Source organism: Oryzias latipes, chromosome 3 (genome assembly GCF_002234675.1).
Source record: "Oryzias latipes chromosome 3, ASM223467v1".
Taxonomy (NCBI): Eukaryota; Metazoa; Chordata; class Actinopteri; order Beloniformes; family Adrianichthyidae; genus Oryzias; species Oryzias latipes.
Genome location: NC_019861.2, coordinates 12,419,810 through 12,536,974, shown reverse-complemented (window position 1 = coordinate 12,536,974; position 117,165 = coordinate 12,419,810). Strand labels below are relative to the sequence as shown.

Below are 117,165 nucleotides of genomic sequence, written 5' to 3'. Positions count from 1 at the left end.
GTGAACCCCCCCACCGCGCGGAGAGAGCACCGCCGGGCCCAGGAAGCCGGCACCCCGGGGACACGGCCGCCGCTGCAAAGGGGCCCGTACCCCCCACCAGGGAAGAGGCAGGGGACAGATGGTCCTAGGTCCCACCTTCCTTGCAAAATGTGTGTGCGTATATGTGTGTTTAAGAGGGTGTGTGTGTGCATGTGTGTGTGTTTATGTTGGGATGTATATATTGAGGGGGGAGGGGTGTGTGTACTAAGGGGGGTGCAGTTAAAATTGGCGGGTAGGGCACTAAGGGGACATCTCCTGATTACTCACAGTGATGTCCCCTCACCCTCCCCACCAAGGGGCCCTAAATGTCTAAGGTGCGGTTAAAATTGGCGGGTAGGGTGCTAGGAGGACATCTGCTGCTTGCTGGCAGTGATGTCCAAGCACCCCCCCTACCAAGGGCCCTACATGTCTAAGGTGCAAATAAAACCGAAAGAGGGGGGAACCACTCCATACGGCAACCACAGGAGGGGGGGCCACTGCCTAGTAAACCCCCCCCCCCAAGGCTCATCGCAGGCTAATCCCCCCACCCCCTCACCCTATTATGAGGTTATATGAGGAAGGGGGTAAGTTGGGGACAGCTGGTAGACTGTCCCCCGGTGGTCAAACAGCTGTCCCCCGCCCCCCCCCCCCCAGCAAGGGGGCCAGGCCCACCCAGCCCAGGGGCCCCACCCCCGGAGGCGCCGACACCCCAGGCCCAGCACCACCCACCCCACACAGAGGGAGAGGAGCCAGAAAGCGCCGGCCCCCCCCGGAGCAAGCCCAGGCCCCCACCCCCAAACGCCGGCCCTAGAAGAGCTCTGGTCAGGCCTCGACGGGACCGAGGCAGCCAACCGGCCGGGGAAACCGCCGATGGCCTCAGCGGAGACCCCGACCTGTCAACCCCCCCTGCCCCGTACCAATAGTGCCCCCCCCCCTCCCCCAGAATGCCCCCCCACAGGACAGGGCCGACAAGACCCCCCACCCCACCCCACCCCAGACCCCGCAGCCGAAGCGGATGACACCCAGAGCGCCCGGGGGCCCCAAGAGGGTTGTCCCGTCCCGCCCCAGAGCCAGGGAAGGGCTGATCCCAGCCCCAGGCGTAGATGGGAAGCCCATCCAGTGCCGCTGGGCCCCCCCCCCCGAGCAGCGCCCCCCGCCAACCCCCCCCAGCACAGGCAAAGGGACCACCCCCCCAAGCCAAGCCAGAACACCCCCCCCCCCCCCCACGCACCCCCACACCCAAGCCCAGAGGACCACGCAGCGCCCCAGCCCGCCCCACCCCGGCGCCGGACCCGACCCCCCGACCAACGGAGCCCCCACCACCCCCCGCCAGGCACCGGAGGCCCCGGCCCCCACCCCAGCCCACGGCAGAAGGGCAAGGAGCAGCGACGACCAGGCCCCCCCATCCCCTAAGTCACGGAGTCAGCTATGGGAGACCAGAGAGACCGAATTCTTTCAAAGTTACTTGAACCTTGGGCTGACATTTTTTCCAAGCTGATCTGATCAAGCAGCAGATTTCTGTGTTGACTTATATTTATATTTTTCTTGCTTTTCCAATTTGTTAAAATAGTTTTTTTAGCAATGCAAAGAGTTATGAAAATGATAGAGCCTAATCCTCCTTCTACATCGATGGCACTCATGTCACCAAGCACACAAAGTGACGGTGAAGCTGTGATTGAAACCTTAAGCCAGACTGATAAATCCGCACACACCTGCTGCCAGAGAGCCTGGACAGGAGTGCAGAACCACAGTGCATGCATGTAATTGTCGGGTAGATTACTGTCACAGTGCTGACAAATGTCTGAGTTGCTGAGACCCATCTTGAACATCCTCTGTCCAGTGTAGTAAATTCTGTGAAGGGTTTTAAAATGGATTAGCTGCAGATTTGGACTTTTTGTCAGTTTAAAGGTGTTTAGACAAAGTTCTGACCAAAAGCTTTCATCTGTGCTGATGCTCAAATCCGCATCCCATTTTGTTGTCGGAAGTGAAATGTTATTATCTAAATTACATAAAAGTTTGTATATTTTGGAGAGAGTTTTATTCATTGAGAAATTGATCAGAGTGGTAACTACATCTGGTAGCTTTAAATCGTTGTCTCTATATTTAAATTTTTTAGTAATACTTGATTTAAGTTGCTGATATTCCAAGAAGTTATTTATTCCATGTTTGTCTTGAAGTTCCTGGGGAGTTATGAATCTTCTATCAATAATTACGTGCTCTAGTTGTTTTATGCCCCCTGCTTGCCAAGCTGGGAAGTGGATAATTTTTTTGTTTATGAGGATGTCTGGGTTGTTCCAGATGGGTGTCATTTTGCACGGTTGAATTGATGATTTTGATATTTTGAGAAATTCCCACCAGGCTGTTAAAGTGGCGTTTATATTAATAGTTTTGAAACAATCCTGTTTTTTAACTGTTTGGCTAATAAATGGAAGATCTGACAGGTTGATCTTTCCACATAACGCCTGTTCCAAGTCTAACCATGAGTTGGTTTCTGGATTATTTTTTAACCATTTTAAGATGTATTGTAATCTATTTGCAAGAAAGTATTTGTGGAAATTAGGTAATTCTAATCCTCCACAGCTTTTTGCAGATTTTAAAGTTTTTAGACTAATTCTTGCAGGTTTATTGTTCCATAAAAAGCTTGATATGGATGAGTCTAATGTTTTGAACCATTTTAGTGGCGGTTGTGTGGGAATCATTGAAAAGAGATAATTAACTTTGGGTAAGATTTTCATTTTTACCGTGGCTACCTTGCCCATAAGGGACAGAGGCAGGTTGGTCCAGCGTGTTAGATCGTCCTGTATGTTTTTCAGTAAAGGGGTGTAGTTTAGCTGCACCAGTTCTGATAGTTTGGGGGAAAAATTGATACCTAGATATTTGATATTTCCTGATTTAACTGGTATTGTGAGTCTTTGCTCCGCATTATTGTTCAGTGGTAATAAAACAGACTTATTCCAATTAATGGAATAGTCTGATATAGAGGAGAATTCATTAATGATTGTTGCCGTTTCATTTACAGAATGTAAATTACTTAAAAACAGTAATATGTCATCTGCATAGAGACTAATTTTATGATGGCTGTGTTTAGTTTTGATTCCTTTAATGCTTTCATTCTGTCTTATTGCTGCAGCTAAAGGCTCAATGAATATAGCAAAAAGAGAAGGAGAGAGTGGGCAGCCCTGTCTGGTTCCTCTTCCGAGAAAAAACCTGTTTGAAGTCTGTTTATTAGTTCTAACTGATGCATTGGGGTTGTGATATAATATTTTGATCCATTTGATGAATGCTTCTCCAAAACCAAACTTATGGAGGGCGGCAATAAGGAACTTCCAGTTTACTCTGTCAAAAGCTTTTTCAGCATCCAGTGATAGTATGGACATTTCCTGGTTGTTAATGGTGGCAAAATCTATTATATTAACAAGTCTTCGGAGATTGTCATCCGAGTGTCTGCCTTTGATAAATCCAGTTTGGTCGAAGTCAATTATGTGAGGAGTGATTTTTTCTATTCTCTGTGCTAGTGCTTTGCAGATAATTTTTACGTCTGCATTGATTAGAGAAATAGGGCGGTAGCTTGAAGGACTAGTGGGATCTTTGTCTGGTTTTAGAAGAAGAATTATGTTGGCTGAGTTCATGTTAGGTGGCATTGATTGGCTTTCATTGATAGATGTGACCGTTTCATAAAACGTTGGTGCCAGCTGTTCCCAGAATTCTTTATAAAACTCAGCAGGAAAGCCGTCAGGCCCTGGTGCTTTACCATTAGGCATAAGTAACAGAGCTTCATGAAGTTCAGACAACGAGAACGGAGAGTCTAAGTTTGTTATTTGATCCTCATTTAACCTGGGTAGGTTTACATTATTAAGAAATGAGTCAATACTTTGCTCTGACGGATTGATCTGTGGTGTGTACAAGTTTTTATAAAAGTTTTCAAATGCGTTATTAATTTTGACCGGGTCATGAGTGATATTTCCTGTTTGGTCCGTAATAGAGGTGATTGATGATTTTTCTCTATTAATTTTAAGCTGATTAGCCAGAAATTTGCCAGATTTATTAGAGTTTTCAAATCTTTCAAGTCGTAGCCTTTGTATTTGAAATTGTGTTTGTTTATTAATGATGTCATTTAACTGCAGCTTTAAATTTTTCAGATCTCCCAGAATGTGTTCCTGTGCAGAAGCAGCATAAGCAGTCTCCAGGGTTTGGATTTTATTTTCTAATTCTAATAAATCTGCTTTCTCTTTGCGTTTTTTGTGCGTTGAATAAGAAATGATTTTCCCTCTCATGACTGCCTTTGCCGTTTCCCACAGAATGCACGGTGAGATGTCTGGTGTATTGTTGAATTCTAGGAAGGTTGCCCATTCTTTTTTAAAGAATTCAAGAAATTCCTGGTCTTTTAACAGAGACGTATTAAACCTCCAGGTCGTACATGAGGGTGTGGATTTTTCCCTGGAAATATTTACAGAGACTGGTGCATGATCACTGATAATAATCGGATGAATGTTGGAACTTTTAATTTCTTTTAAAAGAGAGTTACTGATTAATAAATAGTCTAAACGGGAGTGTGAATAGTGAACTGGAGAAAAAAAGGTGAACCCTTTAGTGTTTGGATGACATGAGCGCCACGCGTCGCAGAGACCCAGATCATTCATGTACTGCTTTAGAATACTTGCAGACCTCCATGTGCGCTGGGCTGCTGCTGTGCTGAGTCTGTCAAGTTCAGGGTCCAGAACCAGATTGACGTCTCCTCCTATAATGATTGTGGAGTCAGAGTGAACTGAGAGTGAGGTGAAGAATCTGTGAAAGAAGGAAGAGTCGTCAACATTTGGACCATAGATGCTGGCTATGCAATAGTCCTTATTCTGAATGGATATATTAATAATTACAAATCTACCTTCTGGGTCAGTAACTGTATCCTTATGAGTAAATGTAACATTTTTATTAATCAAAACAGCAACTCCTCTTTGCTTGGAGTTATAACTAGAAGAATATATGACTGGAAATTTTGAGCTGCACAGGAGGTCCTGAGATTGTGTAGATAAATGGGTCTCCTGCAGTAAGGCTATATCTGCTTTAAGATCATCCAGGTGAGATAACACTTTCAATCTCTTTGGCCCAGAGCCAAGCCCACGCACATTCCAGCTAACAATGTTAAGACTGTTCATAACTGCTCTGACCAAGAGAATGTAAGGCTAAATAGAGTGTGTGCCGGTCCATGTGCGCGTGCCCGCTGATCGATGAAGAAACACTGTGCGTTTGTGTGCGTGCGCGTTTCCTGACTGTGTGAGCTGCATGTTGCATGTGTCCTATGTGGGCTTATGTGAGGTGTTTGCGGGATGTCCGCGAGTGTGTGCTGGTTCGCGTGTGTTTGCCCGTGTGCGCGCTTGTCTGCTTTTTCTTAGAATCCCTGTGATAAAAAAAGACTAGCAGAGCACCTTCTTAAAATGATTAAAGCAATGGGAATAGAAAACCAAACCAGGTAATTAAAACAATCAGACGCTCTGTTTTGAAAAATCTCTGAAAACAACAAAAACCTTGGATGCTTCCTGCAGAAATATATCATTAATATACCAGCTGCTCATTAGGATCAACTCAAAACACCTCAAGTGTCTGTAGGTCTAATGATTACAACTTACTAGCTACAACAATGTATTTTATTATTTTAAAAAAATAATTTGAGTGATGCAAAAAAAAAAAAAAAAGGTAAGTGAAATTGAATGTTCGCAATGTTTTTTCCAGCTCAAGAGTCAGATGATTTTACTAACAAACACTTGAAAAGATAACATTTAGTAACAATAAACTGCATACAAGTTACTTGATTAATGTATTTGGTGAAAAAGATGCTCACCCTTCACTCAGTTTCTAGGTTTTACTACCATTATGACTTAAAACAAATGAACTTAAAAGAATTTTGATGATGACTAAAACATCTTTGGTACAAGAATAGAGAAGTCAGATTGCACGTTGTTTTAATTTGCATTTTCAGCTACAGCGTAAACGTATTTACTCAGATTTAAATATAGACTTTCAGACATGCAGGTACATTTCCATTTGAAAACTCTAAATAGGTGCTTATCCAGTGGAAATATTATCGAATAGAAAACATGACTGCATTATACTCTTGTTAGCCTCCTTTTAGAAAACTGTTTATTTCTGCTGTTCTAACGTCACTAAATTTTATTTAAAAGAGCTTTTCATTCACAGTCCCGTTCACACATATACACACTGATGGCGGCTCCACTGCCTTACAAAGGTGCTGACCTGTAACCACCAGGAGAAATGCGGGGTTAAACATCTCGCCCAAGAACACTTCGACATGTGGGCAGGCAAAGTGGGAACCAAACCTCCAATCAACTGATCGCAGATTGACCGCTCTACTTCTGCACCAAAAAGTTATTACATTATTGAAGAGAGTAAAAAACTCCTACTCTGATCATCTTTTGATCTATTTTCAAAGGGTTGCCAGTGGTCTTATGATTATGATTATTCCGTTTTAAGCCAAAATTTTAAAAAATCTGTCATTTTCAGGGACAGAGTTTCTGCAGAGCAGCAGTAGTTCATTAGAAATTCACCTCTAAGTTGTGGCTGAGATTGTTGCCGTGCACTAAGCCCGCCCCTACTTCCCAGCAGTCATATGTTTTTACTCTTTCCTGCTACCTTACAGCCTCTCGCACCCAGCCTGACATTACCCGTACAACAAAAATGGTGAGCAATATTGGTGTGATCCAGCCGAACAGTTCTGAGTCAGATACCAGCTCAAATGAGGAGAAGAAAGCCTTTCATGGATCTAATTGTCTGCAAGTGGATGCATCAGAATGGAGAGGAGCATCGAGCTTGTTGACCCACCAATTGTAGCTTCTATGTCACACCTGCAATCTTTTTCCAACTGCATTTTTTTCGTCTGCTCCTGATTCACAATAATTTGTAAAAGGAAATTACTCAGAAACGCAATTTGAATCTTAATTTTTTATGTATGCCCTCCATCACCGTAAAAAAAAAACCCACCAACAACAGTTTTCATGGGAGTGGGTCTGAATATGCTGGGTTATTATAAATCAGTTAGGCATTCTGAATAAAACTGACTAACATTTAGTGAATGTGATCAAATTAAGAATCTCTATTTTGCACTTTACGTTTTAGGTGGAAAAAGTTCCTTCATGAATGATTGAATAATATAGTAAAGGAAATCATAAAGTTGGGTGATGATGGATGTCATTGAGCTCTAAACTGCAGCCTGCGTGGGGGGTGGGGGGGGGGGGGGGCTGCTGTCACAAACGCTCCCTGTGACATGTAAATGATGGCCTCAGATGATGTATGGATGCGCTTCCTGTGACCTATAGTGATAATGCGTCTGCCGGGGCCCCCGTCCTGGATATTGACCGCGCTTTGTTTGGAGATGCGTCTTCATTTATCGCCATCCTGGACCCTCATATTCCCAAACTCCCACCGAGCTGCGTCTCCGCTTTTGTGTCGGCCGCTGACCTTTTTACCGAGCAGTCCGACTTGATTAGTGCGTCACGCGGCACAAAGACTGTCCGCCCGGTACACAGCCGCCCCCCTTCCCGTCCCCGATCCCTTTATCAATGTCCTGTAATTAAAATGTCACCGTTTAATTTTCAAGCCATCGCTTTCCTCTCGGCGGAGGCTCCCCTCCAATAAAAAGTGCAATCGAAAGGCGCTTTTCACTGGAAACAAAAAAAAAAAAAAGCATCCAAAGAGGGCGTTTAAGTGAGGCGAGCAGCGGGGGATCGATGGGCCCTTCAGTCCGGGAGGAGGATTGATTGGGCTCTAAAAGTGGATTTATGGGGGTCACTGTTTTATAAGGTGCTGATACAACTGTTAATTATAAAACATTTGGCCTCAATTGCTGCAGTTATTAAAGCTGTCCTGATTGAACCGGGCTTGATTTATCTTTGCATGCCGTGAGTGATCTGCAGAATATGAAACAATGTTTTCTATTGCCGCACATTTAACCAAAGACCAGCAAAGAATTGACACAAATTTCTATTTTCTTTATTTATTTTTTTAATTGAGATGTTTTAAACCTTTTGATGAAATCCATAAAAACTAAATTAAATATTGTTTTTAGTCAAATATATAATAATTATGATACGTTGGGTGAATTTGGTAAGTTTTTGCTCACAATAAAGTTAGTTTAGGACAGGGGTCTGTCTCTTTTGTCCCTCCACGTGGCTCTGAATAAAAAATAGATTTTGATTCATTTCCTTTTAGTTAATTAAGTTCATGTTCACATTTTTAACATGTCAGATAACAGGAAAATGGTCGTAAAGGGTTTAATCTACAGCCCATCCATCCACGCATCCATCTGTTATAGAAAAAGTCATGTTTGACGTGGCTGTTTTGGACTTTTACTTTGAGTAAATCTACTGCAGCAGAAGGATCTTTTTTGACAAGGTGGATTTTATTTCTAAAGGAACTTGGCAAAAGTCAAAAATGTAATTTATAGAAAACAAGAATCCAGTTTCAATTATGTTTAAAAGCTCCATGTGATAATGGATGACTTGGTAGCCACAAAAACAAGTGTAAAGTGTGCTAGTCTAAACAGGATGTCGTGGACCGAATGCCTCTGTTAGAGTTTAAGGTTCCAGGTTAAGATGCAAAAATATTGAAATGAGTGTTCAAGAAAGGAAGAAAAAAAACACCACTGTTTCACATTTCACAAATTTTGCATTCTTTTAATACAGCAAGTAGTCATTTAAAAAAAGACATGGATGAGTTATTCTTACCATGACGTTTTGATAATTAGCTAAACTTTTTCCCACCTCAAGTGTTTTTGAGATTTCAAAGCACCAAATTTAAAAAGGAGCAGGAAAAGCCCTTCTACTGCCCCTAGTGGTATGATGTTGAACTACAGGACAGAAAACACCGACCAAGTTCTCCACTATGGCTTTTTAAGGAAACTTTGGATCATATTTATGCGTTTATCAAATGTGATATGGATGGCAACAAGCATCTCATAAACATCAAAAATGATCTTTTTTAATCAAAAATGATAAAGGGTTACTATTTAAAATGATGTCACCCATAGTGAGCAGTAATTTATGACAGAAAACTGAAAATAAAACGATTTTTTTTTCTGCATCAATATGCCCAGATTATTATTATTTTCGTCTAACTAGTTTTACTTAGCAAAAAGGTGATGAGAACAGAAGGAGCGCCGCCCTGGAAATGAAAGGTTTATTTAAAGAAACAAAAACAAAGTGGGCATCTCAAAGTCGTGGTAAATAATCCACCAGGTTCACCTGGAGAGTTGCGACTCCTAATGACTTAAACCTGAAGCGCATGAATATTTCAGGTTAAAGGTTTGTTGGAACAATCGGTCGCATATCAATGAGGCCGGGTCATTTGTATCCAACAGTAATAATAAAGAGCTCGCCTAAAATTACCACTGAAATGTCTAATTAAAAACCCCTCGCTGCTGATCTGCAGTTGCGTCGGCTCACGTTTCCCCTCCTTAAAAAAAAAAGAAAAAAGGAAAAAGCAGCGACAAAAGGCTGCATTCAGCTCGGCGGCCTAAATAATTAAAGGGGGGGGGGGAATAATTACAGTATAAAATTGTAATTATTGGCGGGGGCTGCAGGGGAAGCCTCTTGATGGTGAAAGGAGAGAGGATGCGCTCCGGATCAGGCATCAATATTGCAAGGAGGAGAGACAGCAGACACGCGCGTGACGATTCTGTCACTTTTCTGGGACTGTTTATCCTCCCAGCAGTAAGAGTGTCCTTTCAGACAGACAATGTCCCAAATGTCCCACCAGAAGACGCGGAAGGCGCGCGCGCATCTCTATAATCTGTTATTATTGGAGAAGCACGCAGGTGATGGTGGGAAACCCCCGACCATGAATAGAAAAGTTGTAACCTCTGCTATTCTAGTCACGCATTACCTCCCCAAATTAAAGGTCTTAAAAAAAGAGAGAAAAATCCACTTTTAATTCGTTTACATGTAATCTATATGTTTTTTATGCAACAATAAATATACAGATGTTTTTAAGGAACTTTAAAAAATAAAAATTGAAAACCAAAATCAAATTGTGACTTTTCATATTGTCTGCATCAAAACTTGTTTTTATCTTTCAATCATGCATTTGTCCTTTGAGGTCTAAAAGGATCAAATATGTCAAAATCAAGCAAATTCAATGAAAGTCACGTGACTGTCTTTGCAAATCTTTTATTGTTTTATGTTTATGGAATAAGCACTTGAGTAATTATCAAATGATCACATTCTTTGTTTCTGCTGAGCACCTGTGTGGTGTCTTGACTAAAAGTCTGACTGCTCACTTGAAGCTAAACGTCTGACCTTATGCATTCTGCAGTTTGGTGTTTATTTACAAACCCAAGACATGTCCAGGAATGATCTAAAACAATTATTTTGAGGTTAAGTATTTATTTATTATTTATTTATTTGTCACTCTACCAACTCAAAATCAACACATAGTAAGTAAACAACTCCATATCTGAAGTATTGTTGTTTATGATGCCATAAGCAGTTTATGCCTTTTACCTACATCCAAAACAAGGGTAGAAAGAAATGAAAGACATGCAGGAGAAATTTGGCATGGCAGCTTTTTCAGGGAGAAAATTTGAAAGCCTGGTGAAAATGAGAGTGCGACAGAGGCAACAACGTCCCGAAGCGGCCATGTGAAAGAGACGACTCAAAGTCAAGGATGTAACAGAAGCAACCATGTGACATAAGCAGAGACGTGACAGAAGAACAACATGTGATGGAGGCAACAGTGTGACAGAGACAGCTCAAAGTCAAGGATGTGACAGAAGTGGGGATGTAACAGAGGCAACAGGAACGACAGAGGCGTGGATGTAACTAAGCCCAAAATAATTTGGAGGGGTAGCCTCATTAAAGGAGATCATTTAGAAAAGAAGCTAGTGTAATGATCAACAACAACAGAACTCATGGGAATTCCATTCATCCAGCTATTTTCTTAACCCGCTATATTCCTTTCAAGGTCACAGGGTCACCGGAGCCTGTCCCGGAAACTGTTGGGCAAAGGCGGGGTGCACCCTTGCCAGTATGTTGCAGGGCACACAAGTACTCACACATGCACACCTAAGGACACTTTAGAGTAAGCAATTAACCTGTGAAGCATGTTTTTGGAAAGTGGGAGGAAGTCTGGGTTCTCAGAGAAAACTCACACTTGTGCGTGAAAAACCTCCTCACAAAAAGGTCTCAGCAAGGATTAAAACGAGGGCCTTCTTACTATGAGGTGAGAGCGCTAACCACTGCTCCACCGTGCAGCCCAATGTGGGAATTCTTATGTCCACAACACTGATGATACCACTTGGAAGAGTGGTGAAGCGTTTCAAGAAAGAAGATTTTAAGTCTGGACCGTATGACTCCACTGCAGCAGAATATTTCTGCAAGAAAACCTCCATTTGTCTGAAATGAAGCAATAGATATAGACTCAATTGAACAGATTTCTAATCAGCATATGTGACCAGAAATAATCCTGAGAAGTTTAACAATCAACAACAGTGTAATTCATCATGGACCTCATTACTATGGTATCATTTTGTCATAAAATGACTTTCCATTTACTGTTAAACTTTACTAGGTGTTTTGGGCAATTTTCTTCATCAATAAATAAGTGTTTTTTCTATCACGTGTGAAACGTTGTTGGTCTGGAGAGGTCATTTTGCACCGCCATGTTTGCTTTCCAATAAACGGACTTTCCAGGAAGGCCACGTGACGTGACGACAGCAGATCACACCTTCTCACAATATAAGGTCATTATAGTTTTGGCATAAGGGGTCCATGTTTTTTTCTGAAAACATTATATAAATAACGTGAAATTTTCTGTTATTTCTGTTTAGTTCATTTATTGCAGCCAACTTTATTTGCAAAAAAATCAGATATTTGTTTTGAACTTAATTTTTTAGTAAAATGGTCCTAAAATGAGCCTTGATCTTTAGATTTTTTTGTTATTTAATTTAGTTGTTCAGTGCTTTTCTCGTGACTCCGCGCCTGCAGATTGATCTGCATGGCCGCTGTGGAAGACTAACAGATGGTCTTGTAACTTGATAAATGAGCCGGGGCCTTGTTGTCGTACCTGCTGCCCTGCGCGTGCAGGGAAAAAGACACAAAATCCCCCACCAGGAATCCACAGAGCCTTCACCATATATTTTAAAGAAATGTCTCAGACTGCTTGTTTCAATGCATTTTTCTTGATTGCAAACATTAGTTTATGCATGTTTGGGCGAACGCTTCTCCAACAGTCATAAATGGGAATTATTCTGGTTTCTGATCAGGATTGGGATCAACATCAGTTCTGGAAAGCGGTGTGTTTCTTAGCGCGCAGGCATTTCTAAATGTGTGTGAGAAGGGGACACACAGAGAGAGCTATTACACACCAGAATGACAGAAAGGGGAAGAGGAGGAGAAGAAGGAGGAGGAGGAGGAGGGAGAGAGGTGCCATGTGCTTCCTGTCTACAAGCCATTCAGCTCCCCGAGCTCCGACAGGATGGAGGTCCTGTATCCTGCTGCTTCCTGCTCCAACACCCACTAAACTCCACTTTTTTTGGATCAAATATCTTATATTTTGACCCATTTATTTCGTTTTTTTACTCCACACACCTGGCTCGAGTGTGTCTCCTCAGCAGAAGATAGAGGTATGTTTATTTGAACTATAATTCCTCCTCAATTTGCATATAAGGTTTGTTTTTCATTTTTGCGTAAATTGTACGCAAATTTGATTTACTTCTATGATGCAAAAACGCATCTCCAAAAACGCAAAGCTTCAGAGCAAAGAATAATGTTACGTGGTTTTCAGGTAAATCAGCGGCCTCCAGTGAGGCGACTCGAAGAGTAAGTATGCGCAGGTGAACGTGAGATAGGCCAGCCTCAACGTAATTTCGAGCAACTGGCTGAAGCTAATCTGCGCAGCAGCTTTAATTATATATAGGGCTAGTCTTTTATTACAATGTAAGGACGCACGCTTGGATCTGTGTAATTACCAGGAAAGCAGCTTAGACTTGTTCTTTTCCTTCCCGCTAAGCGCATTGGCGCAGCTCAGGCGGCATTTTCCTGCTGTCCTTGTCCGCATGTAAGGATCTTACGCGAGTCTTAAGTAGTTGGCTCCAAAGTGCTGAGCCGATTTAAAGATAAGAGGAGCAGCGGACATCCACCTCCATGCAGGGAGCCGAGGAAAACCCAGCAGGAGAGGAGAGAACTGCTGGTTTCATTTTTCTATGATATGCTGGTCTAAAGCTGCAGATGTGAGATTATTTTTGAATGTATCTCTGTATTATTAACAACATAAATAATATGGTTCATCCCTAATGATTATCTAATAATAATTATGTAGGCAATATGTGTTCCTTTTTATAGCCTCAAACCAGATAAATATATATATATATATATATATATATATATATATATATATATATATATATATATATATATATATATATATATATATATATATATATATATATTATTTGTTACATTTTTAACATTTATTTAACAAGTTATTTAGTCAATAACATTTTTGTAGTTCTTGGAAGAAAGTAGGCCCCGCGCGTAAACTGATGCACTCTTTTATCCAGGCTTCCAGGGATGGAGTCGATGCCCGGACATCTTCGAGACGCTGGACGAGACGCCAGCTCCTCCCCGAGTTTAAAGCAGGACGCACAGGGTTTTTCCAGCCCCAGCTCCCTTAAACCAAACCAAGTGAGTGAGACCTCCCTGTACGGCGTGCCCATCGTTTCCCTGGTCATCGACGGTAAGGAGAGGCTGTGTCTGGCCCAGATTTCTAACACGCTGCTGAAAAACTACAGCTACAACGAGATCCACAACCGCCGCGTTGCCCTGGGCATCACCTGCGTGCAGTGCACCCCCGTCCAGCTGGAGCTCCTGCGGCGCGCGGGGGCCATGCCCATCTCATCCCGGCGCTGCGGCATGATCACCAAGCGAGAGGCCGAGAGACTCTGCAAGTCCTTCCTGGGAGCGCACAGCCCCCCGAAACTACCGGAAAATTTTGCATTTGATGTCTCTCACGAGTGCGCGTGGGGCTGCAGAGGAAGTTTCATTCCGGCCAGATACAACAGCTCCAGAGCGAAGTGCATCAAGTGCACCTTTTGCAGCATGTATTTCTCTCCAAATAAATTCATCTTTCATTCTCATCGCACTCCAGAGTCCAAGTATCTGCAACCGGACGCGGCCAACTTCAACTCATGGAGGCGTCACCTGAAACTGACGGAGAAAGTCCCATCCGAGGATATTAATCACGCGTGGGAGGATGTAAAGGCCATGTTCAATGGGGGCAGCAGAAAGAGGACTTTACCCATGAACGGGGGGTCGGGGATGTCCTCCCCTCTGAAGTCCCAGGCCTCTTCCAGCCTGGCGCAAAGCAGCTCTCCCGAGATCCCCCACAAAACTTTACGGGGCGACCAGGAGCAGGGGAGCAGCAACTTAAGTTTGGGGAGCGGCGCGCGGAGCTATCCAGTTATCCCAGTCCCGAGCAAAAGCTTTGGCATGCTCCAGAAAATCCCCCCTCCCCTGTTCCCCCACCATCCATATGGATTCCCCAGCTATGGGTTCTGTCAGAAAAAGAGCGACGGGGTGCCGGATGCGGCCAAAACCAGCGTCCCCAGCGTCTTCTGGCCGGGCGCGAAGGACACCCTTTACCCAGCTTTTCCCATGTTCTGGCCCGCTGCAGGCGGCCTCCCCATGCCGCCCTACCCGGGCTCTCCTCCCAAACCTCACCTGGAGCTGCCAGGCGTCCGGCAGGGCGAGCTGGACCCGTCAGACCAAAGTAGCGCAAACACACCCAAAGACCTGAACCAGCACCCTCTCCATCATCAGCGGGACGGGGAGGAGCGCAGTCCCGGTTCCTCTTCCGCCAGGAATGAAGAGGGCAGGTCCGGGGACGAGGCCTCCCAGCGGAAAATCAGCTACATCTCTGCGTTCAGGCCCGTCGTCAAGGACGTGGAGACAATCGCCAAACTCTACGGCAGCCGGGACGGCTACGGCGCGCGTCCCGGCTACTTGTCCTCGGACTGCATCAGCGAGAGCTCCAGCTACAGATCGATATCTCCGGACAGGGACAGCGTGGTGGACGACGACGACGAGGCGGACGTGGACGTGGAGTCCAACCGCAGTCCGGACGATGAAGATCCGATCCAGATCTCGCCCGGCGTGGAGCCCCGTGACTCCCCCGCGGCAGACCGGATCTCCTACAGCGCGGAGGAGAGTTATGAGCCGCCAGATGCTCCGAGCCCGGGGGCAGCCGCAGCATCACCGGAGGACCCTGTTCCCACCAGGTCACCAGACGGGAACAGACAGGCGCGCAACGGCTCCCCACCTCATGAAGTAAGCTAAATAAATGCACTTTAATGACCCCCGCGGGGGGAGGAGGCCTTTGTGGCTGTTATTAGTAAATATGACAAAGGTTCATGAGATTATCAAAAATGTAGGAAAATGTATTTTATGTTTTTAAATTCCCTAAACAGGACTGGTTTTCATTTTTTTCATTTAAAACTGCACCTGCGCTAATTGAAATAAACATATTCTGGCTGCTTATTTCGTCCAAAACCTTTTCTTTTTTCAACATTTTATGCCGAATTTTCTACAATAAACTTCAGGGACCCTTATTTTGTTCGTTTCTAAGGTAAAATGGGCTCAATTATGTGAAGAACTCCCTGCAAATGGCATTTAATTGGCCTCTCTCATTGAAGCCGCGCGTCTGCTTCCCTTTGCAGGTGAATAAAAAGGACAGTCACGTGATTTCTTCTTATGGGTCCAAACAATCAAACAGCCCCCGCAGACCCAGCGGTAATTACTGACCCGATTTATGGAGCAGTTTATAAAACAAGTGCGTCTCTGAAGTGCAACATTTTATTTGGGTTTGTTTGCCTCCTCTCTGTGTTTAGCTGTTCATCTTCACATATCTGAATTCCAAAATCAGCGCAACGCAGCCTCCATTCAGGAGCCAAAGGACAGACAAGGTCACTTTTTTATTTTATATTTTGTTCAGTTTAATTTTCGACGTATTTTTACATATTGGAACACCTTAAAACTTGTAGTTTTATATGATTTTTGTGCAGGAGGAGCTTTGCGCATCGATATCAGCGTGCGTGAAAGAGATTTGGAGAGCATGGCGAAAGGTAACCTTTCATTTTCCGTCTAAAAGAAGAGAAAATGTGTATTTGGATTCATCTAAAAATGATCTAATATTTGGTATTTCATCATTTTGACAAACATCTACAATTAAAACCTCAAATCCAGAGTTTTATCCCAAATTATCCCCAAATTATTTTAAATGCCTTTAAGGGGTTGCTCATTTTAAATGCGTAAAAATCCACGCACATGTCTGAAATGGAGCTTGAACGGCCTCCTAAACATGACGTGCCAAAACTCTCCAATTTACATTTTATAGGCCTACAGTCTTCCCATAGTTGTTAACCACTTAATCACGAGATGTGGGAGTTTTGACTTATTATTGTAAAGGGAAATCGTTTAGAGGCTATTAATATTTTAACGAACAGAGCCATAACCCCGAGGCACGGCAGCTAATTATTTTACAACGCTTGGAAAAACCCTGGGACTCCATTATTGTCGTCTCCACCTCCAGGCGATGCATGGCAATTACTGTGGCAGCCAGGGAAAGGAAAGCAGTGAAATGGCTGTTTTCATGCATGTAAAAGCACCTGAAGTGGCTTTTCTCAGCACACACATATTTTCTTTTCTTTTTTGAGAAATGAAAATTATTAAAATGCTGGCAAAGTGTGTTTTTCTTTCGAATAAACAGACTCCTTTGTGTCTGCAGAGGAGCTGCAGAAGCAGCTGGTGGAGCAGGTGGAGCTCAGGAAGAAGTTGGAGAGGGAATTTCAGCATTTAAAAGGTATGGGAAAAAGTGAGTGAAGGTTTATTTTGTCTCTTTAATTAATAAAAGAAAGGGCTTTAAGACTGCGTCTGACTCGGGCCTTTGTGCTGTTCAGATAATTTTCAGGATCAAATGAAGCGTGAGCTGTCCTACAGAGAGGAGATGGTCCAGCAGCTGCAGATTGTTCGAGGTTGGTATCGCTCTGTCTCTGTATGCAGATCAATGCTGTTTGGTTTGTTAGAGAGGGAAAGAATAGGAAGAAACAACAATCAGCCTAAAAAAACAAGAGAAAGGAAAAGTGACCCTGGCATGTCGATGTTGGTCACTTCAGTCTTTTCACAGCAAAAATCCACATTTGCAGTTTTATTAGATCAGCAAATATCAAAAGATATAAGTGAAACTACATTGTTTTTGTTAGCAAAGGTTCTTTGCTCCTAAATCATGCTCTGGAAAATTGAATGGACAGACCATTATGTAGTGTTGGATCAGTTACATGTAGACATCAACTAATGCGACCCGCTAAAGGATTGGTTTACTGTTACAGTTGTTTAAATACAGGGTTCAAGTACACAGAGGGGTCACTCTAAATACCATGGGGGCAGCCAACACGCATTACACTTTTCATCTGTTGGGTTTTGCTTTTTTATGTCTTTTGATATATTTCCTGTCATGGTTTTCAGGCGAGACAGACCCAGACGCTGGAACTCAGAATGATCAGACAGGTAAGTGACTTGGTAAGTGAGTTTTAATCACAGGAGGGGTTGATGAGAGTAATCCATTGACAGGAGGGAATCCAGACGTGGCTCGTGGCGAGGCTGGAGGGATCACTGCGGCTGGAGTGCTCTGAGCTCGGTTCAGGACGGCAGGTGAGTGACGGCAGACTTCCACACAGGTGACCTTCGTTGGGTAAATCCTGAGACAGAGAGGCAGAACATGAAAGCAAGGCAGGACAAAGACATGGGACTTGAGCAGGCTGACCAGGCGTAGTCACCGTTAGGAGTTAACGAACTGGCGTCGATGAATGGGCTGGATCTCCTTAAGTGTAGGCAGGTTGATGAGATGAAGTGGTCACAGCTGGTGGAAGTCAGGAGCAGAGCTGAGGGGGCGGGGCTGACCGAGGCACCGTGACAGTACCCCCCCCCTAACGACCGCCTCTGGGCGGTCGAGGCCGACGGTCCGGGTGGGCGCGGTAGAAATCGGAAATGAGGGAATGGTCCAAAATGAGGGAACGGGAGATCCAAGACCGTTCCTCAGGACCATAACCCTCCCAATCCACCAAGAACTGATAGCCGCGCCCCCGGCGCCGGACGTCCAAAACGCGGCTGACGGTATACGCCGGAGCGTCGTCGATGAGCCGGGCGGGTGGAGGGGAAGCGGAAGGCGGGCACAAATCACTGTCCACAACAGGCTTGATCTGGGAAACGTGAAAGGATGGATGAACCTTGAGAGCTGCCGGAAGATGAAGACGGACACATGAGGGATTGATGATGCGATCAATGGTGAATGGTCCAATGTAACGGGGAGCCAGCTTGCGTGACGTGGCCTGGATCGGGATGTTTTTAGACGACAACCATACTCTCTGGCCTGGTTGGTAAGCGGGACCAGCCACCCTGTGGCGGTTGGCAGTACGGCAGTTATTGTCCTTGGAGCGACGGAGAGCCTCTTGGGTTTGGCGCCATATGCGCTGGCAACGTTGGAGGTGGTCTTGAACAGATGGCACGGTGAGGTCTAATTCATGGGATGGAAACAGAGGAGGCAGATAACCAAGTGACGCTTCAAAGGGGGACACACCTGTGGCAGAGGAAGGATGCGTGTTGTGGGCGTACTCGATCCAGACCAAGTATTTAGACCAGTCAGACGTGTTCTGGGCGGCTAGGCAGCGGAGGGCAGCTTCCAGCTCCTGATTGGCCCGTTCTGCTTGACCGTTCGATTGGGGATGGTACCCAGATGTTAGGCTGACGGTGGCACCTAGGGCAGAACAAAAAGCCTTCCAGACATGTGAGATAAATTGGGGTCCGCGGTCGGACACAATGTCAGCTGGGATGCCGTGATGTCTGAAGACGTGATTTACCAGAACCTCTGCTGTTTCAGAAGCTGTGGGCAACTGAGGGAGAGGTATGAAATGGACAAACTTGGAGAATCGGTCAATTACGGTGAGGATGATAGAGTTACCCTGAGACATGGGAAGGCCCGTGACGAAATCGATGGAGATATGAGACCAGGGACGGTTAGGCGTGGGAAGAGGCTGCAATAACCCCGCAGGTGGAGAGTTAGAGGTTTTGGAGCGTGCGCAGGTGGTACAGGCGGCGATGTACCCTCTGACGTCCTTGTTCATGGAGGGCCAGAAAAAGCGTCTCCGTATAAGATTGAGAGTACGGGTGACTCCTCCATGACAGGCGATGCGAGAGGTATGAGCCCAGGTGATTACTGCAGATCTGACAGATGTGGGGACATAAAGAGTGCCGTTAGGAGGAGTGGCGTGATCAGGTTCCTCACCTTGCGCCTGAATAACTCTGGTTTCGATGTCCCAGGTCAGATTGCCAATGATGCAGGTATCAGGGAGAATGCTGGTGGTCGTCTTGGACTGTTCAGGGTCACAGAATTGGCGTGAGAGGGCGTCCGGTTTGATATTTCTGCTGCCGGGTCTGTAAGTGATGGAGAAATTAAACCGGTCAAAAAACAAACACCAGCGGGCTTGGCGGGAGTTGAGTCGTTTGGCAGAGCGCAGGTATTCCAGATTTTTATGGTCAGTCCAGACTATGAAAGGTTGAGCCGCTCCCTCCAGCCAATGACGCCACTCCTCGAGAGCCAGCTTTATTGCCAGGAGCTCCCGATTGCCCACATCATAGTTGCATTCTGCGGGTGATAATTTCTTTGAAAAAAAAGCACAAGGTTTAAGCTTTCCTGATGACTCCTCTCGTTGGGACAAAACGGCCCCTACACCGGAGTCGGAGGCGTCAACCTCCACCACAAATTGCCTGGAAACGTCCGGTTGAATGAGGATTGGGGCTGAGACAAACAGTTTCTTCAGGGTGCTGAAAGCAGCTTGAGCCGTGGTATCCCAGAGAAACGGTTTTGAAGTTGATGTGAGACGAGTGAGGGGCGCAGCAATTGAACTGTAATTCCTAATAAATCGACGGTAGAAATTGGCGAAGCCAAGGAATTGCTGGAGCTTTTTGCGTGAAGAGGGAGGTTCCCATTGGGAAACGGCAGTTATCTTGGCAGGGTCTGGACGAATACTGCCAGCTTCAAAAATGTACCCGAGGAAAGGAATGCTGGTAGAGTGGAACTGGCATTTTTCGGCCTTTACGAATAGCTGATTTTCGGCTAACCTCTGAAGGACTAGACGCACATGGTTCTGATGGTTCTTGGGATCTTTGGAGTAAATCAAGATGTCATCCAGGTACACGAATACAAACTGATTCAAAAAATCTCTGAGTACGTCGTTGACCAAGCGTTGAAAGGTGGCGGGTGCGTTGGTTAGACCAAACGGCATAACCTGATATTCGAAGTGTCCTAACGGAGTGTTAAACGCGGTTTTCCATTCATCTCCTTCTCTCATTCGCACGAGGTGGTAGGCATTACGAAGGTCGAGTTTTGAGAATATGCGTGCTTCCTGAATGGAATCAAAAACCGAGCTGATGAGAGGGAGAGAATATTTATCTTTAATTGTTATCTGGTTCAGTTCACGGAAATCTATACAGGGTCTGAGTGATTTGTCTTTCTTCTCGACGAAGAAAAACCCGGCCCCGGCTGGGGAAGAGGAAGGACGAATGTGACCCCGAGCTAGGGCTTCCTGAATGTAAAGCTCCATAGCTTTCTTTTCGGGGCCCGAAAGGTTAAACAATCTTCCCTTGGGAAGGGTGGCGCCCTCGAGAAGATTGATGGCACAATCATAAGGTCTGTGAGGTGGTAAGGAGGAAGCCTTCGATTTACTGAACACGAGTTTTAAATCATGGTAACAATCCGGAATATTAGAAAGATCAATATTTTCGGGTTCACAGCTCAAGGGCGTGGAAACGGAGGATAACGCAGATTGGAGACAGTGACCCATGCAAAAGTCACTCCACCCCATGATATTACCACGGCTCCAATCAAGATGGGGATTATGGAGTCTAAGCCACGAGAACCCCAAAACGACAGGAGTCTGGGGTGTGCGAGTGACAAAAAACTGAATGAACTCGCGGTGGTTCCCGGAGGTAACAAGCAAAACAGGTTTGGTACGGTGTGAAATAACGGACAAATGCTGTCCCCCTAAACCAGCAGCATGGACAGGAGATGGGAGTTGTTCGGTGGGTAAAGTTAAACGATCAACGATACTCTGATCGATTAGACTCTGTTCAGCGCCAGAGTCGACCAGCGCCTGAAAGTCCAAAATTCTGGATTGATGACATAACTTGACCGGGACAAACAAAAAATCCTTAAGCGAAGCGGAACGGTCCCCCCGCAGCCGGTCTCTTAGCGGAGGGGTTCTGGAGTCTAAACGACGGGAGCATCGGTTAATCTGATGGTCTGTTTCACCACAATAGAAACACGCACCTTCGTTGCGACGTCTTAGCCGCTCCTCGGCTGTGATTTTTGAATGCCCGATACGCATAGGTTCTTCTGGGATAGTGCGAGGAGTCTCTGACCGGAGAACGGGTTTACAGTCCATGGAAGTGACGAGGGGTGTTAGCGTAGTAGCCTTCTTGGCAGCCTGGCTCCGACTCACATTACGTTCCTGTAGCCTGATATCGGAACGTAAGGCGGCAGCAGCTAATTCCTCAAAAGTGTTAGCTTCCGGCTGGGTACAAAGATGATCTTTGATGGCTTCATTGAGGGACTGGTAAAAAACCCCTCGGAGCGCTGGGTCAGACCACCCAGCCTCCACAGCCAGGATGCGGAAGTCAATGATATGCTCGCTAACGGAGCGGTTACGTTGTCGGAGTGTAAGAAGTTTGCGTGCTGCTTCGTCTTGCTTACGGGGCTGATCAAACACCAATTTGAATTCATCTATGAATCGTTCAAAAGGTAGGTGGGATATAGGATTGGCGGATAGGAAAGCCTGAGCCCATTGTAGCGCTTTACTGCGAAGTGAATTGATGATTAGCGTGATCTTACTGTGATCGGGAAGGTAGTATCGTGGTGCTTGCTGAAAAAGTAACTGGCATTGAAGGAGAAACCCTCCGCAGGCTTCCGTGTCGCCGTGGAAAGGTTCCGGTTGGAGACGGAAGTTCTCAGGTGTCATGACGGCAGCGGAAGAAAGGTTGTTGCCGGATGTTGCGGCCGGAACTGTAGGAGCAGGAATGGAAGCTTGACTGGTGATTTCTGATAATGTTTGCGACATACCATACAGACGCCGAAAAAGGTCTTGTTGAGCCGAAGCGATTTGGGATAGAGCGTCAGCTTGGCGTCCCAGGAAGATTCCTTGTTGGCTCACGGCGTGGCGCAGATCATCTGAGTCAGCTGGGTCTGGATTTGGGCCAGTTCGTTCTGTCATGGTTTTCAGGCGAGACAGACCCAGACGCTGGAACTCAGAATGATCAGACAGGTAAGTGACTTGGTAAGTGAGTTTTAATCACAGGAGGGGTTGATGAGAGTAATCCATTGACAGGAGGGAATCCAGACGTGGCTCGTGGCGAGGCTGGAGGGATCACTGCGGCTGGAGTGCTCTGAGCTCGGTTCAGGACGGCAGGTGAGTGACGGCAGACTTCCACACAGGTGACCTTCGTTGGGTAAATCCTGAGACAGAGAGGCAGAACATGAAAGCAAGGCAGGACAAAGACATGGGACTTGAGCAGGCTGACCAGGCGTAGTCACCGTTAGGAGTTAACGAACTGGCGTCGATGAATGGGCTGGATCTCCTTAAGTGTAGGCAGGTTGATGAGATGAAGTGGTCACAGCTGGTGGAAGTCAGGAGCAGAGCTGAGGGGGCGGGGCTGACCGAGGCACCGTGACATTTCCTTTTTTGATGCAAACTCTTTTTGCTGATAGTGACCCATAAAGATGATTTTTCAACACAGCAGAAACTAAAAGATCATTTCCTCTGATCCCTTAGAGAACATGAATGCATGCGGTGAGATAATTCTTTTTAACTCCTTGATGCGTCAAACCGCTTTGGCTCTAAAATTACATAAATTTAGCTTCTACTCACAAGCAAAAAACACAAGTGATTTTCTTTTCCATAGCTGTAAATAATTTCAGGTTTTCAAAAGGTTTAAAAAACAAACAAAATCCAAGTGCTTTTGTTTAATCATGTCCGGTGGTCGCTACATTTCTTAGGTGAGAAACCAGCAAATTGAGGTGTTTCTCACACATGAACATTCAAAGCAACAGTATTTGCTCCTGTGGGGCATTTTCAGTGCAAATGATGGGAAAAGACAGAGCCCTTGTGAGTGGAAAACACTAAACTGGTTACTCAGTCTGGTAGATTTGTGGTTTCTAACGCCAAATATGTGCTTCTGTCTAAGGGTCAAAACAGATTATTTAAAGACTTAAGCATCATTGGAAATATCAAATAAATATTTAAAGAACATAAATGTCCCGCTTCTTTCCTTTTTATGCCTCAGGATTTCCTATTGGACTGTTCTCTTTGTGTTTTTTTTTAATGTGATGCCGTGGGTTGTATTTTCTTTGCTGTAATGGCACTGATTACAGAAGGAGCTCTCATAGCACTGATTTTTAGGAGCACATCAGCTTTTGCATTAAGATTTTTAAATAACAAATAAGTCTTATTTGTACGCTAAAATATAACTAGAAAATAGACGTCTGTCTGGTTGCAGGTTTCTACAAAACCAAAGGTAAAAAATGTAAGTGGTGGAATTGTTTGAATCAGTCTTCAACACAAACTTAAATGTCTGTTTCAGGTCAAACGAGTCATAAATGGGCACTTTATTTAAAGCTAAGATAAGGTAAATCTTTACACCTGTTTTGTACAAACGAAGTAAATAGATGATTTATCCATTTTAGACTTAACTAACCCATCAGGAGGAAATTCTGAATGATTTCTTTCTATTTTCAAGTGGGCAGTAAAATAAAAGAGTTAAAGGAACATTTTGTTGTGCTTTCAAACAATTAGTCTGCTTTGGTTTGTTTAGTTGGTCGATCAACAGCCTCAGGAAAAACATGATAAAACAGCAACTCCTTCAGTAAAAAAATAAGGTGCATGTCAGCCAAATGTGTGAGATGGGTAAAAAAAAATGGTCAACAGGGACATTTTTTTTACACACATTGTCCACAATTTGTCAAATATAATCTCAAGAATTCTACATTTTCTGTAAAATGGATTCAAGTTAATGATATCAGTTTTCTAGATCTGTTTAAAAGTGCACAAATTAAACAAACAATTTCCTGTAAGCTGCTTTTGCCTTTAAGAAGCAAATAAACACATTTTCTGCTTATGTGATGATGACCTCGAATGAGTCATCACAAGTTAGGTATTAAAGAACAGCCAGAATAAGTTACAGAGCAACAGCTTATTTTATTTTAAGGTTTTAGACCCAATATTTTCAAATAACTTGCACAAATTCAACATAAAAACATTATGTTCAGTCATTTCTAAGACTCATATAGAATACCTTTTTTAACCTTGGTGAAGGCCCGTAGCACTTTGTTGCCATATTCACCCACTCACACACACAAACACATGCATTTACACACACATTGACGGTGGCTCTGCTGCAACTTGAAACCGCCAGGAGCAATGTGGGGTTCAGTGTCTTGCTCAAGGACACTTCAACTTATTGCCAGGCGAGGCAGGAAACAAACCTGGAACCTTTCATTCAGAGGTTGACCGCTGCCTATGAACACAGTTGCAGGAATGTCTTTTTACCTCAACTGTTTTGGGTTGTGACATAAAGAACTCTAAGCTTTGAACATATTTGTGTGAATATATAAAAGGATTTTGACTTATGTGCCATTTTCAGGCTTTCACAAATGATGTGCTCAATTTTGAGGTTAAACATTTGATTAGTTCATCTGTAATTAGAGTATGCCTCGTCTGCATGTTGTAACTGTTGGACTTGCTCCTTCCCAGAAGCTCACGACGCCCTTCACCATTTTTCCTGCAAGATGCTCACCCCTCGTCAGTGCACCGGAGCCTGCAGCTTCAAATCCCCGCTGCTGCCTCCATAACCCGACCCCAGCACAGCCAAAAAAAAAATAAGAAAGAGAAAAAGAAAAACCCTCTGCCTGTAACACGAGGACTACCTGCCCTGCTGTAGATACACTGCTGGTTCTGGCGCTCATTTCGACACCTGCAGGAGGAGGTTTTTGCCGCGGCGACTCCGTAAAAGAAGCCACTGGTTTGGTTCCAGAAGTCTGGACTCACCTGGGCCTCACGCTGCAGCTCAACATGTGCAGCTGCAAAGCCCAAACTCTCTAAAGTCTCAGTGAATCAAAGCTGACAGCTCCTACGCAATTCTCATCAGTGGAAAAAAAAAAAGCAACACTATGAGCATAAATTGTTATATACATATATATTATGTGACAATGTGCAATGGCTTGTATAATTGTGATATATGAACTAAGAATTTCCCATTATTTAGATTGTGTTGCTTGTTTGAATATGTGTTTCACATTTTACATGCTATTTCTGTTTCTTTTAATTTATTCTTTAGATTGTTTGTAACACCGTGTATCTTGTTAAGCACTTTAAATTGGCGGCGTTTCTGAGCTGGATCATTGAATCCAAATTGTTTTATCGGATAAAAACACTTTGTGTTTTCAAATAAAGCACATTGCCTTTGGATGAGCACTTCCCACAGCAGCAAAAACTTTGGGTGACAGTTTCTTTCCACAGTTATCAGCAGATGTTGAAGCCCATCATTTTCTGTGTTATGCAGTTTTTTTCTATCACTGATCCAAAAACTTTTCTGTCATCTGATGGTGGCTTTAGCAAGAACAAAAAACTTTTTTTGTGCACAGCCACACTCATTTTGTCATGGTTTGTAGTTTCAAAAACTCACACCTGAAGAGCAACTCTTGTTTTTGGAAGCAAATCCCCCTTATTTTTATTTATTTATTTATTTATTTTCCCCATTCCTGTAAGTACTCATGTCAAAATGAATAAAAATGAGCACCAATTTCTGCTTTTGAATCCTGGCCTGTCTCTGCGTGAGGCCGACACCCTCCGGCCTCCGTGTGCATCATCTCCAGCAGATCAGATTCCCTCCTGTTGTGCTTGACTTCAACATGATCTCTTTCATATGCAACCACTCTGGTACGTGGCATGTCAGCTTATAATGTTTGACGTGGAGTCAGGGGAGCGGCCTGATCCAATAGTGAAATCTAATTCTTCTGATGGGACGTCTAATAGATATTGATTACACGGCTGGCGCTCCCTGGATGCCCCATCCTGAGACAGATACTTCCATAATGTCACTGAGGCACAGTGAATGTTAATTTTCAGTGAAGGTAACTGCCCTCTGTGGCAATAGTCTGTCCCTCTGAATACTAACAAGATCCAAACACTGAACTCAACAGTGGAAACGATGCGCTAGTTTCGTGATTTTATATGTCACAAAACCTGATAACAATTTTGCATTTTTTCCGTTATTGTATTTTTTGGTGAGTTGCATTTCTTTTCAACTCACCTGCAGGTTGTACATGAGTGGTGCGTGTGTGAGTCATCCCTCTGTGAGGGTTGTGTGTCTCTGTGGGACCTGTGACCTTCATCGTGGAGGAGCCTAAGTTTCAAACTTCTTCATCAAATCTGAACACAAATGAGAGCAAATATGAAGAAAAATTACATTTATTTTTCTTTAAACTGACTGAAAAGAAAATGTATTGAAAGTGTATAAAAATATACAATCAACATGCAGAAAACAGGAATATAAAGTGAACAGAAATAATGGAAATTTTTCAATTTCACATAAGTAAACGACTATCAAGACTATTTTTACCTTTGAGAGCGCCTAATATTATTAACGCCTTAACACCTATTGATGCCAATATGCATAAAATCAATTCAGGGCTGCACGGTGGCACAGTGTTAGGGTTCGAATCCCAGCTGGGACCTTTCTGTGTGAAGGTTGCATGTTCTCCCCTTGCATGCTTAACTTTTCTCCAGGCTCTCCGCCCCCCCCCCCCAGTTCAAAAACATGTTTCATAGGTTAACTGGTTACTCTAGGTGTGCATGTGTAGCCCTGCAACAGACTGGTGACCTGTCCAGGGTGGACACTCAACAGAACCTAGGCCAGGCTCTGGAGACCCCAAAAGGGATTCAGTGGGTTAAGAAATTACCATTACCTTACCTTAATCTACATGAAAGCAAAGCATCACGGGGTTCACAGGGACATCTGTTTTACTGTGAAGTTGCATTTACAACCATCCCTCTAGCATTGGAACTACAGCCCCTCTGTTTTTTTTTTTGTTTTGTTTTGTTCAAACTGATCTGAACTAGTCTATAGACAGATTTTATGCAATGACAATTTATTAACCCTTGTGCTATCTTAGATGACCCCACCCTTCCATTGACGTGTTCTCCCTACCATGACAAAGGTGGATAAAGGTGGAAAGATTTCATGTAATCCATGGACACCAGTGAGGTTCACAAATCATTGAAGAAAAAAGGTTCAGCGCACTGTCTAGTGGGTCTAGATGACCCAACTCCCAATGTTAAAGTGCCTAGGATAGCACAAGGGTTAAAAAAAAAAGATTTTTAGTTAAAGCCCCCCGGTGTGACAGGGCAGCAAATAAGATGGGAATCTGTAATTTGTAATTGTATACTTTTGACATTTGGAAACACAGATAAAACATTAGTCTTCATCAGTCACAGATTCTTTTGAAGATTTTAACATCAAAATATTTCACTAAATATGTTAGCTGTAAATCAAGAGAAACTCCTGATTCTGCTGCTGGATCGTCGTCTCACGGTGTTCTACTGACTGATTGTTTTCTTGGATAAACATATGTGGAGAGACGACACCTGTCTCTTCACAGGCTATCAACAATAAAACAGATGGCAGAGATGCATGATGATATAATGAAACCTCAGCCACTAACCTCCCACCACATTAAGCAGCAGAGCCAGTTTGTCAATAAATTCTTTGTTTGCTTTCTGGTAATGGATTTGGACACAAAGCTGAGCTGACTGTGTTTGACTGAAGAGTATCTGCATTTTGTATTTATTGAATTGAAATGTGCTTCCTTTTATTGAACAATATTATTGCCATGTAGGTTTGTTTGGAACATTGTGTAAAAAAACAGAAAAGAAACTTGTCTTTATTTTAAAGGACGTGGGCGCCATCTACTGGCTTCACTGACATCCTGACATCCTGTTTTATGACCGTTCCAGGTATTTTCTTGGTAGTGGTAATGTTTTTAAAGCAATTATGATGCTTTGTTTTTGCTATTAAGTTCTTTTATTTGGGTTTGTAAAAAGTCTTCGTAAATAAATTGTGTTGAAATTTGCTAATTAGCCCTTTGGGTTACAAAAAAGGAATTTCATTAATTTAAAGCACCCAAAGTACTGCATAGTAGTATAAGGTACATATCAGGTTGTGTACTTTCAACAAGAATGAAAAATTTTTTGAAAAACATTGGGCAATTTATGTATGATTTATACATTATTATTATTATCATTATTATTATTATTATTACTAATGGCTGCATGGTGGCGCAGTGGTTAGCGGTCTTTGCCTCACAGCAAGAAGGCCCCTGGTTCAAGTCCCGGCTGGGAGACCTCCATAGGTGTGCATGGGTGTGTGATATGTGTGACCCTGCGACAGACTGGTGAACTGTCCAGGGTGTCCCCTGCCTTCGCCCATAAGTGGCTGGGATAGGCTCCGGCAGCCCCTTGACCCCAAAAGGGATAAACGGAAGAAGATGAATGAATGAAATTATTATTACTACAACTACTATTAATATTATTATTATTAACCCTTGTGCTATCCCAGGCACTTTAACATTGGGAGTTGGGTCATCTAGACCCACTAGACAGTGCGCTGAACTTTTTTCTTCAATGATTTGTGAACCTCACTGGTGTCCATGGATTACATGAAATCTTTCCACCTTTTTCCACCTTTGTCATGGTAGGGAGAACACGTCAATGGAAGGGTGGGGTCATCTTAGATAGCACAAGGGTTAATATCTTTAATTTACAATAATGCAGATAGTTTAGCAACTTTTCTGATACATTTCTTTTTTCTTTTATGAGATCATTGTGCTTTTTTATCTTCCAACATTCAGGTACAATCTGTTCCTTCTAGTCAATTGGGTAAATAAACAGATATTTATGATTAAAATACCTGTAAGACAACAGAAAGCTGGTAAAGTAAAATCGGTAGGAAGGAATGAAAAGAAGAGCCAGAAAAGCAACAAAATTGTATAAAACTTTAAAAAAATACGTTTTCTTTATGTCGAATAAAAAACCAGTTAGCTGATTATTTACAAAATATTGCTTATGCATTTATACATTTTTGTTTTAAAAACCACTACCATAGCAGCATAAAAAAACAAAGATAAGATAAACTGTTTTAAACCTGAGATTCATCATCAACAAAAGGGAAATGTTAATCCAGCAAGTCAACACATTTATGATCATGATTGGCCAGACAATAGAAAAAAAGCAGAATGAGCTACAATGATTTTCAGTCTATGTAAAAATGAACATTGATCTGTTCCAGTTTATTCTGTAAACATCACAGAAAGACACAGTTAACAATTGTAATAAAAAACTAAAAAAACAAAAAACATGTGGGAGACTTTGAATTTCTGGTGCACAAGTGTTGTTGCTGATTTTAATAAGTATTTTTAGGTTAAAATAAGTGCTTCAAAAACTGTGTTTGCATCTATGTGATTTCAGTTATAATCAGATAAAGACAGTTATTTTTGAATTAACATTTAGGAAAAGAACATATTTTAAATCTGACTTTTGACAGTGCATTTTGGAAATGTTGCATGAGGCGAGAAGTTTTAAACATTTTTTTAATGAGATAAAATTAAGACCAAAAAGACTCCAACGAATGCTGAAATCAGGGTTTATTAATGAGCCCTTTCATGTGTTGCTCCTCACTTGTTTCTTTTATTATGCAATGTGCTGTTAAAATTATCACAAAAACAAACAAAAATAGCATTTATTTTGAATCTTAAAACAATCTATGTCCAGCATCTTGTTCAGTGTGAATCTCTGTGAACCTTAAAGTCTCTTCTAAGTGCAGCAGGTGAAATCCCCGCCCATTACACACAAGTGTCTGATAACAATCCTACTTGCAATGTCTGATAACATAGTTTTTGTCTTTTTTGAGGATTTCTAAGACGAGAGAATGTTTGACATGAGCCAGCAGAGGGAGCTGACCTACATTTTTTTTTATAATGCTGCTGGTTTTTAGAACAATTCAAAGGTAACTTATTATTTAACCCCGCCAAGAATGATGTTTTTCAATCATTTAAGAGATGCTAAGACAAGAAAGCTATCGTTTTTACAGAGTCAGAAAGGATTTCTTCATGTGCAGTATCCATATTTTTACCAAACAACCAGCAAACAGTCTTGAACAGTCAAGATCAACACAGCAAACCGGATTGCTGAAGAACGATTGCAGGCTGCCCCGCTGACCTTTTGTCACGCTTGGCTCAGTGAGGGAGAGAGGAGTGGAAGAAATTATGCGATGAAAAACAAGATAATCATTGTTTACATGGGACACTAGTTTTTTAGTCCATGTTTTAAGATTCATAACCTGTAACCTGCATTTATAGGAAACAGCTCAGCTAGGAATGTTTAAACATTCTGCCTCCGCTGTAAAAACATGTGTGAGACATGTAAATCTGATTCATGAAGTCCTTGAGGGTGAATTGTCTTCTGCCATAACTCCGAAAAAGGAAAGAAAAAATCTTAAAAGAAGAGCTATCTTTCTGTTCCCTGTCATAAAAGAAGTTACGGTCAGTGATGTGGACACATCTGCTTTCACTCAATCATCAGAGGGAAGAAAATGTTGAAGCATTCAATTATGATACTTTTATAGGAAGTTGTGTAACGTCACACAATTTTCAACAAAACATTTTGAAAATTCTGTAAGTTTGAATGTTTTGCGATTATCAGACAACATTGAGAGCAGGGAAAAAGTCCCATTTCATCAAACTGATACAGATCACATGTTTTCTTATCTCATACGAATCTCTGATAGGAAAATGATATGTAAATATTGAAAGTTGAGCATTTGCCTGGTGCCACTGTATGAGTTTTTTTTGTGCCCTTGTAACCCTTTGTACAAAGCTTGCAGATTCATCGTGCAGAGTACAAAAGTGGGGGGATAGTTGTTTTGCATTTCTAAACTGCCCCCACTTCTTAAGGATTTTGTGTTTACTAGTGTATTTTTTCAATTAAAAAAATTATGTTTTGTTGCTGTAAATCTAATATCACTGAAATGCTTGTTTATATCCTTTTTAAATGATGTCACATCTGTGAGAAACGTGCATTAGATGATCAGCAGAGCTCTTTATTTGTGTCCAGCCTTCTTTGCCTTACAGCTTATTCTACTTTTTTACGTGTTTGGTCCATCCTCTTTGGTTTTGTTGTACTTTATCTTAAACTTGCCTTTTTTTTTTCATGGGCACTATCCAGAATAGTCAAATGATGCATTCTCATTCTTGGAGAAGAAACATATTGACCACTGTAGCAGAGCGGCAGGCTCACAGGTGATGCCAACTCCTTGACTGGCAGCACCTGAGGCTACCAGATCTCAGAACAAGAGAAGATAGCAACCGTAATATAAGCTGTTTGTCATTGGCAGAGAGGCTTTGGCTCATTATTCATGGGTGCAACCTGCAAACCCAGCTCTGCTGCTCTTCCCAAATGCAAAGTCCTGTCAAATGTGGACTATTTATAGGGAAAAAAAGATACTTATTAAACTGACACATTCTATTTCTAAGGAGAATCGTTACAACAATAAACCCAAACATAATTTGAATAAACACAAATGTCCTTTATTTTTGTGCTAAGTTTACATATTGTAAACTTCCTATGTGTCAATTTAGTCTGAAAAAGTATTCATCTAGTACATGGTCAATAGTATACTTACAATACTTCTACTTAATAAAATTACCTTTAAGTGTATTACTTGCTGTGGGTCTACCTCAGTTAACTTAATAATATTTTGTCATGATCTTTGGCTCTGTCTGGAGTTTAACTTCTGTTTATACAATTAAATAAACTGTTTTTTTTTCTCAAGCACAAAAGGTTTTCAAACTGAAACACTTTAACTGCTGATCATTTTATAATACATTCTAATCTATTTTTGCTAACTTAGGTCATTTTTTATTTAACAGCTAAACACGACAAAACAATCAAAATTAGGTGAATTAACAAAAAAGCAATTTGTAATTACTGAACAACAACAAAAATAATTACACAAATTAGGAATCCAGAGCTTATTTTTAGGGTTATGTCAGGTAGACCTTATTCTTAGTTTACTTTCCTTCAAACTAAATAAATGGGAAATAAAACTGAAACAAAAATTCAGGAAAAACAAAACAAAACAAGTATCATTATGATTTGCTGATGGATCAAGGTAATTACAAAATTATCCATACTTTCCTCTCGTTTTGTGATCATACGCATGCGCATTCACCACCCGATCTGTGCGTCCCAGTCACGTGACAACACCTCACAACGCCTGCGCAAATCCATAGAAGATGGCGGAGAGTGCGGAACTGAAGGTAAGGCGCAGCCTTAAATCATCACAAATTAACCCGCTTATGATGCAGGCGCCGGCTGTGTCGTCCACTTTTTAGGTACAGTTATCCACGGGGTTGTGAAATCTTGCCAGATGTTGGATTTACGAGCCAAAAGCAGCATTAACTTTTTTGAATTGGCGAGCGCCAGCTCTCGCCCGAGCATCAGCATGTTTATGTTTAAATGTGAGGAGCGCTAGTTAGAGCCCCGCAGCTCGTTTGGGGGCGGCTGCCGCTTTTGTATTTATTACCACAGTTCCTTCTGTTGTGGGGAAAAAACAAACACAACAAAACAAAACTCACACACGCTACGAAGAAAACGAGTGCTCCTTAATAAAGCAACATTTCAATCAAAATATCGTCTGACTGAGCCGCGGTTTACACATCATGACAGCGGCGCCATGCCCGCGAATGCAGATTTAAAAAACAAACAACAAAAAACAACCATATCTTATATTCTTTGGGCAGGACTAAGTTTGTCACACAAACCCTACTTTTTTTCTTTCTTTTTTTGAATCCGAGGTGAGCGCGTGCTTGTTTGCAGGTAAAGTCTCCCGCCGGGTCGATCTGACCTGAGAGAGAGAGAGAGAGAGAGAGAGACTACCTGTTGATGCTCGCCTATTAAAACCCGTCTCTCCGTGTAACGGTGCCTCCGTTAGCCGCTATCAGCTCCGCGATCCGGTTATACGGCGAGCGGCCGTCACGAGCCGCGCAGCTGGACACTCTGACTCTTGATTTCGAGTAATTTCTCAGAGCACATCCATCCAGCAGGTATCGATCCCAAACCTGCGCTATTTATAGACGCTTCCCCTGTGTGTTTCCACTGGCTGCACAGAATCTGCCGATCCATACATGCTGCTCAGTCTGAGCCAGGTGCTGCTGTTCCGCCGCACACTGTGAAAAGAAGACAACACAACTGCTGCTGGGTTTTTGTGCTTCAGTTGACAAGCCCGGTGTGCTTGTGGAACAAAGCTTCCCAGCTTGGAATTCTGCAGGGTTTTGCCCATCTTGTCAATGTTCAATCCTCCTTCCAGAAGCTGGGATTGCAGTTCAAATTCTTTTTTTTTAATCACAGTATGGCAAGAGAAAGGGAGAAGTCCGTCAGAACGTCACAGTTTGTCTAAACCACACAGATACTGTTCACACAGGAAACCCAAAGTCCTGAAAATAGAAAAGGCTGAAATTAGGAACCCCTTTTCTTGATTTTGTGTTCCTGTTGCATAAACCATCAATATACCATTTAGAAATGGTTGCCAAGTGATTTTTGGTCAGACAGTTATACATTAAAAATATATCATCTGTTATATATCGTTTCAATAAAGTTCTCATATTGTTAGTTTAGGCTTTATCCTCCAAATAAATTGGCAAACTTGTCCTTGCTCTGCGTACGTTTTGATGTTTTTTGTGATGTATTGATTATTTGACTAAATGTATTTTTATTCCCATGATCCGACCTGATAGATCCGTCTCAGGCAAGTTGTTAATCGAAAAGACCTATACCATTAAAAAAATCCTTTAAAAATGAAATAAATTGATTATATTGATTTTGGAAAATACCGTTTCAGATTTATTTTACTTTGAATTTAGCAAACATGTGACCATACAGTGTGCTAGAATGATCTAATAATGTTCAATTTGGATCATTTTAATCTGGAAAAACAACAGTGGGCTGAACTTCATGAAACTAAAATGTAAATGGATTTCCCATTCATTCTTGTTTACTTGTTTGTTTATATACACATTTAATTTACACTTAATTATCTTGTAAGAAATGCGAGGAATCTGGAAAACTTCAGCTGCACTGTTCAGTACCAGGAATTTATCTTTGAGTCACACTGATTGAAGTTTTGGTTTAAGATGTCCTGGATCCATTTTAGATCAGTGAATCGGATCAAATCTAATCGTTCAAAATGAACCAAAATCGACTATAAATTGTATTAAGAACCACAAATTATGATATGAATCGAATTGTTAAAATGAATCGTTACACCCTTGTTTTAATGAAGGTGGGTTATTCTAATTAAGTCATAAGAAGTTAAAAAATTAAAAAAGCAATACTATTTCTTATCTTTCTAATAATGCAATTTCTTGTTTTTTAAGCGCATACTGTTTACTGTTTATTGCACATATAAATTAATAATTTAAACATTATTATTATTATTTTAAATATTTAAAATTACTCTTTTTTCACTTAATATTAGTTATGAGAAAACTGCTTTTCATAGCCATACAAGTGCAAATTTTAAATTAAAATTTGGTAAATAAATTGATTGGTATTCCAATCAGGTTGTGTTGGAAATGGAAAAAAAAAGAGTGAACGTTGGAGGTAGCACTAAGCTCTGTGTTCTAGTTATGATCTCAAGCCGCTATAGACCATGGAGAAGCAGGATCTCCAAGTTTATTTGTTTATTGTTGGAGTGGGATTTCCTGGAATAAACTTCATGAAGAGGGAAAAAGATGAAACTCATTTAGCTAGATTAAAGTATAAGGATCCTTTTCTTTTAGGCCCTACTTGCTTCATGTCCCACTTGAGAGTAAGCACAGATGGCGTAAGTCTTAGATCTACAAAGCAGTGCAGCAAACCTGTTTAAAATGCTTCCCCGGACTTCTCTTCTCTGAGGAATTCATAGGTCGACTCCAAACATCGCTGTGTGGAAACTATCTCTGAGCTGACTTATGGAGCAATCCTACCGTCTGGAAAAGTCAGATGTGGCAGAAAAGTTGTGGACATTTTTGTTGCACATTAACTGCAGTGGACCTGTGCTAAAAGTGCTAGAAAGTGGGCGTGTTCATCTTCTATCTCATTGGGTTTTTCAGTCTAGTGTTCAGCCGGTGCAGAAGCAGCAGAACCAAACAACAGAATCTGCCTCTATGTAGCATTTGAATCAGGTTACTTTGAAAAGGATTCCTCTTTGATAAGTTTGGACAAAAGGTCATGGCCACTATTAGTTTGCTTCTACCACCACTACCGTAAGATTTCCTTCCGTCAATCCTTTTCTTGTTGTTTTTGCCACTTATTCAGACTTTCAATGCATAATAGAGTGTTAATGAGTCCTGATGGATGTTTGAATGGATTCAAATGATAAAAGAACAATAATTAAAGTAGACCCACGTTGTCATTGTGAACCAGTTCCTCTGGTTGTTTTTATTATTAGAATAGCAAGGAGATGATTTTGAGCGGCTGCCTTCTTCTTTGTTTTCTGTTTCTTAACATATCTGTCTTGTAACTGTGCATATAGAAATATTAATGTTACTTTGACAGCACTCGTCTCTCATTGCTCATGTCATCACATTTTGAAGGTTTATTTGTAAAAATCAGCTAGTAGTGCTGCACTGATTGTGCATTCAGTGACAGATGGGGGGAAATGTTACTTCTGTCAGAAAGAAAAGCAAAACAAATACCGGTACTATATTTTCTATTAAAAAGTAACTGTTGAAAAGTTTAACTTCCTAGTCTTCAGTTTCAGCTTTGCTTTTCAGGCTGAAGCTGAGGTTTATTCTGCAGTCACTACTTAAACCTTCAACTCATCTATACTCTAAACTAATCTAGAATGGAATAATCTTTATGGAAGCAACATTTTAAATATAGAAATGAAGTTTTGTCAAGAAAGACAGCAAAGGAAAAGAGCTGAGCTGTTGCACTTATTTTTTATACGACAATTATTCTTTGTGATTATGTGGATTCACTGATGTCCTCTTAAAATCGGATTTTACCGTTTTCAACACTAAAGAAGTTCCATTCATGATCAGGCGCATCGTTTTTTTATCGCATGAAATCTGCATTTTCTGTTCAGAATTGTTCTTACACTTAACACAGAGAATCTGTGCACAAAGCTGACATCTGAGACAAAATATGTGCTTGTAGAATCCTCTGATGCTGCCAGGCCCCCAAATAAGTCCTGTTGCATTGCATTTTGTTTGAGAGGAGTCGCGATCCGCCTCAGCTTCTTTGAACTGTCTACTTTCTTCTGTGGAGCTGCAGCAGCAGCAGCCTGGCAATACAAATGACTGTCAGTGTGCTGGCGGCTTATAGTTGGAGACAGCCTATTTGTAGAGCCTCTGGCTGGGTTAATCCCTAATGATACAGGCCCTTTTCTGTGCTCTTTTTTTATGCTGTCAACACCTGCCTATTTCTTGTTTTTTCACTGTTGTTATCTGTGGTAATATTCGGTTTGAGCGTGAGCAGACGATCATGTGGAACCTGCTTAAGTGACTAATAACTGGTGGGTTTTGTTGTGTTATTTAAGGTTGCAGTGCACCTTTAGTAGTTAATGTAGCATCATCTAAAGAGCAGGTCAATAATCTATAAAAATCTAAAAATGAGTGAAGGTGTAAGCTGTTTCTTCGATGGCTGACTGGTCTGTGGTAGCATCGGGGCCCAGATGGGACAAAGCGTTTAGAGTTCTCGGTCTTTTTTTGTGTTGCCAATACTTTGTGTAAGTAACCGCTGTGACCACAAGATAAAGATAACAAATGCGCAGTGTCACTTCAGGCAGCGCAATGTATGTTCTGCATGTCCTGCTCAGTCGAACAAGTGTGTAAGCTCCATTTTTCTGCCCTGTGTGAGCCATGTTGTCTGCAGTCTTCCAACTTTTGTGTGGCTTCACGGAGATGGAGCTTTTTTTGCGAGTCCTGTGGTGATTTTGTTACACAGCCTAGTTGCCGTGGAAACATGTCACATTTCAGATGGACATGGGCAGGCAGCAGATTGTAGCACAATTGTGTGTTTAGTACTGGGGGAAAAAGGCATTTCGTTGATCTCCCTTCCTGCACATTTACATGGTTTTGAAAATTCAAATAAATGAATATATAGATATAAATATCTGAAAAGGTTTTCATCATAGAAAATTCATTTTCCATGCCCTGTGTTTCTGTAGTTTGATGTGCTTTTCAGCTAATTCCCTTAAAGTTAATAATCTCTTCCTGGTAGATATATTTACCCATAATGCAAAGAGTTATGGTGCCATTTTTCTAATTTTCCGGCTCTAAATCACTTATAATGTGCTGTAGCTTAGCAAAGAATTTTGTAAATAATAATAATATTTTTTAATTATTAATTATTAATTGATAATAATAATTATCCAGTCAAATGTGCTTATAATAATGTATTACATTCAGTCCCACTTATTGAGGATAAGATATGAAAGTATATAAGTAATAGAGGATTTTTCTCCTAAAAACAATTTCTGAGAACACATCCATTTTTAAATTCACTAATAGTTGGCTGCCTATGCACATATTTATAAATAAACAATAGTTATATTATCCATTTGCTTTTCGACAGATGTGACAAATATAAAAACGGCAAAGGTTTGATGTTTTTTTATGCCTCTGGGTTTTAGTCCGCACTTCAAACATTTCTTTGCACATAAAAGAAGCAAAAAATATTAAAAATTTGCAATGTGTCATGTGACCCCGCGCATTAAAGTAAAAAAATAATATGAGAAGTCAGTGACTAACGGAAACGTCACATTCCAGGTGCTCATATTCTGTGGAAATTCTTTTTCTCTTTCTCTTTCCCTGTAACTCCTTCTTGTGTAATGTGTTATTGTGTCTTGACTCACTGTCACATCTGCTGAGGTGATCATGGGGACGTTAAGCGATCACAGCCAGAAACGTGGACTGATGTCCCCACCATGCATTCAGACATTCCTTTTAAAATTATAAATTCGGTTTATGGTAACATGAAATAAAATGGATAAAAATGGATATATTTTCACTAATTTATTGTTTTTTTAAAAAACCCTGCAGAGCAGCAGTGCTCAATTATACTTCCACTGTCTATGTAATCAGTCCAGGAAAAAAAATCAGCAAATTGTGAGAAATATTTCCCACACTCACATTCTGGTTAAAGAAATCTAACTAAATCATCGTTTAAATAAACCCACAGCAACTTTTTTAAAAATTGAATAATATTTTTTGATTTATTTTAGCTCTGAAAATCTGTCTTTTTTTAGAGACATCGGACATAAGAATAAAAAATAAAAATAATGGCATTTTTTGACCCATAAACTTGGACCTTATGTAAAGTGCCACAGGGTTTGACAAGCAAAGCCTGAGTTTAATTCCGAGCCGTCTAAATTACCAGTCATCTGTGATTGTCAAAACAGCTGCAGCAATGTTTAAATGATGCATAAAGTCTTTGTGCTTCGAAATCTTTTAGGGGTTGCTAAAGACAGCAGACTTTATTTAATTTGAGCAGTCTGCAGTCTCCTCTTCATCCAGACCATTTCGTTTTTTCTGTAATAACTTAAAACCAGGTAGATCATCTACCTACTGATTTTTGATTTGCATGCAAGTTTTCTGTTGCATATTTGTCAGTTAACTTAAAAAAGGGGCTTATTTGCATCTGACATGAATAGAGATCAACATCAGGGGTTCCCTAGCATGGGGACGGTGACTGAAGTCTTTAAAAGACTGAGCTGTCTTAAAATTTAGCAACTGAAGGCTATGAGTAACACAAACTTCATGTCAGTCACTAAATGAAGACTAGAAATGTCACTAAATTAGCTGCTTATCTCTTAGTAAACAAGAGACACTGAGGAGTCTGAAAAGACTGAATGCCAACTATTATTGTAACATAATACTAACAATAAATATAAGATATGAGTATTTAATTTTCCACTTATTTCACAGCAGTAGTTTAACATAATTATTTAAAAATACGTGTTGTTTAAGCCCTAGTTACAAGAAATCCATACGACACGCTTGCATCTGACCCTTACTTTACCCTAGCCTTTTGTGTAAGAAGTGTTCACTATGACCTGTCGCCCACAGCATGTCTGTATAAATAAAATGTACTCGAACATTTTTGCTCAAAAAACTTACCGAGCAGGCTACGACCTTATTTTTTATTCCAGGCCACCTGTATGCCCCACACAGGTTTGTCCATTTTTCGCCTGCAAACAGCTCATATCTAGCCAAACGGGCAGTTGTGACTAAGACTGAACTTCTCAACATCGCAGGTCGCTAATTTGCAACGTACTATTTAATCTTGGACTACTCCATATGAGTAGCTGTTTGGTGATTATAAATGCAGGCCTGTAATTTCAGTAACTGATAATATTCCTATACCTGATAAAATAAAGTTTTTACTTGTGGGGTTTATGTTTAAAACGGTAGAAATTAATGATGGTTACATACTTGCTATCTTCTTCAGGGGCACAAACCATAGAAAAGACATCAGATTGAGTATTATTGGAGTGACCATTTTTATTCTACTTATGCTCTCATCTCTACTAACTTCATATTTGTTCACTGGTCTTTTAGTTTTACATAGAAGAGGAGAAGCTGCTGTTTGTTGAATTATAAGCAACAAAAATCAAAATTGGAAGTTTAGCCACCCTTTTTAAACATTTATAGGTCTTTGTTCTCTTCCGGAACCAAACGTCTGGTCGTCTTATCTTCGGTTCATCCCTCCTTCTCTTCAATTGATCTGCGTTTGTCATTGTTGTTTTATTCCAAATTCTTATCAGGCAAATCTTCATAGCATATGGTTTACAAACAAATTTAGCAAAAATGTGGGTATTTAACACGAGACGATATCAAGAGAGCTGTTTTATGTTTTTCTTGATTATTTCAGCTGAGACTTAAGCTCTAGACATACTGGAGTCAACCATGTGTCATAACCATTTGCTGTATAAGATAAAGGGACAATGTGAGTGTGAGGTTACCCATTCGAAATGGCGCTGGTATTGGAGCTGTTTGGCTGTTCCAGCTTTCCTTGTTACCTGCTCCAGGTTGCCATTTAACTGTGGGATTCCTCAATGTCTGCTATTGTTCCTTCTGGGAGTGAGACCCCTCCTGTGTGGACTACTTTGCCTCTCTTTGTCACCATCTGAGTGCATTTCTCGAGCCCGAATGGCATCCCAATGTCAGTACTGTAGATCCTGGTGGTGTGGATCAGGGAGTCAATGTCACGCTCGCTCTTAGCATATAGCTTGATGTCATCCATGTAGAGGAGGTGACTGAAAGTGGCCCCATTTCTGAGTCGGTATCCATAGCCAGTCTTATTAATTATTTGGCTGAGGAGGTTCAGACCTATGCAGGAGAGCAGTGGGGACAGAGCGTCACCTTGGTATAGCCCACATTTGATGAACACTTATGCAAGTGGCTTGCCATTGGCTTCAAGGGTGGTTTTCCACGGCTTCATTGAGTTTCCTATGAAGGCTCTTAGAGTCCTGTTGATGTTATACAGCTCCAAGAATTCAGTAATCCATGTGTGTGGCATTGAGTCATAGGCTTTCTTCTATTCTATCCAAGCTGTGCACAGGTTGGTGTGTCATGACCTGCTGTCTTGAGAAACTGTTTGGTCAACCAGGAGTTGGTGTTTGGCTCCTCTGGAATTTCTACCAATGCCCTTCTGTGTGTTGCTCATGTATTGATCCATGTGCCTATTTGTTCTGGTTGCAATCATGCCTTATATGAGCTTTCATGTTGTGGAGAGACAGGTTATTGGCCGGTAGTTGGATGGTACCCTTTGAGGAGATCGTTTGCCCTTCCGTCAGCCATTTGGGAGTCCCATCTCTTAGCAAAATTGCATTATTGTATATTGCATCTTGAAAAACTAAAAACTGGAGCATATTTAGAGAAAAAAAGAGAAGCAGGCGATGTCAGAATTTCTTTCACTGTGACCCCCTGCTGCTAAAAAGCTCCTCCCACTTGGACCAGACAGAGCAGCGGCTTTGTCCTGCCACTGTGTCGGGACGGTAAAAGCTGTCGTTATTCAGACGCTGCTGCTCCTCTTCAGAATGATCTCACGAACCCAGATGTGCGCTGCTCATCGATGCTTTTGTAGAACTCTTCATAGTAAATAAAACGGATCTCTGAACATTTACGCTTTCCATAATGAGGTCAACAATAATATTTGATTGTAGCTCCTCCCACAAGTGGCGGGAGCGTCAGGTTTATAAATACACTTTTGGACATGCCTCATGCAGCGACTTTGAGGCTTTTTAAAACAAAGATAGTGTATGTGAATTTGACGCACAAATTGCGTTAGGTGTGAGCACACTTTTGTTTTAAATAATGCGCATGCAGGGGTGCTATCTGCAGTGCTCGTGCGTGCTGAACCGTGGCTAGTGACCCGTACAGATCACGCATCATCCGTGATCCCCTAGTACTTTCCATTTGGAACCTAAGGGGGGAGGGTTCACTCTGTCCAGTTGTCTTATACAAGCAATGGTCGTAAAACAGCAGTGGATGGAACTTTTTCCTTACCGCGAAGGGGGGTCTAAGGGCAGGGATGCCAGTATAGCTTAGTCAGTTTTTCAGTTCATTTTAGTATTTTCCTATTGAACTCTTTGTATTCATGATCCTTTTGAGTTCATGTTTTACTTCGAAGCCCATCTAGACGACTGTTGTTGTGATTTTGGGCTATACAAATAAAATTGAATTGAATTGAATCGAATTGAATTTCAGTCAATGAGCATTAATACAGTTTTAGACGCGGTCTACAAGAAACACAACTGCTGTACTAAAGATGGACAGCAAACCTATTTGACTGCTGCCAATTTCCTACAAATTTGCATTTATAGGATTGACAGTAAGAAAAGAATTTAAAGTAAAAAAAAATTTAAAGTCGGAGAGAATATGCTCAATTGTACAACTTAAGCGTTATGTGCAGAGCTGCTGCTGGCCTTGTAGGTTACCTTTTGAGTAAACAATGGGCCTTCTTTCAAATATTACTGGTGGGACATATTTTTTTTGCAGAAGGAGGAAAAACATGCTGCTAAAGCAATGTGCTGCAATCGCACATGTGTATTGAATATATATACAAACAATTAATGTAATAATTGGTACTGTTACAAAAATGATGAAACTCTCCTCCCAGGACTCCCTTTTTGTTGTTTTTTCTTGCAATTTGTCTCTTGTTGATTTTTTTTGGTAAATCTTCAGCTTTGTTATCCTCTGTTTTTGTTTTTATTCACAACTTCTATCAACTTCCTGGTATAACACAGCTTCAAGACTGTCAAATATTCTCATTTTCGTCCATAGGGATACCTTGCTATATTTAGTTTTCATTGGGGTCTTGAGGTTGGTGATAATGACACACGTCTCTTGGATCTGCTCATTAGTGTCCTCTTTTTTCCCACTTGTTTTCTTTCATTAGCCTAGCGGTTGCAAAGCTGTGTTGTTTTGTTGCTACCTTTAGCAAATACCTGCACTGTTTTGACCCAAGATCAAAAACATCCTTCTGAACAACTTGTACTAGTCTGCATTGAACTCTGCTGGTTTTAGATCTCTATCTGCTTTTGGCAAGCCAGGGCTAGACCGTAGTAGCCTCAGGTGTGGTGGGGCTGCATGTAATGATAAAAGGATGTCTTCTGAACAAAGTCCATCTGGTTTGACCGATGCCCCATTCACGTCCTAAATTCAGATTTTTTGTTGAGCACTCAGCCATTTGGATGTTACAGAGGCAGGAGGGAGAGAAAACAACTGGTGGAGGTATTTTATAGTTAAGCCTGAGTCAGAGAAGCTGGAAAGCTAAGAGGTGGGGGGATGGGAGGACAAAGAGGGGAGGAGGAAAGGGTGGAGGTGGTGGGGAGCTGGCACTCAGTACAGAGCCCTCTAGCCGAGAGTGGGAGCTTTATATAATGGCCAGGTAGTGTGCAACCAACCCCCACCCCTCTGTGCCTAAAGAACCACCACACACACCCCCATACAGACACATGCATCTTTGAAAACCTTTGCAGGAACTGCTCAGCACAACATTATTAGCCTCACTGTTTCCAAGCCTCTAGAGATTCAAAACTACTCTTCACCCCCTCAAAAATAACATGCAGCAGGTTTTTGACTTTGCTAGCAAACACATCAAGCATGTGCTTTTTTCTTTTTTTGCTGTATAATAGTGTGTGAGACATTCTTTGTTCTTTTTTTGCCTCTATCTTTGCTTTTTAAAGCTTTGTACCTGACCATAACAGGGAAATTTACCGTTGTTTTATAGGTGACTTTAAGGATTCCTGTCAGTTTGATCAGTAATACAAAGTTATACATATCTTTGTAAATCAGCTTTATTTAGCCCAGTATGTTTTGATTAAAAAAACTTCATCAAATAACTTGTTTGTAGTTGCTATATGATAGTTGTACTTATAAACAACGAGTGTGATTACCGGTAGAGAAAAGCAACCCTAACTCCACCAGTCTTGTACACTTCTGCTTAGTTTTTATTGATGTTTGTGAGTTAACCTTTTGGAGTAATCCTGACCTGCAGGTAGAGTTAACTTCTGGTCAAAGAAGACAAAGATATCATAACCCAACAAACAAACAAATAAATAGGTAAATAGCGTTAGAAATAAGGAAGAAAAAAATAGTTGTCCTCTGGACAACCTGGCAAGTAATATTTGGTTGTCCTCCCCAATTTTTGGTTGTCCTTCGATACCAATATTCAACAGCAACGAAACGTACTCAGATGTCAGTACTTACATCTTTATTTCTTCTATACATCTAATATCAACTGCCTCTTATGATGGAGATTTAAAAAACTCTTTAAATATTAAAAACAAACATTTTACTAAATATTGAAGCATCTGGTTACACAATGTATTGCCATGTAAATCAAATACTGCTACGGACAAATGAAAATACTTTATCTTACTCTATAATATATCAGAAAATTGATTACATTAACCAACACTGTAACCTAATGAGTATTTTTAAAATTTAGAACACTTGTATGGACTGGGACTAGTACAGCATTCCAAATATAAAGTAATATTTATATGTGATGAAAAGTTATAATATGAAACATCTATTTCAAATAAACACGTGTGATAGATACCATGTTTACATTGTGCGCTGCAGTAGCAGTAAAGAGTAATATCACTGATCTTTTAAACAAGACATGCAGGTGCAATGTTGTCATTTTGCGATGTCTTCGGGGAGTACTCGGTTCGTTCGGAAGTCACGTGACATCGTTCGTGTACACTCGGTTTTATCTTAAAAAGTCGGACGTCGGTTTCCCAAAAACTTTGAAAAATAGTCGACCAAAATGTTGAATAAAAGACCATGTTGTCACACGGACAACCCTTCGGTTCATTTTTGGTTGTCCTCTGGGAAATCTGGTTGTCTCGGACAACAGGATAACCGCTAATTTCGAACGCTGGTAAATAATGGCAGAGCAGCTGTCATGTAGAGTTTTGTGGGCAGAAAAGGCCTCATTTGTTCGCTTGTATTAAAAATTGCAAATATCATAATGCAACTAGGCAGTAAAAAGTCAGAAAAACACAAACCTTTCATAACTGTATTTGGAATGATTAAGGCAGAATTAATCCTCACTTGTATTTTTCTAACACAAAGCCAATTTATAAGATAAATTAGTATCCAGCATAAATTAGTATTTTAAATATATGTTTACAAACAGATTTTGTGATAAAGTTACTCGTTTTTATTCATAAATTGGATACAGTTAACAACTTATAGGATCTTATGTAAAGAAGCAGGTGTTTTTTATCCTCTTTTACACTGACTAGAAGCTTGTTTTACAAACCCCCCCCTCCAATGGTGGCCTCTTCTTTGTTCAAATATAAAGTGTAATTAGATCATTTTGTAATGTTTTTTGATGTTTTATTCTACTAAAATGTCATTGGGTCTAATCCTAGGTTTCAACCTTGACAGACAAACCTTCATGCAATGGACCACACATCAAGCCAGATGAACAAGCATGCACATTCCTTCTACCATTACAGTCTCCATCCAACTGGATGTGCTTCCTTTAACTTAACCCCATTCATATTCAAAGCTTAGCTTCTAGAATGTTTGTAATTTATAGTTAATAGAAACTCAACGGACTCTAAAAATGGTGGTGTCAAAATAGATTTTAAAATACTTCAATAATTAAATGTGCTCTTACTGTTTCTTGCAATTGGAGCTTGTCCCAGCAGCGAGCCTGTCAACCCTATTTACTGGTAGTTAACAATCTTAAAAGCTGTCTCACTGAATTATAGTTGAAGGGTTTGCTTTATATTATTGAAGGAAATAGAGCTCAAAATCTCATCAGTGTTTCATCTACTGTGATAAATGTTTGCAGCATGACAAGATGACAAGTGGCTTTACATTTCCACTTACTGAAGAGAGCCAAGTTAAAGACATTTTTTCCAAGGTGTGGTCTGTGGACTCAAGTTTTACCACATTTCTTCTCTCTGTCATCATATAGAAGTGAAAATACTTATGGTAATTTATCACCCCAGGCAATAAAAAAAAACAGAAATCTGTGATAGATAAATGTTTCGCAGGTCATTTTAATTAGTTAGTATAACAACTTGTTTGATGTTATAAATGTGTTTATAATTCTTTGGATTTAGCTCTATAAATACTTCTTTTTTTTGCAACCTTGTAGTATTTTTTTTCACATACTGAAGGTATATGTCATAGCCCTAGATGGATATGTTGCATTTGAGGTTTTGCATGCATATTGCCTATAGCGCTTGCAATCACTGGAAGGTTAATGATTTCTTGCACCGTCTGTCCGATTGCTTTTAAGTGGGAGCATTTTATTCCTCACATTCTGACTCTAGCTCTGAAACACACACATGCAGATTTTTTGATCTTTGGTTGTAATTTTGTAATCTGTAGTTGTACTTCTGTAAACTTCTATTCTGACTATTTTCAATGTATAATATTAAATAAGTACTATTTGAATTAATATAATTTTTAAAAAATGTTATGAGGACTTAAAAGCACTGTCTGAAGACCAAGTTATTCCAATTTCAATTGACTAGTTCACAACCCCCTCCCACCTCACCCGCAAAGCCGTCAGGATTGCAGGTGACCCATCCCACCCATCCCAGAGCCACTTCAACCTGCTGCCATCAGGGAGGAGACTGTGAAGTCTCCGGGCCAGAACCAGCAGGTTCAAGGGCAGTTTCCTCCACCAGGTGATCAGGAAACTCACTACCCCCTCTGCCCCACCCCCCACTGCCACCCCAAACTGAAAAAACACCCGTCCATCCTTTACCCCCTGCATCTGAACATTTTCCCAACCAAAGACTGCCATAACCCACTCCTCTACTTACTGTTCCTGTTGTCACTTTAAACTTATACATGATCTATCTCATAACCACTTTTGCACTATTATTACTTTATGACATAATGCATCATACCATGTCCAAATCTGTTTTTTGGTGGAGATTTGTAGATGTTTGTATATTTTGTATATTAAATTATTGTGTATACAGTATATTTGACAATACAGCTGACTTTACTTGAGGTATGCGTATCAACTCTCCAGTCCCCCCCCCAAAAAAATAAATAAATAGCAGAGATTGTATAGATAAGCTTTTGATAATTAAAATGCCTGCCTATTTTGATTTAAATTTAGTGAAGTCTGATGTTTTTTCCCCCTTTCTGTTTAAGGTACGGCCTTAGTTTTGTTAACTGCTTTGTCATTCTGAAACTTAAGGTTTGGAGAAATTCTTCATATTTGTATGTGTTGAAGCTGAAACCCTTTGGCACACTGATAATTTTAAAGAGACAAGGTTAATACTAAAAGTACGGAGCCCCTAAAGGGCCATTAATAGGAAAAAAAATGGAGGAAAAAAAATTTTTTTTTGAAGTAAAAAAATTTTTTTGAAGTAAAAAAACAAAAAACTAACTGGTGCGCACCTTTTAGTTTCAGGTGCGCACCACTTAGTATCAGGTGCGCACCAGTTAGTTTCAGGTGCGCAGGGCTCCAGACTAACTTTTTTCACTAGGAGCACAGTGGCCCCTAACTGAAAATTTAAGGGGCACAACCAGAAAATTTAGGGGCGCATACCGTAAGTCAACATTCTAACCTAGGACGATATCCTCGTCCATCGTGATGGGTGACTGACATCCCGATGGAGAGACCACCATCGTGATGCCACGCCCCCGCCACGTTGCGCGTCGACACCATAAGCCGCGGTTACATGTACAAAATATCTTGATGGGATCAATGGTCGGATTAGAATCCAACCGTGTACATGGGCCCAGAAAAATGTTTTCAGAATATAAAAACGTTCACTAAGGTCACACTTTCCGTCGGAATAAAACATTCGCACATACGCAGTAGGGTTTGAAAACCGGAAGGATATAAATTCCGCCGAGCGGCTTTTTTTTCCAAACTTTATTGAATGTAACAATTCAATACAAAACAATGTTTAACAGCGCCGAGCGGCTATATACATTGACATGTCAGCTCGGTAATATACGAGACGATCTTCTAAACGTGCCTTTAATAATGTTACGGTTATTATGAAACACCTGTTCGCTCATCATTTGAATTTTAATCCGCATGGTCAGTGCTTTTTCTGAACGAAGCCAGGATTAGCAGTATGCTAACACGGGCTAACAACATTAGCTTTGGGTGGCGCTGCTTGCTGGCTGCTCGTAAACATGTAAGAATAACATCAGCCTTTATTTAGTCGAGACACGACTGGAAACACTAATCCGCGTGATTGTTTGAATGTTTTCTAAGGACTTTTCCTTAGAAAACATTCGACATTTCTGCTTTGAAGCTCAAACCGCTGTGTGTGCTGACGATCCGAGCTGTGCTCAGACACACACTTTTAGACCCGGTTCTGAGTTCGGTTGCTTGTACCCCTAGAGCTGCGGGACGGATCGCAGTCTTAAATCTCCCACACATACCGCTCATGTACCCCCCCCCCCCTTCCCATCAAACACAAAGCTGGAAGTCCGCGCTCCGCCGGTCCACTTCACTAGTGAAGTGCGGGAGCGGACTACTTCTTTTCTATTTTGTTTGTTACTTTTTTTGTTAAAGTCACTTCCCTCAGTTTATACTGGATCATCGCGGATTAGTCATTAGTTGGGAAATATAATGAAAAAAGCAAAAAAACGAATAGCAGTTATATGAGAACGAAAAATGTAAAAATACCCCCCCTCCCCCCCACCCCCCCGACGATGTCATCGTCCATCCCGATGGTTGACAGCAAACATCGTCAACGGCCAATTTAAGGGACATCGCCCAACCCTAGTATAGCCCCCATTTCTATTTGCTTCTTTATGGTTTTTGAGAAATGTATGAAACAAAACAACAAAAAATTAGAAGCAAATCTCTTGCTTTCTGTCTTAGCTTGCTGCAGCCATATAATTAATGAGTTAAAGACAGAGGCGAACTGAGTTGCTATTTAAGGTTGAGTTGTTAGTTATTTTCATACAGGTTTTGCTGCAGCAGAAGCCTCTTTCTGCTCTGGAACGTCTCACAGCAGGGTTGGTAGATCATTTCAATCTTTGAATGTCTTCTCACTGACATGACAGGATAACTAAGATGACTGAAGTATTTTAGTTTGTCTGTGTGTGGCAATAAACTATAGAACTGTTTTAAAATGGTATTAATTCAATATTGTTTATAATTCAGAATCTCACAATGACTGGGATCTCATAAGAATGACTGCTACCAACATCAACATGTCAGCTCTGTTGTGGTAATCTTTGAGTTTACCTGCCCCTTACACTATTTTTACATACCAGTGAAAGCTTACCGATAGCGTCAGCATTTGCTCACAGTTTCTGACAAACCACTTTCAAGGAAGAGAAGTCCCAGAGCCAACGAGTTGAGTGAACAGCTGTTATAGAGAACAGGAGAAACGCAGTGTTGGAGCGCCCAGCTTCAGTGGTAAAAACAAAACCTTATAAGCTTATTTTTCTCCAACTCCTTAAAAAAAAAAAGAACGTACCCTTGTTAAACAAAACCTCTGGATATCAACCTCACCCCCCACCCTTAGTATTTTTGTACTTTTTCTGCTTATATAGCCACTTTCTTGCAGCAGTTTCATTCCACCTTTGAGGGGTTTTCATTGTGCCTTGGTGTGCTGCTTAAAATCTCTCCATTCTGCAACAATATCATTTATTCTTTTCTGTTTTGCCAAATATATACATACATCCGGCAATGCTGGAAGATCCAGACACATTTATAGCTCTTGGTATAAAAACAAACAAGTGAACAATGGGTAAAGGTCATCCTAAAAATGATAAAAGCATGACTAATCTCTCTCAAGATAAGAAAAAAATGACGAGATAAGAGAAAAATGTCTTTAATTTGCAAACACAAATATTTTTATTTACATTTAGACTGAGAAAATTCAGTGAGAACCATTGCTTAATCCCATTTAAACATTCCTAAAATCCACTCAAAGAATCTGAAATGATAGACATGTAGATTTGTAACTCATTTGCATAGGGGCAAAAATAGACAATAAAATCGAAAAAGGTTGATCAGAGGGTATCAAGTCAAAGAAAATAGCACAGGGTCCTGGATTGATCCCTGTGGAACACCAGAGGTCAAAAGGACCAGAAGAGGAGGAAAAACACAGCTCATGACAGAGATGCTCTTTTTGGACAAGTAGTCATTAAACCAATGGATTACAGAACCCTGGAGTCCAACCTGATGAGTAGGATGTGTCATAATCCGGTTCATGCAAGTGAGGTCCAACATTACCAGCAGTACACATTTCCTGGAATCAAGTGATAAATAGGATGGTCCTCTGGACTCTAAACAGAGCAGATTCTGTCCTTTGGCATCTTCTGAATCTAGATTGAAATCAAATTTGAGTACCGTATTTTCCGAACAATAATTCGCTCCGTAGTATAAGTCGCACCAGCCCAAAAATGCATTATAAAGTAGAAAAAAACAAACACAGATAAGTCGTACTGGACTATAAGTCGCATTTTGACGGGAAATTTATTTGACAAAATCTGAGACCAAGAACTAATAACTTTCACAACCTCATATGACACATTCATAGCAGACTGTTTATCTCATAATTTCACAGTAATTCTTTCTCATACTTATTTATTTATTCCTTTCATGAAGCATCATTGGCCAACTAATACTCTGTTTTCATCCTGTATTTGTAGAAACAGTTGTCCTTTTTATTGCATTTCTGAATCTATAAAATCATTGGAAAATAGAACATTATGTTGTTAGCCTTCAAGATCTTACTGTAAAAAAAAGGTTTGCTGATTCTCTGAGTCACTTAACATACTCCTAACACTTAACGTACCTCATACATCAAATTGACCCAGGAACATCATTTCTGTTCCTCACAAATGAACATAACAGGAGGGTTAATAATGTATTTATTTCAATTTATTTCTAATATTAGTCGCTGCGGAGTATAAGTCGCACCCCTTGCCAAACTATGAAAAAAAGGGCGATTTATAGTCCGGAAAATACAGTATTTTTTTCAAGAAGGATTGCAACCGGATAGAAAAACCTTTATCTTAAACTTTTGATGGAGAAAAGATGAATAGGACGGTAGTCTAAAATGTGAAAAAATTGAGTTCCTTGAAATGAGGCCTGACAGCGTTATGATTAAAAAAAGCTTGGATGGAGCCTGAACTATGACAGCTGTTAATAAAGAGAAGGAACCCTAGATAAAATAATATCCAAAGGACCGTTGGTTGGTGTCACTGCTGGAGCATCTCAGGCAGAGAAGATAAGGACACAGGCTAAAATGTAACCAGCACCATAATACCACAGTTAAAGAACATCTATGAAAACTGTCTGAAATCTAATCTTCCACCTAAAACAAGTCAACTTGTCAAAAATAATAGTTATTCATTGCAGGTTGACTCTAAATCATGTCTAAGGACCCTGTAGGTGTCATTTATAACGTACTGAATTGTGCCAAACTAGGACCTAGAGAAGCTTTCAGTTTCTTTTCCACCTGCATTGTGCTTGTCTGCAGTGCCAAACAGCACAAAGAGGTGAAATTAAGCCAAGGGTCGGATTTGGCTTTAGTGGATCTCCACCTATAAGCTGAAATCAAGTCTAAAATCTTAGTGAAGGTGAAGTGAAAGGAGGTGAAACTCCCCAGGGCACAGAAGAGTGGAGACATCCAGAATGTAGATGTTGACAGTCGCAGCGGAAAAAACTCCAGCTCCAGCTATTGCGGGTGTGATGGTGCAATGGCAGCAGACTGATGAGGGGGATTTAGGAGCAGAAGGGGAAATAATGAAATCAAATATAATGGGGGTGATATATAAAACACAACTGTCCAACATTTGTAAAATGGAGACTAGAAGTCCAACCAATTATCAAGCTTTTTGCACACACCATCGGAACAAATGTCCCATTTTTATCTCATTTACTGCTTTATAACGTGGATAATGACATATTTGGAGCACCTCTTTAATTGGAATAAATAATAATAATAGGGTAAAAACAGGTATATAATAATTGAATGGACTAAATATTTTTTAGGGTTTATTTGAATACTTTAAACTGCAGGTTACAGTCAGAGCAGATATTTTAAGATTCACAGTTGAATCTACACAGCTTAAGACAACATTAAAATAGAAAAAACTATTGCAGAGAATTCATTCATCATTTATTTGTCCTCTAAGCCGTTTGTTCCCTTTTGGGGTCACGGGGCTGCCGGAGCCTATCCTGGACATTTATGGGCGAAGGCTCGGAAGGGGACACCCTGGACAGGTCGCCAGTCTGTCGCAGGGTTACAAATCACACAACCATGCACACTTGCATTCACACCTATGGACATTTTAGAGTAACCAATTGACCTATGAAACATGTTTTTGGACGGTGGCAGGAAGCCAGAGTCCCCGGAGAAAACCCACGCATGAACGGGGAGAACATGCAAACTCCTCACAGAAAGGTCCCCCATTGATGTTATGTTTCAAGCCCCCCAGCTGGGACTTGAACCAGGGGCCTTCTTGCTGTTAGGCAAGAGCGCTAACCACTGTGCCCCAATAACAGAGAATTTTCTAATAAAATAAAATCTTTCTTAAAATGAAAAATGTTTTGTTCAAACTACATTAAAAATGTTGCAAGTTTTCTAAAACAAAAACTGTAAGCTGCTGTCCACAGAAACCGTTTAACCGTTAAAATGGTATCAAAAACTGCAACTGAAGGCCTGGCTTATTGACACGAAGTGTGATCTGGAAAAGGAGGAAACAAGTCACATTTGAGCAATTTGTCATTTCAGGTCATATTTCTTATGTACTAATGCCTATAATCACAGTAATGTCTTAGTAGTTGTTTATGCCATATAAATAGCTGTTTCAGCTGCATGATGGTATCATCTTAACCAGTGAATGAACCTGGATGTGTTTTGGGGTGTCCATCTAAGCACCACCACCTCCAGCCTTGTTGCTTTCCAATCCTCCCTCATCCACCCACCCCTCCCTCTGGTGTTTTCACTGGAGCTGCGGAGAATTTCATTTGGTTTGGAGGCTCAGCTGCAGGCTTTTTCTTTCCCATCCCCCATCATCCTTCCATCCGTCATTCCCACCAGCTCTGGACAGAAAATTATTACCCTACACACAGCTTTCTAGTTTGGAAAAAAAAAGTCTGCTGGACTAAAAACCCTTTAAAAAAACGGGGCATTTGTTTTTCAAGATTTCAACAAAAAGTACATAAATCACTAAATGTTAAAATTAAAGAAATTTCCTATTAATGGAATATAATCTTGATGAGAATGTATTTACCTTTGAATACTAAACCATTTACAGGGCTTTGTGTGATTTACATAAAAAAATATAGCCATTTCTTATCTATATTTTTAAGCTCCACCCATCATTGTAGTCTATTTGCTTAGACAGAGATAAAATTGATTAGTCTTTGTTTGGATAGGTGATAGGTTAATTCAGTATTTTATTGGTATATATGAAAACAAATGATATGAGAAAAATTTTTGGCCTACTTTTCTACCCTGTTTTTCTGATATACCTGTATTTTCACGACCATGAGGCACACTTTAAAAGTTTGTTAGTTAGTTTGTTGTTTACAACATGGCTGCAAGCTATCAGCTACGCGGAGGAAACATGGGTGCAGCTGCGAGAGAATTCAAGATGAATGAATCCACGATTCACAAGTGGAGGAAGCTGGAAAACGAACTCCCACAAGTCAAGAAGACGCAGCTGAGTTTCCACAGAAAAAGGCGACTCGAGTGATGGATTAATTATCAGCAATCAGCTGAGGGCATGTTTTACTGGTATGTGTTAACGTGCCCGTGCCCTAAAACCTGGTGCACCTTTTTTTAATGTGTCAAATACCGCAAAATCACCCATAACTGAGACCGCGCCCTATAACCCAGTGCGCCCTAAGGTCATGAAAATACGGTAAATTCCCATTTTGGCAGAACAGACAGTAAAAGATGAAAATATTTGAAAACATGTGAGACTGCTCAGTAAAGCTCGGTAGAAACTTCTTACTAATATATCAGAAGACTTAATGTTGGAGTCCCTATAACATGGAAGTGCTGTAGACCTCAGAGGGATCTAAATAGCTAATGACATAATTATAAAAGGAAAGTATGTGTGACTAGCTGACCTAGCTGAAGTCTGTGGAAATGTGGAAAGCTGTTGAATAATGCACCCTCCCCTGCATGAGTGTCCTGGACTCTTCCCTCATCCAAGTTTGACTATTTAATTGCACATCAGCGATGATCATTCTGTTTTTGTTTCAGAAGAAATGTAAAGATCTGCTGTATGTGTTTAAATGCAAACGTCATTTTTTGAGTTTTGGAAATGGAAAACACCAGCTGAGGTCAGAGGATTGCTGGAATAAAAATAAAGTCAAACATAAAAGTGACCTTAGTTTTAAATAAATGTTGCAATTATCTTATCCTTTCCCTGTAACTTGTTAAAAGTCAAATGTTTTAGATTTGTGTGTTAAACTAAATGTTTAGATTTCCTTATTTTGAAGAATAAACTATACATATTTAGCCCAATGACTTATTTTTTGCAATAGAGGGCGTAACATTTCTACATCCATACTGGAATAGTAAATGTTTAGTCTGATGTCTATGTTTTACTATTATTGATGAGTAAGCAACAAGTGTTGATTAAAGCACTCTTTAAAAATATATATATATATTTTCAAATTAAACTTTTTTTCTAATTTTTCCTTTGTTTTCTACAAAAGAAAAAAGAAAAACACCAATTACATTTAGTGGATAGACTTGAAACTTCCAAAGGTTTTGGGATCTGTATCTACCATATTTTGTACTACCAATTCCACAAGACTAACGATTAAACCCATGATAACATTTCATTTTGTCACTCAAAAACAAACCGGACCATGTACTGGAATATTTCCACCTGCAAGTTTGCACCGAAAAGGATCTACAAGCCATCCAAAAAGTGAATGTACCGTAGTTCAACTGGTTACAAGGTGGAAAAAAAAAGGTTCAGTGTTCAAGTCTTGAAAGTTGCAGTACATTTTACAAACTAGTTACAGCATGTTATTTGTAATAGAAAAGGAAGTAAAAATATTTGTGTTTTTGGCTTTATTTTAGGTATGACTTGGTTGTTTTTTTCAGATATCACAGAGAAACACATCCACTCCATTGATGCTTTCGTGTTTAAAGGTGTTTCCCTTTTAAAGTTCCTGGAATAATGTTAAACTACGGGTATACGGTTTCTGATTTTCTTTCATTTCATAAATACATCATACTACTAGTACCTCTGAAACATTTCAAAAATCTCATTTGTCTGTAGAACAGACAAAACTTCCCTTTTCCTCCTGTACTTAATGAAAATGATCAGTCTTTCTCTTTCTTTCAACTTTTACATTTGTAAATGAACAGATGCATTATTTTTTCCAGTCTTTAGATCATTACAAATCAAAAGGGAAATAGGTTTTAAAGACTTTGTTAGCATTGGTTCTGTCTCTGCTCTTGTAAAGATTTTCATTTAACTGTGCAATTTTATTTTTTAGTTGACTGAGATCCAAAATATCTCTTTGTTTCACGCAATCATTAACTCGGTTTAACTGAAAGAGCTGCTCCAGACTTTTGTGGTCCTACTTTTTGCTCTAACAAACCTCTTTTGCTGATCTTGTTTCTTACATTTATGTTTTGCAATTGCTCCCAGCTAAACCTGTACTCATCCAGCAAAAACACTTTACGACATGCAGCTGTTTCTCTAACCCTACTGGTCATTTTGATTCTAGCTCTCTCACAAAACTAGCATACTACTACTTTCAGTTTTGTTTCTTGTTGCATTTTCTGTGTTTTGTTGACACTTGTGAATCCTTTTGGTAATTATTAGGCCTGCACAATATACCGCAAATTTATCGTTATCACGACATCAAGCTGTGCAATATGCATACCGCAAAAGACGGCGAAAATCGCAATAAATGGTTACCTTGACCCTTGTGCTATCCTAGGCACTTTAACATTGGGAGTGGGGTCATCTAGACCCACAAGACAGTGCTCTGGGGCCTCATTTATAATGGTTGCGTACGCACAAAAGAAGGCGTACGCCACTCTCTACGCAATAGTTGAGATTTATAAACAGCAAACTTGACGGGAAAATGTGCGGTCCTTCACGCAAGCTCTGACCCAGGCGTACGCACAAAAACAGGTGAAATGAGAAACGGCGACGACGTCCGCAGATGGAAGAAACACGTGAAAGGGAAAATGACAATACTGCCTCTCATAAATAACATGAAGACTTCACAAAACAAGTCTTACAATTAACAGCCTACACGAACACCCGTTTGATCGATCAGCAGTGAAACAAATAAAAAAAACAACAAACGAAAATTACAACAGAATATTCTAAAGAACACTTATTTGCAAAAAGAAAATTGAAATATGTTCTGCAATATTGGCATGTTGTGCAATTCATCCTCATAAATAATATAGTTAACAGAACAAAATAATGTACAAAACTGATATTCTCGTCAATGTGTCCGTCTGGCGGAGCAGATATAGGTGCGCGTGTGCGGACGGACGGACAGACGTACTAATTCTGTCCACTGGGGAAAGTTCTTTTCATAGTAAAACATTTCCTCATAAGCTACGTAATTATGGTATTCATGCATATGCCTTTAGTTTGTTTTATTTTTGATAAAACAATGTATGGCGTATGTCTCAACCATTCAGAAAGCAACAAGAAATGACATTTGCGCTGAACAATTTCCCATTTCCACGTCGATTTTTACCGACATCTGTAACTTGTCAGATGCAATTAAATGGATGGAAATAAAATGCCCCATCACAATGCGTAATGACGCACAATGGCTGATCTTGCGCTCTTAGAAGATGTGGCAAATGGAAGAATTCGGAGTGAACGCATCTTTAGACAGCAAGAAGACTTGCAGGCAAACGAGAACGAGTGGCGTATGAGCCGGTTCCGACTTCCTCGAGCCGTCCTGTTGGGTCTCTGCAAGCTTTTGGGGGGGTGTCACCCGGTGCATCTGGCGCGTCGGTGTTCCCCCTGCGCCTCAGTCACCACTCCACTTAAAAGGGATTCCCCAATAATAGCCGCCAGTCTCTCATCAGGAGGGGTCAGCCCCGGTGTTCCCTGTCCCCCTCCCGTGGCAGACACACTCTGGCGAAGCAGCGCCAGATGTTTTTTTGCCTCGACTTTGATGTCCGACCTTTTCTTTTTTATTTCGGCCACGGTCCGAGGTTGTGAGGCTACAGCATTTTCGGCGTCTGCCACCGTTTGCCACTCACGTCCCTTTTTGGCATTAGTAATGCCCACACTGTGCCCTCCAAACAACATTTTCTCCTCTTTTCCACCTCGCCAACGATAACTTCTACTTCACATTGAGTGAAGTTACGTTTTTTTCATTTCCTCTCGGTGTGTGCCATGGTTTCGCAATCAATGAATATTCATTTGTGGGCGTTTCACGGACTATTTATGGGCAACTATGGGCGTGTCATGAAGCCGCAAAAGCTGCGCTGCATTTAGAATCGGTTGTGATTTATTAAGGGAAAGATGTGTAGGATGTGCGTGCGCACGGTTTTATAAATCCGAATATTTCTGTGCGTACGCACGTCCTATGTTTCATCCGTACGCCACTTCTGACGCAAATCCTACGCAAAGTTTTATAAATGAGGCCCCAGAACCTTTTTTCTTCAATGATTTGTGATCTTCACTGGTGTCCATGTATTACATGAAATCTTTCCACCTTTATTCACCTTTGTCATGGTAGAGAGAACACGTCAATGTAAGGGGGGGGGGGGGGTCATCTAAGATAGCACAAGGGTTAAATGCGCTAAAACAAACTCATGGCAGCTTGAAATATTGAATAAATGAAATAAATCCCTTTATGCATTTAACCAATCGGAAAGACCCGTTTACGCTGTTGATCAATCAGATGAGCCCTTTTATGTTTGATGTTTGCCTCCTACGTCGACAAGGGTCATTTGGAGTATAATTTTTATACTGTTGCATTGACATGGAAATGATGTTTTTGGTTGGTTTGATATTTGTTTATATACCGCAAATTATATCGTTATCGCAATATTAATCACCAATATCGCATATCGCAAGTTTTCCTCATATCGTGCAGCCCTAGTAATTATATATCTGATGAGATCCTTGCTGCTATATTTCAGAACTGCTCCTATTTTAATTAGAAACGTTATTCTTTAAATCTATAAAATCTATTAAATCTATATCCTTTTTTTATGAAAACTTAAACAGTGGACTCATTTTAGTACAAACAACATAGAATAGCCATGCTAATGATAGTCAGTATGTTATTATGCTTCTTTGTTAACACTCTTTCTGGCCTTCTTACCCTTTCTTGCCTTTGTTGCATATCTGTTTGCACCTGCATGTCAGGTTGTCTCAATAAGACGATATAGTGCAGTGTCTCCTCTTCCAGGCGTGCTTTGTTCAAACCTCGCTTTTCCCTGCAGCCATTTCTGCAGTGGTCTGCTGCTGACTTTTATGTTGCAGAAAGAAAAACAGGAATAAAGGAGAAATTATTTCATCCTGATGGTGGACAGATAGCAAGGGAAGTCACGCCATCATGCTGTAAAGACATTACTTACACAGCAGAAGTATAATTAATGACAAAGTTACTATTATTCAGCCACCATTTAAAGCTTTAGGTCCACGGATGTAAGGGTTAATATTTGAATTTGTTGATTGGCCTTTTTACATAAAAAAATGAAGGGCAAAGTCAATCAATCAGATTTTAAACAAGTTTAGTGCAATCAGAGGGCCACTTAGTACCGGGCCATAGACAGGGAAAAAAATTCATACGCTAACTTTGATTCTTTGTGCTTTTTAATTTTCTGTTTTTTGGGGGGGGGAAAACTACCGGATTCTGTTCACTACATCATCAGCCTGTCTGACAAAAAGCAGCTGCTCGCTCGGATCGCTGGCTATCGGATCCCAAAGCTAAAATGTATCAAAAGCCAAACGAAAAGACGTGTTTGGAAAGTAAGGAGCCAGTGAGGAAACTGAAGAAGAGCGTTCAGCTTCAAAGAAACATAAAGCTGCTGTGTACAGACATAAACAGGAGTCTTCCTCGACTTGTGGATTTTATGGAGACAGCTGTTTCCACGCACCAAGTCGCTCGGCATAATATGCGGCGACTTACTCTTGAATGTTTCACATAATCTCACAATATTAAAGTTGTAGACACGATGGATTCACGTTTATATCATATTTAGAAAATACCAGTTTTACGACGGTTGTTTCGTCACACCCTAAAAGTTGGACGCGGCTGAAGTGAGCATCCTGTTGTTAGCCTCCACTTTGACATTAAGGGAAAATCTTGATCACAATTTCTAACTTTAAACCAGCCACAAATATTTTACAGAGAATGAAGATTCAATCAAAACGTTAATGAATAAAGCCGAGCTGCTGAAAATGTTTTAGGACTGAGGAAACTTGGAAAAGGGACATTTAGGAATTTTTCCTACAGAAACGCTGGATTAAGCAGGAATTTTCCACTTTTGAAATGCAGCCCTGATAGACAGAAAAACGTAAAACATCTGTTCAAATGTACATTCCTCCGGGGAAGTGTTTGATTGGTGGAAGAGGCTAATGAAGGCTAGACGATCCTCCTTTCATCTGGTTTTCTTGGTGATGCCGGCAGTTGTCCTGGTAGTGTTCCTGTTTTGTGTGTGTGTGTGTGTGTGTGTGTGTGTGTGTGTGTCACACAGTTCCATATGTTTTATGTTATGTGACATTAAATACTGTCAAAACATTTTAAATTGTAATGAATTCATTGAAAGTGAATTAGATATGAATGACATGCAGATGTGCCACCAATCCTCAGCTACTTAAAAAGACACTGAATATGTAGACATCATTTTTTTTCCTGGACCTTAACTTCAAGTGATTATTTTCTAACTGGACCTCTTTAACCCTTGTGCTATCTTAGATGACCCCACCCTTACATTGTCATGTTCTCCCGACCATGAAAAAGGTGGATAAATGTGGAAAGATTTCATGTAATCCATGGACACCAGTATGGTTCACAAATCATTGAAGAAAAAAGGTTCAGAGCACTGTCTAGTGGGTCTAGATGACCCAACTCCCAATGTTAAAGAGCCTAGGATAGCACAAGGGTTACAACATCCTCACAGAAATCTTTATGTAAAATGAATGAAAAAACAATCACTCGATTTTTCTAAACTTAAAATTTTTAAACTAGTGATGATTTTCATCATGTTTAGCTTTATTAGATAAACTGAGCTCAGAACCAGTTAAAAAATGAGGCATAAGATTTCGTCGTCTATGAAAAAAAATTCCCAAACACAACATTTACTCTGTGAACAAAGCCTGATGCTTTGTGCCTTTCAGTTGTTGTTGACCTGGAAGATGGAGGCGTGTGATGGAGGAGAGTGACTGACAAAGGAGAGGAGGGAAAAAGAAGATAGGCAGAATGGTTAACTATTCATCCATCTCTCTTCCAACACCTCCCTCACCACTGTCCCCCCCCCCTCTGTTTGTTCTGCCTCTCTTTTTTGGAAGCTAGATGAATGTTACACATTTTTTTTTGTGTGTGTGGTGGTAGTGAGTGCAATTGTGCGCGGTGTGTGCTAGCTTTTTGTGAGTGCGTGTTTGAGCTTTGTTTTATTTGCCTTTGCTTTGTGTGTGCTTCCTATGTATGGATGGTGGGCGGAGGGGATTGGCTTGTGTGTGTGTAAAACAGTCGGCAGCCAGTGTCATCTTTTCTTTTTCCACACTCGCATGCATATTGCATAAAAATTGTCATGCATGTGGGTAGCAGGGGAGTTAAAAGGTTAAGCCACCAAACCACGATTATCCACATTCAAAAATATTCAAAAGGAAATACAAAGAAGACCCAATACTTGGTGAAAACGTACAGATAGAGGGTTTTTACACTGCACCTGTGTCTGGGGCTCATGTTGCTGGAGCCTTCTGGATTTGATGGATGTTTTTTTTCCTCTCTGTTGTGTGGTTCAGACCAAAATCATAAGTGCATTCAAATACAGTGGGGCAAAAAGTATTTGTCAGTCACCAATTCTGCAAGTTGTTCCACTTAAAAAGATTAGAGGGCAGTAATGTTCAGCATAGAAACACATCATCATTTAATTGTGCAGAAAAGAAATATTTGGTCAATATTTGGCCCAATATTTGCTTTATGTAACCTTGGTTGGCAATGACAAGGTCAATGGTTTCCTGAAGGTCTTGATCTGCCCAATAAATCAAAATTTTACTGTCATTGAGCTATCAGCCTGTGCAATACGTGTATCGCAAAAGACGGTGTAAAATGTGATAAATGGTTACAATACATTTTAACAGATATGCTAAAATAATCTCATGGTAGCTTGGCGACTCAAATAGAGCCCTTTACTCGTTTGACTAATCGGATGGACCCCTTCACAAATGTTGAACTTTCAAATGAAGCCCTTTTCTGTTAAGTGTGCGCCTCCTATGTAGTCATTGGGTCATTTGGAGTATAATTTCCCTTATGTTGACTTTTTTAAAAATAAAACTATTGCAGTGAAATACAAAATTAGTTGGTTTTTTTTTGTTTATAAATCACAAGTCAACATCACGATATTGATCACTAGTATTGAACATCGCAAGTTTTCTTCGTATCGTGCAATTATTCTCACTGATGCACACTGTAGCTGCTATTTTGGCTCATTCTTCCATGCAGATCTTCTCAAGAGCTGGGATGTTTTGGTGTTGTGGTTGCTGGGCAACACAGACATTCAACTCCCTCCACAGATTTTCTATTGGACTGAGGTCCGAATACTGGACAGACCATTCCAGAACCTTGAAATGCCTTTTCCATAGCCAACGTTTTGTTGCCCGGCAACGAGTTTGGGGTCATTCTCCTGCTGGACGATTTAGCCATGTTTCATCCTACTATCACTGATGGAATATAGTTTTTGCCCAAAATCTCATCATACATGGTCTGATTAATTCTTTCTTTAATGCGGATCAGTCATCCTGCAGCGACGTGTCTAGAATTTTTTGGGGGGCCAGATATGAGCACATGTTTGGGAAGGGGGGGGGGCACATTTAAATGACCCAAACATAGACTTTTTATAGTTACACTAGCTAAAAAAACAACTTTTTTTATTTAAATGTGAACAATATTTTTAAAAGAATATTGCCACTAAAAACCAAGCATGAACAAGAACAAGTAAAAGCTTTTTTGCAATTAAAATTTTAATACATTTTGCAGAATTTCTGTCTAATTTTGGTCTTTTGTTTACCAAAAACTATTCTGAATTTGACCTTTATAGTTGCTGTCGGTCAGTAAGGCCTATGTTTAGAAATTTGACATTGAAGTAATGACCTTTGTTTGACTAAATCCAGTGTATTCAGATGGAACCTTATTATGTCCATTAGAACCATTTTCATTTTCATTTTTCCCTCTTGTGTTATACTTAAGAAATAAAGCAACATTTTTTGTCACAAAACAACATTTTTGGTTAACATTACAACTTGAGCAATGCAAGGAAATGTATATTCTAGTCCCAGTTGTTATGTTTCAGGTTTAACGGACCACTTTATGATTAAATTTAAAATTATTCACCCCAAGCTGTAGTAACACATTCAAGCAGGCGGTAGAGGCACACAGTACATATGAGGTGCGTTCAAGGACGCTCTGACATTTGAGTTTCGCTATAAAGATGTCTAATTATCCTAAGTTTGATTAGTTACTGTACGAATGTATAACTGATGATTATATTGCTGTTGTGTATTATTTCTACTTAATTGCTTGAAATAAACCATTTCAAATCAAATCAAATCAAATCAAATTTAACATGTAAATTGAAACCAAGTTTCATAGTCAGCTGCAGCATGTCTTATTGTGTGAATATTTTACTGCAGAGTATTCCTTTTAATAAGTCTTTATTGGAAACAGCAAAACAAGCAAACCAGACAATAGCAGGGTTTTAGACTAACTCTTTGCAGCGGTTGTACCAGTGCGCACATGTTTTACTCTTAGGTGCCCCACTTAGAAAAGTTTAAACTGCATTGCAATTAATACCCCACTTTTCCAAATTTCGTTCTTAAATTGCTGTCTTTTTGCTGCTGCTTGCGGCTTAAAGAAGGACAGGACTCTTGGGAAGAACATTTATCACATCATGAAATGTGTTTTTATAGATGAATGCAGCATTTTCAGTATTTCAACTCCAAATTACAAAAGCAATATTGCCAGCCATCATCTTCCTCTAGTCTTTACAGTAAACAGTGCATTATATTATGGGCTTTACTGTATTTGACCAGAAGAATTGGTCAAGCCACTCGAACTGACTTGTATACACCAGGTTTACAGGATTTAGGATTACAAACCTCAACACCCCACTGCTTCCCTGCTTGCTTGTATAGTTTTTCAGCAAAACCTTAGATGCACTAACTTTACTATGCTCTTGCACAAGTACTATTACTCTAATAATTATATTATTATACTCTGCACAGCCACAGTTATAGTCATTTATAAACACTAGTATACTCTAGCACAATTACTGTTTTGCTGTTGCATAGACACTACCATTTTCAGTCAGACATTTAACCTTATTATTTCTCTATAAACTTGAAAAAAGTGTGACCACTTTAAGCACCTGAAGCTTAATCCAAGGGAAAACTCTTTAATCCAGTTTGTTTAAGAGCAATTTATTAGAAAGTTTTGAGAGCAGGAAACAGACATGATTTGGCTCCAGTTGTTTTTCTGCTATTTCAGTCATTTTTTTCACTGGCGAGGTAAATGGTCCCAGTTTCAATTTGGGAAGACAACCACTTCCTTGTTGATGTTGACCTCTGGGTTTCTAAATGAAAAAAAAAAATGTCATTGTAAAACATTTTCAAACTTAAAACATAAATCAAGACAAGGAAAGATTTTTTCAGACTGAAACAATAACTACATTCATTAGTTTTACAATAATTGAAATGTTTGTGCAAGACTATAGTAGTATTTGTGCAGGTTTTTGGTATATTATTGTCTGTGGAGAAATATAAGATGTTTGTTTGTGTGAGAATTTACTTCTTATCTCTTAAACGGCCTTGTAATTTTCATGGACAATGCCCCATTTGTTTCTATTATTAAAAGCTGTATATCTCTCTCACTAGATACAATTTTCAAGAAAAAAGATGGGTTTGTTCTGAAAACATTTCAACATTGACCAAATTGGGAGTTCTGTTAGGTTGTCATCAAGTTTACACTGCTTAGCGTGAAATAAATAGTCCCTTCATATTAGTTGTGCATAAATGAAATAACCACCTATTTCATTATATTAATATAAGCAAGCAGCTGTCTCCCACTCGTGAAGTGGCCCGTTTTCCCTGCAGTGTGCGCAGTACCACTGACAGAGCCTCATTGGGTCGATGTTTAGCACTCTTCGGCTTACTTTGGATCTTGCATTCACCACCTATTTTAAGGGACAATCTGTGTCTTAGATCAATCAGCATGCTGTTAAAGTAGAACCACAGATATTAATTGCGCCGCGGTGCAGCTCGGCGCCCCTGGACCGTGCTGTGGGGCTTTCATGGGGACCTGCTCTGACTGACATTAATGATTTCTAATGAGTTCATGCCACTGGGCAACCAGAGTAAAAACGTGATCGGGGGGCAAGTCTTTTTAATTTTAGTGCAGATCAGGTTTGAACATTCTTAACAAAAAAGTTGTCAATCTTTCTTTTAATCTGCCCTTATTGTCTGGGGCTACATCCATTCGGTTTACGAGGGATGTTAGCTACTCTCCTCCCTCTGACTGCAACTTATTCTAATTGATCCCACACTCACAGGAATTTCTGGATTCAGCTAATCAGAGAGGGGCTCGCTTCTTTCACTACCTCTGATTAGCTTAGACCATGATGCGGGGCTCAATGTGAAGAGATGATTTAATTTTTTTAAATTGTATCCCATTGCAACCTGAGATTTTTATTGTGGTAGCATTTGCGACCAAATTGGTCCCACTCTAGAGCCTTGAATAATTATGTCAAATGTGCATGATGTCCAATGCAGTAATGGAAAAACAGTGTTTGCTATGCATATGTGGCAGCTGTCCACAAGATGTGGGGTTTGGTCTGTAAACAGCAGCATCTGGTCCCTTTAAGCACTATGACATTTGATCAGAGCTTAGTTTGTATGAAACAGTCCTTCCCTTTTAGAGCTAAATCCCCCAGTGAACTCAACAGAACATTATTACCAAATGTGGGAAAGACAATAAATATGTGACAGTTGCTGCAGGTAATAGTTAAAGAAAGAAACTTCCTCGTTTCTCCTGTTTGTAATAATATTGTAAAATATAAGCCACCTCTCGGTCTTAATTTCAGGGATACATTTATAGTTCTTAAATATGTATAAACTCATTAACTAAAGTAAAATTCAATTAACAAAACATGCAGTGGGTGCTTTTTGGTTTGAAGATTAGAAACAAGGTCAATACAAGGTCAATTAAAGGCAGACGCACTTAGCTAAAAGGAGCAGATAATAATCAAGCAGCCAGCTAACACAAGCACCAAATTGAAATAAATGGTATAGTTTTGATCTCAGCATTGTTAGTTAAAAATCTAGTTTTGAATTGAATTCTGATGGCATTGAACAACCCAATCCAGCATAGACAATTTTAGCAGAGAAGATTAAAAACAAGTAACGGCCACCAAGTTAAACTCGCCTCATTCAGTTTTATGTAGTCATGAGCAGGGATCTATTCAACAAAGAGTGTTAACACAAAAATTGATAAGAAGCCCTTTCTTGGTTTCAATATTGTATGCAGTTCAATTTTCTAATTCTGCCGTATTTATTTTAATGTACGTGACATTTTCTTAAATAGAAATCACGATTTTTAATCTACATGATGAATAGCATTTGTTCTACTTTTTAAGTCGGTTGAAGAATGTGTATTTGTACAGACGCTATGTCCATTTGCCACAATAGACACAAAACAAATAAAAGGCTTAAAAATGAAAATAAAAAAAGCATTCAAGTATAAAAACAGTGTTATAAAAATGACCAAGTATCATAAACTTAAAAAAAAAAGACTAAAACTTTTGCCGACTAAAAAACTTAAAAGTTTAAAAAAGACAACCTTACAAAAACCTCCAAATAGGGGACTGGTATAGCTGAATTTCCCTACTATGGGGATTAATAAAATTCATCTTAATCTTAGTCTTAATCTAAATGTGCTGAAGTGTTAAGACGATAAATAGGTTTTAAACTTTCTTTAAACCTGCCAGCAGGAAACTTGAAGCTAAATTATCAAACTTTTGGCGTAGTTACCAATTATTTTGATTATTTTACCCAGTTTTTTTTATAGTAATGCAACAAATATAAATACACGCAAGTCTGGATATATATGTTTTTTTTAATCAAAATATTGTTTAATATCATAGTTTACAGACATATGGATCATTTACTTGTTTTTTTTTTATCTCTGTGTTGCTTTTTAGGTCATCTGAAAGGTTATAATCGCTAATACAGCTGCAGTTGTAACATAAAAAAACTATGTTTTATGAAGCCATGTTTTAAAAGTTAAAGTCCTTTTGTTGTACTTCAAACAATATATCCACTACTAAGCAAAAGCTGTAGAATACCCACACATTTTCTACTTTCTAAGTGATGAAGTCCACCTTTATTCTAATCTTTAGAAAAATACGGAATAAAACAGAAATCATAGAAACAAGTCTTAATCTCAACATATATTCTACATCTTAGCCTTATCAAAGTAATTGTCTTTGGCAAATATACCAGCTGAACAGACACAAAGCATTCTTTTAACAACAAAAATCTTCCTACTTGCATTACAGAGGTTCCCATAAATGTTACACTGGCAGGTTTTACTTTTAGTCATCTCTCTTGTCGATCACAACCCGAGCTCAATGGGGTTCCGAGCTGTCTACTCCTCATTTTTAAAGATCTTTAAATGTTCTCCCTAGGTAGTTGTGGCATAGCTTGTGTTTGAAGATGAACCCCAGAGCAGCTAGACACACACTTTAGGGCACTGCATGATGCTGTGGAAGCAGTTTGGGTTTTGGATGCGTCTCACTTAGAATCCCTTCTGTGTTTGACAGTTGATGCCCTACACTCTTTTCCTGTTTCCTCAAACATACTTTTTTTTATAACTCCCTAACCTGAGTTGTTTTTCAGTTTGAGAACCCTTCCCTTTTTTCAACTTCTTGCACCTCATTTATGCATTCCATAATTTTCTTTGCAGTTTTTGAGCTGTTCAGATCTCGAGACCTGCCCCTTTTTCTCTCCATAATCCTAGATTATGCAACATGTTTAGCTGTTCCCATTACTGCGGCTCTTCTGGACAGAGACCTCAGATAATGTTCTTGGAATCTGCTAGTCACCCCTCCCAGCTGGAGGGTTTTTCACTTCAGGCATTGGATGCATTCAGTTTTAGAGTCTCAGGTGAGAACACCTCATACCAGCAGTTGGTTTTGTTTTTTCTCACTGCACAATTATTGATCCATGTGCAAAGCTGTTCTTCTGTTGTGTGAATTTTGTACATTAAAAACACTTAAAAAACAGTTTTTAGAAAAGAAAGATATACAGGAATAATCTAAAATTGAATGGTGGATTTGATGAATTGATATTCCTTTAGATGGATGGATGCATGGGTGGATGGCTTTTCAATTTTTGTATAAGGCAAAAGTTTAAAAAATAGATATATTACTTTATAAAAATATTTTTTGCATAGTGTCACTGCAGATACAGTGCCACTGGTATGCAAAGCAGGCACAGCTTTTCTGCACTTGAGGGTGTATTAAAACCTAGATGTTCAAAAATTGAACAGGTTTTACAGGAAACAGGTTTGGGGGTTCAGTGATGTATTGTCATAAATCTGTTTAATCTGCAAAATGCAAGTCTGTGGTCAAAGTTTCTGTGACATCTGCTATGGTCAAGCAAAAAGTTCTATTTATATTTAGACAGCAGCTATAGCTGTATAGCTGTGAATTATGGGCGGGACCGTTGGTGCAGAGTAAGCATTCCCATAATTTATCTGTTTACGCTGTCCCGCTAGCTTACAGCCCCTCACCACATTACCGGTGCAACATAAATGGCGAGCGTTATTGGAGTCATCCAGCCGTTGAGTTTTGAGCCAGACGCCAGCTCAGACAAGGAAAACAAAGACGCACATGAATCTAGTCGTATACAAGTGGATGCATCAGAGTGGAGCGAAGCAGGGAGCTCGTTTCTTGCTTTTGTAGATTCTATGTCACTGCAAAAAGCGTTTTCCAACAACATTTTTTTTATCTGAACAACAATTTGTATAAAAAAATACCCAGAAATGCAATTTTAAGAGGAATTTTCTTCCATCAAATGCTTTAACTCCATCATGAGAAAAATGCCACAAGAACACAATTTTCATCAGAGTGGGTCTTTGAGTTGGGGGTCTCTTTTATCCTATATGCTAGCAATTCAAATCATTTCACACTATTTAGTTAATCCGTTTTTTTAAATCAGTATGAGTTAAATTGGTTGGATGAGTTAAATTGCATGCAGTGACAACAGAGCACACTTGAAAATGGAACTAGTTTTAGCAGTGATACAGTACTATTACCGTTCTTTCTTTAGTTTTTTTTGAAGTTTTCAGGAACCAAACTCAAAGACTTTACGGATTAAAGTTTCATAGTAGCGTCACAACTTTTGCTGCAAACACAAAACCAATAACCCTGAGCTGAACGTGATAGAATGGAAACAATCACTAAGCCCTTTGTCATTCCAGGGATTTGTCAAAGTTTATTATCTTTTCCTCTTTTTTATCATTCCTTTATCTGTGTGATTACAGAAGTTGTTTGGCTAACACATTGTTGTCACTGTGTATGTAAAATATTTCCCTGATTTCACCTCAGGAATTCTGGAATGCATTCTTTAATCCTATATTGATTTTGTGCATTTAATCTGCATGGTAGATAACATATGTATCATGTTTGTTTATAGAAAAATGTTAAATTAACCTTCATAGCATAATGATCAGATACTAAGGCAACCACGCCTTTGTCAGTCTGCCCCAGGGCAGCTGTGGCTACATCAGTAGTTTGGCATCGCCAAGTATGAATGAGGAGTATACTTATATAGTGCTTTACTACCTTCCTTGAAGGCCCAAACAGTTCACAGTCACAGTCCCGTCCACCCAATCACACACACATTTACACACTGATGGTGGCTCCGCTGCCAAACTCTGGCGCCAACCTTTAACCACCACCAGCAACATGGGGTTCAGTGTCTTGACCAAGGACACTTCGACACATGGGCGGGCAAGGTGGGAACCTGCAATATTTCGATCAGAGGTCGACCACTCTACCTCTGCACCATGTATGCCTCATGTATTTATTTTCACTTCTTTCAGTTGTACAACTTAATTATCATGAGAGAACAGCCACTGTTTTCTCATGATAATGGCATAAAACTATCTCGAGATCATGGCTTGATAAAGTGTTATCTTGAGAAAACAGAACAAAATCTATTTTTATTGGAGATCACTGAATGTCTCCTGGAGACGTGGAGGGGATTGGTTCCTGCAAGTGCAATTAGCTGGAGTAATCATCCTCTGAAATGATGATAGCCGAGTTAAAATTGGTTTCTGACCAAACTTAGTTAGTAAGTAATCAATGATCAATAACTGATGATCCCGTGTCTTCGTCACCCTCTTATGTTTTTCTGCTGGCGATTGGGGAAAATGCACCCAGTTATCTCAAGAAAACAAAAATCGTTTTCACAAGATCACGACTTAATTACCCATTTTCTAAGGAGAAAAAAAAGTTAGAGTTTTATTCCATTATCTCAAGAAAACAGTTGTTGTTATCTTGTGATAACAAGTTATTAAGTCTTTATCTCAAGAAAACAAGCTAAAAAAAGCAGACGTGGCGGTTCTCATCTTCCATACTCAAGGATAAAAAAAGAGTTATAAAAACCCACAGATCAAGCAGAGCTTTTTTTATAGCACTAAGAAACCAAGCGAAAAATGAAGACCTAGTTAATACCTGTATTCTTCACCCAGTGTGCAGCAATCCAGAAGAATGATCATAAAGAAAAATCAAGCGGTTCACGTTTTTTTAATTACATTTTTGGTAACATTTAAAACAAGCTGTGGAATTGAGATGATTTTTGTTGGGAGGAACATATGAAGAAAAATAGAAACAATTGAAATAATAGATCAATTTTCATTAAAATTTTAATTTATGTTTTCTTTTGAATAGTCATCCAGTGAAGCATCCAGTTGTCTTCTTTACACTAAGCTCAGTACCATCTTCATAAAAACTAAGATAAAATAGTTTGTTATTATGCTCACACAATAGGCCTGCACAATAAATTGCAAATTTAGCGTTATGGTGATATCAAGCTGTTTAATATGCATATCGCAATAGACGGCAGGAATCGCAATAAATGGTTACCTTAAATGTGCTAAAACAATCTTATGGCAGCTTGAAGTATTTAGCGAATCAAATAAATCCATTTATGCACTTGACCAATCAGATGGACGCCTTCACATTGTTGACCAATCGGATGGAGCCCTTTGATGTTAGATGTCTGCCTCCTTTGAAGACGAGGGTCGTTTGTAGTGTAATTTAAGTTATGTTAACTCTTATTTAAATATTGTTTTAGTAAAATGGAAATGATGTTTTGGTTGTTTTGCTATTTGTTCTTGTATCGCAAGTTTAATCGTCATCGCAATATTGATCACTAATAGCATATATCGCGAGTTTTCCTCATATTGTGCAGCCCTATCACACAGCTGTTTCTGTTCTGTTATATCTCTGTACTTTCATGGATTTTATGCTGAGTCCTTCTATCTGCACATAAAGCCGTATATTTTTAGTTTTTCTAGTTCTTTAGTAACAACTAAAAGCTATTTTCACTGATTATTGCTGATATTTTACTCACACTGAGCTTTTCTCAACCCTCCCTGTAGTGTTGCTAAGCAGTATTTGCATTTGTGGCTCGGCAGCACCCTGGAGCTGCATCATTCGATTGAAATTAAACAGAAGCCTACTTCTCCCTGAACTTCCACATCTGTTTGCATGAACATCCTGTGTTAAATCTGAACTCATTGCATCATGTTGGGCCTCACCGAAATAGCTGGACCACATCTAAAGGGTCACAGCCCCGTGGCAGCATTGGTTGGGGCTCTACACCAGCTTCTCTTGAGAAGTTCTGCAACTTCTTTAAGTCAGTGGAAAGGGTTGGCTAACTTTGTGATTACAAGTTGTTACTCATTTAAAATTGACTTTGAAAAACGTACTTTTACATGGCTAATCAGTCTTTATTTTGCCTCAGTACAGTCCAGCTGAAGAAATTGCTGGTCATTCTTTCAAAGTACCAGAAACATTCTGCTCCTTTGCCAACTACAGAAGCTATGTTTGTATTGTAAACTAGTTTGTTTCAGAAGTACCGTTAACCCAGCTTCTTTTTCTTTCTTCTGTTTCTCCAGCAAATGGTAATGAGCCTGCGGGTGTCAGAGCTGCAGGTGCTCCTGGGATACGCTGGCCGCAACAAGCATGGACGCAAGCACGAGCTGCTGACCAAGGCATTGCATCTGCTGAAATCTGGCTGCAGCCCTGCCGTGCACATGAAGATCAAAGAGCTCTACCGAAGGCGCTTCCCGGCCAAAATGGTCTCCCATTCAGAGCTAGCTCTTCCGGGGCCACATCACCCGGCCTCTGCTGGAGTGGTTGGGGGAGGTGGTGCTGCACTGCCTGCTTGCATGACACAGTTCGCGTACGAGGGTCACGCCGGGCACGGTGGAGCCCCGTCACCAGCCGCTCTGCTGCCCCTCTCACTGCTCGGGCCTGGGAAACACGAGTTGACTGGACTGGCACACCACCTGCCCGCCTCCGCCTCGCTGCATCCTGTCCACCCAGATGTGAAGCTCCAGAGGCTTCCCTTCTACGACATGCTGGATGAACTCATCAAGCCAACCAGTCTAGGTTAGAAATGCTTGTGTGGGTGGACTTTTTGGTGGAAGAGTTGAAGCATGTGGCTCATAAAGGCAAAGGCTGTTGTGTTTGTGCAGTTTCATACTGCAGATACATCCAAAATGAAGCTGTTCATATGACATTACCTCATCATTCTTGCAGTTCATGCTGGGAGTCTTTTCTGACTTCATCCCGAATAGGATTTTTGTTTGTTTGTTTGTTTCTCAAATTTCTAATCGACCAAAGCGCCACAGACGTTCAAGCTAAAAGTTGATAGACATTTATACTGTAAAATCAGTTGAACCAGGTGCTTTAAGCAGAGGCATTTGCATGTCTTTTCCCATTAAAAAAGGCTTCTGGCCTGTGTTGGTGTGTTCTGCCAACAAATGTGTTGAGACAGGGTGCAGAAATGTTGCCGTAAATATGTGTGGCATATTTCTCCAAAGCTTGTGGAGGAGAAGAAAAAGCCTAAGTTGACAAAGGTCATTAATTAATTAACCCTACAAAGACTATAATGCAGTTCACCTTTCTCTGTCTGGTTGTTTTGCAGATTTGTTTTATTTTTTTCTCCTGTTCAGAATGCAGTTAACTTGCCAGATAGACATAAATCTTCCATTGCTAGAAGATCTTTGTTTTCATTCTAATACAAAACTGGACTTTTTTTTCATCAAAGATTTGAACTTTGAGAGTTTGAACGAGAGAGAAGAGTGGAAAAATGTTGACACTGTCTGAGAGTAGAGTATAAAGTGAGTTTTGGGGAGTTGTACAGCCTTAAAATATATATAAAAAAACAAAGACCACAACATTGCAGATTTTGTCTACTGCTGATCATTTTTTGGAACACAGCTGCTTTGAACTGCTTTAAAAATGAGGGACCACTGTAATATTTTACCTTTCTGCTATCTGACTACGAAGCATTCATTTGCAAGTTGGAAAGTCGCTCCATCTCCTTTTGAGAATGGCAGATGAGTTTAATGTTTTATCTGTCTTTTACTATGTGCATAGCTGTGAGAGCCGTTTTCCAGTTCAGTGGATAGCTGTAAATCAGTCACATCAGTCTAACCATCTGCATTTACTTGAAATCTAGCTGTCCTAACACAAAATACATGTTTAACTTCTGACTAATAGACTGCTTCGTCTCTATCCGGCAACGCCCAAGTGTACTTAGTCCTGAGTTAAATCAACAGGGCAGTGCAAATTATAGACACACTTACAGTGGAGGGTCTATCACAGGTGTGGGTGGAGTATCAGCAGAGAATTTATTGGGGATAGACAAAGAAACCAAATCAGCTTTTTTGTCTGATAAAAGGTTTCAGCTTCATCAGACAGTCAGCTGTGGGTTCCACTTTGGGTTTCTCATTTCTTTTATGTGAATGATTTACACATCAAAGATTGTTTTGACTCTAGTCAAACATTATCCCTTAATTTCTTTCACAGTACAATCTAAAAACATTACATTTTAATTTCCTCTTTCCTAACTTTCAGGTTGCAGTGAATCCAATTCTGTTTATTGTGGCACAGAAAACACCCATAAGAAGGAAGATTTAGTTAAACATTTGAAGAAAGCAAAATGAAACAGTCACTTTTTAGACTGATAGGGACCCAGCATTTTAGACCAAAGTTCTATTCACGCTCTGCTCTTGAATTCTCTGCTTAACAGACTTTTAATCCGTTTCATCTCGGTTAGATTTGTCTTTGCATTAGGTCTACATCCAGCACACAGCCTGCACTTAGCATAATAACACTATTTGAGCTCTGGGATATTTTGCAAATATATGGAAATGCCAAGATTTTTCTATATTAGCATTTTAATGGAGAAAGAGAACATTTTGTGATTAATTTGCCTGCAGATGAATGTACAAACACAGCGCCTGCAGCTCTGTCATCACACCACCCTTCTCCTTTCTGTTTCTCACTCTATCCATTTCCTGCCTACACGTGCTCCATCCTGCTTGGGCTCTTCTCGTCCTCTCCCTCCCTCCCTCCGTCTTCGGTTTCCATGACCATCCTTGCTCAAAATTTGCATGCAAAGTGATGAAAACAGCCAGGTGTGCACCTGTGTCTGCAGAAAAACACAGCCTCCTTTTGTTTAAGTTTCAGTTATAGTCGTTCTCTTCGACTGGAAAAAACACAGCAATAAATAATGCATGCCGTCTTCAGACAAATACAGGCTGTTGCATGATAGAAGAAGGAAGTATATGTGTTGCATGAAGATAATTATTTGGATTTTCCTCAAAATTTAAACTGCATTCTGTGCTGTATTCCACCCACCAGTACAGTTTTTAATCTTTTAAGATAGATGCTCTCTGTCCTGACTGTTCATGCTTCTTTTTTCCGTTCAGTCCATCACTTCACCTCTATTGTTTACTGACCTGTTGTTGTGTCTCCTGCTGTTTGGCCTCTCAAAACAGAAAGATTCAGTTGATGGTCTCAAGCAGGTTTTACAGAGTATTGTGCATAACAGCTTTATAAGGCGACGGAAGGAAACAGTTGGTTGTGAAATCCAGAAAGATTGACATGTGTATTGATTTAAAAAATCGAGGGCGGCCATGGTGCAGTGGAAGGGCGGTCGACCTCTTATCTGAAGTTTGCAGGTTCGATTCCCGCATTGCCCGCCAATACGTCGAAGTGTCCTTGGGCAAGACACTGAACCCCACCTTGCCTCTGGTGAAAGGTTGGCGCCAGTGTTCAGCAGCGGAGCCGCCACCAGTGTGTGGATGTGTGTGTGTGTGTGTATGTGTGAATGGGTCTGTAAAGTGCTTTAGGCCTTCGAAGAAGGTAGAAAAGCGCTATAGAAGTATTTACCATTTACTATTTAAAAACAAGTTCTAAACTTGTCACAGAAAACAAAGCAATGAAGCATTTATTAATAGGATTATTATAGGCTGGAAAACTTGTGCATGATCAAATCCTGCAAGATAAATATGGGCTATGCAAGCTTCTTAATCTTAATTAATGGGATTTTTTTGTGTTTTGAGCAACTGATAAATTAGCTTTGGAAATCACAAAAATCCGACCTGCAATGTTCCCTTGTCTTTTTCAGAGATAAAGCTACATGGACAGAGTATAAAATCGATTTATACACAGTTTTATTAAACCCGGTAGTAAACGTTGGCTTTGCGTGTGGATATATCAGGGTGACTGTAGGATTGTCTAAGTTTTCATGCTGGATACTACGATGGAACAGTGACAAACTCCACAGTTAGTGTTATGTCATTGGGGGGGGGGGGGGGGGGTCACTGTTCAGTGTTGCCTCAATAGTAAATACATGCATATAGGGGGTTTGATTTTGATTGAATGATATGGATTACAGAGTATTGCTTTTTATTATTCTTGGTTTTAGAAACCAACTGACAACAATGTCAAATTCCTGGAGAGTAGCTGGTGACCCTACCTTGGCTATCATGCCATAAATAGCTGTAAAGAAGCTCTAGGAAACAGGTTTCTTGTGCAGATGTAAATACAGTTATTATTACTTGGACACAGCCCTCGCCTCGCCTTGCCTCTCTAGTCCTCTCCCCTCCTGTCATCTGCCTATCATTACCCCTCCCACTGGTACAGATGCGTTCCGCTCAGTATATTCGGTCTGTGGAAAAACGGTTACAGCCAGCAGTTCAGTTCCATCACCATTATCTGGTTAACCCTTTGCTCCGTTCCATCTCTTCCTTCATTACCATGACGACCTCTTGGTGACACTCATTCTCAACCTTGTTGTCCAAAGGGACCCATGCTGCGGTGCTCAGTAGTGCTGGGCGATTAATCGATTCATTTAAATTTGTTGTTTTAGATGATTCATTTTAGGGAAAATTGAGATTTTATTTTCCCAGCTCCTTGCTCTATAGCGTTTCTGTTATTTGGAGTAGAGTCAGTCCGCCGTTCTCTCGCAAAGCACAGACCTGAAAACAGCAGCAAGCCAAGGGGAGCTGAGAAAAAACAAAACAAGAGAGGCACCTGACCCCCGTAACTTCTGCTAGTTGCCTCCGTGTAGCTTCAGTTTCAAATGAGAAATCAGCGGGACACTACGATTTTTGACAGGATCCAGAAAAAACTGGAGGATAAACCTGTTGGACTTAGAGCAGCAACAGACAGTTTGATTAAAAGTGTTGATTTGGAGACAGCAGTATAGATGCTGATGCTGCGATGCGAAATGTTATGATGCTGTGATGCTATGCTAACGAGCTGTTCTGTGTATCCCCTACATTTGATCACAGACCGGTTTAAATTCAGACTATATTTCCACGGAGCAAACTTTAAGACGTGAAGGATAAATGCAACAAAATGAATTCATAGAATATTTATAAAAACTGTATTTTATAAATATAATAACAGTCACTTTTTATGGAACTGTTGTAGAAGTGCCTTTGTAACGTTAAATATTTTATTGCGCTGAAAAAAGCCCCCCCCCTCGTGAGCGTGCTGCATCTTTACTGTCAATATCAAGAACCCCAAATATAATCATGTTTTAAGGCTGTTTTTGTTATGATTTCATGTAAAGGATTCAAGTGGAGTCAGAATTAGGAAAAAAGTGCTTTTTCTGTCGATCTGCTCCCCTTTAGTAAATCTGTCCTTGTTTTCTCAGCAGGTTTGACTTTGACTTTACATTTGGTTCGGACTCCAGGTTACTGACTGAAACCCCTCCTCTCATTGGGGCATTTTTCAGCAAGAAAATAAAACAACTCATTTGTGATTGAAAATAAAACATTTCACAGACGGTGTGAAAACGCCAAAATCAGAACGCAAAGATTAATTAGAAATCAACACAGAAGTTCCTTAGAACTTGTTTTTATCTGATGTTTTCATTATGTTGTGACGTCCTCTCTATTTCCACTTATCCCAATACAAATTTTTAAAATAAAACCTTTAGTTTTTCTCTGCAAAATAATGGAATCATTTGGTCAGTAGATTTTTTATCATAAAATTCATTGTCTAAATTTTATGTGCTATGCTATATAGTTCCATATCAGCCTTGGTACCAACCCTGATTGTTTCATTTTTTTTTAAAGTGTTATAGTCAGAGCTAAAAAATATTGACATACAGTTATTTAACTAAACTGGTGATCAGTCATGTGTTTGCATCATTTGGGATTTTTCTGAAAAATTTACAAAGAAATGTTATTTTTGGAAGAACGTAGAAAAGGTCTAGTCATTTCCACTTCTCCAAACTGCTTCGATCAATATAGGAATGAGCTGGTTGTACCTGTAAATGTGTCCTGGTGGGAGGATGTTAGGGCTCTCACAGAAGATCAGCCTGTGACTGTCTGTCTGTCATATTGTTTTGGCTAACTTATGGTGTCTTCCTTATTTTCTCCTAATAGCTTTTGCTCATGTCCCAATGAAAAATAAAAGTATTTTTTAAGGACAGCGTTTGGCAGAGGTTACCATAACCATGAGATGCACTTTGTGTGGATTGTGGCACCCTGTGTTCACCTTTTGGCATATCGCTTCAGGGATCGCCACAGCTAATTAGCTTTCAGTGATTCACACAGTCTAATATCTCCCTTTGGCAGAGAGTTTTTACACCGGATGCCCTTCCTGCTACAATCCTGTATTTTACCGGCGCAGAGAGACCCCCTAGCTACATAGATGGGCAGTAGCGTGAAGGGTCTTGCCCAAGGACCCACACCGAATGAAGCTCATTAAGCCCCCTGGGAAGCGAACCCCTGGTTTCCCACGTGCCAGTCCTACACCAGCCAACTGAGCGATCCAGCCCCTACCCTGGGCAGCCTCTGCTGGACATCATTGACATTACTTTCCTCGCAAAGAAAGCTGAAAGAGCTGGTTCACAGGCGCTCTGCTCTGTCTGACAGCTGCAGAGATGGTGTCTGCTCAACATTGGGGGCACTAGACTTCTTTCTGTTGTCCTGACAAAGGCTACAGCCAGACTGTGCTGTAGTACTAATGATTTTAGCAACAACTGTTTCTTCTAAGTGTAAAGCTGACTAAAGGCCACTGTTCTGAGGCTTAATGCTTTTGCTGGGGGAGTACTGAAGGGAAACTACTGTATTCCTGAACTCCTGTTGTGCGTTGGCAGCATATAAATCATAGATGTGGCTCAGGTTCTAACAGGAACAGCTGGACTACAACACAGACCAAACTGATGCGGCAAAAAACTAACTTGTTGCAGCTGTTCCCGCCAACAACAGCTGGATGCTGTCAAATGTGACCTTTTGAATTTTTATTTATATTATCTGTTTGTTGGACAGAAATGATTTGTGTTATTGTTCAAAAATGAAACAGGTCCTTTTCTTAAGAAGTGGTGCTTGTTACCAAAAAAGATAAAACTCTTCAAACATAACTGGAAATTCAATATTTTAAAAATCAATCCATCCTCTTGTTGAAGAATTGTACTTTGTTGCAGTTTTAGTAACACTCTTAAAGTTCCCCTCTGATGAAAATCATGTTTTTTGAGTTTTTGACATTGTTCTTAAGAAAGAGAACAAATGTTATAAGAAATCATTTCATTTTTGCATTTCTGAAAAATTCTCCTTTTAAATAGCTGTCAATCAAACTGCTAATAAGCTATCTTATTAGTTCCACATTGTTAATGACTAAACATACCTGACCCAGGTATTGAGCAAAAAGGAGGCCAGAAAGAGCTGGAAAACAGGCTGGGTGGTAATTCTTGATCAGTGTTTTTACACCGGTGTGCCGCGGCACATTAGTGTGCCGTGGGAGATGGTCAGGTGTGCCGTGGGAAATTGCCCTCATTAACGGATCTAAAAACATTTTCCATCTCCAGGAAATCAGCTCTGTGTTCATCCAAACAGGCCCTGATAAAACACTGAGTAGTTAGAAATATGAAAGATTGTAAAATACTTTTTTCTTTGTGTTTATTTGATTCTATTAAAGACATTTTGATAAGAATGACGGTACCGCGATTTAGCCGTAGCGTCAGCTGTTTTCAGAAAAGTCCCGCCCCTTTAACTGTCTCCACCAATCATTCTTGGAGGCTTAATCACACTTCATCAGTCTGACCAATCAGAAGTGGTTAAAGTCTCCACTTCCTTGTTCAGATTCTGCTCATAAAGTCGCTCAGTTCTAACAAAAATACCAGCTAAAGCTCGTATTTTGCCGTGTAACTTTCCAAAGAATCTGGTGTTAGACCGTGGAACAAGTGAACTAAACCATGAAGCTCAGAGATGCTAGTCTGTTCCAACTACCCCTGGCTGTAGCCAGGGCTTACTCAGTCTGTCTGTGTTCGGCAGCTGTTTGCACTACATCTCCCATGATGCATTGGGTCAAAGTGACAGCGTCTCAGCGCACAATAAGTCTTCCTTTGACGTCTTGAAACCACAACGAACACACATCAAACAGTTTTTAAATCTTCTAACTTAACTTTTATTACATCTTTTAGAAAAAACAGCTGCAACTTCCAGCTTTTTCTGCCACAATTATCACAAAAATGCATGTGAGATTGCGGAGGGGCTGTAGATCAATACAGACTATGAGATTCTCCTTTTTTTTTAAACTTTTGGATGCTGGTTCGCCGCTGGATTTTTGTCAAGGTTAAAGTGTGCTGTGGCTCAAAAACGGTTGAAAAACACTGCTCTACATGTTTTCCAACCATCCTGCCATTGAAGCTCCTTATTGGCTAAATTTACCTGCTCCAGGTAATCTAGGCCTGGATTTGGGCACCCCTGCTCTAGAGGACCCGGGTTGGCCATCCCTGCAGGGTCTCGGTATTAGCCAAATACTACTTCAAACGGTAAATATCTAAGTCTTGGAGATTCTGTAATTATTTTTCTTTAACAGCTACACAACAGTTCTCAAAAAATGCGATTGTCTCTACTGTTACCTGGATTATTGACTACCTGACAGATGGAATAAAGTTAAAGGGTGAGGCTAAAGAGTTGTATGTCATCAGCAAAAAACAGCAATTGTTGGGAGTATCAAAGGAGTATCAAAGGTTGGGAGTATTGAAGGACAGAAGGTTAAGGTTTCATCCTGGTGTGGGAACAATTACTCCTCCACACAAACAAAAAATAAATGGTTGTAGATTCAAGAAGAACCAATAAGCAGATGCAAAATGCCACCTCCGTGGGAGAGAGGCAAAGATGTTGGAGACATACAAATATCATGGTGTTTACCTTGAGAACAGGGAAGATCAAAAGTAGGATTGAAAGTTTGCAAAAAGTATTGGGCAGTCTGTTCTTTAATGTTTGCTGCAGAGCTTACAAACCCATTGGGAGAGGGGGTGGATTTCTATAAGAAGTCATAGGTTGGTGCAGAAGCCTCAAAAACATCAAAGACTCTTCTGTGGCAGGGTTGACAGTCAGTATATCTGGAGCTGATTGTGCAAAGAAAAATGTCACATGACATGCACAACAACCAGCAACACTTGCACCATCGACATGATTCTTTAAAACTTGATTGGTAATTGGATCTGTTGGTGCTCATAAACTTCCGATGCTTTTAAGTGAGATAATTAAAGGCTTTTTTGATGTAAAAAAATACATTTTGCTGCTTAATACTTTGATATTGATCAGATTTTTTAATGCGGCTGTGCTGTTTTTGTTTTTATTAAAGAGAATAGACAATAGAGAGTCACCCAATCAAGAATAGTGTGAGGAAAATCCGCAACCAAAGCTATGACAAAGACAAATTTACTACTTGGATTTAAAAGTATCACAAAACCAATACATTATTATCTTTTTCTTTTTTTAATGTCCTCTATTATATTTGACAGGAATGAGGCCATCAATAAGAATACTCTCAGACCAGACGAAGACTGTTAAAGTTAAATAATGTCTAAAAAGGTTTTGTCCATCCATCCATTTTCTGTACCGCTTTGTCCCTTTCGGGGTCACGGGGCTGCCGGAGCCTATCCCGGCTACTTGGGCGTAGGCACAGGTCGCCAGTCTGTCGCAGGGTAGAACGTCCACAATCACACACCCATGCACTCTCACACTCACACTCACACCTATGGACAATTTAGAGTTGGACAGTGGGAGGAAGCCGGAGATCCCCGAGAAAACCCACGCATGCACGGGGAGAACATGCAAACTCCACACAGAAAGGTCCCCCATTGATGTATTTTTCATGTCCCCCAGCCGGGACTTGAACCAGGGGCCTTCTTGCTGTGAGGCAAGAGCGCTAACCACTGCGCCACCGTGCAGCCCTTTTTTTTTTTTAATCAACGCGAGCTTATTCCCAGGGTCATAAGCTCGCGTTGATTAAAAAGGTTTTGTAAATTCTTTAAAGACCTACCGGTACTCTGATCATCTTTTGATCTATTGTAAAAGTTTTTCCAGTGGTCTTTTATTTTTGATTATGCTGTTTTTAGGAAAAGAAAAAAAAGATAGTTTTCTGAGACACAGTTTCAACAGAACTGCAGTAGTTCGTTTGAAAATCAGCTCTGAGTTAAGGGCGGGACTGTTGGCACGAAGCAAGCCCGTCCCCACTTCCCATCATCCATCCGTTTACACACACTCCTGCGAGCAAACTGTCAGTGCAACAAAAATATCGAGCAATATTTGTGCTTTCCATAAGTGGAACTCTGAGCCAGACACTAGCTCAGACGGGGAAAAGAAAGACGCACATGGATCTAGTCGTCTACAAGTGGATGTATCTGAATGGAGCGGAGCAGGGAGCTTGCGGCCTGCCGATTGTAGCTTCTATGTCCCAACTACAAGCTTTTTCAAACGGAATTGTTTCTTTTGTAGATTCCTAACAATTTAAATAAAGATCTACTGAGAAATGCAAATTAAAGCTTAATTTTCTTTATATTTGTCCTCCATCATGATAAAAATGCCCCCCAAAAATGTTAAAACACCAAAAATGCAATTTTCATCCGAGTGGGTCTTTAAACGGTTTGGTTTTAGAACCAAAATCTTACTAAGCATCTTAAATGTTAGATTTTATACTTCAGGTACATTCAGTATTTATTGTCCGTTGCGTTGACCCTTTTTGATACCAAGTAAAATCTGTGTCTCCATGTGAACAACCAAGCAAATTCTCACAGCAAATGATCATCAACAAAAGCAGCTTTGGATGCTCTCAGCTATAAACAGTTTGAGCAAAATGGCTTCCATCTCAGAGCGTATTAAACCTCCATTATTTTCCTGTCTGGATTGATTCATCATTATCTTCACACGTAACTTGATGAGACAAACCAAACCTTAATAACAGCAAACATTATCAGCGCTGTTCCTGTGGCTGATGCCAGACATAAACAACATTGTTCTGTGTGCTGTTGTTGTAAATTGGAAGTCGTCTTTGTGTGATTTGTTACGTATCGTTGTGATTGTCACATAAAAACAAGCTCACACAGTTCATTTGAAATGGTGATCATATCAAAAAGTCTTCAATATGTTACGCCCATATTCTGATGATAACATTGCCTTTGACCGGGTGGTCAGAGAGTAACCACACTGAAAAGTTTTGGGTGGCCGTTGTGCACAATTCTGAGCGCATCGTCTGGCTCTGACCTTTAGTTGCGGATCCCTCTAGCGTTTTAGTTCTGCTTTTTGGTGCCTCTGACAGAATTTGGTTTGCCTTTGTGCTGCTCATGAATGCTGTTTGTTTGCGTGTTTTGTTTGTGCTCGTGTGTGGCTGCCTTCGTGTGTTTATGCCTGTGGTGCAGAAAAAAAAGTAGCAACACCACTAACTAGTTAATAAACTCCAGCTGGGCTTTGGAGTGCTGCTGCAGACGAGCTGTAGAGCCGAGCACATTCTCTGAAGTTTAGCTCACAAGCCTTCTCTCCAAAGCAGAACAAAATCCAAAACATGAGACTTTTAGAATATTCATCCTTTTTAAAATAGAAAGACTCTGGTTGCCTCAAGCAAGCTGGAAGAGAGTTTGATGTTTGGTATCGTGGATTTTTATTGAAGTTGGATGTAAGAAATGTACAGTAGTAGAAAATATAGAAACAGGATTAATTTTTTTTTATCAATAAAACAAATGTAACTACATTAGACTGTAAATAAAATTACAAAGTACCAGGATTTTGGGGCTATTGGGAGTTATAATCCCATTACCTTCTTCTAAATCACCCTTTCATGCATCTAGCATCCTTGCAGAATGCATCAAAATACACTTTTTAAAGAATTTTGAAGAGAAAAAATGGTCCTCTTTTGAAGTTTATGCAAAAAAAGAACATATTTGGCGGTGCATTTTGGTTCAACTTTGGTCTTTTCCTCTTCACTGGTAACATCTACCCAATGAAGGTCATTTCCCCCCATCTGCCGCTCCCCCCACCATCTGCCACACATTCATTTACAGCTCTTAGACAATATAAAGCACAACACACCAACCCAGCATGAATGTCCATAGCATGAAGGTCATAAACTGCACGTTTTTGTGTTAAATAACCGCTTCTTAATGACTTTTAACAATTGTAGGATTTGTGATATGATGTCATTTTCAAAACGTGTTGAATCCTGAAGAATGTCATTGAGTTCCAGAAACATCTAAATGTCTTGGGATGCACAGTTTGAGGAAAACATGCAATATGAGAGATTATTGTTGAATGACGCTGCAGCAATATTATTGTCCTTGAATCAGCAAACACAGAGCCCAGATATTAATAACACAAACGCGGAAATGTGTTCTCTGTTAATTGGAAACAATTCTATTTGGTGATGTGACAAAACACAGAGAAATATTTGCAAAACACTTTTCAAAATAAAACATTTTCAGTATTTTAAACAACAGCCTAATAGTTGTCCTTTCAAGGGAATTAAAGAAGCATTATGTAGGATAAATGTAGATGCACATATCATTTATACATGCAATTTGATGGGTCCTTGTCATACATCATGTGGGTGAAGGAAATTGTAATATTGCATGTTAAAAATGTGATGTGGAACTACCTCTTTTCTGTGCTTGGCTTCTGTAACAGAATCATTAGCATAGCACTGCTCATAAAGTAGTTTAAACTGACAAAGATCTGCTATTTGGAGCAGCAACAGAAAATGTTTAAAAATTGAGGATTGTCCAGAACAGTTGTAGTGTGAGCAAATGCATGCTGTCTCATACTGGGGGTGGCCTGAGTGAATGTATGCCTCCAGATCTAGGTTTTTGTCTGAATTCTGCCCTGACAAGGCTTCTCTTTTCTCACAAATTCATTTTCAGATTGTGGATGGGATCTTAATAACTTTTATTAATGGAGCCACTTTCAGATATCTAATCAGACAATCCAGTTACTTCAGATCCCTCAAAGAGGGATCTTGGCTATCTCCACAGGGTGGGATGTCCTTAAACACTGATCTTTCCAAAAAATAAGTGAGACAGAAAGCCTGGCTAATACTGGAACTTACCTAGTTATCCTAATGTAAAGATCAGGTTTGTCCATCATAATACTACATCTTTAAATTTTAAACTCTAATATTTTGTAACCAGATTTTTTTTTTTGGTAAAGTTGTGGCATGTACCATATTTCTTGAACTATAAAGGTACCTACACATCGGCGCGGAAGAAATTTCTTTAACAACATAAAGGACCAAGAACATACATTTTATCTTGAAAGGAAAACCATAATAATGGAGTAGATAACAATAACAGACTGAACATCTGCAGGCATTGATGCTTATTTAGCTTCATGAAACATTGGGGGAATTTAGTATTTTAGCACCACATATGAAAACCATAGAATGAAGAACATGCTAACAAGGTTTCAGAACGCTTTATATCACATTAAATGACTAAATCCATTTGATACTTCATCCTCTGTGTCACGTGGAATAATTCGGCGTAAGAGTGAGCGCTGCTTCTTCTCCTGTCTTGCTTTCAGTAGCAAGTACTGATACACACGCCTACAGTGCCCTCTAGCGGTTGTTGCTGTTTTTTTTTTAAATCACATATAAGTCGCACCTTTAGCCATGACTTGTACTGTGAAAAATACTGTAGTTCAAAAATGTTCATACAAATTTAAAAACACGCTCATACTAGGGATGATTAAAAATATACTTTGATCTCATCTTCCCTTTATCAAAAACTTTTTACCTGACTTCCCGTTGGTCTAAGTCAAGATGAGATAAATCAAACTTTATTTATAAAGCACTTTTCATACAACAGTAACGCGAAAGGCTTTTCAGGCTTAACACAATTATAAATGCAATTTGCTCTCAACCCTTTCACCTAACTGATGAAACATAAAAGGACACATGAATAAAACTCAAAGTATAAATATAAATTAAAGCAATATTAATAAATGTTACATTTTTTCCTGTTTCTGTCAATAAATGTGTTTTTACTTAGAGACTCTTATTATAGATACACTATAGTGGACCATCTGATCTGAGCTCTGCTGGTTTGACTGTCAGGTTAAATATTGATCTGCCACCGAGCTTCTGCCCCACTGAGTTATGTGGGCTACCCGTCAACAGCAGCAGGGATGGGGGCTTATGGAAAACTGATCACAAAGCCATCTGTGATTGATCCTGAAGTTTGTCTACTTTAAAACTCCTCACAGTTTGTATTTCTCAAAGACAAATGGACCACACCAAAGTGCCACTTTAGCGTAACCATCAGCCCAAAGTAAACGCTGGTGTTGAAAATGGCTTTGCTGGTCATGTAAAAAATAAGATACCACCCCGGAGACTTTTTGAAGCCAGCTGTTGCTTCACAGCTTTTCATCAGGGTATTTCATTATTCAAGTGGTTCTTTATGTAAACGGGGAATCCAGCTTGCTCGATTACTGATCTTTAGAACAGCTGTCAGGCAGATTTTGTTGCTTTTGGAACGGCTTGTGTTAACAGTTTCTCCTTGTTTCCGGTGTTTATTTTGAGTAAAGTTAAACAAATTCTGATGGTGGATCATGTTTACAAGCTAAATCTGACTTTCTCATCTATTTAAAAAAAAAAAAAACAGAGAATCAGAAAGAAACAGTCAAACTCCTTAAAGGGAAGTGTAAAACTTGACAACAGCTTAGCTTTGTTAATGCAACACACATGTGACAAATCCTGCTTAAACACTTACGAGCATGAATGCAGGATCCTATAATTTTAGATAAACAAAAAAATCCCCCAAATTCCCAGCTATAACTTGAATCCTAAAGAAGCCACTTTGGGGTGAGATTTTTAGTGCAATCAAAGCTCCCATCAGTCCCTTTCATGTCCTCCCCAATCAAACACCAGCAACAAATCTACCAATTCCACTACCATAGCGAGAGGGATTTTTAGAGGGAAAGTGGGAGGGCGGAAGAGCACTGTCTATTTATAGCCTGTGTGCCCATAGAGAAGGAGGACTGTTGTTTGAAAGCACACTCGCTCTTGGTTTTGTTCTGCAGTAAACAGTTTTAAGCTTGAGGACGTATAGGAGCAGAGACATACAATCATTACGATTCCTGTAGAGACAGGACACAAGGACGTCACTGGAACAATGAAGGGAATTCAGATTTGCTGATTATTAAACAGCAAACCAAAGGTTCTGTAACCGTGCACAGGAAAATTTCTCTTTTCCAACATCCTTTTTACAAAAAGTTCCTTTAAATAGACAAAAGTTTAAGTAGTGTACCTGTTGAAAACATGTAGCCCATTGACTGTATATTAGAAGTGGAGTGAGTGTCCCCACCCTCCTCAGTTTCCAAATAATACAGTGATGAAAGTCTTCCGGGAATTCCCGGAAATCCGGGTTTTTGAGCAAACCGAACGTACTTTCCGGGAAATAAAGACCTGATCTCTACGGACAAATCGCATTCCGGATTAAAAAATGGTCTGAAATCAGCTACTTTTAGCTTTATTTTCTATATTTCTCCGCAGATCGCTTCCTCTATGGTCGTGGCCATCTCTCGTCTTCCCGGCCTAATTGACCAATGACGGGACGTTTTAGTTGCTTTCGGATGCGTCGATGGGTCTGATTGGCTCTGTCTGCACCACGTGGTCAGCGTGACTTGCTTCCCTAGAGACCAAAACTGGCGGACCCACGCTAAACTTTCACAAACACATCTGAAGAGTTTGCGATCAAATTTGTGTTAAAATAATGGCAGGCATCGTCAATATTGAGCGTGGTCACGACCTTAGTTGTGAGAAGACGATAAAAAACAAATTGAAGTGGTCTTGGCTGGAAAAAATAGATTTTTAAGGTAGTGTAGGTCAAATACTTTTTTGTGTAAAATAATCTCAAAACCACTGTTACGCCCCCTTGTGTGTCTAGGGGTGCTAGGGGGGCATAACATAAAAAAAGTAAAGGTTTGGCTACCAAGTTAACTGCAACACAAAACACCAAACGAATGTCTCCATAAAATAACCAAATTTATTTACAAATAAACATCCTACAAGAACTAAAAGTGAAGCTAAAAGGCTTCAGGGTGAACCCAGGCCAAAACAACAAACAAAACCCCAACTAACTAAAATATGTAATCTTACCTGTAAATGAAAGGAAAGGGAAATCAAAGACAGAACGCTAACCTCCCTAACCTAACAAAACCAGGAGAAAACATGTACTAAACAAAATGGCGGTTCACCCCTACAGCTTCACTTAAACAAAATCATAAACCAAAGGACTAAACAGAGTGGGCACAGACAAAACTACAAAGAACTACGAAGTGCAACACAAACTAAAACAAGTGGTGAAATCAAAATCAAAATCAAAACCAAAATGGAGAAGAGTGCCAAGCTGCAGTGGAGACTATTGCAGCAAGGCTCCCTTCCCCCAGTGTGGAAGTCCATAGGGTGATTTAAGGCTGCCTCCTCCAGCTTTGGTCCAAATTGAGGCCACACCTTCATGCACCACACCTGTAAATAATCACAGACATACAAACAAAGATCCACAAAACACTGAAGTCCCACTCTAATAAAGAAATAATACACAAAACACAGAACAAACAGAACAAACCAAAACCAAATACGGCCACAGCCGTAACACCCCCCTACCCAAGATAAAACTTCTTTTCAAAAGAAGATTTTACCCCAAGTGGAGCACACACAAAGAAAGTGGTGGCTCTCACAGCACACCACACAAACTCAAGATAGCCTTTAGACAAAGCACACAAACACAGGACACCACACAAAGCTAACCACCGGCCACACAAAAACGCATCACAGAAACTTGGGTCGCGTACCACTCTGGGCACGCGACCGTCAAACTCCGGGTGCGTGCCCCTCTGAACACGCACCCGTCAAACTCGGGGTGCGTGCCCCTCTGAACACGCACCCGTCAAACCCGGGGTGCGCGCCCCGCAGAACACGCACCCGTCAAACTCGGGGTGCGCGCCCCGCAGAACACGCACCCGTCAACTCGGGGTGCGCGCCCCGCAAGACACGCACCCGTCAACTCGGGGTGCGCGCCCCGCAAGACACGTCAGGTTAGCGTTCTGTCTTTGATTTCCCTTTCCTTTCATTTACAGGTAAGATTACATATTTTAGTTAGTTGGGGTTTTGTTTGTTGTTTTGGCCTGGGTTCACCCTGAAGCCTTTTAGCTTCACTTTTAGTTCTTGTAGGATGTTTATTTGTAAATAAATTTGGTTATTTTATGGAGACATTTGTTTGGTGTTTTGTGTTGCAGTCAACTTTTTTAGCCAAAACATTACTTTTTTATGTTATGCCCCCCCTAGCACCCCTAGACACACAAGGGGGCGTAACATAATTGAAATAATTTCAATTTTAGTTTTGAGTTTCAGTTTTTATTTTGAATCTTTATCTAATTTATTTTATATTTCCTAATTACCATGATTTAGTTCAGTATAGTTGACATTAATTATAAGTATTTGATGGTTTGGACCCGGACTCCCTTAAAAATAATGTTTACAATGTTTAGCTTAGTTTGTATGTTTGTTTTGATATTTCCCAGATTACTTAGTATTGGTGTTAAAGAATTGATGTATTATGTTATAGAATTAAAGTTTAAAGCAGATCCCATATTTTGATGTAATTATAGTTTGAGAAAACAGTGCAAGTGGATGTTGTACATCAGTCATTTCTAAAGCAGAAATAATGTATAAATAACTGAGGTATTTTCATAGAATATCATAGTTACTGGTGTTCTTTTTGCCATTTGGGGCTTTGATGTTACTATATTTTAGCAATTGTATGTTTTGCAGCTTTAAGGAAAAGCATAGATTGTAGGATTGTGTTACTTTGAGCAATTTTCCAAATTCTTTTTTGGGACCAGCAAGTCCTTAATGGAGAGTCAAACTAGGGGTTTGAATGACAAATCATGATGCTCCAATTAGTCTTAGTTTCTTGATAAAGAAGTGAATAACTAGCTGCCAGAATGCAGCAGAATGCATCTAAGACCACGTATTTTTCCAAAATTTCGCACTGTGCCCGCCATATCGCTCAAAGAAAAGTTCAGGGATTTTTTCCTTACCTGACTTTCATCACTGATAATAGAAAGTAGCTTCTGGTTCCAAGAAGCCAAAATCCTTTAGACTACTATATAAAAAAATAGAAGACAGCTATAACTCAGTCATTATCGTTGTTAGAGTAACATATATATTTCATTATATTTTTTCTTTATGGTAAGTTATATAAACTGACCAATCAAATGCCTCAGTAAAAGCATGTGTTCCCCTTTTAAGTAGTAGGGGTGTGGACTTCTAACAAGCTCACTCCTGTTTGGTGAGAGTGGTTGCCGTAGAAATGGCGACTCAGACCAACTTGGACCAACCTCTGCTTTCTGGCTATTTCTGGCTCCAACATGGCAGCGTCAGTATTGCAGAAAAATGATGTCTAAATGGACTTCATTTGGTTGGAGCAGCAAGTAAGCCATTTCCTATGAGTGACATCACACTCATTCGGTCCATTTCTCATATGGGGTCAATGGTACAACCCAAATAAACAGCTGATGCTGAAGAGAGTCTGGTGGAGGGAAAAAGCTTTTTGTTTTACTGAATGAAAGAAAAATATCCAAAAGTCATTTGAGTCCAAATAATTACATTCCATTTTTTTTGTTAGTTGTGAATAATGTTACATTTTGTCATTTTTAAATCTACAGGCTTGTTCATCCAAAAGGGTATTTTGAAGTGGGTTCAAAGGTTAGTTTTTTCCTACATTTCTACTTAAAAAGCTTTTAATTATGAGCCATTCACGTCAAGCCTGTTCTTCAGTGGCTCTGGTTCTAATTAGAGGAAATTGTTGTTTTAATTTTGAATTTAGCAGATCAAAGGGATCTTTAGACAGATGAAGTAATCATGATGGTGACATTTTTGGGGTTTTAGTTCTAAAATTAAAAATGTCAACATATTTGTCAAAATGTGGAACCATTTTTTTTATTTATTATAATCTAAAATGTTGTTTTTTTATATACATGTTTTGATAAAGATTGCAGTTTATTTTTTGGGGTTTTCTTCTTTTTCTTTTTTTTTTTTTTACTTTATACAAAAACCCATTCAAGGTTGCACTTCCATTAAAATAGGTAATGTTTCGCATTTACCATAAAGTCCTAAAAGCCTGTTATCCACTAACACCATAAACCAGGGGTCACCAACCCTGTGCCCGCGGGCGCCAGTGCGCCCGCGAGCACCCCTTGTGGCGCCCGCAGGGAATGCACCCCAATTTTTTTTTTTTTTTTAATTGAAGCAAATATTCAACAAACAACCACGGCATGTCTATCAATGACAACAATATCAATTCTGAGATAAAGGTAGACAAAAAAACAAAAACAAATATAACTTAAAAAATAATAAAGTAAGGGTCTATTATAAAAGTTTAAATAGATCAAATAAATTACACAATATCTGGGCGTTCTTGTGATTCATGTAATGTAAAGATTTAGAGATTAGGTTGAGACATCCATTAATGTGAGGTTTTACCTTTAAGAATTTACAAGTATGAATAAAATGCTTTGAAATTACAATCAGTACATTAATCAGAAAGTCCAGATTTTTGTCAATTAATTGTAATCAAATTTTAATTATATTCCAATTTAAAGGGTTAATGATGATATCTTTGGCTTTAAGCCAATTATGAAAAGAAGACCAAAACTTTTTTACATGCAAACATTCGAAGAAAAGACAACCATTTCACCGTTTCTAGATCATTTCCACAAAAGACACAAAGATCACTGTCCCAGTTAAAGCGAGAATGTAAAAAAATGATTGGAAGGCTAAATATAATTTAACGGGAATGCTCCAAAAATAGCACTGCTCATATAGCAAATCAATATATTGTGGTGATCTGGGGGTTAGCCCCGCCTTCAGCTTGACTCATGGGAAGTGGGGAATCTTGGTGTGTTAAATTGCTCACCATAAGTGAGGGAGCTGTGAGCAGAATTGAGGTTAATTCTGTTTGGCTGGTGGTGGGGGTGTTCAAAATAAACAGACAGATATGATTGTCTGCTAACTTATGTGAGTGTCATTTTTGACAAACGGGGGTTGTGCTTTGCATGAGGCACAGGTAGCTGATTCAGACATGTCCAGTGGAGCTGCTTCTAAGTAAGAAGATAGTGAATCAAGACTTGAGCGCAATGGTACCGGCCTGGATATTAGAGGGTAGTGATTCAGTGCTTGCTATTGGTAATTGATGCACTTTAGTTCTGCTATTGTGAAATATATGGCAGAGTATGGAACGGCCAGAAACTTACGAATCAGCGTTCCCGCCTTTGAGAAAAAGGCGCGTGTGTGTGAGGAGGAGAAGGGGAGGGGTAGTGGGCGCAGCTTGCGAGGTGAAACGTCGCATGGAGACCATTGCGCTACACCTGGATCATGGGGTAGCTTATGACTCAGCTCATTTTAATAATGTCATTCTTTACTAATTATTGCGGACATTTTCAATACTTGTCTGTATTTTCCATATAAATTTGTTTTTACGGTTGTTTAGTTGGTGATAGTTACTTATAAATAAAGACAGCAGGTAATGCAGGCTGGAAAACAGCTGCATTTTTTCAGACCATGAATAAACAATAAATAATTTGTTTATGAAAGTATTGAGGATTTTGGAGGATTTTTAATGTTGGTGTTGCACAAAATTAGAAAAATGCTAAATATTTTTGGAGTAATCCCAGTGATGAGCTCTATGATTTAGTTTTTAATGTTTTATGAGACCTAAACATGATTTTCACAATAACAGGTTTTTTAAATAATCAAATCCCTCTGATACATTTCACAAAGACACACACAGGACCAAAAACACACACACAGGACCAGAGGCACACACAGATCATCACACACCAAGCAGAAATGAACTTATTGCTAAAAAATGATGTCAGGAGTTGAGCTCTAAGAAAATGACAAAAGAGCAAAGAAAACGGAATAATTTGATTTATTATTTCTAATTATTATTATATCCTGGCTTTGTTTGTTCATATTTGCATAATTTGACAGAATATATTTATTATTCTGGATTAATATTCCTGTCTGTTTTTATTCACATTTATGTTTAAAAAGTTAAAATTAAGTTAACGTTTTTAAAGGTTTAAAAGTTTAGCTTTAGTGTGTTCAATAAATATTTATCTTGTGTGGCTGCAACTTAAAGACTGTTTTGGATTTAGGCCCCCTCTGCAACTGACTTTGACCCCCCTGTAATACGAGTCTAAAAAATTCATGCATGTTTTTGTGTGTAAAATGAGCAAATAAAAATAGGGCACACAAAAGGAAGTCCTCAAATTGTGTTTTGTTTTTGTTTTTTTGGGGGGGGGGCGCTAGGAGGTTTTTAGTGGCGCCCTTCATACCACTTACTGCGAATAAAATAGCCCTCGGTCTCAAAAAGGTTGGTGACCCCTGCCATAAACCAAACCTTTAACATTTAATCTGCGTCCACAGCGGCTCATAAAGCTCTCTTTTTCTCTCAGTTTGTGGTAATTCCAAATAAAGGTCTGTAAGCAGCAATATTCTCCAAAAGAAAACAAGCCGTGATGCATCTTGCTGCACATCACTATCCTCGGCTCTGAATAAAAACAAGTCCGCTCCTGTTTTGACTAGATAGTCCCTTTACGGCCTCTAACTGTAACGGTTCTGCCGTTATCAACACCTCTCAGGTTACAGCAGAAAACAAAGACAGTTTGGAAGTCATTTCAACCCTTAGGTTCTCTAAAGGTGTTTCTGCAAGTTGTTACTCTGCAGCAAACCAAACATCTAAAAAGTCAAAGCGACAGAGAAACCAAAGACATTCTTATGCACACAATGTTTGGATAAAATACCACCAAAAATTGCCCTAAGCAGTTTGGAATTTATTTAAACTTCCAGCAAGTGTACGGATGTACAAATTAAAACTAAACAGACCAACAAAAGAAAAAGAAGAGCTGGAAGTTATCACTTTCACCTATAAAGTAACTTTCAGCACAGTTACAAATGATTATTTTTACACCTCACGTTCCTTATGAGTAGGGCTGCACGATATGAGGAAAACTCGCGATATGCGATATTGGTTATTAATATTGCGATAACGATATAAATTGCGGTATATAAACAAATAGCAAAAAAAACAAAAACATCATTTCCATGTCAATGCAACAGTATAAAAATTATACTCCAAATGACCCTTGTCGACGTAGGAGGCAAACATCAAACATAAAAGGGCTCATTCGATTGATCAACAGCGTAAACGGGTCCTTCTGATTGGTTAAATGCATAAAGGGATTTATTTCATTTGTTCAATATTTCAAGCTGCCATGAGTTTGTTTTAGCACATTTAAGGTAATCATTTATTGCAATTTTTGCCGTCTTTTGTGGTATGCATATTGCACAGCTTGATTTCGCGATAACGATAAATTTGCGGTATATTGTGCAGGCCTACTTATGAGTGACTTTTTTACATCCCTAAACACAATTCCTTATTTTCATAGTATTACATATTTTCAGTTTATTCACAGCTTCCCTTAGTTTCAAACCTAATTACCAGTTTTTACTTTTTTCTCATCCATTGTTTTCAAAAGAATACGTTTGAAATCTTTCCTGTTGCATTTTTACTGACAGAACCCGAAGAATGAGGCAGAGTTTTGGTCCAAACGTAGTTTGATGTAAGCGGGCCACCTGCTTGACTTTGTGAACCGTCTGTGTCTTTAAAGCAGGCCGCTTATTTAAAGCACCTGTGAGGTGGGCCTATAAATAGAGCGCATCTTGTGTGGTCTACTTCTGACTCCCCTGGACTCCACGGAGTTCTTTCTTGGAGGAAGACACGTTTAGTTAATAATGTTTATGTTTGCCGGTGAGATTCCCTCGTGTTCACTCATATATTTATATAAATATATACATTACTGCTGTTTACTGTATTCCTTCCCTCTTTGATTTTCAGGATATGTCAGTGCAGGTAGAAGCTGGAATAGTCCGGCTTTGATATGTAAAGCTCTTCGTTGTTTAACAGTTCTCTTTGTTTTCTCTTCGCAGCGTCAGACAACAGTCAGCGGTTTCAAGAGACGTGTTTTGCCTTTGCGTTAACGCCACAACAAGTTCAGCAAATTAGCAGTTCCATGTAAGAGCGTTTCCATGCCAGTGGCCTGTTGCTGTCTTGCTAAGGATGACGTTTTTACACACACACATTTGTCTCTCCCCTCTAAGGGACATCTCGGGGACCAAATGCGATTTCTCAGTCCAAGTTCAGTTGAGGTTTTGTCTGTCAGAGACCAGCTGTCCTCAGGAGGACCATTTCCCCCCCAATCTGTGTGTGAAAGTCAACGGGAAACCGTGCACACTGCCTGTAAGGAGCCCAGATCCATGATATAAGTGTGGAAAACTCAATCATCTGTTTGGTTTAACATTTACACCTGAATTCTAGGGCTATCTTCCTCCAACCAAAAACGGCGTCGAGCCCAAGCGGCCTAGCCGGCCCATCAACATTACCTCGCTAGTCAGATTGTCCACCACAGTCCCCAATACCATTGTGGTGTCCTGGACGTCTGAGATCGGAAGGGTAAGGAGGCTCCAGCTAGCATTTAAGAGTGTTTTGATTGTTGCTGCTTTGTGCTAAAAATGTCTGTCCACAGAATTACTCCATGGCCGTTTATCTGGTGAAGCAGCAGTCGTCCACAGTCCTGCTGCAGAGACTACGAGCAAAAGGCATCCGAAACCCAGACCACTCCAGAGCTCTCAGTGAGATTTTTTTAAACCCGTTGTTGATGATGTCAGGGCCGAGGTTTCTATCTCAGTTCCAGAAAGACTCGCATCAAACTTTCAACGTTTTTCTCAAATCTTCATCTAATCAATTCCCAGTTTGGGGAGATAATTGTCATTAATACTTATATGTACCCATTTTAATTTAGGGTTGAGTCAAATAATTGTTTATGTGTCACCACATTTTTTCTGCATCTTTCAGACGTCAGTGGAAAATGTGAAAACAACACGTTTTCATATTCTTCTAGTTTATGAAATGTTTCAGCGTTTTGGGATCTTTTTTGTTTTGTTCCACATTGTTAGGTTGCAGCTTATATTTACATAAATGTTTATGGATTTTGAATGAACTACAGTGTTCCTTCGCTAAATCACAGCTCATCTTTCTCTGTCTCACTGTTTTATTCGGTGTCCTGATTGGCTGTTGTCAATCAACCTCCTCCTGCCGTGTCTCCTGTACAGAATGCCTTCAGTTTGACACATTAACATAAATCTTTGACCGTGATCAGTTCTTTGTTTTGATTCCACAATACTGGACCTTTTTTTTCAATGAAGGTTTGAACTTTTAGAGTTAAAACGAGAGAAAAGCGTCAAAATGTTTATCTGAGAGGTTTAACAGGCTCAAAGCTTAGAGGATTTCCCCAATCACAAGTTATTTTTAGAACATAACCGCTGCGATTAATGAGGGGACACTGGATTTATGTATTTAATGCTTTCATGCTAAGTTTAATTGACAGTTGAATTCCATATGAGATTTTAAATTCTTCAAAAATAAAATGTCAGATGTCTGCAAAATTAACAAAACTCGGTCTAAAAGACAGAAACTACTGAATGATCAAAGAGGACTGAAAGATTGTGGTTTTAAAAACTTGAGTGGTCTTTTTTAATAAAAAATGCTTTTAAAAACCTTATGAGTTTAAAATATTTGCTTACAATTTTCACCTGAATTTAGAGATTTTTTCATGTTAAAATAATTGTAATGATTAAAAATGGTATTTTAATCGTATTATTAGTGAGCAGAGATCCTGTCCTCAATGAATGTAGAAAATGTCAACTGCAGAAATTTCATTGCAAAAGCATGTTTCTTAATAATGGGATGCCTTAGTTAGATATCAGATTCTCCATGATCATTAGGTCACTTTATAGAACAAATGTGGCTTTGAAATAATTTTAAATCAACTGTTTACTCTAATATATTTTTTAAAAGAGTCTATTTTTAAAGGAATAACAGGAAATGTGTGACACAAAGTTTGAAAAAAGCTTTGTTTGCTCTTGACACTTCTTTATTTTTAAAGATTATTAATAAAGACTTGAGTTTGTGTGATGGATAGATTTAGACTGCATGTAAAGCTAAATTTGAAGAACTAAGATGTTTGTCGACTGGACAGAGGTGTGTGTGTGTGTGTGTGTTTGCTGCCGTGTCACTCAAGCGCATGTATGTTTGGCCTCTGCAGTCAAAGAGAAGCTGACTGCAGACCCTGACAGCGAAATCGCCACCACCAGCCTGCGAGTCTCGCTGCTCTGCCCGGTAATTATCCTCCCGGCTCCTTGAGTCATGTCAAAGCCTGTTTTTTTTTTTTTGTTTTGTTTTTGTTTGTTTTTCTGACTCAAGATGCCTTCATCTGTGTGGCTCCTGCCTATCTTTAAATCTGCTCCCCCTCGTCAGGTGTCTTTTCATGTGGCTTTTATTTTGTTTATGTCTCTCACATGTTTTAATCCCCCTCCCTCGGATGTGGTTTGTGTCAATGCCCTGACCCCATTGTGTGTTCCTGCTGCCTGCAGCTGGGGAAGATGAGGCTGATGATCCCGTGCAGAGCGCTGACTTGCTCCCACCTGCAGTGCTTTGACGCCACACTCTACATCCAGATGAATGAGAAGAAGCCCACCTGGGTGTGTCCAGTCTGTGACAAGAAGGCGCCCTATGAGCACCTCATCATCGATGGGTAACTCCCTCTGCTTTGAATGCGACTCTTTTTCTAAGAGGGAGAAAATAAACTTCTTCTTACTTTATTTCTAATTACAAATTCCTACCTTTTTATTGCATTTTTTTGTGGAAATCCTCTAATGCAGTTGAATTGCATATAATACAAAAACTCAATTCTGTGACTCTTCTCTTCATTTAGATTAGAAATGTGAGTTTCAGTTGTGCGCTGTTTTTCTGGATGTTTTTGCAGCTGTCTTTGTGTTTGTTTGCTGGCAGGCTGTTTGTGGAAATCCTCAACAGCTGCATGGACTGTGATGAGATCCAGTTTAAGGAAGATGGCAGCTGGGCCCCCATGAGGTCAAAGAAGGAAGTGCAGGAGGTGTCCTCTGCTTCTTGTAACAACGGACTGGATGGTGAGTGTGAAGACTTTAAGTAGGTGTGCGAAGAGCAGAGACACACACTTGTTGTGTTTTCTGTTTGCAGCTAAAGTATAGAGAAGAAATGTTGTCTTATTGTACTGCCAGAGAGAATCCTCCAAAGCATCTTAGCTTTTTCTAGTGTTTTGTTTTCTTTAAAGACCCACTCCAATCATCTTTTGATCCAAAATCAAGAAACCTGTGTCATTTTCTGGGACAACGTTTCTGCAGTTTCCCTCACATGTCTCTCACACATGTGAGAGAGCGCCAGGAGTTCATCAGAAGTTCTCCTTTGGCGTGGAGTAAGGCTGCGCTCGTTTCCCATGATGCCTTTGTTTACGCGCTCTCCCACTAGCTTACAGCCCCTCACAACCCTAAGCTAACATTACCAAAATGGCGTTCAATATTGGAGCTATCCAGCCGTACGGTTTAGAGCCGGATGCCAGCTGCATGCGGCTGCATCAGGATAGAGTGGAGCAGGGAGCTCGCCTTTAACTGCATCTTTACTCCTGACTGAACACAATTCAAATGAAGAAATAGTCAAAAACACAATTTTACTCCTAATTTCCTTTTTATATATCCTCTATCATTAAAAAATGCCACAAGAACATATTAAAAGACCAAAAAAAACCATTTTTTATGAACATGCTGAAATTGATCACACGGAATGAGTCGTGAGTTCCTCCACAGGCTCCTGCCGGACGTCTGAAGGCTCCGATCAGCTGAGCTCCTCCTCTTCCAGCCACAGCAGCAACAGCAACGCCAAGAAAGTGGAAGTGATCGACTTGACACTGGACAGCTCTTCAGACGAGGAAGAAGCGGACACTCCACCTCCTCCACCTCCTCCACCTCCTCCATCACTTCCATCGCTTCCTCCTCCTGTCAAGAGAACATGTTCCTCTTTGTCCCCGCCCTCACCGCCTGTCATCAACAAAGGGTGAGACCCCCCCCCAGGACTGTGATGTCACTTCAGCAAGTGAAGTTTGGCTTCACCAGATGTCAAAGTGAGGCTCAGTTCTGGTGCTCCGGCAGATGCAAGGTTGTAAAGGATTCATGAGTTTAGCTGACTGAGAATCATCTGCATGGAGCGAGATGTGCGACTTTCCAGAGGACGAGGATTAATGTGGCCTTCCCCCTTACGAGTCTGATCACAAGATTAAAGTTTATCCAGTAATATTTCCAGGAGGATTTAAAGAGGAAAAATAGATTTAAATAACCAGGGAGGATGAAAGATGAGTTAACTTTTAGATAACAAACAATCATTTCTGGAGATTTGAACGTGTTTCCCCTGAAAGCCGAGCAGCTGCTGATTCTGGCAAATGAAAATTCATTAAGGCCAAAAGCATCTGCTGCTTCATTTGAGTTTAATGAATCCTGTTACCGTTCAGAGGTTTGTGTTAGGAGGTAATTCCAGGAGACAAAGTGCTCTGCGGTTCGGTGGCTGATGTGACATGAAGCAAACGCTTCATTATGAATTAAGTGAGCCCTCTTACCTCTTTTGTCTTCCTCTTGTGTGTTGTCGTCAGTGTGCTGAACCTGCACCACCAGGCTTCCCCCGTGAGCCGCGCCCCCAGCATTCCAGCCATGGACACCAGCTACATCCCACCTGTCCCCCCCCTCATCCAGGACTACAGACCCTACTATCACACCCCCAACGACCTGTCAGGTACAGACACTAGATCACAGTCTACAATATTCCCAACTGATTAAACAGATGAAGTCACTTCACCTTCATCCTATTCTAAGCTTTTATTAGCAGCCATCAGTTTTTGTTTTTATACATTTGATATGTCTGTCCTTTTTGTTTTGTTTTTTCTAAAAGGCGGCATTTTTAATGAGATTTCTTAAAAGTTCTACTCCGATCATCTTTTGATGTATTGTTAAAGCGTTCCCAGTGGCCTTCTGATGAGGATTAGGCTGTTTTTAGCCAACATAAAAAAGTCTGTCATTTACTAGGACATAGTTTCTGCAGAGCAGCAGGAGTTCACTAGAAATTTGCTTATGAGTGGTCGGCTGGACCGTTGGAGCAGCAATCCTGTCCACCTTTCCCTCGCCGTTGCTGAGAGCTCTCTGTTTACATTACCGGTGCTGTAGCCAGATGCCAGCTCAGACGAGGAAAACAAAGACCTACATGGATGTATTTGTCTACAGGGGGTTCTCAGAATGGAGCGAAGCTGGGAGCTTGTGGCCCGCCCAACGGATTAGGATCTTTTTCAAACTGCATTCATTTCATCTGCTGATGATTCACAAAGCTTAGAGTAAAGAAATACTCAGAAATGCAATTTTGAGCTTCATTTTTTTAAATGTGTCCTCTGACAGGAGAAAAATGCCACAAGAACACGGTAAAAACAACCAAAACACAGTTTTTATCGGTGTTGGTCTTTAAAACAATTTCTCTGTTATCATGATTATTCTCAGTTTTCTTTAGCACTAACTGTATTTTTGTCTCGTTTTCAGATCTGAACTTCTTTTCTTTTCTTCAAGTAGACAATCATCAGGTAAGCTCACTATTCCAAACCCTTTGCATGAATATTCTGATGAAATTAGGCCGTAAAAATGCTGAAAGCTTAGGAAGCAGCTGCAAAGGTCATCAAATTACAAAACAATGTCTCCCTTAGCATTTCTGATAGACAATTGCATTTTCAGAAGAAGCTATAAAGTAAGCAAAGAAAATGAGCTTGGTGTTTTTGTAGGATTTCACAGCAGCAGCGCTGGTTCTGTCCCTCATGAGCTACAGCTTTTTGGGAGAGGGGAGGGCATAAAAAACACACCATTTATCAACAGTTTCATTTTGTTGTGAATCAAGCATTGTGTCGTCTGGCTTAAGTGGTGCCATATTAAGCTGATTTGTGACACGTCTGCCATTGAGATTTCTGCTGCGAGCTGATACTGCGAGTGTCAGGAAACTCGTAGTTGAGGACACAGGCGCAGACGCAGGGACTCGTAGTCAAATCGTAGGTTTAATATTCCTCACGATCGGAACAACAATCCAAAACGATCCCGTGACAGGGACAGGATCAGTGCAGGCTAAATACCCTCCAGGTGATTCAGCAACAGGTGAGACCAATAAGGTAAAGACAGAACAAACGAGCAGAAGAAAACAACCAAACCGGAAGTGTCAAAACAAAACCCAACAACCGCCCTGGCCCAGAACCTGACAGTACCCCATCCTCAAGGAGCGCCCCTGGGCGCACCACCAGGCTTGTCAGGGTGCCGGCGGTGAAAATCCCGCTTCATGTCCCGGTCCAGGACGTAGGAGGCAGGCTCCCAGGACCTCTCCTGAGGACCGTAACCCCGCCAATCCACGAGGTACTGAAGACCCCGCCCCCGACGTCGGACGTCCATCAGGCGACTGATCGTCCAGGTCGGGTGTCCGTCGATGACACGAGGAGGGGGAGGCGGGGGAGTGGTCTGATGGAGGCTACTCGTGGAGAGGGGCTTGATCTGGGACACATGGAAAACTGGGTGGACACGCATTGTCCGTGGCAAACGCAGCTGGACCGCCACAGGATTGACCACCTTCACCACCTCGAACGGACCGATGAACCGAGGCGACAGCTTCCTTGACTCAGTCCTCAACTTGATATTGGCTGTGGACAAAAGGACAGACTGACCCGGCACATAGGTGGGAGCTCGCAACCGATGCCGGTCAGCCAGCCGCTTGTTGTTTGCGGATGAGCGTTGAAGGGCAGCACGGGCCTCCCTCCAGATGAGTCTGCATCTGCGAAAGAGGTGTTGGACTGAGGGAACGGCCACCTCCTTCTCCTGCTCGGGGAATAGCGGGGGTTGGTAGCCCAGAGAACATTCAAACGGGGACATGCCTGAAGCAGATGAAGTCAACGAGTTATGGGCATACTCAACCCACGGCAGGAACGAGCTCCAGGAGGTCTGGTGGCGTGAGCAGATGCATCGAAGGGCCACCTCCAGATCCTGATTGGTCCGTTCGGCCTGTCCGTTAGTCTGGGGGTGGAAGCCTGAGGAGAGACTGACTTTAGTGCCAAACGCGGAGCAAAAAGCCTTCCACACCTGCGACACGAACTGCGGACCCCGATCTGAGACCATCTCCATCGGGATGCCATGCAGCCTGAACACGTGGTCCACGACCAGTGCGGCGGTCTCCACGGCAGAGGGCAGCTTCTTTAGGGCTACGAAATGGGCTGCTTTGGAGAACCGATCCACCACCGTCATGACCACGGTCCTGCCTGCCGAGGAGGGCAGACCGGTCACGAAGTCCAGGGCGATATGGGACCATGGACGACTTGGGATAGGCAGGGGATGCAGGAAGCCAGCCGGCGGTTGGTTGCTGACCTTGTTTTGGGCGCAGACCAAACACGCAGCAACATATTCACGTGTGTCTTGTGCCAGACCGGGCCACCAAAACCGGCGACGAAGAAAAGCGACGGTTCTGCAGACCCCAGGGTGGCAGGTCAGACGTGTGGCATGACCCCACTGGAGAACCTGGCTCCGCACAGACCTGGGGACAAAGAGTCTATTGGGCGGTCCTCCACCAGGATCCGGCTCACGGGTGTGAGCCTCCCTAACAGTCCTCTCCAGTTGCCAGATAACAGCACCCAAAACACGGTCAGCTGGGATCACGGTAGTGGGCTCCCGGTCCTCTACAACCGGTTCCTGCTGTCGAGAGAGGGCGTCAGGCTTAACGTTCTTGGAACCAGGGCGGTATGACACCAGAAAATCAAAACGGGTGAAAAACATGGACCACCGCGCTTGCCTAGGATTCAGCCGCTTTGTGGTCCGGATGTACGACAGATTTTTGTGATCCGTCCAGACCACAAACGGCTGAATCGCCCCCTCTAGCCAGTGGCGCCATTCCTCCAGGGCCAGCTTAATAGCTAGTAGCTCCTTGTCCCCTACGTCATACCTCGCCTCTGTTGGGGTAAGACGCCGAGAAAAGAAGGCGCAGGGGTGGATTTTACCGTCGGCAGCAGAGCGCAGGGACAACACAGCCCCTACCCCTGTGTCGGAGGCGTCCACTTCAACTACGAACTGACCGGAGGGGTCGGGTTGGATCAACACTGGCGCAGTGGAAAACAAGGACTTCAAACGTTGGAAAGCAGCATCGGCAGCATCTGTCCACTGAAAAGGCACGGAGAGGGAGGTAAGACCCGTCAGAGGTGAGGCGACAGAACTGTAATTACGAATGAATCTACGTAGGAAATTAGCAAAACCCAAAAAACGTTGAAGCTGCTTCCGGTTAGTGGGAACGGGCCACTCCACGACTGCGCTCACCTTGGCCGGATCAGGTCGCACCTCCCCCTCGGCAATGACAAACCCCAAAAAGGAAACACAAGAGGAGTGGAAATCACACTTCTCGGCCTTGACATACAGTTTATTCTCCAACAACCGTTGGAGGACCAGCCGAACATGCCGCCGATGTTCGTCCGGGTTCCGCGAAAAAATAAGAATGTCGTCTAGATAAACAAACACAAAATGATGAAGAAAATCGCGGAGCACATCATTTATCATGCCCTGGAACACAGCCGGGGCGTTAGACAGACCAAAAGGCATCACCAAATACTCGTAGTGACCCAGCGGGGTGTTGAATGCGGTCTTCCACTCATCACCCTGCCTCATACGCACCAGGTGGTAGGCGTTCCGCAAGTCCAACTTGGTGAAAATCCTAGCCTCCTGCAGGGATTCGAACGCCGAGTTCATCAGGGGAAGAGGATAATGATTTTTAACCGTAATAGCGTTCAGCCCCCTATAGTCAATACATGGCCGCAAGGAGCCGTCCTTCTTGCCCACAAAGAAAAACCCAGCTCCCAGGGGGGAAGAGGAGGGTCTGATGAGACCCGCCTTCAACGACTCCGCCACGTACTGTTCCATGGTCTCCCTCTCAGGCCTCGATAGATTGAACAGTCGGCCCTTAGGCAGAGGGGCGCCGGCCCGCAGTTCAATGGCGCAGTCATAGGGCCTGTGCGGCGGCAAGGAGAGAGCCTGGCATTTAGAAAACACCCCCCCTAAGTCATGGTACTCCGGCGGAACAGCGGAGAGGTCAGGTGAGGGCGGCTGCCCAACTGGGGCAGCGGGATCAGCCCCTGGACGTCGAGCCGAGCGCAAACAGGTCTTATGGCAGTAAGTACTCCAACCGACAACACGACTAGTGGCCCAGTCCACTACTGGATTGTGAGTAGATAACCAGGGGAATCCCAACACAACGGGGTTATGGGGGGAGTCAAAGATAAAGAAACGAGTTAACTCATGGTGGTTGCCGGAAATAATAAGGTGAACGGGCTTCGTTACCTGAGTGATAGTGGCAACAGAAGCACCATTCAGGGAGACCACCTGCAAGGGGCGGGGCAACGTCTCGGTCAGGAACCCAGCCTGTTTTGCCAGCTCGGCGTCCAGGAGGTTCTGCTCAGAACCAGAATCCAATAAGGCCCGAATAGGAATCTCCCCAGTCCGAAACAGAAGAAGCCCTTCTAACAAACAGGTTCTGGCATCAGAACCGGTGGGCGCCAAACCTCCGCTCGTCAACGTGCCCACACTTAATGACGAGCGGTGGCTTTTGGGCAGTCATTGCAGAAATGACCCCGCTTGCCGCAGTAAAGGCACTCACCAGCCGTCATCCGCCGTTTCCGCTCGGAGGAAGAGAGGAGACCACGGCCCAAACACATAGGCTCCTCCAACGGAAGTGTGGGGTTTTCTATGGGAACAGAAAAAATGTCAGAAAGATGTGGAGCCGGATCGCCACCGCCTCCCCCTGGAGAGGATGAATCGGAGCGGCGCTCCCGCCGACGGTCCTGCAGCCGGTTATCGATCCGGATTGCCAGGGCGATGAGTCCCTCCAAAGTGGCGGGCAGATCCAGCGGAGCGAGATGGTCCTTCAGCTCCCCCGACAGGCCCTCCAGGAAAGCGTCAATAAGCGCCGAGGGATTCCATGCGCTCTCGGCCGCGAGAGTCCGGAAGTCAATGGCGTAATCCGCCACTCGGCGCCTCCCCTGGCGCAGCCGCATCAATGCCCGGGCAGCCTCCCTACCCGGCCTCGTATGTTGGAAAACCTGGGTGAACGCCTCCAGGAAAGCCGGGAGCGAAGCGCAGGAGGCGGACCCGCGCTGCCACTCCGCCGTGGCCCAAGCGGCGGCTCTGTCGGTAAGATGTGAAACGATAAACGCCACCTTTGCGCGATCCGTGGGATAGGCGGCCGCTTGCAGCTCGAAGTGCAGCTCGCACTGGGTAATGAACGCCCGGCAGTCCCCCGACGCACCGGAGAACCTTTCCGGTCGAGCCAGCGGAACCGTAGGAGCGAAGGACGTCTGGCTAGCAGCCATCGGGGCGGATGCGGAGGAGGACGGCTGCACCGGCGACGGCTGCTGGAGCTGTTGCGCCAGCTGATCGATGCGACCCCCTATCGCAATCAGCTGCTGCTCCTGGCGGTTGGCCATCTCCAGCGTACCCCTCCGTAAGTAGTTCATCTGCTCCTCCTGCTGGCGGAGCACTCTCTCCTGGTTGGAGAAATCTGAACGCGAACTGTCCGCGTCTGCTGGGTCCATGGCGACGGGATCGTAATGTCAGGAAACTCGTAGTTGAGGACACAGGCGCAGACGCAGGGACTCGTAGTCAAATCGTAGGTTTAATATTCCTCACGATCGGAACAACAATCCAAAACGATCCCGTGACAGGGACAGGATCAGTGCAGGCTAAATACCCTCCAGGTGATTCAGCAACAGGTGAGACCAATAAGGTAAAGACAGAACAAACGAGCAGAAGAAAACAACCAAACCGGAAGTGTCAAAACAAAACCCAACAACCGCCCTGGCCCAGAACCTGACAGCGAGGATGAATGCTAATGAATGTGCCGCTCACACGGAACTTCAACCAGGGTTTTGTTCCTCTGCGCACCGAGTCTAACCTCAGTGTCTTCACTGAAGAGACTGGACAAACATGGACAAGCACAGATGTATAAATCTATCAAAGTCAATCCTGTGTCGTCTTAAGTTTTTAAGAGCTGGAAAGGAAACACAATGACTGAAAAGGAGCCACACAAAGCTATCAGCTAAGTCTACAGTTTGTCACACCTATGCGGTTAAGATCATTCAACATGCATTACCACGCAAAGATTTGAGAGATTCTGAGTAAAACTACGTTTTTCACTCATAAAGGAAAATAAAGCGGTTTTAAACCTCAGAACCGATGGAGCTCTGAGGGGAGACGGTCCGCCTGTCCATCGGTTCATTAAGTCAAACTCAAAAGCACTTGGGTTTCACCGGAGAACTTTGATCCAAACATAACAGCAAGTCTATCTCTAAGCTAAGAACCAGTTTGAGATGCTAGATAAAGACCTTAAATAGACCCTTCATGTGAGAAAAGCTTCCGTTGTGACCAAATTACTGTAATTCTACAAAGACTCAGTTAATATTTCTCCACATGCATTAAGATGCTCTTTGCCACCAATCACAAATACTTGATTACAAGCTCTGTCTCCAAGTGTGGCACAACCAGTTATTACGTCTAAGGTCAGTTACTTTTTCTTATAGAGTCAAGTGTTTGAATCACGGCCTTTAAGTAAACAAACTCAGCTGATCTTTGTGTGATTTTTGACAAACTGAAATGTTTTCAAAATCCCTGGATTTACAAATCAGCGAGAGGTGGAAACTTCTGACAATGTCATGGATCTGGATCTGGTTTTGGATCACACTGTGAGCTTTAAAAGTAAATGACATCAATCTCTTCATACCCCAGCTAGTATTTGAGCTAACCCTCTACACACATAGTCACCCTTAAGTAAGTAAGTAAGTAAGTACTTACTGTACTGTAGTACGGTAATAGAACCCAAAAAGGGATGTCCACGCTTGTGGATGCCGGGTCTTAAGAGGTCAATTAAGGGTCAATGAGAGGATTTCTTGCTCCAAAATGGGGGGGGGGGGGGGGGGGAGAGACAAATTCAGGTCTGAATGAATCAAAACGAGCTAATCTAAAAAGCCCTTAGTAACAGGCCTCCAGCTGGGTGTGTAACTTTTTTCTTCTGTGCTGAAGAACCTCTTCAGAGGCCTAAAGAAATGTGAATTAAGCTGGCAAGGCCCAATACCCACTTTATTATACAGTTACTTTTTGAAATAACCCAAGCGAAGAGGAACAGAGGCCTAAAGCGAGCCAACAACAGCATAGAGAGGCTCTTTTTATGTTATAGGACAGGTGGCTGCAAACTTTAAGGCTTAAACAGCCATTTAGTCCGGTTTCTTACAGACCAAAACCCAGTGGGAGCCTCAAAGTACGGGTGGGTTGATAAAATCGATCAATCGATCTGAATCGATCCAGGGTTAATAGATCAATAATCGATCCATAAAAATAGAGAATGGTCTTATATGCCTTTACTTTTCCGGTGACCTAACGCATAACAGCAGTAAAGCCAACTTCTGCTAGCTTGATGCTAACACATAATGGAATTTCCCATAGGACGGCTAATGCTAATGCTTGGTCGACTTGAACAGACATTGCTGACTAACTGAGCAGCTTTATTTACTCACAGGCATGAATTTTCCAAAGTCTTTGAAGGAAACTTTTTTTTTTTAAAGTAACCTTTGCTCAAATCTTCTGGAATAAAGTGCAATGCTATAGCACGAGCTCCGCCTAGTGGCCAAACCTCCATGTAACACTCATCTGTTCATTATTTCACTAAGGCGTTCTTGTTGAACTTTGACCAATTAGGGACTTGGATTGGGTAGTGATCTATGAATAGCGTCCTTTTCAAACATTGGAAGTGCCGGCCGTTTGAAATTGATCATGGAGGAGAAATGAATAATTGCGGTTTGTGCCCAGTCAGAATGATGTGACACCAGGTCTTTTATAGACTACAATAGAGCTGTGAAAGAAAAAGTCTGGAGAAAGATTGACCAGATTTGCACCTCTTTGACACTTCACACCAAGCCTCCTTCTACTCTGAGTACATGCGTTTTATCGGGTAGTGACAGTCCAGTTTGAACACTGAAAGTGTGTTCAAGAACCCGTGTTCATCGCGTTCTTTAACACACTTGACGTGCCCGGTGTGTACGTAGCTTTAGGTGAATAAAGTTCAGACTTAAACCATGCGTTTCATGTTGACGTCTTCATCTGTGCTGAGCGACCTCACCCACTTGTGGCTTGTCCTCCTCCCCGCAGCATTACAACATGGTTATGGCAACAGCAGCCGCGGCCTCGGCCTCAGATGACCACGAGCTGCTCTTCAACCGCTTCCTGCCCTACAACTCCTCCTCCTCCGCCACCCAGCTGTACCTCAACCAATCAGGAGCGTCCCCCGCCGCCTCGCTAACGGCACCCAGCAACGGGGCGAGCAGCTCTGGCAGCAGCAGTAGCCTGGTCTCGTCCAGCAGCCTCCGGGACACTCACTCCACGCACTCGTCCTCCCTCACGGGCTCACACTCCTCACACACACACCCCGGGGTGGTGGCCAGCCGGAGCGGCACTGACGCAGTGGCAGCTATTTACAGTGGGATACCTGACGTTATATCGCTGGACTGACCCCAGAGGGGTAAAAGCAAGAGTCTGGGCCCCAGCTTCAATGCAGTAACCAACCCATTCACAAGCTGACTGCAGAAACTAGACTGACCCCCAACAGAGCAGACCGATGGGTGGGCTCATGCCAGGACTCAGCTGCTTAAAGGGAGGGCACAAGTTCTGAAACAGGATGTTGTCACTTTAAGAGGTCAGCTGTGGACGGAGTGTTGATGCAGCTGCTGCAGGTCAGAAACGCATGAACTCCTGATTTCTGTTGTTCTGCAGCCAGCCCGGCACAAACGGCAAAGATGCTACCTGAGAAAACGAAACACCACGTTGGAAGTTTTTTAAACAAAAAGGAATGGGAAAGGTGTGGCACCATGTACAAAGAACAAAATCTATTTTCCTCTTTTACTTTTGTATGTTCAACCCGAACACGGTCGGTGTAGTGAGCTGCTTGGATCTCCGTTTGGAAGTGGAGGAATGAAGAGTCTCTTCCTCGGCTGGAGCTTATAGAAACGCCTGTTGCCATGTTTTTGTCCTTTTCTCCGACGTGAACTTCCATTCTCTTTTCCAAACTCTTTTTTTTTTTTCCTTCAGACAATAACTTTACAGTTTTATGGTGTGATTTTGTGTTCCTTTTAAATTATGTATGATATTTAAACAGTTATATATGCATTCCCTTTGACCTTCAGGTTAACGCTGCGGGAGTGTGCGGGTGCAAGCTAGCCTTTTCTAGTGTGTCATTGGAACTCCTCTGCCAGCAGAAAGCATTTAGAGACTATTTATACTTGCCAGTTTAGATCTTTGAGCTGGGAGGGTTGTTTTTTGTTGTTGTTTCTTTTGCACAATGCCAAAAACAAAACAAAAAAACAGTAGGTACTTAGGAAAAGGATCCCAGTGGTGGGAGTGCAGTCGCATCAACGTGCCAGTGTTTGTAGTGGGTCTCGGTGTGTTCCTGGTGGGACGCTCTGTCCCCTTCTGTCTCGGCTCCTTAGCTGACTGTTAAAGCAGGAATTCCAGTGAAGCTGTTGTAGCAGCGTCAGACCTTTTAAAAGCACGGGCGGCGCGACGGCATGTGACCAAGTTCATACTAGTGCCTGTCCATGTGCGTGTCTGTTTGGGAAATGTCATTTTATCGTCTTAAATGCTTGGCCCCCCGACCTCTACAGCCCAGGTTTTTCCCCCCACACACACACTGTAGGAGAAGCACGCCGCTCAGTGGCTGCCAGCATGCAGGCCTGTTTTTCCAAAAGGCACGTCCCGCCTCAAAGCGAGGAGCGCCTCCGACTCCCAGGTTTCATGAATGTATCGTGCTTGGGTTTATAGTCAAAGGGAACTGTGTTGCATCTTCCATGTGTCCTTGAACGGCCCACCCGCTGCTATCATCTGGCCCCTCCATGTGCCAGTCCCTTCCAGAAACCTGCAGCACACTCCACTGCCCAATTATCACATCCGCGATGGCTTAATCACTTCTGACAGCAGCTCCCCCCCCGTCCCGTTCACCCCCCACCTCCCAAACACTCTTTCTTCCGTTAGTAAGTTTATTATTCCCTCTTGGGAGCCAGCTCCATCTCACTCCATCCTCCGCCACAAAGAAGTAAGGTATTTCCAGTTCTGTACAGTATTGTATTTATTTTTGTGTGTCTGTATGACTTTGTTGAGTCGCTGTCATTTGGGAGCTTTGGACTTTCATGTTATTTGAATGATTTCTTCAGGACTTTCGAGGAAGCTGTTGCCTTCGGATCCAAAAAAACCCCCCAGAACTTCAGAGCTTCCCTGTAGGCCTCAAAGAAATTACTCCTCAACGTTGACGTTCCTTCGTAGGTTTGACGATGTCTTAGGAGCTTCGGAACACAGAGAGCGATGCAGATCTGTGCTGTTAGCAGATGTTGCTGACATCATCTTTAGGCAACCTGCTGGGGGTATCGGCTCTGCTCTCGCTCTCTGCCGATGAACGTCAGCTTTCATCCTGAGTTTCAGCACAAAAACAGTCCTGATCAAAATCTTTAAACCAGTTAAGAGAATGCAAGAATTTGCATTCTTACCAGCTGGACCTTGACAAGATTCTAAATAGAGCTTCAAAACTAAAAAAAACAAAAAAGAATAAAAAAGGAGCAAGAAGACAAATATGTTTTAGATAAGATAAGCCTTTATTGTCACTGTCCACATTGATCAGCTGCCATTTAAATGAACTGGGCTGTTCATCAGCTGATCAAAAGTTTGAGCCCACAAACTTTAAGAACCAGAAGTTTTACCAAAATTAACATTTGACATAGGATTTTCTAATAAGTAATCATCCTGTTTAGGTCTCTTGATGGCAAAGGCAGAAAAGCTTCATTTCTGTGAATCTTGCAGGATCGTTGAGCTGCATAAACACGGCCTCTCACCACCAACCTTCGCTGCTGAGGTTGGACGCAGTGAAACAATAGTTTTGAGTTTTTCAAAAGATTCTGAGGGTTACTGAACAAAAAAGTCAAGTGGCAGACCCCAAAAATAAATGACTGGCACTGATGTGAGGATCCAATGGGCTGTTCACCAAGACACGTGACGGTCCTCGACCCAAATTAAAGCCATCACTGGTGCCGACTGTTGCCAGGTAACGATCAGACCGCTCCTGCAGGAGGAGGGCTTCAAACACAAGCAGCGTCTTCAAAGCCACAAAACTACCTGGTTGGACTTTGCAAGGGAAACACCAAGTTCTCTTCTCTGATGAGATCAAATGTAACCTTTACGGTCCTGATGGCTTCCACCATTACTGTCATGACCAAGAGATCCCACCTGAAATGTTTTCTAGTGGAGGAGGAACCATCATGGTATGGGGTGCGTTTGCTTCACTGGAACAATGTTGTGTAAGGGGGTCAAACCACAGCTGGCTATGTGGAGATGTTGCAGGGGGGGGCATGCCTCGTGCCTGAGGCCTCTCGTCTGTGTGGTGATGACTGCGTCACTCTATTGGACAGTTCTAAATATTCTCCTGATTTAGATCCAATTGAGAACATTTGGCGACGTTTACAAAATTGGAAATCAGTTCCAGTGGAAGCCTTCATGAAGCCCTCTTCCCCATCTTTGAGGACCTAACAGAGTTTTTTTCTCTAAACATTTGATCAGCTGATAAACAGCCCATTTCAGTTAACTTGTTGTTTCAATTCTATTGTCTGCTTAGTGTTTGGCCTCTTGCTCCCATCGCTTACTTACGCGTTTTGAAGCTCTACTTAGAACCTGGTTCAAATCCAGCCATGCAAAATGCAAATTCATGCAATTCCTTAATTGGTCTTGAGATTTTGATCAGGACTGTAATACTAATAGCAGCAGAACCGATCGCTTTGGACGCCACTATAAATAAAAATGTAAAAAGTGATTATACAGGTTTAAATATTTAGCTTTTAACAGATTTGATTGAAAGAAAAATGTAAAATGTTTGATTTTAAACTTGGCCCGCCCCACAAAACTTCAATTGACCTGATTTTATAGGAACGGTTTCCTTTTTCCAGCTGCAGATCTCTTCATTTTCCTCCAGACACGTTCAGAGATGTTCCTGTCAGGTCCGCTTGGACTCAAAGTGTGAAGCTGTGGTTGAGGAAGCATGAAAAGTCCTCGCCGTTCAGACCCTAGCCCCACCCAGAGCCTTTGGGGGGTGAAGGAGAAGACCGTGGTCCGCTGTCCTAGCCTCCCTTCGTCTCTGCAAAGAGCACAGGATGAGTGTAAACTGAACGCCACGCTGCTCACAGATAAGTGTCAGGACATCACACAAGCTAATGAGAACTGTGGCACAGCAAGCTTCCCCGACAGGGAGCAGTACGGTGGCCCTAAAGGCAAATCCCTCCATGCAAAAGCACATTAAATATTGCAACAAATAAAACTGCAAAGAAAATAAAGAAAAACAACATTACAATTTAGAAATCAAAGCAGAATTCCAGAAACCAAAACACAATTCTAAAAAAAAAAGGAAAATTTTAAAATTTAACATTTTGGAAAAAGCAAAAGTAATTTTGGAAAATCAAAATGAAATACTAAAAAAAGCCAGAAAAGGTGGAACAATGAGACATCACTGCTTGGATGATAACGTCTGATTTTTGAGGTTTGAGTTTGTCAAATGCCCTCATACTAATAAAGTTTTATGATTAGCATATCCAGTATGGCTGCAGACCAAAAAGGTTTTGGTTGAGAAGTCATCATTCAATCAGTGACTGTGTTTCATTTCTTTTTAACAATTTCTTTATTTTTTTTCTGGAAAATACTTTAGTTTTCTGAAATGTTTTCTTTTTTATTTCATCTTATTTTTTTGTGTGTTTTGGATTCTAAAATGTAATGTTTATTTTTTCTTTAATTGAGGACGTGATGTTTGATATGCTTTTGCTTCGAGTGATTTCTTGATGTGATTTGCACTTCAGGGCCACCGTAGATCAGCAATAAAAGGTGAAATGAATAAGGTTTTAGCATGTACGGCTTTTAGCTTTTTAATGCTTATTTAATCAGAGATCAGCATCCAAACTTCACATCCAACAGAATCCACTCATGGGCAGCTGTGTGTCGTTCCTGTCTGCTTCACTGTCGACTTCCTTCGATCCTTGATGCTGCGGTGTCTGGAACTGCTTTGCATTGTGATTTTCATTTATTCCTTCCTCCTCCTCCTCCTCACATGTCATGCAGCTGAAGAGAAGGAAGCACGTGCCGTGCGAGGTCAGACAGTGTTGAATGTGTTGCTGTTGAGGCGCTCGACAAACAAGAATGGGAAAACCAAAAAAAAAGTCAAATTCTCCTCCATTCCTGTGTCTTCTCTCCCTCCTGGTTCATTAGTTTTATTTGGAAAGACGACACATGAGCTTTATTGGGAACCTGAAAAGGTCTGGCTGAAACAAAAGGGAAATTTGTGTGTTTTCTGTCCTGTAAACCTGAAAACAGAGACTTTCCATTCAAACGTGGATGTTTGGTGTCTTTTTGTATGCTGTCGTGTGTCCGTTCAGAGTGAGAGAATCAAATAATTTATATATTTTTTTTAGAAAATGAAAGTTGTATTATTAAAAAAAAAAAAAGACTGTGGCCACTTAGTCTCTCTAACAGCTGAAAGGATCACTGCCTTATTCACAGGATTCGTTTCAAAGCTCCAAACTGAGAAAATCATTGACAAATAAAGGCTTTTCGAGGAGGACAGGAGCAGACGATGTACAGTAGACTCATGTCAGTTTGTATAAAGAACCAGGTGGAAAAAATATTTATTACCTGCATTGAAAGAAATTGTTTACTTATTGAATGTTCCCTGTTTATGTAGAAAAGTAGATGTAATAAAATGCATTCTGCTACATAAATGCTGGTGTCCACCTTATTTGAATGTTAACAGCTGATTTGACAGTTTTTCTTAGTACTGTGCTTAAAACTGAGCACTAGGGGGCAGCAGTGAGTTACTTGACCAAACGTTTCCACTCTTTTTTTTTTATTATGATTATTAGGTCATTTCTTAGATATTATTACTAGTAGATCTCAGCTAGTACGTCATTTTATTGGGATTATTAGATTTTTAATGGCATTATTAGGTCTTTTTGCCATTATTAGATAGTTTTTTGGAATTATGAGGTATTTTTTGGGGATTATTTTGATCTTTTTGGCATTTGTATTTCCTTTTTTGGTGTAAACAGATTTTTGGGCAGTAGGTCTTTTTTACATAAGTTTGTTTATTCTTACATTATTATTTATTTATTTATTTGCATATTTAGATCATTTTTACATCATTAGGATTTTTGTTCACATTATTTTGGATGCTTGTTTCATTTTTAGGTATGTTAAACTTTTCCAGTCTAAAAGGCTCGAAGTCCCGCTCTAATTGGTTTTTGGCCCCTAAACCTGGCCTGGATGTACCCTAAAATGGGATCATCCCTTGACTCTAAAGGCCCCACATCATGCCGGATTTAAACATATAAACCAGATGTTTTAGGAAACTCTAAGTTTTTAGAAACAGTTACAGAATTATAAACTGTCATTATAAATGACATTAATTTAAACTCCTGCTTTTATTGTGTTGTTTAGAGTGTTTTTCGTTAGTTTTTTTCATACATTTGTAACATTTTTGTTTAGATCCATGTCTTAAATCGTTTTTTAAGTAAATATAAACTCTACGAATGTTGTGAGAAATGGGCCCCTGAGGTTAAGTCCCCTGGAGTCTTAATCTTGCCATCTCTTCACACCGCAGCGCAATTATATTCGAGCTTTGATTCCTTTTATTATGACGGTGCGCATCTTTACGCGCAAGAGTGATGGGAGTATTTAAGCTCTGCTCCATTAACCACACCCACAAGCTGATTGAAAGAGGGGTGGAGGGTGGATGCCAGCTGTGATGCGCTTTGGAGAGCAGTAGAGGCGGCTCGGGAGTGGGTGGGGTGGACGCAGGCACAGGAGCTGGGATGGCATCACTTCAGGAGCCGTTTGGACATAAACCGGGCTCTCCGGTATGATCAGCAGACTGGCATCTGGAAGAACCGAGACCCTCAGCTGACATGAGTCAGGGCAATGAGAGCGTCCGCGCCAACATGTCTCAGGCGGAGCTGGACCTCTTCAGCAACCTGGAGGACATCGACGTGACCGCAGACGGGAGTCCTGCTCTCAGGTTCCTCATCTGCATCGTTTACTCCGTGGTGTGCGCCGCTGGGCTGGTGGGCAATCTGTTGGTCCTCTTCTTCATCAGAGTGAAACAGGACAGGAGGAAGTCGGGGGTAAACTTCTTCGTGCTCAACCTGGCCGTGACGGACCTGCAGTTTGTGCTCACGCTGCCCTTCTGGGCCGTGGACACCGTGATGGACTTCAGCTGGCCCTTTGGAGACGCCATGTGCAAGATCATCCTGTCGGTCACCGTGATGAACATGTACGCCAGCGTCTTCTTCCTCACTGCCATGAGCGTGACGCGCTACTGGTCTGTGGCGTCGGCTCTGAAGAACAGAACAGCGCACAAGTCCTGCTCCGCCAAGTGGGTCTGCGCTCTCATCTGGACTCTGGCGACTCTGGCGACCGCGCCGACCTCGATTTTCTCCGCAGTGACCAACGTGACAGGAGAGAAGCTGTGCCTGCTGCGCTTCCCCGGTGGACAGTACTGGCTGGCGCTTTATCACATCCAGAAAATAACTGTGGGCTTCGTGCTGCCCATGGTCATCGTGTCCATCAGCTACTTCATGCTGCTGCGCTTCATCCACAAGCGCAGCATGAAAACCAGCAACCCCAAACGCATGTCCCAGGTCACCAAGTCTGTCACCATCGTTGTGTTGTCCTTCTTCGTGTGCTGGATGCCCAACCACGCCATCACCTTCTGGAGTGTGCTGGTCAAACTAAACGCCGCACACTGGGATAAAAGTTACTACATCGTCCACACCTACGTGTTCCCGGTGACCGTGTGTCTGGCGCACACTAACAGCTGCCTGAACCCCGTCATCTACTGCCTCATGAGGAAGGAGTTCAGAGACAAACTTCGGGGGATGATTTACAGAGGATGATGTTACGGAGCGAGTGTCAGGCAAGCGCGTAATGCGTGGACAAACCGTGGCCAGGACGCGCCGGATGCGCACAGCTGAAGCGCACTGCACCCGTGGACACGGATGCTCCATGGATTCTTAAATCACTGCGCGCTTTCACGATTGCTCTGTTCCAATATCAAACAAATAAGCGTTCTTGTTAAAAAAAACAACACAATGTCTCATTAGTGGACTCCACAGACCGCGCGCCATTGCGCGTCACTATCACCTTCTGCTGTTAATGATGAGACGCGAGCAGCTGCGTTCTGCAGGAGGACGCTTAACCACCAAAGAAAATCCGGGATTCATGGAAATAATACTGAATGTAGCAACGGAAAACGTCAAATGTTTGCTGTAAATATACAAAAGCTGTTGGTTATAGTGGACAATCATTGTCATGTTAAACGAGTCTCATGCATTGATACGCAATGTTTCACGTCCAAAAAAAAAGAAGAATGAAGGGCATGCAAACGCATCAGAGATGTGTGTATTCTGCAGGTCTTAACTTTCAGCCATGCAGGCGCAGAGGAAACAGTCTGTTATGCGCACCGAGAGCCCTCCAGCGCCACCCAGCAGAGGAAAAATAGTGGCAACATAAGCAATGCTGGCAGAGAGCCGCACACACAAGTGAACACGGTTAAAACGGTCAGGAAACCTAATGGCTGTTAGTGCTGTCTGAGCTAAATTTGAATTTATGCACCAATTATTGATCTGTCTTCTATCTTCTTAATAAAAAATAAATTTTAACGAAGTGAAGAAGTTAAATCAGGAAAACATAGAGCCAAACGTCTGAGAGCATGTTGTCCTTTCAGGGACAAAGTCTTTATTCTAACTGTTAGAATAAAATATGTCCAACACAAGAGGCCCTCAGCTCTCATCTGTTTGCCTAGCTGTTGGACAGGACAAGTTAAAAAAAAAAAAAAAAAAAAAAAAAAAAAAAAAAAAAAAGTCTAACTGACAAGATTTTAACTAAGAACAAACCATCTGAAATGATATGTGAGGCCAAGCTGGAGTAGAATGCAAATGGCAAAACGAGGAGCAATTTAACCTGAAAGTCAAACAGAAAAAAAAATAGTGACAGAAAAAAACATATTCAATTAAAACCAAATGTGCTTTTGCTGGGTCAGGATTTGAATTTTCACCAACACAAACTGTCACAGGCTGCAGGGAGCAGCAGCTAATCTGACCTGCTGGAAACTGTGCTCCCTTTCATTTGTTCCTAAGTAGGTTTTCTGTTTGTTTTTGTTTTTTAATTTTTTACAGGCTGCCTGGGAGGCACACGTGGGGGAGGATAAATGAGTTCCACCCACTGATGTGAGCCTGTATCCATGGATGCTGCAAAGTCTCACCACAAGATGTTAAACTATTTCAGATTTTGAGTTGGGAATGGAACCTTTTACCAGTGGTGACCGCATTTAGTATTTAAAACAATCTGTCAGACTTTTGATGAAAAGTCTTACCAATTTTTTAATTATCCACATATTGTCCTCCTCTTGCAAATGTCTTGTTTTGTGACATCAATTCTATAGAAAATTTGCATTTTCTAGTGTTAATTTTGATGAGAGAAGCACAAAGTTGGAATCAAAGAGAAGGTGTGGTGCCTTTGACTGACAGCTTTGCACAAAGCCAAGTTTCTCTATAATGAGCAACAGTGGGCTGGAGGGAGTGAGTCACTGCAAAAGAGTCTAATTTGATTGTGATAAGATGTTTTATTTTTGCTTGAGCTGCGTGCAGATGTGTCATGGTTGTGGGGAACCAGGAGCATGTGAGCAAAATCGCTTCTGTCTGACAGCATGTTTGATTTTCTCCTGAAGATGAACCCCGATGCCTGAGCTTTCAGCAGCAGATCCACTGAGGCGCATAAAAGGCGTCTGCAGCAGGAAAAAAATATGTTTCATCCTTTTCGTGCAAATTATCTTTTGTTTTTTTATTGTTTGCTAATGAAATCTAAGATGTTAAACCTTGTGTTTGGATTTTTAAAAAAGAATTTTGCTGTGATTTCAGTTCCTGTTTTGTAAATCTGCAAACAAACTTCCCAGCCACTTCAAAATGATTCACATTGTTAATTTTTTCTCATGTCCAATAGTTTGTAAAAGCATCCAGGTGAAGACTAAGAAAACACATCTGAAGGGAGCTTCCATTCAAAGTAAACAAATGAAAAAACGTTTTATTATAAAGGAAATTAAAGCCAGGAGCAGCTATTTACTTACCCTCACTGGCTGCTCAGACCCCCCCCCTCTCTCCTCAGCCATCCTGGTCAGAACTGCACGGGACAAAATCATTAAAAAAGGGTTTTCTGTTGGTTTTATCTCCATAACATATATATTTTGGTTACCTGGAGTCGATGAAAAGGTAACTTTTAAAACAAACTGCAAAATTTAAAAAAAGGTTTTTCTTGGCAA

The 117,165-nt window shown here is 41.2% G+C and overlaps 3 protein-coding genes and 1 long non-coding RNA gene across 7 annotated transcripts; 3 read left to right on the top strand and 1 right to left on the bottom strand.

Annotated features, from left to right (window-relative positions):
• The first annotated feature begins 12,456 nt into the window (after window positions 1-12,456).
• LOC101169674 (SKI family transcriptional corepressor 1 homolog-B-like) lies at window positions 12,457-25,936 on the top strand. 4 transcript variants are annotated; one of them, XM_023953070.1, is made up of 8 exons: window positions 12,457-12,646; window positions 13,583-15,347; window positions 15,737-15,809; window positions 15,908-15,982; window positions 16,082-16,141; window positions 16,804-16,878; window positions 16,976-17,050; window positions 24,878-25,936. In XM_023953070.1, exons 2-8 carry the CDS (start codon window positions 13,593-13,595, stop codon window positions 24,970-24,972), a joined length of 2,208 nt encoding a protein of 735 aa, XP_023808838.1. In that variant the 5' UTR covers window positions 12,457-12,646; window positions 13,583-13,592; the 3' UTR covers window positions 24,973-25,936. The 4 variants fall into 4 exon arrangements, with proteins under 4 accessions (XP_023808838.1, XP_023808834.1, XP_023808833.1 ...); XM_023953066.1 differs by having other exon boundaries at window positions 24,875-25,936; XM_023953065.1 differs by having other exon boundaries at window positions 16,804-16,890.
• On the bottom strand, window positions 22,396-22,710 carry LOC110017232. The gene is made up of 2 exons (XR_002292559.1): window positions 22,660-22,710; window positions 22,396-22,581 (listed from the first exon to the last, which is right to left on the bottom strand). It is a non-coding gene; the product is annotated as an uncharacterized LOC110017232 (long non-coding RNA).
• A 6,370-nt stretch (window positions 25,937-32,306) lies between the features above and the next one.
• On the top strand, window positions 32,307-112,576 carry LOC101169428 (E3 SUMO-protein ligase PIAS1). The gene is made up of 13 exons (XM_023953063.1): window positions 32,307-32,493; window positions 71,069-71,564; window positions 93,756-93,840; window positions 93,927-94,065; window positions 94,144-94,278; window positions 94,352-94,457; window positions 95,930-96,003; window positions 96,258-96,418; window positions 96,676-96,812; window positions 97,506-97,752; window positions 98,342-98,481; window positions 99,273-99,313; window positions 106,932-112,576. The coding sequence occupies exons 1-13, from the start codon at window positions 32,470-32,472 to the stop codon at window positions 107,289-107,291; spliced, it is 2,145 nt and encodes a 714-aa protein (XP_023808831.1). The 5' UTR covers window positions 32,307-32,469; the 3' UTR covers window positions 107,292-112,576.
• An 819-nt stretch (window positions 112,577-113,395) lies between these two features.
• On the top strand, window positions 113,396-115,211 carry LOC101169183 (relaxin-3 receptor 1-like). Its single transcript, XM_004066960.4, has one exon. The coding sequence runs from the start codon at window positions 113,759-113,761 to the stop codon at window positions 114,743-114,745; it is 987 nt and encodes a 328-aa protein (XP_004067008.1). The 5' UTR covers window positions 113,396-113,758; the 3' UTR covers window positions 114,746-115,211.
• The last annotated feature ends 1,954 nt before the right edge of the window (window positions 115,212-117,165 follow it).

Coding starts and splice junctions, on each gene's coding strand:
- LOC101169674 (XM_011488169.2), top strand. CDS start 13,593: ATGGAGTCGATGCCCGGACATCTTCGAGACGCTGGACGAGACGCCAGC. Junction 15,983..16,081: donor GGAGCCAAAGGACAGACAAG/GTCACTTTTTTA, acceptor ATTTTTGTGCAG/GAGGAGCTTTGCGCATCGAT. Junction 16,891..16,975: donor TTTAAAAGGTATGGGAAAAA/GTGAGTGAAGGT, acceptor TGTGCTGTTCAG/ATAATTTTCAGGATCAAATG.
- LOC101169183 (XM_004066960.4), top strand. CDS start 113,759: ATGAGTCAGGGCAATGAGAGCGTCCGCGCCAACATGTCTCAGGCGGAG.
- LOC101169428 (XM_023953063.1), top strand. CDS start 32,470: ATGGCGGAGAGTGCGGAACTGAAG. Junction 94,066..94,143: donor GGAAACCGTGCACACTGCCT/GTAAGGAGCCCA, acceptor CCTGAATTCTAG/GGCTATCTTCCTCCAACCAA. Junction 94,458..95,929: donor AGACCACTCCAGAGCTCTCA/GTGAGATTTTTT, acceptor TGGCCTCTGCAG/TCAAAGAGAAGCTGACTGCA.